This window comes from Euleptes europaea, chromosome 18, assembly GCF_029931775.1.
Source record: "Euleptes europaea isolate rEulEur1 chromosome 18, rEulEur1.hap1, whole genome shotgun sequence".
NCBI lineage: Eukaryota > Metazoa > Chordata > Lepidosauria > Squamata > Sphaerodactylidae > Euleptes > Euleptes europaea.
Window position 1 is genome coordinate 9410221 of NC_079329.1, and position 140529 is coordinate 9550749.

The following is a 140529-nucleotide window of genomic DNA, read 5'->3' on the forward strand; positions in this document are numbered from 1 at the left end:
GTTCTTATGGTTGTAGCAAAATGAGAAATAATGTGGGTAATATCCGGTGAGATTCTAGCTGTGGAGAATTGAGCAGACCTTCACTTGGTTTGGGAGAGGAAACATGAATGTCTTGCAACATTTCTTCCCTTCACAGCAGTTATTTCCTGGTCCCTGCCAATATAATCTCTGTCCCTTCTGTCTTCCTAGTTCTTGCAGAAAAAAAAGGAAATTCTCAGATTTTCAAATACTTGGATCTTGGAAGCAGAAATAAGTAACGAGATACAAACATTCTTACTTTCCATTATTGTGGCTACAGAATTTAAATTATCAGGCACATTTGGCAAATTTGTTTTTGCGACATTTGGGAATTTGTGTGTGTTTTTAAAGTGCCATCAAGTCACTCATGGCGACCCTATGAATGCTCCAAAATGTCCTATCTTTGACAGCCTTGCTCAGATCTTGCAAATTGGGGATTTTTACTACTGGGAAATTGTTTTGGAGGCAGATTCTCCAGTCTGAACTCGCTACAGCCCTGCTGTGAAAACCGTCGCTGTCTCGCTAGAGCTCGTGAATGTTTGTTTCACTCTTACTCACGCTGCATCTTGGGTTCTGTAGTTTTAATTCTAATTTAAATGTTTTTAAAAAGATGCAGGTAAACATGAGGAAGTATATTAAAATATAACAATAAGCACAGGAAATATGAAAGTGCAAACTGGAGCAGTTTAAATCCAACAGAGCAGACCTGTTTTCATCAGTAATCCCTAAGGGCGGTCCAGGAAAAGGATGTGCAAGCGAAAATTCCCTTTTGGGGTTTTACACAGCCCAAGGCCACATCCAGGGGTCCTGGGCTAAAAGCCAGTCCATAAAGCACTAGCAGTCCTCAGTTGCTGACCTGTGGGCCCTTCACTTATTGAAAATTTGGCAAAAGGCTGACACTTTTTCCACCCTCCCCCCAAAAGTTCCTCAATGAACACCAGGGAGAAGATCCATCAGTCCAACTGTGTTTTTATTGTCTCCTTTCAAGGAGATCTGTCTTAAAGTCATGGTGCGGATGTGGGGGGGGGGTTGTCCCCCTCTCCCAGTCAGTGGCAGAGAAAGAGCAAAGGTCAGTGGTTCAGTGGTGGCCACCGTCCTCTTCATAGCCTGTTGGCAGTGGGTTGACGTGAGGATTATGGAAAAGAGTGTGATTTCCATCACCCCACGGGAAGGGCTAAAAAAAGAGAGAGAGTGGTTGACAGACAGATGATCCCCCACATTTCTTTCCACCATTCACCTCACCTTCCAGTCTTTACACCTTCTGCTTTTACACCTTCCAGTCTTTAGGGGAGGGGCTGTGGCTCAGTGGTAGAGCATCTGCTGGGCATGCGGAAGGTCCCAGGTTCAACCCCCCGGCATCTCCAGTTAAAGGGACTAGGCAAGTAGGTGATGTGAAAGACGCTGGAGAGCCATGGAGAGGGGCTTTGGCTCAGCGGCAGAGCATCTGCTTGGCATGAGGAAGGTCACAGGTTCAACCCCCAGCATCTCCACTTAGGCAAGTAGGTGATGTGAAAGACCTCTGTGCCGGAGACCCTGGAGAGCCTCTGCCGGTCTAAGTAGACAATACTGACTTTGATGGACCGAGGGTCTGATTCAGTATAAGGCAGCTTCATGTGAGATCAGGGGAAGTCGCCCCTGTTGCCAGTAACCAGGCCTCACCTCCCAGAGTCTTACCTTTGTTCGGATACGCAGGTGGTGATAGGGGATGAACTCGGGCCGTTCTTGTGGATGGTTCTGCTTTTGCAGCCAGGCGTTCAGCATGCACACGGCCACTCCAGGAAACGCCACCACAAAGGTCAAGATCTTCCAGGTCCGGCCTGTGCCACAGACAAGGAAGGAGGATATTCCAAGACACGCCTCACCCTACAGCTGATGCGGGGTGGCGGGATAGAACTACGCTGCCTGAAGCAAGTGGAAGTGGAAGGCAGAGCAGTGCCCCCTACTGTTACTCTAAGCCTACCACACAGACACCCCTTTTAATTCTTAGGCCATTTTTGCATGGTAATTAGCAGCACGTTCCAGGCTGAATTGCCCCACATATTTTTTTGAATTTTGCACCCTGAACCATCGTTTTGGAAGTGCAGAAAAGAGCAACCAAAATGAACAGGGGACTAGAGCAACTGGTTAAACCGCTTAGGGCTGTTTAGCTTGGAAAGAAGGCGGCTGAGGGGAGACATGATAGAAGTCTATAAAATTATGCATGGTTTGGAGAGAGTGGACAGGGAGAAGCTTTTCTCCCTCTCTCATAATGCCAGAATGTGGGGTCATCTGCTGAAGCTGGCGGGTGAGAGATTCAAAACTGATAAAAGGAAGTCTTTCTTCACACAACGCATAGTTAAATTGTGGAACTCCCTGCCCCAAAATGTGGCGATGGCTGCCAGCTTGGAGGGCTTTAAGAAGGGAGTGGACATGTTCATGGAGGAAAGGGGTATTCATGGCTACTAGTTAAAATGGATACTAGTCATGATGCAGACCTATTATCTCTAGGATCAGAGGAACAGGCCTATTATATTAGGTGCTGTGGAACACAGGCAGGATGGTACTGCTGCAGTCATGGGCTTCCTAGAGGCACCTGGCTGGCCACTGTGTGAACAGACTGCTGGACTTGATGGGCCTTGGTCTGAGCCAGCAGGGCTTTTCTTATGTTCTTAAGTGACTGCGAAGCCAGGCATGCCTGCTTCGCATTACAAAAGAGCCCATTTAAAGCGACCTTTGGTGTTTGCCAGCGAAGAACCCCCTCAAGGAACAATGCAAAACAAAGAGGCGCATTAGCTATGCACATTCTAATGGCTATGCAAACAGGAACAAAGGAGCAGGCAAGTAGGGGGGGGGAGTGGAACTTCTCCTTTTGCGTTGGGATTGTGAAATGGCATTTTGTCGCATTTTGAAAAACCACTTTGAGTGTCAAAATCGACCCTGCAAAAATAGTCTCAGGGAGGCCAGCATCCCCCAACAGACACTCGCCCTATTATGCCTCAATGCACATGTCTTTCAACAGACAAAGGTCATTCTCAAGGTCTCCGTCTGCAACCAGTATTCCAATCCAAAAAGCATTCCAGCTGAAGGGAAAGAAGGGAGGGGTGGAGAAGGCACCTTAGAGAGCTAGAGGGTGGAGGACAGACAGGCCTATGCAGATGTGTCCTCTCCAAGATGCTAAGCAGACATGCATCTCCACAGTGCTCCAGGCAACACTGTACACCTGGGGGCAGGCATTGTGTGAAACCAATGTTTTGGCAGGTGGGGAAAGAGACCAAAGGCTATCCAGGGGCTTTTACCTGGTGTAATTTCTGTGTCTCATTAAAAAAAAATCGAGATTAAAAAATAATTTAAAATAGTGTGTGCTTTGCCCGGAACCTGTAGGATAGGGCAGGTCAAAGGAATCCACAAACGGAACTAAGAACACCCTGCCCCCCTGCCAGCATGGTGTGGTGGTTAAAAGCGGTGGTTTGGAGTGGTGGACTCTCATCTGGAGAACCGGGTTTGATTCCCCCACTCCTCCACATGAGTGGCAGACATTAATCAGGTGAACCGGGTCAGTTTCCCCACTCCTCCACATGAAGCCAGCTGGGTGACCTTGGGCCAGTCACGCTCTCTCAGCCCCACCAACCCCACAGGGTGTCTGTTGTGGGGAGGGGAAGGGAAGGGGATTGTAAGCCGGTTTGACTCTTCCTTAAGTTGGTAGAGAAAGTTGGCACATAAAAACCAAATCTGTCTTCTTCTTTCCCCTCCCCGGTGTCCTGATGGAATTCACTTACTGCTTGACCCATCTCCATGCTGGGAGGATGCTGCTGTTGCTAGACTTCGCCCTTTTGCCGACAGCTGAGCTGCCCTCTTCCAGGGAGTCATCGCTGAAAGCCAGGGATGGCGAGCAACCCCGCCAATCGGAGGGAATCGATTCGGAAAACCTGTTCACCTTCACAGTGGACTGGTTGGTCTCAGTCTCCTCCGGTGTCCAGGCCTTCCTGTGCAGCCCCTCCACCTCTTCCCACCCCCAACGTTGTCCCCTGGACCTGACAGTCATGGCCATCTGACCCAACTTTAGCCAATGAACCTGCGGGATAAACATAACCCAGTGTGGAAGTTCGCCAAGAAGTCCATCCTCGCCCAATGCACGGTGAAGGACCGAGTTTGGCCTGAGGCCCGGGAGCTGTCTATCCACCCCTCCTGTTGGATTCCTGGAAACTATTTATAGACAAACTCCAACGTGCATGGAAAGTCCAGTCTCTGGGGAGTGTCTTGGGGGAATACTCTAGCTGGGTTGGTGGCTGAGGTCCCTTGAGCACGTTACACATGTGAAAGTAAGGCTGAACTGTCACTTCACTGCTGCTTTATTACATATCGAGATGGGGCGTTTGAGAAAGACTAATGGTTTTTGGCACATTCCTCATTCAATCTGGAAACCAACTGCTCCCCCCCGCCCCGCTGGAGGAATCTGCTCACTTCTTAGCCCCGTCCCATGAAAACAAAATGGTTATGGAACAGCTTCAAGTTCTTGCTCAACAACAGGGGAATCACGCCAAGGTGGACCATCCCCAGTTCCCACATAGATTGGAATAATAATTCACCATTGCTTATTTTGGTATATTTTATTAGCTGCCGGGGGAGCAAAGCCTCCCTCTCCAGTTTTATTTGGAATCTCCATTAATTTATTAGAAAGGTAAAAGCTGAATGCAAAAGGTTAACAAAACAACGAAAGCAATCCTAAATATGAGTTCCTACCAGGAAAGTGTTCTTGAAATAGCAACCAACTAGTCTGGATTACATTACATTGCTCCACCTCAATATGGCGTTAATTCCTCTGGACTACATTGGAGAGGTGTTGCAAGTAGGGTTGCCAACTCCAGGTTAGGAAATATCTGGAGATTTTGGGTGCAGAGCCTGAGGAGGGTGGGGTTTGGGGAGGGGAGGGACTTCAATGCCATAGAGTCCAATTGCCAATGCGGCCATTTTCTCTAGGCGAACTGATCTCGATAGGCTGGAGATGAATTGTAATAGCAGATCTCCAGCTAGTACGTGGAGGTTGGCAATCCTAGTTGCAAGGCACCCTCTTTCAGCCACTGAACCTACCACACAATAAGGAAATAATTACACTTCTGGACCACGTTGTCAGGTTGTCAATGCCCAACTCTGTATCTGCCATATCCCCCCCCCAAAAAAATAAAATGTAGACAAGAATATTTGGCAGCTTGTGTCCCACTCCTTAATAGAGAAAGCATTTGTAATTCATCTGTGAAAAACCTTTTAAAAAATGGGTTGAACTAGATGACCCTGGTGGTCCCTTCCAACTCTATGATTCTATGATTCTATGAAATGCCTTGCAACCTCTGGAGCTGTGCACCTTTTCCCTTCTTCTTCATTCAGAGGCTTCTCCCCTTTCTTTCCCCCTGTTTTTTCTCCATATGAGAAGACCTGAGTTCGAAAAGAGCTGAAACAATTCTGCCAAATCACTTCCATGACAAAGTCCTGTGCCCGGATGCAGCCAGTTTTTCCATTCCGTCTTGCCCAGTTCCCCTCCTTTCTGCATCCCCCGTCCCACACGGCTTTTGTAGACACAGCTGCCTTGCGGGGTAGGCAAGCGGGATCCTCCCCATCCTTTTCCACCAGCACCCAAAAAAGTCTCCAAGGACCCAGAAGGGCTGTTAGTAGACATTGCCTTTGTCGGGGGGAGAGGAGTCTGTGCCTTCCTGGCTGGGGGGTGAGGCTCCGTCACCATCCCCAGCATCACTCAACATCTGCTTATACTGACGCTTGAAGAACCCGACCTAGAATGAGAAAAGGGTTAAAGTGAAGGAAAAGACAGGTCCCCATCACATAATAAAGTCTCTAGATGCTAGATTGAAGTCCAGTAGCACCTGAGAGGCCAACAAGATTTTCGGGATATGAACTTTTGAGAGTCAAAGCTCTCTTCATCAGATACCTGGTATCTGAAGAAGGGAGCTTTGACTCTCTAAAGTTCATACCCTGAAAAGATTGTTAAGAACATAAGAAAGGCCCTGCTGGATCAGACCAAGGCCCATCAAGTCCAGCAGTCTGTTCACACAGTGGCCAACCAGGTGCCTCTAGGAAGCCACAAACAAGACGACTGCAGCAGCACCATCATGCCTGTGTTCCACCACACCCAAAATAATAGGCATGCTCCTCTGATACTAAGTTTCTAAGGCGCTACTGGTTTCTAAGGCGCTACTGGACTCGAATCCAGCTCTTCTACTGCAGACCATCATGCCTACCTTCTGCAACTCTTTTAGGACCCGGTTAATTTCCAAGAAGAGTGGTACTGACACTCAAATTGATGGGAAGTCACATATGCCCCATTTTTCTCCCACTGGGGAACCGAAGCAGCTTACAATGTTGTTCTCCCTCCTCCATTTTATCCTTGCAACAATCACCCTGTGAGGTACGGTCAGTTGACAGAGAGTGACTGGCCCCCACCCACCAAGCAACTTTCCACGGCAGTGAAGATTTGAACCCAGGCGTTCCAGACTGCAGAACAACACCAGCTCTCATATCCTGATTGACCCGGAAGCCGTTTGCTCAGAACTCAACGTCTGGCAACTGGTTAGAATCACTCCAGTGGCCAGAAAAACACTCTGGACATGTGCAAAGACACTCTCTCCTCTGCCATTCCACACGTCAACACATTCTAAGCTCCGAGGAGCCCCGGGTGAATCTAAGCCCCTTTCCTCTCCCTTTGCAATCCCTCTCGAGCGCCATCTCACCTTGTAGAGGGCCGCAGTAATGACCGCCAGAAGGACAAGCCCCGCAAAGGTCCCCCCGATGATCGCAGGCAGGTAGTTGTAGACTTCAATGAACTCCAGCACAGTCTGCACCTGGGGGTGATGGGTCCGGAGGGGGCAGTGTTTACACAGACATCCAATAACAATAACCCTCCCCAGTCCAGTTGAACCCCCCCACCTTGCCTGTGGCTGTGAAAAGAAGCCCAGCTCGGAGGCCTCGGCCGTTGCTTGTTAGCAATCCTAAATTGCACCCTCCATTCCAGAAAAAAACAAGGCTCAGGGGTCTTGTTATGGGTGATGCTCCCTTGGGGGCAACTGTCATTACCTGCTGGTTCACAAAGCCCTCCTTCTGGGTGTATTTTTGATTGTCGTAAGAAATTTCTGCAGAGCTCACTAGGATCAATTTCTTCTGTTGGGTCTAGGAGACAGGGCAGGGAGGAAACCCTCCGTGAGACATATCCCCCAACAGGCTCCAAGGAGCAAGGATCAATAAGGAATTGTGGATATACCGTATTTTTCCATGTAGAAGATGATATATTTTTCTTTTCAAGTTTACTTTAAAATTGGGGGTTATCTTATACACGGAATAATACAGGCGGGGAAGAGAGCAAGGCCCAGGGGAAGAGAGCGGGGCCCGTGGGAAGGCTTCCCACGGGCCCCGCTCTCTTCCCTGCCCGTATTTTTCCAAGACGTCCCCATGTATAAGACAACCACTTCCCCCATTATTTTTGGGTTCAAAAAATAGGGGTGGAGGTGTCTTAAAAGGTAAAGGTCCCCTGTGCAAGCACCGGGTCATTCCTGATCCATGGGGCGACGTCACATCCCAATGTTTCCAAGGCAGACTTTGTTTGCGGGGTGGTTTGCCAGTGCCTTCCCCAGTCATCTTCTCTTTACCCCCAGCAAGCTGGGTCCTCATTTTACCGACCTCGGAAGGATGGAAGGCTGAGTCAACCTTGAGCCGGCAACCTGAAATTGACTTCCGTCGGGATCAAACTCAGGTCGTGAGCAGAGCTTTTGACTGCAGTACTGCAGCTTAACACTCTGCCCCACGGGGCTCCTCGGAGGCGTCTTATACATGGAAAAATACAGTGCGTTCTGTTGGCTGAGATCAAGTGCAATAAGGAACTGTGGGTTAAAAGAACACAGTCTTGCTGGGCATTCAGATGCTGCTGACTCTGGGGTGAAGCGTGTTAATTTCCTGCAGGTTAGAGAAGCTTCCTTCTCCCACCCCAACATCCTGCTTTACTGTGATGCTCTGAACCTATGGTTTGCCATATCCGGGATGGGAAATTCCTGGAGATTCTGGAGTCGGAGCCTGGGGGGGGGCAGGGTTTGGGGAAGAGAGAAGATTAGTGGGGTACAGTACCACACAGTCCACCCTCCGAGGCTGCCATTTCCTCCAGGGGAACAGATGTCTGGAGATCAGTTGTAATTCCAGGCGATCTCCAGGCTCCACCTGGAGGTTGGCTACCCTACCTTAACAGCAGCCTCCATACCTGAGTCGCCCACTGGAAACTGACATTGCCCTTGATTGTAAATTCCACCGGATGCCGCATCTTTAGTGACAAAATGTCACACCGGATTGTCTTACAGGCAGCCACTGAGCAGTCCTGGAGATAGGGGGAAGAGGAAGATACCCTGGGGTCAGGCCAAACATATTCATCACTGAGGATGAATGTCCCCAGCTAGGGATGTCTGAATTCCATCTGACTTCTAAATTCCACATCCTCACAATGTGGGCAGTGATTTCACCCGAAGATCAAGTTACCAGTCCTTATGGCTCTGAAGCTAGGCCTAAATGTCTGAGAAATGCCTGGAGAAAGCTCAGAAACCAGGCAGGAGGATGAATAAAGGCAACATTACATGTCACCTGAGCAAATGTATGTTTCCAACCCAAGTACGGAAAGGACATGAATGTGCAAATGAGAACGCATTTGTAGGGAAGAATCAGAGGGAGGGTGCTTATCCTCTTCTGCCTACAAGCCCCCTCCCCAATTTTGCTAAGAAGGTGGGGTGGGTCTACAGGAAAAGCCAGAAGATACCCTCACCAGAAGGGGGCACTTTATCAGTTTCTTCTCAACATCCTTGTCACCCAAAGTTTCTCTTTCCAAAACACACGTGGCAAGCTGAGGCTGTGGAAGAAAAGAATTTCAAGAATTCACTGGTGAGGAGGGCAGGGGGGAGTGTAGGGTTGCCAGCTCCAGGTTGGGAAATACCTGGAGATTTTGGGAGCACAGCCATCGAATCCAATTGCCAAGGAGCCCATTTTCTCCAGGTGAACTGATCTCTATCGGCTGGAGATCAGTTGTAATAGCAGGAGTTCTCCAGCTAGTACCTGGAGGCTGGCAACCCTAGGGGAGTGTCAGCCAGCCATTCAGGGGTCCCAAACCCCCACCCAGACCCACATCGGGCAGAGGAGAGTGGGATCTGGGGGGCTTTTGGCCAGTCGGTCACATTTCCTCATCAAAATGGAAGGAAGGGTACCAGCGTTTCACTGCCGTTATGACAGGATAGCAGAAGACGTACCTTGGAGGGGATGACCTGAGACACGTTCCATGTCTGGATTCCGTTCAGCTTCACAGGGATGTGAAACGTTACTGAGACGGGGATGCTTCGCTTGCGGAGGTTCTTCACCTGAAAGAGAAAGAGGTTCCTGCAAAGCGGAGAGAGGCCAGGAGGCCTCGGATAGGACCCTCACTCCCACCCCATGCTTAGTCGTTAGGAACTCATCCTCTCATGACCCCAAAATAGGGTTGCCAACCTCCAGGTGGTGGCTGGAGATCTCCCGCTATTACAACTGATCTCCAGGCGACAGAGATCAGTTCCCCTGGAGAAAATGGCCGCTTTGGCAATTGGACTCTATGGCATTGACGTCCCAACCCTCTCCAAACGCCACCCTCCTTAGGCTCTACCCCCAAAATCTCCAGGTATTTCCTAACCTGGAGCTGGCAACCCTACACACCCAACAGGCCCTTCACCTCATACTGATGTTCGATGCTCATGCTGGATTCCCCCTGGCCGGCTGTGAAGTTGACATACTTAGTTGACTCTTCAGTGCTGGTCAGAAAGAGAGGACTATAAGTGGGAAAGGGGTGCAGCTCCAATAGGGGCAGAAGAGGGAATTTTCAGAGGTTGTATCTGGGGGGACTGTGAAGGAAAGCCCCCCCCTCCTGCAAGGAGCGCTTTCTCTCCTAAAGTACCCGCAGCCACTTACGCGGTAACAATGATGTAGACGGCATATCTGACGGGCAGCTCTGCCTGATGAACCATGTCTGCGGTGACGTCGCCACCGTTTTCACTAGACAAGTTCGAAAGAACAAATATATTAAATCTCTCTCTCGCTCTCTCTTGCTCTCTCTCGCTCATGCTCTGCAAGCTTTTGAGACCACCAGGATGCTTCTTCAGGCTGGATGTTACAAAATGTTAAAAGATAGAAGGGTAGAAGGCAGAACTGTCAGGCCATGACCTTAAGGCCTGATCTTACAGTCACCCTTTGCGAGAAGCCAACGGGCAGTTAGCATCATTTTGTTGCTGAGGCGCCGCAAAGTTACAGCATTAACCTGCAAGGACCAGCAGCACGTGAATCACCTGTTGGCTTTGGCCGTGATCTGCAGAGTGTCCCCCAGATCCGCATCTAGGGAAACATCGAATGTGGCGACAAAGACGGCCTGAAACACAGAAGCACACGGAGAGCGATGGGGGTGGGTATTGTCACCTACATGACAAAGCTCATATTTCTGCTTCCTTCAACATGTGGACGCATGAAGATACGAAGCCGCTTTGTGCTGAGTCAAACCAGTGGCCCATGTAACCACAGGTGGTCTACTCTGACCATAGGGTTGCTACCCCATCAATGTCACTTTTAAGCTAAAAACTTTCTCCTTGATATGCTAGCTCTCCAGAGGTAGGGCTTTTTAAAATTTAGATAGTGCATCCCATAATACAATCCCTGAGTGCTCTCTGTTGGGGCACTGCCAGGAAAGCTGTATTATCTCCTTTTTCCCCAAACATGTAGATTAGTCCTAAGCTAGCTGCCATCATTCCCTCTTTTAGCAACGATTTACGAAGACATAAAGGCATCCCTACCTCTGCTCCGCTCCAGAAAATCGGGTGGTTGACGTTACAGGTGGCGTTCCGGTCAGCATCTTCTTCTGATGCAGGAGCCGAGTTGCATTTCACGCTCATGACCTTCCTGCTGGGCTGAGAAAGGCAAGACACCAAAGCTCACGACAGCACAGGATGAGACACACATGCCCCCCTCCTGCCTTCCCTGCTCCTCCCCGTTCCAGCATTCCCTCTGCTCCACCTACCTGCAGCAACGTGACCTTGCGGTACGACATCCCTGCTGGGTAGAAGAAGCACAGCGTGGTGCTGTAGGAGTCCTCCCCGTAATTCTGGACAGAAGCTGTCACGTTGAGTTCCGGAGTCAGGCCCACAACCAGGGTTTCCAAACTAAGGACGGGAGAGACAAGGACCTTTTATGCACGGTTGTTTCCCTCGCCGTCACCCCTCCGATGACTCCGAGTCTTTGTTTTGATTATGCATGCCGTTTCCGACTGTCAGAGGTCGCCTCGCTCTCCCCACTCCTTTCCACGCATTTTGCCCACGTTTTCAGGGACCTGTTTTATCACGAATTTGAAATCGCAGGCAAAACACGCGGAAATGCAGGGGGAGAACGAGGCGACCTCTGACAGTGGGTGCGCCTAGAGACAGGCATGTTAAAGATAGAAGAGAGGCCGATCCTAGATTCCATTTTTCTCTGGTTGAAGATGCATGGGGCGACAGAGGGACTCCTGCCATTACTTCTCCACAATAATTTTAAATCCAGGTGGTGGAAGCAGACCAAACAGAGAATTAGAGGCCTCGGCTTTTTCCACCACTCTTGGAACCAAATAGAGATCAAGCAAGGTACACAATTAGACTTTTTTTATATATATATGGAACATCAGAAGGAGCTTACGGATTCTCCAGCTTTTTTGGCTCCTGCCAGAAATAGATATATTCAAACACCAGCAGAATATCATTCTCAGAGCTGAACAAGCAAAGGGGAGCTTTCACACTAGCGAGATGCTCCGCCTTACCTTCAGCGATTTGACAAGACCCCTGACAGTCAGAAACAGCACGCATAATCAAAACAAAGACCCAAAATCGTCAGAGGGGTGACCGCCAGGGAAACAGCCACGCATAAAAGGCCAAGGAGAGGCGGGGAGCTAGTCCGATTAGAGCAGGGGTGGGGAACGTCAGGCCCGGGGGCCGTATAAGGCCAGCGAAATCATTTGGACTGGCCCTTCGTGGGTCCTGGCAGATCTCCAGCTCAGAAGGATCTGGCGATCCACCCCCTCCCGCAGACAGGAATAGCCTCTGGGCTATATGAGTTTGTTTTGCCAAGAAAAGGAACCTCCCCCCCCCCACACTTGAAGAAGAGTTGTTAGCTATGGAGCTTCTAGGACTGCCCAAGAATATAGCAGGCTAATTTTTAAGTTGATAATTTTGTATGGCCCATGAATGATATTATAAGTATCCAAATGGTTCTTGGCGGAAAAATCGGTTCCCCACCCCTGGATTAGATCATTTTGGATGCCTGATGCCCCACCAAGGCAAATGCATCACGCTGTGGTGGGAGAACAGAGACAGAAAGAGACAGAGACCTTTTTTCCTACCCTGAGAAATTAAACGAGGTTTGTAAATGGTCAACACAATGCCCATCGGCGCCACAGTTCTTTTCAAAGGGCAGCTAAAAAAAGAGAGTATGAAGTTTATCCTGGCTGCAGAATACAGCTTTCCTTGGCACAGATTTTTACACCTGCACCAATACTGTCTTGACGCTATGGCAACCTGCATCGCATGCCACATCCATAAAGCCGACCCCTTCACTAGCACCGTTTCTCATGCGTTTGCTGGCTTGTGCATGGAGGCTTGCCGCTTTTCACTCTGCTCGCACCTGGACAAGGGCACCAGCATCTAACAGGACAATCATCCCACTCAGCCACTGAAGCCAAGTGGTTGCCAGCTCTTGGTCTGCAGAGAGGGGACTTAGAGACGCTCTGACCTGTGCCATGTAGACTTGCTGGGATCCTTCCCTCAGGATAGGGCGCAGCCCCTGGGCTTCAGCAATGGGCGTCCCCAGGAGGCTGTAATTGAGCCGTAGGGTGATGGGGGTCAGGGTGTCCTCGATACAGATCTGGGAAAGGGAGAGAACAAGCCCAGAACAGAATGCGGATATGCTCAGGGGCCTCTTCTGTACAAACACAAGTGCTTTCGGTAGCTACACAGAACGGATGACAAAGAAGGCCTATTTTACACATTACTTTGGAACACTGAGGCCGTTTATGCTTGGTAATTAGCAGTGCGTTCCAGGCTGAAGTGCCCAGCATATTCTTTTTTATTTCTTCACGCTGAACCGCCATTCCAGATACCTGCTTCGCATTTCTTAAGAGCCCCTTTAACACGACCTTTTGTATTTGCTCCGCCCCCGCATCGAAGCATTCACTGAAGGAAGCACTCAGAATCCCAGCCCAGCTTGGCTATGCAAACAACTATTGCTAATGGCTATGCAAACAAAGGAACGAACGAGCAGGCGAGTGGCAGAATTGACCCTGCATAAATGGCCTGAGATATACGCAAGTTTGCTGCTGATAAATAAATACTAAAACCCTTTCCATTTTTCCAAGTCCCCCCACCTCCCTGAAAGCACTCCCTCCATATCCCAGGTTAGGGTTGCCAAGTCTGGGTAAGGAAATTCCTGGAGGTTTGGGGAGGGAAGAGCCTGGAAGAGGGCTAGGTTTGGGGAGGGAAGGGACAGAGGGATATAATGCCATACACAGATCACCTTCCAAAGCAGCTGTTTTTTCTTTTCTTTTCACGGAAATTGATCTCTAAAGTCTGGAATTTAGTTGTAATCCCAGGAGATCCCCAGGTCCCACCTGGAGGCTGGCATCCCTAAATGGAGGGGCAGAGGAGGGATGGGAGGTCCCACCTCCTGACCTCTCCATGTTCAACTGAACCTGGACACACAGCCTGTTTTAGCTGAACAGAGGGGAGCTTGGAGCACAGGGCAAGGGGGCACAATCCCACTCCCCCCCGCAACACACACACATTCACCGGATGCGATTTGTCACCTGACTAGGGCTTAATAGAGCTGGAGATACCCAAAGAAGAAGATGAAGAAGAGTTGGTTTTTATATGCCGACTTTCTCTACCACTTAAGGGAGACTCAAACCAGCTTAGAATCACCTTCCCTTCCCCTCCCCACAACAGACACCCTGTGAGGTGGGTGGGGTTGAGAGCTCTAAGTGAGCTGTGTCTAGCCCAAGGTGTGTAGGAGCGGGGAAACAAATCCAGTTCACCAGATTAGCCTCCGCCGCTCATGTGGAGGAGTTGGGGAATCAAACCCGGTTCTCCAGATCAGAGTCCACCGCTCCAAACCACCGCTCTTAACCACTACACCACAGTCTAGTGCCAAACCCGTCCCTCCAACTCTGTTAATATTACAGTGCCAAACTCACAGGCAATTCAATCTGGTGACTCTGGCACTTCCGCCCGAGGCCAGTCTGAAAGCCTGCAGTCAGAACAGGGGATTTAGAGCTGAAGGAGGCACGAATCTTGCTTCTCTCAGAGTCCAGACCCAGGCAGTACCGAAGGTCGCTAAAGATGTTGCCTGGGGAGAAGGGAGAAAAAGGATGGTTATGGCTGGCATGGGAGAACCACTTAAGAAAAAGACCGTAAGGGGGTGCTGGAGGAACTGTTTCTTTCTCAACCCTATTCTCACCCTCAGGAATAGGGTTGACAGCTCCGGGTTGGGAAATACCTGGAGATTGGGGGGGGGGCTGAGGAAGGCGGGGTCTGGAGAGGGGAGGAATTTCAATGCCATAGAGTCCAATTGCAAAGGCAGCTATTTTCTCCAGGTAGGGATGCCAGGTCCCTCTTCACCACCGGCGGGAGGTTTTTGGGGTGGAGCCTGAGGAGGGCAGGGTTTGGGGAGGGGAGGGACTTCAAAGGGACTTAAGACAGTGTTTAAGCACTGTCGGTATAGGTAGCCCTTATTTGCTGCATCCATAGGGTTGCCAACCTCCAGGTACTAGCTGGAGATCTCCTGCTATTGCAACTGATCTCCAGCTGATAGAAATCAGTTCACCTGGAGAAAATGGCCGTTCTGTCAATTGGACTCTATGGCATTGAAGTCCCTCCCCTCCACTGAGGTGATAAGAACTCATAGGAACAGACACCTCCTGCTTAAGTGGACCAAATTGATAGCCTCACCTAGTGCATCCCGAGTAGCCTTGGTGACAGCAAAGCATATTGTGGCTTCAATAGCCACCTGCTGATGATGCTCCTGCTCCAGACACCGGAAAGCTGAGGTGGGGATGAGAGGGGGCTGGAACTCAATGGAGACTCCCACTTGGAGAATGGGGCGGGACCTGCCAGAAAAGAGAGGAAATCCCTTTAAAATTACCTTTAAAATGCAAATTGTTCTTGCCCTCTACACGAGGCCTCCAAAATCACTTTAATAGGAAACCAATTTAAATAAGAAATGATCCAGAAAATTCAGCTCTGTGCCTGAACAGGCAGGCACGCAACTAAACATGAAGACAGACGCTTGCATGCTTTGCATCTTTCTGGCTCCGAAGGAACAGAAGGGAGACGGGGAAATGCCCCCTCACCTCAGCAGCAGCACCTGCCCTTGCCTTCCCACAGCCAGGTCCGTCAGGCCGTCTCCTGTAAGGTCCGTCCCTCCGCTGACAGACTGGCCAAAGTAGAAGAACCCGCCGGAGAATCGCAGCCCTTCGACGCGCTGCACAAAGACCAAGAGAGGCGAAGGAGAGGCAGATGGCTATGTCAGAAAGGAACCACGGCCAACGCGGAAGCTTCCACCAACATAATGACATTAAAAATGAACAAGATGTCCCGTGCCACGGACCGAGTCTCTGAAGGCTGCCATCAACATATTAAAATTAAAAAAGGTAAAGGTCCCCTGTGCAAGCACCAGGTCATTCCTTTTTTTAAAAAAATAATTATTCGGTTTTATGGGTACAGAAAAAAAGAAGGGAAATAGTTGACTTGGGAGGTTACATTGTTGGGTCGGTATGCAGGCTGAGCCCTCTTTAACAAAACCAATCATCTTAACTGTTGTCAAAATTAATAATTGTTGCCTTATTGTGTGTGTGTGTGTGTGTAGAGTGCCTTCAAGTTGCAGCCGACTTATGGCGACCCCTTTTGGGGGTTTTCATGGCAAGAGACTAACAGAGGTGGTTTGCCAGTGCCTTCCTCTGCACAGCAACCCTGGTATTCCTCAGTGGTCTCCCATCCAAATACTAACCAGGGATGACCCTGCTTAGCTTCTGAGATCTGACGAGATCAGGCTAGCCTGGGCCATCCAGGTGAGGGTGTTATACCTTATTACTAGTTACTAATTTCTATCATACTAATGCAAGTGAGTTGATCCTAAAGTTTCCATTAAATATCACGTATATCTTATCTTCTATCTGACTTAATATTCATTTCTCAGACTGGTTAAATCTTACAAGTTGGAAGCATTTCTATCATAAAAAGGTTGCCATCTCTGCTCATGTTTGGCCATCATTTTCTTTCATCATTCCTGACCCATGGTGTGATGTCACATCTGGACGTTTCCTAGGCAGACTTTGTTTACGGGGTGGTTTGCCAGTGCCTCCCCCAGTCATCTTCCCTTTACCCCCAGCAAGCTGGGTACTCATTTTACCGACCTCGGAAGGATGGAAGGCTGAGTCCACCTTGAGCCGGCTACCTGAAACCGACTTCCGTCGGGATCGAACTCAGGTCGTGAGCAGAGCTTTGGACTGCAGTACTGCAGCTTAACACTCTGCGCCACGGGGCTCTGTTCATCAACATATAAGCCTTGGTTTTTCTGTTGCACTCTCTGCCCTTTCTAAATCTAACACAGTCGGAATGGGAAATGATGTATTTAAACAAAAAAGGAAGATATAAATTTAAGCATTTTAACAGACATTCAGGTGACTACAATCTTCCAGAGATTCCACACACACACACACCTTAGAAGAAGAAGAGTTGGTTTTTATAGCCTAATTTTCTCTACCTTTAAGGAGTTTCAAACCGGCTTACAACCACCTTCCCTTCCTCTCCCCACAACAGACACCTTGTGAGGTAGGTGGGGCTGAGAGAGTTCAGAGAGAACTGTGACTAGCCCAAGGTCACCCAGCAGGCTGTATGTGGAGGAGCGGGGAAACAAACCTGGTTCACCAGTTTAGAGTCTGCTGCCCATGTGGAGGAGTGGGCAATCAAACCCGGTTCTCCAGATTAGAGTCCACTGGTCTTAAGCACTACACCACACCGGCAGTTGTCCTCAGGGTCACTAGGAGGATGCACAGTCATCGAAGGCCTTTTGTAGACAGAAGGAGCTACGCTTGCCAACCCCCAGGTGAGGCCTGAAGAGCTCCCAGAATTACAGTTGAACTACAGAGATCAGTTCCCCTGGAGAAAATGGCAGCTTTGGAGGGTGGACTCTACAGCATTTATACCCCGCTGAGGTCCCTCCTTCCTTAAACCCCGCCCTCTCTAGGCTCCACCCCCAAATTTCCAGGAATTTCCCAATCCAGCATTGGCAACCTTAGAGGAGCTCAGCTCACCTGGCAGTACTGGAGGCTAAGAGACGTCCTTTTCCCTTCAAATATGTACAGGGCCCCCACATTCTCGTCCTCCAAGGGGGCCCCAATCGCCACATCTGTCCATCTGTCCCCAGTGAGGTTGCCTGCTTCTGCCATGCTGGCCCCGAAGCGGCCAAAAACGTGTCCTTCCTGTCCTTTCAAAGTTGTGCTACACTGAATACCTTCCACCTGTAGGGCAGAGTCAAAGAGGACAGGTGAATGGGTGGAGTCAAAAGGCAACATTTCCATGCAAGCAATCCCGCACCCACAGCCTCTATATAACACAACTTCCTTCAGAGGATATACCTACCCTGCAACTTTGATGGTTTTCATACCAGCATAACTGTGATGAACCCATGAAGCTGCCCTATACTGAATCAGACCCTTGGTCCATCAAAGGCAGTATTGTCTACTCAGACCGGCAGCGGCTCTCCAGGGTCTCAGGCAGATGTCTTTCGCATCACCTACTTGCCTGGTCCCTTTAACTGGAGATGCCGGGGATTGAACCTGGGACCTTCTGCATGCCAAGCAGATGCTCTACAACTGAGCCTTAGCCCCTCCCCAATGAAACATGGGTTAAAAAACCCAGTTAATAATTCCCCATTCTCTCTCTCTCTCACACACACACACACACACTCACAACTGCCTGCTTCTTCTCGTTTATAGTTAACAACAGGCAAAAATGTTGAATTTGCCAGATCCCATGTTTCAGATTCTAATTTTCTAAAACCTTCCCCGAGCATGTGCAGAGTGCTTTCTTGTCCCTACTGCATAACCACAACCATCTCCCATAAACACAGGGGAGGAGGCAACAGGCCTTCTGAGCCACAGAGGGTAGCCTCAACACCTGTCACTCAAACGACAGGCCTGTCAGTTTATAACAATTCTTTATTCACACACATACAGACACATCTTTTCTCTTACCTTAAAATGACAGACATAAACCCTTCCTCCCGTAACTGCATCATAATACATGGGGGCTCCAACTAGAACCAAATCTGTGTTGGAGTCTCTATCGAGGTCCACCGAACACAGCGTCGCGCCAAAATATGAGCCAACCTGTCGTGTCAGATAAATTCCCCGTTTCAATTCGTTCCTACACATCGCCCCTTATTGCAGAGTTCAGTTAGGGTTGCCAGCCTCCAGGTGGGGTAAAAAGTAACATCGGAACAATATATAATGAAACAGACAAGAAACAAACACAAAACACTACAATGTATAGCAATCTATAGAGTCTCTAAGCACCCATATGAACAAACATTACGGTCCAACCTCACGTGGAGGTAAATAAGACAGAGAAATCCAACAAGACGTGAAGAATACTGGTGGTCAGGTAAGTCTGGATGCTGAACAGAATGATCCAAAGTGGATCAAAAAGGTCCAAAAGAGATCAAAGAAGGCGAAGGTGGTTCTGGATACTAACTAGGAGTCCGTTTCTGCCAAAGGCTTCATCAGTCATTCGATCTCAGAAGAGTCTGTGCATAGTATTCAATTCTTTCATGGGGCATTTAAGCCTCTTGCCATATTAAATTCAAAGCATACGCACTTACGCCACGTTGCCCCTTCCACCCGGCCCGTACCTGTTCTCCTACGGCCTCCGTTGTCTGCTGCCATTCCCCGGTCCGGGTGTTTTTCTCAAAGACAACCACTTTGCCAATGTGGTTAGAACGGGGGGCTCCCAATACAAAGCCACGTCTCCCTTTGATCTGGACAAGCTGAGAGGAATAGCCTAGAGGGGAGGGGAGGACAGCTGGCAGCTATGAACATGTCAAGGGATGACGTGCCTATAGAGCTCTAGGAGGACTGGGGTCTGAACAGAGAGCCCCCAAAACAAATCTAGGTTGCCCCAAGTACTGTAGAGAGGCCATTTTCATGCTTGGTAACCCTTAGTTTCAACTAGCTACCAGCATGTAGCTATAGGGTTGCCAACCTCCAGGTGGTAGTAGCTGGAGATCTCCCGCTATTACGACTGATCTCCAGCCGATGGAGATCAGTTCACCTGGAGAAAATGGCCGCTTTGGCCATTGGACTCTATGGCATTGAAGTCCCTCCCCAAACCCTGCCCTCCTCAGGCTCTGCCTCCAAAATCTCCAGGTATTTTCCAACCCGGATCTGGCAACCCTATGTAGCTAGGAGGTTGTAGCGAATTGTGATGAATATCTGTTGCTCACCTGAAACCAAAATGTAGAATTTCAAGTGGGAGGAGGCGGTGTAGTTTTTTTGTATGGAAAAGCAATAATGGAACTTGGTGGGAGGGGGGACGTTTGGTTTTAATGCTTACCTAGATAAGCATCATTCATATCTGTAGCAGAGCTGGAGGAATTAATGAAATGTGGGTTTCTGTTGATACCCTGATATAGAAACACCCCTCCAGACCAGTCGTAAGCTCCCACGGCTCCTAAGACATAGCCGTCCTACATATAAGATAAAGGCGGTTCAGCAACAAGAAACCAGCAGCAATTGGTGGGGGGAGCTGGGAAAGGGAAGCACTGGAAAAAGGTGGAAAAGAACAGGATGGTGCTGCCACAGTTGTCAAATTCAATACCTTTATTGGCATAAACAAAGTTGTCTTGCTTGTGGGCTTCCTGGAGGCACCTGGTTGGCCATTGCATGAACAGACTGCTGGACTTGATGGGCCTGGGTGTGATCCAGCAGGGCTTTTCTTATGTTCTTAACACAACTGATAACATGGTGCCTAGCACCCGCTACAGTTGCAGTTGAGTATTACAACTAGTAGTTTGTCCCTTCGACTCACAGGGCATCTAAGCCAGCATGCCCTCTAATAGGTATAATCAGTGTTGTGCAAGAGCTATCACTAATTAATATTGAATTCACTATGATGACAATATTCACTGTCTTTTTCTAAAAAAACAAATTTCTGTCCCTCATGGTTCCAGGGAAAACTGGAATGAGCCGTTGCTCATTCTTGCATTCTCTCTTTCTCTCCCCCCCCCCACTCTTCTCTTTCCCTTTTTGGGGGACAAACATGTCAACGCTTGTTCCAAAAAGCCAAAACACAGAACTGGGATCATGAAAAATCCAGCAAATCTATGCATTTACATTTCATTAGCTAAAACTATCCTCATCTTAGGTTCTGAGGAATTTCCTGGGAACAGACTGCATAAAAGAGGAGACTTCTATTATTATTTATTTATTTTATTTACTTCATTTATACCCAACCTTTCGCCCTAATGGGGACCCAAGGTTGTTTACATAATTCTCCTCCATTTTATCCTTACAACAATAACCCTGTGAGGTTAGGCTCAAAGGGCGCTGACTGGCCCAAAGTCACCCAGCAAGCTTTTATGGCAGAGTGGGGATTCAAACCTGAGTTTCCCAGACCCTAGTCCGACACTCTAACTACTACACCATGATGGCTTCTCATGCGCTCTGAGCACTGAAGCAACTCACTGGGGTCAGCAGGGCACTGAATCCTTCCTGGGACATTTCCATGTGGAAAGAACTGCTGCTGTGGGATTGTGTCCCTGCAGGGAGGAGAGAAAACAGGACACACAAGGAAACAGGAAAAACACTCAGGGGAGGCTACAATAAAGGCCCATCCTCAAACTGTTAGTACATCTGGGGGTGTCACCTTGACCTCAGCTTATTTTGGATCTAGTGTAAGCGTTATTTAGACTCTAGCATTATTAGGATGAAGGAGTTGCCTCCTTCCAAATCAGAAGACTGCTCAAATTGGTGGCTCGCATAGGAACACCAGGAAGGGGGGGGGAGAATCTTCCAGCTCAAAGAGTACGTGTGCCTCCGCATATATTTTGGGGAAACAGTGCTAGCAGAAGCATGAGAAACTTAAACACATGAAGCTGCCTTCTACTGAATCAGATCCTTGGTCCATCAAAAGTATTGTCTACTCAGACCGGCAGCGGCTCTCCAGGGTCTCAGGCAGAGGTCTCTCGCATCACCTGCTATCCTAGTCCCTTAAACTGGAGATGCCGGGGATTGAACCTGGGGCCTTCTGCATGCCAAGCAGATGCTCTGCCACTGAGCCACGGCCCCTCCCCATCTTATGGACCCAGCCATACCTTCAATGGCAAAGATTTTATCCTGTAGCTTGTCTTGGATGCCCCTGAGGGCCTCGAAATCGTGTACCGCGAAGACATGCTCAGAGCTTGGACTGGAAGCAATGGTGTCCAGTTCATTCCTGGCCCTTGTCGTTGAGAAAGCGCTGCCCACCTACAAGGGAGGGAAAGATGGAACTGCATCACAGATTATTTTGATAGTCATTCTCTCATGCCAAGGAATCCTGGAAAAATGTGTCTTTGCAAAGTACAATTCCCAAGATTGTTTGGGAGAGGCTATGGAATTCAAATTGCTATGAAAACAATATAACCTGGATAGTCTTGTCAGTTCTCAGAAGCTAAGCAGGGTTGGCTGTGGTTACTGTTGGGATGGGAGACCACCAAGGAAGTCCAGGGTTGTTCCACAGAGGCAGGCAATGAATGGCAAACCACCACTGAACATCTCTTGCCTTGAAAACCCTATGGGATCGCCATAACTTGGCTGCAATTTGACACCACTTTCCACCACCATGGAAATAATAGAAATATATAGTATAGAAGAGCCTGCGCAAATTAGACTTCAATGTGCTTTTAATGCACAGTAAATCCACAAGATATAGGAACCCCGTGGCGCAGAGTGGTAAGCTGCAGTACTGCAGTCCAAGCTCTGCTCACGACCTGAGTTGCATCCTGACAGAAGCTGGTTTCAGGTAGCCAGCTCAAGGTTGACTCAGCCTTCCATCCTTCCGAGGTCGGTAAAATGAGTACCCAGCTTGCTGGGGGTAAAGTGAAGATGACTGAGGAAGGCAATGACAAACCATCCCATAAACATATTCTCCCTAGTAAACATCGGGATGTGACGTCACCCCATGAGTCAGTAATGACCCGGTGCTTGCACAGGGGACTACTTTTAACTTTTTAAAATCCAACATGCAAGAGCCCCTAGACGTCAAGATCCTCCGCTATTTCTATCATCTGGAAAGCCTTGTAATGTTCTCACCCCAATAGCGTAGCGGATGATCCCTGCTCGCTCAGCCTCCGGTATCACATTCCAATACTCCAAGGGATCTGTCCTTTTCTCCCCATCCGTAATCACTATAAGAATCTTGGTGGCGTCGCTCCGGGAGCCTTTTCTTGGGGTGAACAGCTGATTCCTTCAAAAGAAAACATGACACGTAGATTCTGCTGGGTGGATGTCAAGAACCATAGGGAAGGACGAAAGAGGGAAGAAACAGAAAGAGAGAGAGAAAGAGAAGTGGAGAAGAGACAGAGTTAGGGTTGCCAGGTCCCTCTTTGCCACCAGCGGGAGGTTTTTGGGGTGGAGCCTGAGGAGGGCGGGGTTTGGGGAGGGACTTCAGTGCCATAGAGTCCAATTGCCAAAGCGGCCCTTTTCTCCAGGTGAACTGATCTCTATCGGTGGGAGATCAGTTGCAATAGCAGGAGATCTCCTGATAGTACCCAGAGGTTAGAAAATCTGCAACGGAGTCTCCAATACAAAAGTAGCAAAAAATTCTTATTGGTGCTTACACATATGACATCAACCATACAAGAGTGAAAGATACATATAAGAACAATCAAAGTTATATACAGTATGTACAATCTAAGTAAGGTGCAGTCTCAGTGCACCAATTGCCATGTTCTTTCAAGTAAATGTTGTATTTTCTTGAAAAAGTCCAATAGTAGGTACTATCCCAAAAGCATAGTACCTACTATTGGACTTTTTGAAGAAAATACAACATTTACTTGAAAGAACATGGCAATTGGTGCACTGAGACTGCACCTTACTTAGATTGTACATACTGTATATAACTTTGATTGTTCTTATATGTATCTTTCACTCTTATATGTATCTTTCACTCTTGTATTGTTGATGTCATATGTGTAAGCACCAATAAGAATTTTTTGCTACTTTTGTATTGGAGACTACGTTGCAGATTTTCTAACCATTGGTATTGGCACGGAGGTGCCTATTTTGTACAGTACCAGGAGGTTGGCAACCCTAGAGTTCTTCCATGGAGAAATGGCTTTGAGGGACATACACAACTTTGTGGATGGCGGTGGCCGTGTAGGTCCATCCTCCAACCTGCTCGACATCCATCACGCGTTCCGCTGGGTTTTGAGCTCTGAAATCAAAGTGTTCCTCAAAACTGTCCGAAAACTGCATGAGGGCAAACTGAAGAAGGAAAAATAGAGGGTTGGGGGGGGGGTCTGTTGTGAGTTGACCAATGTCAAATTTAAAAGAAGGATCTGAGGGGTAGGGGTAGCATTCACGTGCCCTCCCTCTGAAGTTGGCCTCAAACTGTCTATAATGGGAAACGCTCAAATAGAGAATCCTCGCTGCATGGATCTAGGCAGGGAGGAAAATCATGAATCCAACTTTGCACTGCAGCGCCCTATAGTGGCACAATATGAAAACATTCCGGGTGTGGCTTCCAAAAAATCCACCTGGCCCCTTTCTAGGGGTCCAGGGGAAAGCAGTGACCAGGGAGAAGCAAAGGCCTTTTATGCAGGGACGTTTCCCCCGCGAGCACCCAGCTGACTGCTTCGGGGCTTCCCTTTGATTATGCATGCCTTTTCTGCCCTTCAGAAGTCTCCTCGCTCTCCCTGCGCATTTTGCCAGTGTGGTTTAGTGGTTAAGAGCGGTGGTTTGGAGCTGTGGACTCTGATCTGGAGAACCGGGTTCGATTCCCCACTCCTCCACATGAGCGGCAGAGTCTAATCGGGTGAACTGGATTTGTTTCGCCGCTCCTACACACGAAGCCAGCTGGGTGACCTTGGGCTAGTCACGCTCTCTCCGCCCTGCCCTACCTCACAGGGTGTCTGTTGTGGGGAGGGGAAGGGAAGGTGATTGTCAGCCGGTTTGAGTCTCCCTTAAGTGATAGAGAAAAGTCGGAATATAAAATCCAACTCTTCTTCTTTTCCAGATTCTGGCTAAAACGCCACCTGGAAAATGCGGGCAAAATGCGCGGAAAGAGTGAGGCGACCTCTGAATCAGAGGGAAGCCCCAAAGCTAGTCGGCAGGGTGACTGCGGGGAAACCTCCCTGCATAAAAGGCCAAAGAATGTGTACTAGTATGAATTATGGGGAAAACCAGCAGCTACTAAGAGCCGCAGGTGGATTCAAGGAAGAGCTGCTGCTCCATTCCAGTCCCAGGATACAGATCAGGACAAGGGAAGTGTGCTGCATGGCAACCCTCTAAGCGACCATTACCAGTGTATTCCTGCCAGACAATCTGTTGATGACCTCAGAAACAAACACCTTCATCCTTTCAAAGTCTCTGCGGTTAATGCTGCTCGAGCCGTCGATCAAGAACACGATGTCTGTCGGGTGGAGAGCGCATTCTGGGGGCAGAAGGGGCATATAATCACAGACTCATATTTGCTGCCCTTCTATGACCCTCCTCAGCTTCTCCATGAGCATTCAAAGTGCTGGTGTATACCTTTAAGGCCCTAAATGGCTTGGGGCCAGAGTACCTGAAGGACTTTGACTAGGGACTGATGGTGGGGTTAAAATCTAAATAAATAAATTTCCTCCCATACTATCCAGCTCTGTTGAGATCTGCTCCTCAAGCTCTGCTCTCTGTGCCCTCACCCTTAGAAGAAGAAAAGTTGGCTTTTATATGCTGATTTTCCCAACCTTTTAAGCAGAATCAAACCGCCTTACAATCTCCTTCCCTTCCTCTCCCCACAACAGACACCTTGTGAGGTAGGTGAGGCTGAGAGAGCTCTAAGAGAGCTGTGACTAGCCCAAGGTCACCCAGCTTACTTCACATGGAGGAGTAGGGAAACCAACCCGGTTCACCAGATTAGAGTCCGCCACTCACGTGGAGTGGGGAATCAAACCCGGTTCTCCAGATTAGAGTCCACCGCTCTTAACCACTACACCACGCTGGTGAGGGCATTTTCTGTGCTAGCATGCCAACCAGGTACAAACCATCTTGCCTAAAAATACAAAATAAGAAAGTTTTCCAGAGAAGCAGAGGGCATCCTCCCTGTCCTTAAATTCTTTGGCCAGTTTACAGCTATGGTGTGTAGGAACTGACATATGGGACATTCTGGATTCTACGGCAAATAATGCCATTCGATGTGCACACAATGGACTTGTTTCTGTCAGCCAAGTGCCCATTAAGGGACGAATAATCAGGCTGCAAGGGTAAAGGGAGGAACTGCTCTCTGGAGCCACAATAAAGGAAGCAATGAGCATTTCCGAATGGGTTTTTGGGTCGTTTCTGGCCCTGTACTGCTTTGGTTTATCCCCTGATTTTCACATGAATTTTTGTGCCATTAGTTGTCACTTCAGTTTGTGTGTGTGCGCCCCCCGCTGGGTTTTCTGTCTCTTTAGACACCTCATTTCCTCCAATGTTGTTCTTGAAGCAGATTTTGAGTCAGCGTTTCCCTAGCACATAATGTTTCAATCAGTTTTCTTTGCCCCGCTCACCGTAGGGTGGCCAACCTCCAGGTAGTAGCTGGAGATCTCCTGCTATTACAACTGGTCTCCAGCCGACAGAGATCAGTTCCCCTGGAGGAAATGGCCTTTTTGGCAATTGGACTCTATGGCATTGAAGTCCCTCCCCTCCCCAAACCCCACCCTCTTCAGACTCCACCCCCAAAACCTCCCACCAGTGGCAAAGAGGGACCTGGCAACCCTAACCCACCTCCAGCCCACTTTTTGATTACTGGACTGTAACCATCGTTAAACCCCTCCCTCTTCCCCCAAGACAAGTGATTTCCATTTTTAATGGCCCTAAAATACCAATATAACACTGTAGTGTTGTAATGATAGTTTGAGCAGGTTCTCTGCATTTTTAGCTTGCTTTCTTTTATTTTAAAGTGAGGACTGTTTGTCCCTTTCCAGACTCAGGTTTGGGTCTCACCTGGTAAGGTCTTGGGAAAGTGTTGGAGCTGCTGCAGATTCTGGTCTAGAAGGAAACAATAGCCGTTCATATACATGTTCTTCCCACAGGCCCGGGGCACTGTGGGGCCGCACACCTTCAAAGAGAACAGATAGGAAGGATGAAGGCAACAGGCTTACATTCCCAGATGAAAGCATATTTCTCAGTTGCTCTACTTTACAAGGAGAGTTAAGCACGCTAGATCTGTGGGACAGAATGGTCATGGGAAAAAGAAGAAGATGTAGAAGAAGTAGAAGAAGAAGTTGTAGAAGTGGAAGAAGAGGATGAAGTGGAAGAAGAGGAAGATATAGAAGATGTAGAAGAAGAGGAAGATGTAGGTGATGAAGAAGATGTAGAAGAAGAGGAAGATGTAGGTGATGAAGAAGATGTAGAAGAAGATGAAGATGTAGAAGAAGATGTAGAAGTAGAAAAAGTAGAAGATGAAGAAGTAGAAGAAGAAGATGAAGAAGTAGAAAGAGTAGAAGTAGAAGATGAAGATGTAGAAGATGAAGAAGAAGAACATGAAGAAGAGTTGGTTTTTATTTGCCGACCTTCCCTGCCACTTAAGGGAGAATCAAACCGGATTACAATCACCTTCCTTTCCCCTCCCCACAACAGACACCCTATGAGGTAGGTGGGGCTGAGAGAGCTTGAAGAGAACTGTGACTAGCCCAAGGTTACCCAGCAGGCTTCATGTGTAGGAGTGGGGAATCAAACCCGGTTCTTCAGATTACAGTCCACAGCTCTTAACCACTACACCACACAGTACTGTCAATTCGCAGCTGACTCTTGGCAACTCTGTAAGAGTTTTCAAGGAAAGAGATGTTCAGCGGTGGTTTGACATTGCTTGCCCCTGCTTAGCTACCCTGGACTTCCTTGGTAGTCTCCCATCCAAATAACTAACTGGGGCGGACCCTAGCTTCTGAGACCTGATGAGATCAGGCTAGCCGGGGCCATCCAGGTCAGGGTGTGTGGATAGAATACCTTGGTTCAAAATGGCACTGCAAACGCAAATCCTCCCATGTGCCCGTTCATTGCAAAGGCTTCAGTTCCACACACCAAAAAGCCCATCACCCCGTTTAAAAATCTCCCCCACAATAAACTGGATTTCGAATATAATCTGATCTACATACTAGGACTTGAGTACGTTGAGCAGCCAAGGAGAAGCCAAGAGACATATTGACAGCATCTGCAGGTCCTGAAAGGGGAAAGAAATACACACCAAAGTTACGATTTTAGACTCCCAATTAATTTATTTCAAGTCACCAGCTTTTCCAGACCTTCAGAAAGAGCTCAAAAGCTCTTAGTCATCCTAAACAAAGTTACACCCTTCGAAGCCCATCACCTTCAACGGACTTAGAAAAGCATAAGTCCTATCATCTGCCATATTAGAAGGGAGATTTAAGAAGATCCCCAGGGTGGAGAGACTTTGCCTGTTTAACACAGGGAAGCTGGAAACCATTGAACGTGTATTTTTTAGATGTCCCCTCTACAAGTCAGCCCACTTCAATATTATTGACCCTTTGATTAGGGAAATGGGCTCTGGTGATGAGGGCGAATGGACCAAAAGGTTTTCTGCTGGGAGACAGCTCACCAATAACCACCCAGGTCGCAAAATACTGTGCAGTAGCAATGAAGCTACGTCGCCTTAATGTACATCCTTAATATGTGGGAATGTAAAATTGGGCGATTCCTAATTTTGTTGGCCTTGGTTGTAAACATCTACTCTGTATGGTCAGTTTCTGTTTTATCTGGCATATTAGCCGCAAATAAAATCCATCCATCCATCCATCCATCCATCCATCCATCCATCCATCCATCCATCTATCTATCTATCTATCTATCTATCTATCTATCTATCTATCTATCTATCTATCTATCTATCTATCTATCTATCTATCTATCTATCTATCTACACAGCTCTACTTAGGATTGCACTCCCCTCTTTCCAGGGCCTTAACTGACCGAGCTCCTCTGAGGGGAACACCCAAATGATACGATTCTCAATTTCACTCCTTTCTCATTTCCTCCAAGATGATCCCACTTCTCACAGAACTGAGATGTTCTTTCTCTCAGACCTGCGCATTCTACAAAATTCCCACCCCACAGCTTCTGGGAACCGTGACAAACCAACCCAACTCCCTGAACAAGAAAGAGAATCCAGGAGTCCTGGCTGCCCTGCTCTCCCTTTCAGCAAGGCACAACTATCCAGATGGAACCCATTTTAGCTGGGACTTCAGGCTCACTTACGTCGGATGCTAATCTCTGTGCAGGTGCCTGGGTGGTAGGTGCACCGGTAAAGTTTGCCTGTTTCGTTGGCTTTCCCCATCTGGAATGGAGCCCCCACGAGCAGCCTGGGAAGGGAGAAGAGACGGCAGCATGAGCATTTGAGCAGTGCTGTCAATGTAGATGGGGAAAAGCAAGAGAAAGAGGGAAGCCAGAGCTCCCAACCCACACAAGAAGCAGACAGAAAGGATGCTAAGAGAAGAGATGCACATTAATGCAGTAATGCATGCTTCAACGGCCCGTGAAATGAGGAGAACCACAGGCCCAGGCCAAAGGATTCAGAGGAAATGGGGGGCTGGGTCGGTATTCTGACAGGTAAGTCCACAAGGGCAGGGCTGCCCTGGGAAGGGTTGGATTGAAACACAAGTGACAGGTGGGAGGAATTAACAGCAGGTTCAGGGAAGGACCAACATGGGATGCACATGGAGGAGGAGGAGGAGGAGAAAGGGGAGGAGGAGGAGGAGGGGAGGGGCTGTGGCTCAGTGGTAGAGCATCTGCCTGGCATGCAGAAGGTCCCAGGTTCAATCCCTGACATCTCCAGTCAAAGGGACTAGGCAAGTAGGTAATGCAAAAGACCTCAGCCTGAGACCCTGGAGAGCCGCTGCTGGTCTGAGTAGACAATACTGACTTTGATGGACCAAGTATAAGGCAGCTTCATGTGTTCACGTGAGGAGGAGAAGGAGAATTGGTTTTTTATATGCAGACTTTCTAACCTGCTTACAATCTCCTTCCCTTCCTCTCCCCACAACAGAACACCTTGTGAGGTAGGTGAGGCCAAGAGAGCTGTAAGAGAGCTGTGACTAGCCCAAGGTCACCCAGCTGGCTTCGGGTGTAGGAGTGGGGAAACCAACCCGGCTCACCAGATTAGCGTCCGCCGCTCATGTGGAGGAGTGGGGAATCGAACCCGGTTCTCCAGAGTAGAGTCCACCGCTCCAAACCACCGCTCTCCCTGCACCACGCTGGCTCACCATGCTGGAGCAACCAAAGGCACCCCTTCTGGGTTCCGTTACTACTTTTATGCCTTCATTTCAGCCCCTGCCCCACTCCATCCCCCAGCCAAGCATCAGTTTCCTCTTACGTGTCTCCGATTTGGGCCACGCTCCTCCCAAAGCTCCGGGTGGGCAACTGGAAGGCAGTCGGCAAATCCACGTCCACGCTGAATCCACAGCACGGTGCCAGCACTGCCGGAATTTAAAAGGCTCTCAGTGTGCATCCTCCTGATTCTCACACAAGGACCTCCCCACCCAGCCACCCAATGCCGTATTTATTTAATACTGAACATTTTACCACAACCAATAGTGAAACTATCACCATTTCTGTGTAGGTTTCCGTTTGAACCCAGGCAGAATGGGGGAAGGGCTGCAAAAGAAAAAGGCCTTTCATGCACGGGTAGTTAGCAGCATGATTGTGGCCAGGGGCTTCGTTGGACTCATGCATGAGTTTTCCAACCTTCGGAAGTCACTTCGCTCCCGCCTCACGCTTTCCCTGCAGTTTCAGGATGCTGTTCTAATGTGAGTTTTTTGTCTGCTTCAAGCCCAAATCTCTGCCTTGAAAACCCTATGGGGTCGCCATAATTCAGCTGTGACTTGAGTTCAAAATCACACACACACACACACACACACACACACAAGGTTGACCAGGATGCTATTCAAAAGCCTTTAACTAAACTTTGAGGTCAGACTGACCCTGAGAAGTAGGCCAAAGCTTTGTTTCCAATCTCCAGCAACCCCATACTGCCTATACTTCCCTCCTTTAAGGTCAAATTGCCCTGGGTGTGGTTCATGCCTTTTTCCTTCCACTTTGTCATTTTTATTTTTTGTAAACTGCAGTCTAGGCTTAGACAATGCTGGAGTAATTTTTACTTTCTTTCTTTCTTTCTTTTATTCAGTTAAAAGAAAGCTGGATACCAAGCTTTACAAAGTTATCTTCAGTTCTACAAACAAATCATACAGACGTTATTAAGTTCCATTCATCATCTTAGTCAGAATAACATTCAATTTATCAAACTTATTTACCTTTTTACCATGCAACATACAAGTTAGTTCACTCAGCTGGACACATTCCTTTAGTTTTTCCCAACCACTTTTCTTTATTTGGAGTTATGTTCCTTTTCCCATATCTAGCAAAGACGAACCTTGTACAGTTTATGGCTTTTAAAACAACAGTCCAACCACTTTTCTTTATTTGGAGCTATGTTCCTTTTCCTGTATCTAGCAAAGACTAGAGTGTAGAGTGTAGGGCTTTTAAAACAAACTTCCAAGAGTCTTTGGGAAGAAAGTCTGCATAATTCAACAAAGAAGCATTTAGAGGAGAAAGGTAACTCTTCACCTATCCCTGGGTATGTTTAGCCTGGAGAGGGGAAGACTGAGAAGAGATATGATAACCACCTTCAAGTACTTGAAAAGCTGTCATATAGAGGATGGTGCTGAGTTGTTTTCTGTTGCCCCAGAAGGTCGGACCGGAACCAAGGGGTTGAAATTAAATCAAAAGAGTTTCCATCTAGACATTAGGGAGAATTTTCTAACAGAGCGGTTCCTCAGTGGAACAGGCTTCCTCGGGAGGTGGTGAGCTCTCCTTCCCTGGAGGTTTTTAAGCAGAGGCTAGATGGCCATCTGTCAGCAATGCTGATTCTATGACCTTGGGCAGATCATGCGAGGGAGGGCATCTTGGCCATCTTCTGGGCATGGAGTAGGGGTCACTGGGTGTTTGTGTGTGGGAAGGGAGGTAGCTGTGAATTTCCTGCATTGTGCAGGGGGTTGATGACCCTGGTGGTCCCTTCCAATTCCTCTGATTCCTTGAGAAACAGCTCTATAAATCATTTTCCAATATTCTTCAGCTCTACTACATCTCCACCAAATATGTGTCAACAGCTCCACAAACCCAACAATCACAGTTAATCCTTTGATTAATTTTAGCTCATTTATGAGGGGTCAGATGCCACGGATTAAACATTCTGATGAGATTTACTTAATAATTGAAACCATTTTTCAATGCTGATATCCAGAACTCCAGTTCAGTTACACATTTCAAAGCCCTAGAGCTTTACAAACTATTTTTTCTCCTGATTTCTGTCTAAATCTAACAACAATGATATAACTTAGAAAATATATTTATTTCTCCAGCTATTGCTGGTTGTTTTTTCAAAATCCTATCATTCATTTTCTTATTTCTCCTTCTCTTAACTTTGATTGTAAAAAGAACTTTTAACCTGCAAATACCGGACAAAAGGAATCTGCTTACAATTTAAGGATGTAATTTTCCTTTTCAAATACACTGGAAGTGAAACAGATAAAATTAGATTGTCTTAATTTTGACATGTTTTCTCCCTGGTGTTTTTAGGGCTGGTCTATTCCTTTCCTTTGCCGCCACATCAAAATAAAAGGGTAGATACTGTTTTCTAGGTATCTGGTGACATGCTCAGTACATCCCCTTTAAAAAAAGGGGGAAATCTATTTTACCCAAACACATCAAATTAGAAAAGGACACTTTTATTTTATTTTAAAAAAGGCCAGACAGAAAAAGACTTGAATGAGTATTCCCAGCTCACACCCTGGGCTGTTTCCCTTTCTGCTGTCACTTACCTGTGCCCAGGTAAAGAAGCAGCGGCAGAATGTCCATGCTTGGCAGCATTTAGATGAGGGGAAAGATGCCCGCGCCCCTTAATAGGGAGGAATAGGAAGAGAAGGAAACAAGCAGGTTTGAAAGAGCTGCCCTGAAGAGATTTTATAGCAGCTGCTTATATAGACCAAAGATCTTTCTCTGGCAAAGTCCAGCCCAGAGGGAGGAGACAGAATTAAACAGAGTGACATCTAGAGGGGAAGAATAAGTTACAAAAAAACGTTTAGGTGTAGTCATAGGGCAAAAACGCACGGTCACTTTATCCTCCTTTAATCCCTATTTTAGCCAGGATCGAATGCATATTAGGCGAAACGCATGCATTCGATCCTGGTTGAATCCTGGCTGAAACAGGGATTAAAGGAGGATAAAATGACCCATGAGTTTTCGCCCATAGAATCATAGAGCTGGAAGGGACCACCATGGTCATCAAGTCCAACCCCCTGCACAATGCAGGACATTCACAACTACCTCCCCCCCCCCACACCCCTAGTGACCAGAAGATGCCCAAGATGCCCTCCCTTTTAAAGGCAGATAGGGATCTCCTGCTACCGCCTGGAGGTTTGGAACCCGACACAGTTCAAGGTGAAAAAGTGGATACACTTCTTCTGTTCTGTTTCCTTATCTGTCTACTGAAGTGACAGCTAGCAGAGGGAAGCAAAAGGTTTCTGTCCCCTTTTCAGGCAGGCGCTGGTGAAAGTATAGGTGCGGAGCCCAAAAGAGGTTCAAGAGGCGTGGGAGCAGGAGCTAGGGAAGAACTGCTTGTTTGTAGCAACAAAACGGTGGTGGAAAGCACTGTCAAGTCGCAGCTCGTTTATGGCGACCCTGTAGGGTTTTTATAAGAACATAAGGAAAGCCCTGCTGGATCAGACCCAAGCCTATCAAGTCCAGCAGTCTGTTCACACAGAGGACAACCAAACAAGACGACTGCAGCAGCATTGTCCTGCCTGTGTCCCACAGCACCTAATACAATAGGCCTGCTCCTCTGATACTAGAGAGAATAGATATGCATCATCATGAGTAGTATTCATTTAACTAGTAGCCATGGATAGCCCTACCCTCCATGTACATGTCCACTCCCCTCCTAAAACCTTCCAAGTTGACAGCCATCACCACATCCTGAGGCAGGGAGTTCCACAATTTAACTATGCAAGAGACCAACAGAGGTGGTTTGCCATTGCTTGCTTCTGTGTAGCAACCCTGAACTTACTTGGCAGTCTCTCATCCAAGTAGCTTAGCTTCTGAGATCTCTCATCTCTTCAGTCTCTCGTCTCTGCTTGGCTCCTGAGATCTCACAAGGTTGGATTCGCTTGGGCCAGTCAGGTCAGGGCAGCACCAACGTGCCCCTGAGGAAATACAATTTGCTTACAACAGCAATGCTAAACACACCAAAAGTATTTAGCTATTTGCAGCAGCTGACTGAGCATTCCTTACTGGATAGAAGATCTAAAATTGCATGCAAAAAAATCATCCTGGCATTTCATAAAACAGCCATTAATAATTTCCTTCCTGAATCAGAAGGTTCTGACCTACCCAGCTTTTTTTTAGTTCTCTTGCTTTTCGTTTTACACGTGTGGGTTTGCATTCTGTCTTGTGAGTTTCACAACAGCTATGTGCTTACATTCAGGTTTTCAGAGTCTGATATACGGTGGTTTGGCTTCTTATCTTAAACATTATTGTTATTTCACTGGCTAACATCATTATGTTCTTTCTTAATTCTGGGAGGGAGGAACAGGGAAAGATACTTCCCTCCTAAGATTTTCCCCTTCCCCCATTTTCATGCTTTCCCCCACATTAATCAGCACCCACCCTGTAGGAGAGCCGGCGTGGTGTAGTGGTAAAGAGTGGTGGTTTGGAGCGGTGGAGTCTGATCTGGAGAACCAAGTTTGATTCCCCACTCCTCCACATGAGCGGCGGAGGCTAATCTGGTGAACTGGATTGATTTCCCCACTCCTACACACGAAGCCAGCTGGGTGACCTTGGGCTAGTCACACTCTCTCAGCCCCACCTACCTCACAGGGTGTCTGTTGTGGGGAAGGGAAGGTGATTGTAAGCCGGTTTGCGTCTCCCTTAAGTGGTAGAGAAAGTCGGCAAATAAAAACCAACTCTTCTGCTTCTCCTTTCTTGCAACATTGGTACTTCGTGTCCCTTTGATATATGAGATACGTTGTTGATAGTGGTTCTCTACTCATTTTCCCTGATTGAGCTATCTGTTCCTGTATTATGCCCTGACCTGGATGGCCCAGGCTAGCCTGATCTTGTCAGATCTCAGAAGCTAAGTAGGGTCGGTCCTGGCTAGTAATTGGATGGGAGGCCACCAAGGGATTCCAGGGTCGCTATGCAGAGGAAGGCAATGGCAAACCACCTCTGTTGGTCTCTTGCCTTGAAAACCCTACTGGGCCGCCATAAGTCGGCTGTGACTTGACGGCACTTTACACACACACATTCCTGAATTATGTAAAGTGAAGAGCTCAATTCTGCCAGAAACACAAACCTTCTTAAATTGGCATAACCATCACATCCATCTACGAGAACTAGAAAACGGGCCTGCTTCCACATGGCAATGATTCTCTATGTAGCTCTTGTCACACTGCAAATGCAGAGACATTTGCAGCAGTGGGAGAGCAGCCACGCACAACAGTTCTCCCTGCACTTTCCTTGCCTGTTCCCCCCTCTCATGGCAGACTTTCCCCTCCCCCTGGACCAGCGTTGGGCTCCTTCTTGTTTTTTATAAATAATTGGCAATTGCTAGATTACTACAGTACAACATTACAATGACCTAGTTCCAAAATGTAGTAACTCCTCTGGATCCCCACTTTTCATTTTTTTAAAAGTCTCTAGCCCTTTTCAGTGCATAGATATAAGGGGAAAGGTAACTAAGCAATGCTATGGGCTAGAGACTTCATTTGTTTAATGAAAGCTGGGAGCTAGTAGATCAGTGCAACAGATGGTTAGAAAGTTATTGCATTATAGCTATCTAGCAACTGCTGATTTTTAAAAAGCCCCCCAAAAAGCCCTCTGGTAGGCAAGGGGAAATGGTGGCTGTGGGAGGTGAGGCAAGAATAATGGCAGCAAGGAGGGCAAGGCTTTCACAAATGCATGCTCCGTGTCCAAATGGCATGCTTTACTGGGAGCTTTCCAAAAAGTTTGTATCGAACAAGGTTTGGGAAAGATCACTGCAAAGTGGGGGAAAGCCCAGAAAGCGAATTAGGCAGGGGTCATTGGCTAGATGCTCCCCTCCCCCCAAAAAAAACCCCATGGAGAAAGATCTTCTATGGAAGCAACCTTGGTTGTTTTCAGAAGTGTGCAGGTTAGTCTGAAATTCACAGCTCTGCAAGCCAAATCACATATTTTACAGCATGACTATAGTTAAGTGGTAAACCAACAACCGACAGGGCACGCGATCTGCCTGTGCTCATTTCTTTTTTTAACATTACTAAACTTCCTCCTTCCATCAGCGAGGAGATGGATATCAAGTGTGGTGAAATTACAGAATTAGCCAGTTTATTTATAGGTCCATTTCCAAATCTTTTTTACATGCAGATGTTGCTTCTGCTCCTGCTTAGGACAGACCAAACATGGGACTTCAACAATAAAAGTCCTTCATCGTCATAAACACACTGGCCAGGTTTCCATTTGCAACTGGTAGGTTAAAAACTATTTGGGGATTTGTCTGAAAGAAATGAGGCAAATAAAATTTTTAAATCAGGCTCCTGGGCTAGGCTTGCCAACAGGCCTAGAGAAAAATGTCCCGCTCCTTGAGCAGAAGCTTAATGGGATGATATTTACCTCCATGCCATAAAAAACGTCAACTGCGCATTTTCACACATTAACCTCTATTAAAGGCACAGGACTTTTTTCTCCAGGCCTGTTGGCAATCCTATCCTTTCCTCTTGCTCACAAGGAAACGAGGCTGACAAATCTTTTATAACCCGTCAGCAATTAGTAAGACATAGCTATAGCTATATTATAGCTATGCTATAGCTATAGCTAAAGATCCCCGTGGCACAGAGCTGCAGTACTGCAGTCCAAGCTCTGCTCACTACCTGAGTTCGATCCCAAGGGAAGTCAGTTTCAGGTAGCCGGCTCAAGGTTGACTCAGCTTTCCATCCCTCTGAGGTCGGTAAAACGAGTACCCAGCTTGCTGGGGGTAAAGGGAAGACGACTGGAGAAGGCACTGGCAAACCACCCCGTGAACAAAGTCTGCCTAGGAAACGTCGGGATGTGACGTCACCCCATGGGTCAGGAATGACCCGGTGCTTGCACAGGGGACCTTTACCTTACCTTATAGCTATAGCTACTGGACATAGCTATAGTAGAGGCTTATTTGATATAGTGGACTAGGTTTGGAAACTCTGGGTTGGGAAATTCTTGGCGATTTGGGGCTGGAACCTGGGGAGGGTAGGATTTGGGGAGGAGAGGGAAGTCAACAGGATATAGTCAGTTCACCCTCAAAGCAGCCATTTTCTCCAGGGGAGCTGATTTACGTCACCTGGAGCTCAATTATAATTCTGGGAGAACTCCAGTTCCCACCTCGAGGTTGTCCACCATCTGAAGTAGCCATTTCTAGTCTGGAGGTCAGATGTAATTCCTGTAGGTTGGCAACCCTAAACCATAGACCATGGGTGTCAAACTGATCTGGGCTGGCGGTACACATGGTCTAGCCCACTGGTTCCCAATCGGGGATCCGTGGACCCCCAGGGATCCGCGAGAACTAAATTAAGGTCCGCGAAACAAAGTTATAAACCCATAATAAATTAATATTTTCAATTAAAAGTTCTCTATTATAAAAATATATATATTCAAATGTTATTCTAAGTTTAATGCTTAACTAACAGTTATGATTAAAGTTTATTTTCAAATTCTCGGAATTTTTATTTTGAACCTTAGGGTCCCTGCACCGAACAAAAAAGTCCTAGTGGTCCCTGGTCAAAAAAAGGTTGGGAACCACTGGTCTAGCCTGACCAAGTGACACATTTATGTCATTTCTGGCCCTCACAACAAATGAGTTTGACACCCCTGCCATGGACCATTATGACTGATGGTTTCCCGGGGCAGGTAACCCCCAGGAAGTTTCCAACCACCAAGCTGCTAAATATGCAGCTGCTAAATAACAGCTACATTCAACGTATAACACCCCCAGGGCTTCAAGCCTTCATCGGGGCCTCTGTGGTTATCAGTTCAAGCAGCAGACATGCAAAGACACCACCAGGCCTCTTCGGTCCCAAGACTTTGCCAACGGTCAGCTTGAGATACATGTTGGGTTTCCAACTTCCAGGTAATTAAACACAACCCAAACCTGGGCGGCTATAGTAGAGACTAAAGAAACAAACAGAGCGAGGGCTCAAATGAATATCAAAAAGTGCATACATAAACAACAGAAGTATAATCCCCAAATTTATTACTGGAACTAAGTCCTACGCCTATATATCTATACCTACCTAACTAAACTAATCGCTACTGTGATGCCATCTCCAGCCCGGGAGATTGAGCCCATGCAAGAACGGATCTAATGCTTTTTAGCAAAAGAGATCTTTATTGACTCTATTCGTCCTGGGCATCAGTGCTAGGGTTGCCAACTGCCAGGTAGTAGGAGAAAAAGACACCACTGTACTACTATCAGGAGATTAGGAAATCAGTACAGGGGCGACAAAATTGTACAATAACAATTACTGTTAAGTGCAACCAATGTTTATCCTATGGTATCTAAATACAACTACACATATAAATATACAGTGTTATGTACAAGCATACAAAAATAACAAGCACAACCAAACAAGTCCACATGGATGGTGACACAAACAATAACAAAATTCACAAAAATGCAAGGTCTTTAGCAAGGTGCTGCATTCTTCTATAAGTCCCATGCAGGTAAGTGTGCAATTCTAGCAGAAATACCAATTTTAGAGGAGTAACTTGATGGAGGATACGGCCGTTTCAAATTCTTATGGGTAGAATTCTTCATCAGTCCTTCATATAGATTCCTCTTATATTGCACATCTTAAAGATTAAATTTCAAAATGCTGGATGCATGTTAGTTCCCACGAAGGGTAGTTATCATTAAGGCAGCCTTAATGATACTCCTCTAAAATTGGTATTTCTGCTAGAATTGCACACTTACCTGCATGGGACTTATAGAAGAATGCAGCACCTTGCTAAAGACCTTGCATTTTTGTGAATTTTGTTATTGTTTGTGTCACCATCCATGTGGACTTGTTTGGTTGTGCTTGTTATTTTTGTATGCTTGTACATAACACTGTATATTTATATGTATAGTTGTATTTAGACACCATAGGATAAACATTGGTTGCACTTAACAGTAATTGTTATTGTACAATTTTGTCGCCCCTGTACTGATTTCCTAACTGCCAGGTAGTAGCAGGAGATCTCCTACTAATTCAACTGATCTCCAGCCGATGGAGATCAGAACACCTGGAGAAAATGGCCGCTTCGGCCATTGGGCTCTATGGCATTGAAGTCCCCTCTCAAAACCCCACCCCTCCTCAGGCTCCGCCCCAAAACCTCCCGCCAGTGGGGAAGAGAGACCTGGCAAACCTAGATATATGTAAAGTTGCCAGATCTCCCCCCCTCCTGCCACCAGCGGGATATGGGAGGGTAGAGTTGCCAAATCCAAGTTAGGAAACTCCTGGAGATTTGGGGATGGAGCCTGGGGAGGACAGGGACCTCAGTGGGGTACGATGCCATAGAGTCCACCCTCCAAAGCATCCACTTTGTCCAGGAGAACCTATTTCTGTAGTCTGGAGATGAACTGTAATTCTGCACGATCCCCAGGTCCCGTTGGGAGGTTAGCATCCCTAGACACATGAGCCCACAGTTACGTTTAGGAAGAAGGGCCTGCTTTTAACGGGAAAAAGCCAAATCACCTTCACTAGAGGGATGAGGTTTTGGTTATTCTATTCTTATTTTGTCTTCCCTTCCTCTTTCATGAAAATCGATAAGATATTCATAGGTAAATCGCTCAGAACAAAAGCACCTAAAAATAAATTGACATTTAGCCGAAGGAAACAAAAAACGGCAATTCTTTTTTCTTTCCCTTTATTTGTAAAATGGAGATTGAACAAGATCCCCTGGCAAGACCAATGGTGGAAGGTGTAGTTAGTGGTTAGAGCGTTGGACTAGATTTGGGGAGACCAAGGTTCAAATCTGCACTCTGTCATAAAACTAATTTGGGGACCTCAATCATACAGTCTCAACCTAACCTACCTCACAAGGTTGTTGTAAGGATAAAGTATTGTAAGGCTAAAGTAGAGGAAGGGAGGGTTGCCAACCTCCCGGTAGTAGCTGGAGATCTACTGATATTACAACTGATCTCCAGCCAACAGAGATCAGTTCCCCTGGAGAAAATGGCCGCTTTGGCAATTGGACTCTATGGCCTTGAAGTCCCTCCCCTCCCCAAACCCCGCCCTCCTCAGGCTGCGCCCCAAAAACCTCCCGCCGGTGGCGAAGAGGGACCTGGCAACCCTAGTTGTTCATATAAGGTCTTCTTTCAATTGATCCTGCCGAAGAGGGAACTGGCAACCCTAAGTGAGACTGATCTCTACCCTCCTGAGCTCCTTGGAGAAAAGCAGGATAAAAATGCACCAGATAAATAAGGGATGGAGAAATCATATATGCCGGGTTGAGTTCCTTGAAGAGGAAAGGCATAGCAAAAAAAAATGTAATAGATGCCATCTTCTGTCCCTGGCTCTAGCCAAAAGTTTGTAGGTAGCAGGACTGAAAAGATCATTCTATAGTCACTACCTTTCAGCCTAGCCTACCTCGCTGTGTTGTCGTGAAGATAATGGAGAAACCTGTTTCAGATAAAAAGCATGGAGAAACCTGTTTCACCACCACCCAGAGTGTTTTTGAAGGAAGGGTGGGATAAAGATTAGATGATATGGGGGGCATGGGGGTGGGCGGGTTGGAGTGGGGTTCCCCTCTCATTTCCCCTCTCTCATTTCTTGTGGGGGGGGGGTGCTGTCACATGAAGCTGCCTTCTACTGAATCAGACCCTCGGTCCATCAAAGTCACTATTGTCTACTCAGACCCGCAGTGGCTCTCCAGGGTCTCAGGCAGGGGTCTTTCCCATCACCTCCTTGCCTGGTCCCTTGAACTGGAGATGCCGGGGATTGAACCTGGGACCTTCTGCATGCCAAGCAGATGCTCTGTCACTGAGCCACAGCCCCTCCCCAGGTAAACACATGAAGTTGCCTTCTACTGAATCAGACCCTTGGTCCAGCAAAGTCAGTATTGTCTTCTCAGGCAGAGGTCTTTCCCATCACCTACTTGTATAGACCCTTTAACTGGAGATGCCAGGGATTGAACCTGGGACCTTCTGCATGCCAAGCAGAGGCTCTGCCACTGAGCCACAGCCCCTCCCCAGGTAAACACATGAAGCTGCCTTGTATGGAATCAGACCCTCAGTCCATCAAAGTCAGGATTGTCTACTCAGGCCAGCAGCAGCTCTCCAGGGTCTCAGGCAGGGGTCTTTCCCATCACCTCCTTGCCTGGTCCCTTTAACTGGAGATGTTGGGGACTGAACCTGGGACCTTCTGCATGCCAAGCAGAGGCTCTACCACTGAGCCATGGCCCCTCTTCCTGGCTCTCCAGGGTCTCAGGCTGAGGTCTATTCACATCACCTCCTTGCCTGGTCCCTTAACTGGAGATGCCGGGGATTGAACCTGGGACCTTCTGCATGCCAAGCAGAGGCTCTGCCACTGAGCCACAGCCCCCTCCTTCTCTTCCCAGCCCCGCATTCGGATAGCATGGTGGGGAAATATGAGCTGGAGATATTAACAGCAAAGAGGTGAGAGCCAAAGAGTTAAAACCATAGAGAGAGAGCGAGCGAGCGAGAGAGAGGCTGTGAGCCTGGCCATCGGCCCTGCTTGCTGTTCCTGCAGCTTTAGGTGCCAGCAGGAAAAAAAGGGGGGGGGGGCAGGGGGGTCTCTAATAAACGTTGCACCTTCCTTTCTGTGCCTCCCTTCAAATATTCTTTGCAATCGGCTAGGTGGGCTTTTTTCTTCTTTTTTGCAAAAAGGGGGGCTTTTTTCTTCTTTTTTGCAAAAAGGTGGGCTTTTCCCTTCTTTTTTGCAAAAGCCACCCGGGAGGGGGGGACGGGGGGGGGAGTGAAGCCCTGGACATAATGGTGCCTCGTGTTCGGTAAGTTGCGTGGAGAAAGGGGAAAGTAGGGGCTGGGAGAAGCCGAGATGGGGCTCCGGGGTGGCTGCGGGGCAGGGGGGTCCAATTGCAAGGAGAGGATGTGGGTGCTGCTTGCAGGAATTGCAAACAGGAATTGCAAACAGGACTTCCAGCCATGGGGCAATGTTAGGGTTGCCAACCACCAGGTCCTAGCTGGAAATCTCCTGCTGTTGCAACAGATCTCCAGCCGATAGAGATCGGTTCCCCTGGAGAAAATGGCCGCTTTGGCCATTGGATTCTATGGCATTTAAGTCCCTCCTCTCCCTAAACCCCACCCTCCTTAGGCTCCACCCCAAAAACCTCCCGCCGGTTGCAAAGAGAGACCTGGCAACTCTAGGCAATGTGAGCTGCCGGTGAGGGTAAGGTTTGCCAACCTCCAGGTACTAGCTGGAGATCTCCTGCTATTGCAACTGGTCACCAGCCGATAGAGAGCAGTTCCCCTGGAGAAAATGGCCGCTTTGGCCATTGGACTCTATGGCGTTGAAGTCCTGCCCCTTCCCAAACCCCACCCTCCTCAGGCTCCACCCCCAAAAAACTCCAGCTGGTGGTGAAGAGGGGACTGGCAACCCTAAGTGAGGGAGATTTTTGGGATCAGACTTTGCAACAGTACACATAAGAGCCATGCAGGAATAGATCAGAGGGTCCCTTCTAGGCTAGTCCTGTGTCCGGCCAACCCAGAACTTCCCGTCCTGCTTTGACTCTCGGATAGCCTCTGCTTTCCACGGAGACAGCTTGTGGTGTGCTCATTTCCTCCCCGTGGCGGGTTAAAATAAGCTGCTGCTTTTTTTAGTGTGCTTGAATGTCCAGAGCACTTTGTGTACAAGATCTGAACCACCTTTACAACAACCCTGTGTGGGTCAGTACTCTAACCGGAACTGCAGGGGCTGAGACTGAAAGAGTTAATTTCTAACCCGCTTTCATGGTCTCGCACTCAGAACATCCCTGTAAGTTGCCCGCTTGGCAGGCGGCGAGCTTGAGGCATGCAGTTTGCCCAAAGACTGCCGTGAGCCATGGCAACCTAATTCCAGGTGTCCTGGGAAAAAAATACCAGTTTGTTATCCACTGAGCCATATCGGTTATAACAAGTGAACCTGTATTCCTTGTCCTAGTTGTAAGACATCAGAAGTGTAAATTTTATACCATAAAATGATAAACACAATAAACTCCCTACTTAAATAAAAGACCCACACTTCAAACAAATATGTAAGTTGTATTTTTCAGTTATTTTATTACATCTTGTAATCACAATTATGGCTTGAAGTATACATTAAACCTATTTGATACAGATTACTATTTTTATATGTATTGTGTTCCCTAAGAACTCTATGTATGGAAGCTTTGGTAGAGTTAATCTTTTTTTTTTTGTAAGACTGAAGGGTTTTTCCAAGTAATAAAAACAAATCTATTTATTTTAAATTATTTTACCCTGTCTTTTTCCTCTACACTGCAGGAGTCAGTAATCCTTCTCAATGTGGAACCTTCTGAACTATTTAAATACTCATTTTTAAACATGTGACAACTAATCACAGGCCCAAAAGGAGGATATCCATAAATAGAAATGGGTTTCCAACCATTACTATCACTATATATGACCACTATCACTATATATGATCACTGAAGAAGGCCATACAGGCCGAAACGTGTCTGGTTATTTATTGGTCATTTACGTTGGTTTTTATCATCCATCAACAATGTTGGAGAATTAGTAACTATTTATATATATTATTTTACTTGATTAGCCTGTATATAAGGCCCAGTGTTTTTATTTCTGTGTACGCTGTATAATAAATAATATAATTTTGTTATAACTTTCAGCTCAACTTTTAGGTTCTTTGTTTAGTTTAGGTTGAGGTTTTTTTCTTTTTTTTCCCTTTTCGTTGGTTCCTTAGCATGTTTAGACATCATTAGTTGGGGATGTCTCCTTTTGGTTAAGTTACAACATTTTTTTGTTTATTTCTTTTGCATACCTGGACAGTCTCCCAAGTATCTAGAGACCCCTACCTTGTTTGTGGTTGGTCTTGTTGCATTTATGATTAGCACAGGGGGCAGCCTCTTTCTCTGTGGGATATAGTGATGATACTTGACAATCCTTAAGCCTATCTGTTGTCTCTTCAATCTCCCCCCCCGCCCCGCCCCCAGGATTGCTTAGCCTGACTCCTAAAATGGAGCAAGAGAAAGATTTGGTTATACAAAGTTCTGAGGACATATCCGAGACCCCTGGTGGACCCATCCCAGACGGTACGGAGGACCCTTTGTGGGAGACGGCCCCTTACAAGTGTTCCACCTGCAGGAAGACCTTCGCAAAGACTTCTAACCTTGTCCAGCACGAGAAAATCCACACGGGCGAGAAGCCCTACAAATGCTCCCACTGTGGCAAAAGGTTCACTCGGAGCAACAACCTGGCAGAGCATGAGAGAATCCACACGGGAGAGAAACCTTACAAGTGCCCAGAGTGCGGGAAGACTTTTAACCGCAGCTCGATCCTGCTCAGGCACCGGAGAATCCACACGGGAGAGAAGCCTTACAAATGCCCCAAGTGCGGGAAGAGCTTCGACGAGAGCGCGCGGCTGCGCGTGCACCAGAGAACCCACGTGACGGAGATGGCCTACCTCATCGACAGCAACGGGGAGGCCACCGCCATTGCGACCAGCGGCGTAGCTCACAGCTGCTCTGACTGCGGCAAAACATTTAGCCTATACTCCAATCTCCTGAAACACCAAAGAATCCATACAGGGGAGAACCCTTACAGGTGCGGCCAGTGTGGGATCAACTTCAGTGAGGCTTCTAACCTGCTTCGGCACCAGCGGTATCACGCACGGGACAAACCCTACCAGTGCCCCATGTGCCAGAAAAGATTTGGCCAAAGCTCGCACCTCATTCAGCACCAGAGAATCCATACTGGGGAACGGCCCCACAAGTGTCCCGACTGCGGGAAGAGCTTCATCGAGAACTCTACCCTGAAGAAGCACCAGAGAATCCACACCGGGGAGAAACCCCACCAGTGCCTGGAGTGCGGGAAGAGCTTCAGCCTCAGCTCCCACCTTGTGACACACCAGAGGTGCCACACGGGAGAGCGGCCCTACAAATGCGAGGATTGTGGCAAAGGGTTCACCGACACGTCCTCCCTCATTATCCACCGGCGAAGCCACACGGGGGAGAAGCCCTACAAGTGTGACGTGTGTGGGAAGGGGTTTGTCCTGAGCTCTGTTTACCTCAACCATCACCGGACCCATACTGGGGAGAAACCTTTTGGGTGTCCCGACTGTGGCCGGGCCTTCCGCCAGTGGTCACAGCTGGTCATCCACCGGAGACTCCACACGGGGGAACGCCCTTACAAATGTCCCTACTGCGACAAGGGGTTCTGCGACAGCTCCACCTTGACTAAGCACAAGAGGACTCACACCGGAGAGAAACCCAACACGTGCACAGAGTGCGGGCTCAGCTTTGGCTCTAGAGCACTGCTTTTAGAACACCAGACGCTTCACGCGGAAGAGACAGCATCCTTGGGCATCCTCTAGACTGCAACCAACCAACTCAGTTCTTATCATACACACAGTATTTCATGCATAGGGAAATGATGGGAATGCCACATGGTGGGAATGGGTATAGCACCAGCTGTGCTTTTTAACTTCCAGGCCTATTGAACGCAGCAGTTTGTGACACACATCCCCTTACTAGAAAGTGTGTAGGTTGCTAGACATGCAAATAGGTCTGAGAGGGTTGGGGATTGGAAAAAATAGCTGCTGATATCACACAGGTACTTCTTCCTCTTGAAAAGACCATCATAGTTCCTTCTGTACCATTCCTAGGAGGATATGGGGTGGATCGTCCATTACCCTCCTTTTTAGACAATGCCTCTTCTTTCTATACCAGCAAATCAAGTCAGGTGAAAAGGGGAACAGAAATGTGGGTTGTGAATATATTAAATGCTTTACTGAAGGTCAGCAGAGAGAAACCCTTAAAGAAATCATTGTTTTAAAGGCCCAGGTGAAGGAATCTCTCCTTTTCTGGCTTGGTATAAGATTTTGGATTTAAGAGAATAGTCGTATACCAACTTGAAGGAGTAATAATATCACTGCCTGCTAAATTTCCACATGGTTTTATGATGTATCATTACTCTGTGTTCAGGGGCTATTGCTTTAACACAAACACGAAAGTTTCCCAATTTGTATTTTTTGAAAATGTCGGTTTGGAGTCGGACTTGATTTCCAAAACAGCTTTGCAACCAGCTGCTATGTTTAAAAACAAAGAGCAGATTATTCCAGTCTCAAGCAGTACGCTTTGACTTTCATCCGTCTCCTTTCTCGCCCCTGGTCAACTTCACCTGCCAAGTCTTTTTCTCTGAGGTTTCCTCAAGGCTTGTAAGAGCCAGGGGCTATTTTCAATCTGACCTCCTTGCACGGATGCTGATATTTAAGCCCAGCACAACATCTTGGGTGGCCGTTTAGTGTTCTCCTTGCAGGGCTGGTGTTTTGAGAAGGTGGTTTCAAAGACTGTTCCGGTGTATTTTCAGAGCAGTCCAGGAACGCCTTAGGTGCTGAGAGCCCAAAGGCTGCAGAAAAAGGGGGGGGTTGTTGGGGAAGAAGGACTCTTTACTTCCATCCCTAGCTCAAGGGCCCACAAGAAGAAGAGTTGGTTTTATACCCCGATTTTCTCAAAGCGGCTTACAATTGCCTTCCCCTCCTCTTCCCACAACAGACACCTTGTGAAGTTGGTGGGGCTGAGAGTTCGGAGAGAGCTGTGACTATCCCAAGGTCACCCAGCATGCTGCATGTGGAGGAGTGGGGAAACCAACCCGGTTCACCAGATTAGAGTCCAGCACTCTAGCCACTACACCACACTGGCAAGGAGCCTCACAGCTCATCCATCCAGTCCCTCTGGCTGCAGCTTTTAGGGCGGGAACCACTTGCCAGCCACCATACCTGCCGGGCAATGGACTTCCCCACTTTCCAAACCAGGGAGTCAGAGTGTATCATGGACTTAGTCAATCTGTCAAATCCATTTAACTGATCAGTTATAAAGATCCCCCATTAATCAGGGGGTGTTTTTAATGCTCTCAGTAGAGGCCTTTGGGGAGGGGCCGTGGCTCAGTGATAGAGCATCTGCTTGGCATGCAGAAGGTCCCAGGTTCAAGCCCCCGCATCTCCAGGTAGCTGATGTGAAAGACCCCTGCCTGAGACCCTGGAGAGCCGCTGCCGGTCTGAGTAGACAGTACTGACTTTGACGGACCGAGGGTCTGTTTCAGTAGAAGGCGGCTTCATGTGTGTGTTCTCTCTACACAGCAACATAACACCTTGACAGGTTTTTCTTTTTTTATATGTGAATTTTATTATATAATGTACAGCAGTGAAGGGGTAGAAGGTTAGTATGAAACTCTGGTGGCAGGAGTAAGAGCGGAGTTCTCGGGCTCCGTTGGTACACAGAAACACAAGCACCGTTCCTTTTTTTGGGTTTTGGTTGACAGCGAGCTAAGTCAAAACTGCAGAGTCAGCGGTCTTCCTGCTCCCATTTCCTCTCCCCACCCCCCAAAACCAAACCCAGACGCTGTTTCTGCCGCATGCAATTCCGCACTTGTTCGACCACAGCCTATGAAGGGAAAAGACGCCACATCGTGTTCCTCAGCACTGGCCGGTCATCTGTCCTACACGGGAGAAGCTCCACTCTGAACTGGTCCCTTAGGAGCCCCGACAGAAGAAAGGCTTTGCTCAGGTTCCCTTAACTACTCCGGCAACCCAGGTTCCAAGATGCTTCTATGGAAACCCACCCTAAATCTTGGCAAAAAACGGTAAGGGAAGTGATCTCTTCCCTGCCCCCCCCCCCCCCGAGTCCTTTGCATGCATACTTGCTGTTAAACCATGTTATTGTCAGGGGAGGGGCTGTGGCTCAGAGGCAGAGCATCTGCTCGCATGCAGAAGGTCCCAGGTTCAATCCCCGGCATCTCCACTTAAAAGGGACCAGGCAAATAGGTGATGTGAAAGACCTCTGCCTGAGACCCTGGAGAGCCGCAGCCGGTCTGAGTAGACAATATTGACTTTGGTGGGCCAAGGGTCTGCTTCAGTATAAGGTAGCTTCATGTAAGTGCTTTAAGGCAGCCCTAGAAGGGGGTTTAGCAGCCCCCAAACACAAATTATTGGGGCAGGAGCCATAAGGCAGCCCAGAACACCAGGGAGTGAAGTTTTCTCCAGCCTCAGTTCCACCCTGAACGGCTTTGTGACTTCTGCAGTAGGCGCTGCCAAGGGAGGGTCGCTCAGGTATGCAACGTCCCAGGCTACTGAGCTGAGTTGTGGGAAGGCGTGGCTTCTTTGAGTCCCTGCCTCCTACCTGGATGACATCGCCAGCTGGTCGTGGGGGTGTGGCTTAAGGCACGGCCTCCTGTCCGAAAGGGTGGCTTTGTGGAGGTGTGGCTTAAAGCAGCACGTGATGCAGGAGGGGGGTTTGAGACCAAGGGGGGGGGCTCCTGAGTAAGGTGGGAGGCACGGATCAATCCTGCTTCTCACCTTGCTTGTTTTCGCACGTGGCTCTATCTAGGGGAGTGGCTTTGGCAATGGCGTGGTGGCTCCCGTGGCACGGGGCGGAGCCCGTAAGGCACAGGCCCCTCCCACAAAGGGAAGGGGCGTGGCTTAATCGAAAGGCTGAGGTCCGCGGGCCCTCCCCCCCCTCTTCCCGCGTTGGAAGTGGACGTGGCTTGGGCGTGGCAGGGCGGAGGCGCCCCCTCGTCACCCGAACAGCTTGATGAAGCACGGGTGGCAGTAGGGCTTGTCGTTCTGCTCCTTGAAGGTGCCCTTGTTGAGCTGCTTGAGGCAGAAGGCGCAGACGAAGTGCTCCGGGTGGAACTTGCGGGCCATGGCCGTGATGCAGCGGCCGGTGATGGGCTTCTCGCAGCCCGAGCAGAGCGAGCCGCGCTGTTTGTGGTAGTGGATCTCGCAGAAGGGGCGGCCCCCGTGCTCGAAGAAGCTCCCGTTCACAAAGGGCGTGTAGCATTCCTGGAGCGGGGAGAAGAAGAGGCGCTTGAGCCAGGGTGGTGCAGTGGTCAAGCAGCGGTGGGCTCTGATCTGGAGAACCGGGTTTGATTCCCAGCTCCTCCACGTGAGCGGCGGACCCTAATCTGGTGAACCGGGTTGGTTTCCCCACTCCTACCCATGAAGCCAGCTGGGTGACCTTGGGCTAGTCACAGCTCTCTCAGCCCCACCCACCTCACAGGGTGTCTGTTGTGGGGAGGGGAAGGGACGGTGATTGTAAGCCTGTTTGGTTCTTCCTCAAGCAGTAGAGAAAGTCGGCATATAAAAACCAACTCTTTTTTCTTAAGGAAACAAGAAACAGGCAGGCCTGGCTATGGGGCGATGTGTTCTTTGCACAGCAGCAATATGTCGCATCTGGAAAATCATATCAAGTCGCAAGTGTGTTTCCCACCGCTCTAGTCTTTTCCCCACTCTCCCTCCTAGCTTTTTTGCAACCTATCAGTACAGGAAAAGGGTTCTTAACTTATTAAGGTTTGGAGCGGCTGTTAGTCCCTCAAGTTTCTAGCGCTCACAGACTTAGGGGGGAAATTGGCATCCACATGGGGTTGCCAAAACGTCGCACAACCCCAGCACCCCCAGCACACAAGGACACTCACCCTGCAGACAAAACATTCTGGGTGCCACAAGGCGTTGAGAGCAGAGATGTAGTTCTCCAGGATGGCCTGGCTGCACCCCTGGCAGCGGGTGGAAAACAGCTCGTAGAAGTCTTGGCGGCAGTACTGTTTCCCGTCCTTCTCGTGAAAACCTGCAGGGGGTGACATGGAGACCAGGGGGAGAAGATCAGCTGAGCATGTGGGGCAGTGATCACCGGTGGAGACCTGTCGTGAGGATGAGATGAAGTCGGGCAGTTCTGAGTATTCAGTAGAGGCCTCTCCCCCAAGGGCTCTCAGGAGCAGCAGCACCTGGGAAAGGCAGCCTGCCTGGCACCATTCCCAAATCTCCAGGAATTTCCCAAGCAACCCTATGAACACAACACTGTGTGTGTGTAAAGTGCCGTCAAGTCGCAGCCAACTTATGGGGACCTCTTTTGGGGTTTTCATGGCAAGAGACTAACAGAGGTGGCTTGCCAGTGCCTTCCTCTGCACAGCAACCCTGGTATTCCTTGGTGGTCTCCCACCCAAATACTAACCAGGGCTGACCCTGCTTAGCTTCTGAGATCTGACAAGATCAGGCTAGCCTGGGCCATCCCAGGTCAGGGCGAACACAACATTACACAACTATTATCATAATCTCCCTGGACTGGGGTGGGCATCTGCTATTATCTTTCCTCCCTATCCGCCCTCCCAGGTATTTTGCCCCCTACCACACTCACCTTCTTCCCCAAAGGGCTGCCCACACTTGACGCAGCAGAAGTGTTCGGGGTGCCAGTTCTTATCCAGCGCGGTCACCATTTTCTGAATGGGGCAGACGGGATGGAGGGGGGAAAGACACAGACACGTCCATCAGGAAGGAAGAACTTGCTGACGATGCCTTCCGTCGGAGGTTACAGCAGTGCATTTCCAAGGCCCGCCACACTCAATCCAGCCCGAGCGCACTCCCTGAACAATCTCCCTGAGAGTAGGCCAGTGTACATTATCTATTCATTTGATTCCCCACTCCTCCACATGAGCAGCGGACGCTAATCTGGTGAGCTGGGTTGGTTTCCCCACTCCTACACATGAAGCCGACCGGGCTAGTCACAGCTTGGGCTAGTCACAGCTCTCTTAAAGCTCTCTCAGCCCCACCTACCTCACCAGGTGTCTGCTGTGGGGAGGGGAAGGGAAGGTGATTGTAAGCCAGTTTGATTCTCCCTTAAATGGCAGAGAAAGTCAGCATATAAAAACAAATTCTTCTTCCAGATTAGAGTCCGCCGCTCTTAACCACTACACCATGCTGGTCCCTCACAATATCCAGAAATACCAGTGTTCCTGAGGGCCACTAATCCCTTTCCCCAGGGAAACTTTGGTACACTATCTCTTATAATATGGCAGTGAGGGGTGAGAAATAAATGAGCAGAACCCACTTATTCCATTCACCTCTCACAGAATTTATTACGAATGTTCAACTGCCTCAAAATAAACATTTCCCAAAGCTGTGTGGGGCCCTACAGAGAGGAAGGATAAAAAGGGTGCTGAGGGCCACTCACGTCCAGGATGGGCTCATTGCAGAGGCCGCAGCGTGGAGAGAAGAGTTGGAAGTAGTCTCTCTCGCAGTAAGGGGCGCCGTCCTTTTCGAAGAAGTTGCTGCCCCCCATCTCCTTCTGGCAGTGGGTACAGACAAAATGCTCCGGGTGCCAGGTGCTACCCAGTGCCGTTACCACCTGGGCAAAGAGGAAAGAAGCCAGGGTAGCCAAAGAACGGAAGGATGCATTTAAACCTCAGTTTGTGGAAGAGAAAACAAAAAGGACAGCCGCCTTTCCAAAGTTTCCCTGCTCCTTTCATCTCATAAGAACATAAGAAAGGCCCTGCTGGGTCAGACCAAGGTCTATCAGGTCCAGCAGTCTGTTCGCACAGCGGCCAACCTGGTGCCTCTAGGAAGCCCACAAACAAGACGACTGCAGCAGTATTATCCTGCCTGGGTTCCACAGCACCTAATATTATAGGCCTGCTCCTCTGATCCTGGAGAGAAAAGGTCTGCATCATGACTAGTATCCATTTGGACTAGTAGCCATGACTACTCCTCTCCTCCATGAACATGCCCACTCCCCTCTTAAAGCCTCCCAAGTTGGCAGCCATCGCCACATCCTGGGGCAGGGAGTTCCACAAGTCAACTATCTCCCTTCTCTAGGCTTGAAATCTCCTTCTTGCTTTATCTCAGAGGCTCAGACTGGATTATAATCTACCCCGTGTCATGTTTACCTCATGAGCCAAACCAAACATGGAGATTACAGCTGTCCGTTTTGCCCGTGGCCCCAGAATCGCTAAGGCCGCTCCCTCAACGGGTGGGAGCATCTGGGAGGGTTTTTTTGGCAGTCTGGGCAGGTTCAGCAGCACCCCGGAATGGCCAGCACCTTCTCTGCATGGTTTCCATGGCCATTGGAAACAGCTTGGGAGGATACCGCAGCAGCTGAAAACAGCCGGTGGCGTTCACCGTAACTAGTTCATGGGCCATTCTCACCCGTTCTCCAATCTGGTCTACCTCCGTTTCTATCTTTGCTTATCAGCGTCCCCTCACCTCCCCTGCAGCCACAACTCACCTGTCCAGCGATGGGCTTTTGACACGAAGCGCACAGCCCCTTGGCGGTGGTGGAGATTCCCTGGCGGCTGAGGTCGGACTCCAGCATGACAAGCATGCTATCCAGATTCCCGCTGGGCTGGGCCGGTGACGTCTGTGTGGGCGCAACGGGAGGGGTGGGGCAGACAGATGAGACCATCGGCAGCTGCGCGGAGGACACCCGGGCGGGAGCGGGTGGGGGGGACACTGTGGATGGAGCAGCTGCAGGGATCTAGAACGTAAGGGGCCACAAGTCAAACATGGCAAAGAGTCAAGAATGAAGAAGAAAAAGAGTTGGTTTTTATACCCCACTTATCTCTACCCTTGAACACATGAACACATGAAGCTGCCTTATACTGAATCAGACCCTTGGTCCATCAAAATCAGTATTGTCTACTCAGACCGGCAGCAGCTCTCCAGGGTCTCAGGCAGAGGTCTTTCACATCACCTACTTGCCTGGTCCCTTTAACTGGAGATGCCGGGGATTGAACCTGGGACCTTCTGAATGCTGAGCAGATACTCTACCACTGAGCCACAGCCCCTTAAGGTATCTCAAAGCAGCTTAGAATCCCCTTCCCCTACCCAGAACAGACATCTTGTGATGTAGGTGGGGCTGAGAGAGTTCTGAGAGAACTGTGACTAGCCCAAGGTCACCCAGCAGGTTGCATGTGGAGGAGTGGGGAAACAAACCTGGTTCACCAGATTAGAGTCCACCGCTTATGTGGAGGAGTGGGGAATCAAACCCGCTTCTCCAGATTAGAGTCCGCCACTCTTGACCACTACACCAGGGCTGAAACCACTTCTGAGTTTAACAGCTTGCCTATCCCACTGTCTGCTTCAATGCCTCCATCTGATTCTCTTTTTAGAATGGACCAGCCATCCTTCATCATGACAGCAGCACAGTGAGCAAAGGAAACTGGCACCATTCAGCGGATACTAGATCCCACTGCCACTTTCCAATTTCAGGGTGACTTTCCCAAGACTATACAGCCCAGTTCAAGCAGTGAGCAGTACCCCCAAATCTGTGGAACGGAGAGATCACCTTCCTACTTCTACTAGCAAGTAACAGGGTCAGTCCTTTCGGCACCAGGGAGGAGGGAGTTGGGTACATCTACAACAATACTTCTTAAAGGCAGAACCAAGTCGGAAAACATTTCAACGACATCTTAAAAAGAACTGGGCGAAATTTTAGGAAACTGTCCAGATCAGCTGGGGAAATTCACAGCTGGCTAAGAGGCACGAGGAGTCCTCTGGCAAAGTTTTTCAGGGAGCTTCCTTCTGTACCACTCTCCTTTCAAGCTGCAAATCTTATCTAGGTCTCTCCATCCACGAGACTGGTGGAAAATAAGCAGGGCTGTCCGTGCTTTAAAGAAGGAAATCATTGTTCTGAACTAAGAAAGCCAAATTTTGCGCCAAAAATAAATAAATCAGAATCCCCATGAGCTGAAGCAAAATAAAAACATATTTACACGGGACTCTTTTACGTAATTCCTCTTCCACATTTTTAGTTACGTATATAATCTTTACTCTGCATGTTCTAGGTGTCTGGCTCAGTGAGGGGAAGAATGCAGGGCACTGAATTACCACCCTCAGGGAATCTTAGGTTGTTTATGCATGGGTACTTTCGCTCACGTTCGCCCCCGGTCTGTCTCGGTTGTTCCTAGGAATTATGCATGAGTTTTCCCTCCATTAGAGATGACCTCGCTGCCAGCCCTCACAAATCCCGGGACTTCCCGTCCCTCTGTTAACCCGATTCTTCCCTCTCCCCTGAATTTAGCCCGGTTGAAATCTCCGTGCATAAGGCAAAGTGCGGAACACGCAAGCTTAGTTTCGCTCACAGCCAGTTCAAAGCAGCACGTCTATATGTGGGGATTCAAATATTTCCTGCTTCCTGGGAGCTCTTTCTGAGCAGAAGGAAGGCTTTTAAAAACCGAAGCTTGGATTTCTTCCCCCTCTCCTTTCAGATTGCTCAGTTTTGCGTTTTATGTTCTTAAAATGCATTTTTTAATGGAGCAATTGGGTTTGGGGGGAGGGAACTTTTCTCTCACTACAGCCAATTACGAAGCAGCATTTCAAGGGGTGGGGATTCAAATGCTTCCTGATCCAAGCTTGGAGACTGCCGGTGCATGGACTCCCAACAGGAAAGTGTGAGTCCAGCAAGCAATGAACCTCAGTTTAAACTCCCATGCATAAACAACCTTAGTCTCTCTCACACAAAGACATACAGCTTCTCTAATTCTCCCTGTCTTGCCGCCTTTAAGGACGAGAAACTTGTTTAAAAACTAAACTTTGGAACTGCAGGATGTTGGGTTCTGTACCCAGTTTCTTCTTCTGTAGGCTGCAATTGCCCAAACATACAAGGCCTTCACAACTCCCCCACACACTCTGCCCCAGTGCTACCCAAGCCCCATGCTCACGTTGCTCTGGACCCGGAAATCGGACAGAGAGGCCATCAGCTTGTCCAGCTCCAGGGTCGCTGACGTCGCCGACGGCTTTGCAGGAGCTGCAGACCTGAGAAGAAGATCCCACCGTCAGGGAGGGGAAGGTGTAAGGCCAGGCGGCTCTTGCAGTTCCCGAGGATATTTTATAGGCCCAGCTTCGGCAAGAGGGTTGCTAAAAGATCTAGCCACTGACAGCTCTTAGAAATGCAGGTTCTGTGACAGACACATCATTGGTGTTAAAACAGCTACTTACTCAAATACCGGCCCCCAAAATGTAGCTGCTTCTTGGGCAAGTACTTTTCCGCCATTTATTTATTTAGATTTGTGATCCGCCCTCCTTCCCTGCCTGGCTGGGCTCAGGGCGGATAACAACATTTCAAAACATAAAACCATAAAACTCCAATCTAAAACAGCATCAGTCCCATCAGTCCACATATAAATATAGATGTCTATATAGATGTCATGCTAGGAAAAGTTGAGGGCAGAAAGAAAAGAGGAAGACCCAACAAGAGATGGACTGAGTCAACAAAGGAAGCCACAGCCTGCAATTTGCAAGATCTGAGCCAAGCTGTCAAAGATAGGACATTTTGGAGGACTTTGATTCATAGGGTCGCCATGAGTCGGAAGCGACTTGACGGCACTAAACACACACACACATATAGATGTCTATATAGATGCCCCAAAGCACAGAGTGGTAAGCTGCAGAACTGCAGTCAAAAGCTTTGCTCACAACCTGAGTTCGATCCCAACAGAAGTTGGTTTCAGGTAGCCGGCTCAAAGTTGACTCAGCCTTCCATCCTTCCGAGGTCGGTAAAATGAGTACCCAACTTGCCAGGGGTAAAGTATAGATGACTGGAGAAGGCAATGGGGAAGGCAATGGCAAACCACCCCGTAAAACAAAGTCTGCCTAATAAACGTCGGGATGTGACGTCACCCCATGGGTCAGTAGCAACCCGGTGCTTGCATAGGGGACTACCTTTACCTTTTTTTAATAAAATAAAATACCAGATAAAATACCAAGACGGCTCTCGGTCGAGTAACAGCAGTAGTAATGGTAGCAGCCAATGAAGACTGGTCAGGCAGCAAAACCCCACAAAGATTAACAGAAAGTGGGACGAGGTATGGGGATGCCAGCACCGATGGACATCTTGGGGTTGCCCTCAGTTGTATAGGCCTAATCGCCACTATTATTCCAACGATCATACACTTACCGAGATAAAGAGCCGCCATCTGCAGAATCTTCTGACCTGTCTTTGCCCTTCTCCCCGCTGGGACTTTTGCTGGTTGGAAACTGGGACATTATTTCATCTGTGGGGGAGCAGAAAGGGGGGAAGAGGATAGAATTCATTTTAGCCTCCTGCGGTTTCAGATCCTTGCCAGCAGGGGGAGGCAGAGTGCTGTTCCCGCAACACTGAGTTAAAACATTCATGTCAAAGAAGTAGGAAAAAGTTTTCCCAATTTAGGGCTTCCAGAACCCAACCTGGAGTTTCTGCCTATGCAGCTGCTGTCCTCACCTTCCCACTTCCAGGCAGATTTGAGCCACGCACTCCCTCGGTTTGGAAATTAAGCAGCAAAGGAAAGAAATGGGGGCTGTGACAGGAAGCAGCAAACTCCCATGGGAACGGTTGAAGGTATACAGCAAACAAACCCTGCTACTGCCCTTGTTTGGGGCTCCTAGTTAGAGGGTGCCAATCACGAGATCCAGGGGGGTGCAATGGTTAAAGTGTCAGACTAGGATCTGGGAAACTCCGGTTCGAATCCCCACTCTGCTATGGGAACTTGCTGGGCCAGACACATACTCTCAGCCTCGACCCTGGCAAGTATTTGGATGGGAGATCTCCAAGGAATACTAGGGGCGTGAGACGTTGGAAGAAAACAGCAATCCACCTCTGAAAGTCTCTTTCCTTGAAACCCCACGGGGTCGCCATAAGTCAGCTGGTGACTTGACGGCAAAAAAAAAAAAAATCATGACCTAGAGAGCAATAAGTACCCAAGAGTGTCCCTCTATGCACAGGGCTAGATGGCCACCCACTGGCAACAGTACCATCTTTGCAAGTAAGAGGGAAGCAGCATGCAGAAAGTTATAAGAATGCAGGAAACAACTTGCAGGATCAATCCAAAAGCCCCTCTAGCTGTCTATCTTTATTTCATGCATTTTTGTTATTTATTTGACAGTGGTTAGCCAGATGTTCTTAGGAAACTTCAAAGCTGAGCACAGCAGTGACAGCCACCCTCTGTAGTACACCTTTAGCTGTCTGGTATTCAAAGGTATACTGAACTTGTACATGGAGGCTCTATTCTTTTTCCCCAGCTGCGTAGGCCGATAGTCTTCCCAACAGATCTCTCCTTCCATGGACGAGTCCCATCTTTTCAACAAGCCACCTAACCTAGCAGCCGTCCCCGTGCCTCGCAGCAGTTAAATTCAATAGTTTGGATAGTTTTGGGGCGTGCAAAAAAGAAAATTTTGGGGGAGTGCCCTTGCTGTAAGAGTTGAGCCTCAGCATCTCATCTCTTCCGTCTAGACATTAGGAAGAATTTTCTAACTGTTAGAGCGGTTCCTCAGTGGAACAGGCTTTCTTGGGAGGTGGTAAGTGCTCCTTCCCTGGAGGTTTTTAAGCAGAGACTGGATGGCCATCTGTCAGCAATGCTGATTCTATTACCTTAGGCAGCTCATGAGAGGGGGGGTTATCTTGGCCATCTTCTGGACATGGAGTAGGGGTCACTGGGGGTGTAGGGGGGAGGTAGTTGTGAGTTTCCTGCATTGCGCAGGGGGTTGGACTAGATGACCCTGGTGGTCTCTTCCACCTCTATGATTCTATTATTCCCCTTGAAGGAAATTCGTCCACTCGGCACTGCTCCCCCACCCCCGCCAGCCACCCCCTCGGTACCTGTGATGTTGAACTGGGTTGCGTTCAGTTCCTGCAGGAGCCGATCCAGTTCGCAAAGACCAGCCCCCAGCACGCCGCTGGAGGAGGAGAAGGGCGGCGGGCCTCCTTCCTTGGGCTTGGGCGAGCGAGGCTTGCAGACCGTGCTGAAAATGACAGGCAAAGGAGAGGAGAGGAACGCTTTCAAGACCGGCGGGGCAGCAACCTCGAGCAGAAAGCATTTGGGGCTGGGGGACGCACACAGGCTGACCACTCGTGCCACACCCCGAGGAGAAGGCTGCGGCATCCATCCACTCCAGGGAAGATGGGGAAGGAGCAAGAGGGGGAGGGGGGGTTGTTATTTATAGGATCCCTCAGCTTAATGGAAGCTCTGGAACAGGGCCAGTGAAGCCGGGCACAGCTCCCAGGGAGGCCACCCTTCTTCGTAAGCATCTCTCTTCCCCCTCCGCTTCCATCCCTCCGGTACCTGCACCCCAAATAAGGCCAGGTTACGACGCTTGACTAGAGGCCGCAGCTCTCTATGAGATGCCTGATTCTATTGGACGCGAGGCTTTCCCTGTTTCTCAGTTGTGTGTAAGGAGGGAGAACTTTGGGAGCAGCTGCTTCTCCCATCCAAGAGCAGCACAGGTGAGGGAGAAACCCCACACGGTATAACTGTTCCCTAATGCAAATATGAAAGACCCTAGTTTTTTTTTGTTTGTTTTTTGCTGTCAGGCTGCAGGCGGCTTATGGCAACCCCATAGGGTTTTAAAGGTTTGGCGAATGCTCTTCAGAGATAGTTTGCCATTGTCTGCCTCTGCAGAGCAACCCTGGACTTTCTTGGTGGTCTCCCAACCGAGGAGGAGGAGGAGGAAGAAGAAGAAGAAGAGGAAGAATAAGAAGAATAAGAAGAATTGGTTTTTATATGCTGACTTTCTCTACCACTTAAGGAAGAATCAAACCGGCTTACAATCACCGTCCCCTCCCCACAACAGACACCCTGTGAGGTAGGTGGGGCTGAGAATGTGACTAGCCCAAGGTCACCCAGCTGGCTTCATGCGTAGGAGTGAGGAAACCAACCCAGCTCACCAGATTAGCGTCCACTGCTCATGTGGCGGAGTGGGGAATCAAACCCGGTTCTCCAGACGAGAGTCCACCACTCTAAACCTCCGCTCTTAACCACTACACCACGCTGGCTCTCTCTAACCGGGGCTGACCCTGTTTAGCTTCCAAGATCTGACAAGGTCAGGCTAGCCTGACTCGATGAGGGTGTTGACCCTCATAGAGGCAGGCAAGCTGAGAGCCGCCTTCTTACTGCCGCTGTGTCTGCAATTTTCTCTCACCCACCCTTGTAAGGTCATCGTTCTCTTGCAGCTCGTCTCCGGTGAAAAACCTTGACCTGGGCCTCTGGAGAGCCATTACTGGTCAGAGTAGATAGTACAGAACATGAAAGACCAGGGGTCTGATTTGGTATAAAGTAGCTTCACATTCCAAACTCCAAAGACCCCACAGCTTACCTGTAAAGGTGTTCTTTGTCACTTCCACCCTGCATGGTGGAGGCAGGGATTGGCTCTACAGGCATAGCAGTGGGCCCAGCCTAAGAAGAAGAGAAGGAGGGCATTCTCAGACAGTGGGAAATGTTTGCATCTCACTCTGCTGGCTTGACAAGCTGGCAAGAGTTTCCTAGAACATTATTAGGCTTGCCAGGTCCCTCTTCACCACTGGTGGGAGGTATTTGGGGCAGAGCCTGAGAAGGGCAGGGTTTGGGGAGGGGAGGTGCTTCAGTGCCATCGAGTCCAATGGCCAAAGCGACCATTTTCTCCAGGTGAATCGATCTCTATCAGCTGGAGATCAGTTGTAATAGCGGGAGATCTCCAGCTAGTACCTGGAGGTTAAGGAAAAAAGAACTAGCACAACTCAGTTCAATTTAAAGAATAAACAATTCATTAAGTGCTACAAATGAAACCACCACAAGTGTACAATATATACAAATAGAATACAAGGAACAACTGGACAAAGTCCAAGGTCTAACAGTCTTATCCTATTCCAAAATCTTCTGATCCAAACGAAGGTCAGTAATGTCTATATAGTTGGCACAAGGTCCACATGAGTCCAAGAATGCTTGTTTCAAAAAGGGAAGGAGGAAACGCTATCCCGGATATCTTAGCGCTTTCACCAAAGCATAGCTTCATCAGCCTCTTGGTGTGTTAAAAAAGCATACCAGTTGGGAGGAATATAATCCATACAATTATTTTTCTTTTTAATCATTCAAATGTATTATTTTCTTATAAAATTCTTTTTGCAATTTTTATTGGTTTCTATGCTCCCAAAAAAGGGCTGCTAAACCTTCCGAATCTAAGATTCGGGATAGCGTTTCCTCCTTCCCTTTTTGAAACAAGCTTTCTTGGACTCATGTGGACCTTGTGCCAACTATATAGACATTACTGACCTTCGTTTGGATCAGAAGATTTTGGAATAGGATAAGACTGTTAGACTGTTAGACCCTGGACTTTGTCCAGTTGTTCCTTGTATTCTATTTGTATATATTGTACACTTGTGGTGGTTTCATTTGTAGCACTTAATGAATTGTTTATTCTTTAAATTGAACTGAGTTGTGCTATTCTTTTTTCCTTTACCTGCTGTTACTAGTATTGTGAGTATTTTTTGCAGTACCTGGAGGTTGGCAGCCCGAAACATTATGGACCTATGGCCTCTCCAGCTGACAGAAATCAGTTCACCTGAAAAAATGGCCACTTTGGCAATTGGATTCTACGGCATTGAAGCCCCTCAGGCTCCACCCCAAAAACCTCCCACTGGTGGCGAAGGGGGACCTGGCAACCCCAGGATACATGGAGGGGGGGGATGGTGAGGCCATGAAAAGCAGGAGGCCCAGCCTGTGCCTTCTGGTTGAAAACTCAAAAATACACACGATATGCACAGAGACCGTTCCCTGCAGCTGTGACTGGCGATTACTTAGCCCCGTTAAGCCAATTTAACAGCAGATGAGAAATGCTCCTTCTCTGTTTAATTCAATGAACTCTACCAATTCTGCTTTTTTGTGCTTTCGCTGTTATTTTGCTGAATGACAGTGATTGCGGGGGTCAGCAGCAGTATGCCCCAGGAAAGAAAAATGTTCTCTACTGTTCCTAAAAGGGAAGGGAACCTTTATTCATTCTCAAAACAGCAATTGAGGGGGGTGGGGGCAGAGCTACATAACACAATGCCAACCTCACCAACTTATGCTTCTTCCTAACCGCCCCTTTTACTTCCATTCTCCTGTAGGGAAGCAGATGTCCCATTTACCCACCCACCATGCCCCCCCACACTTAACCTACCCCACAGAGTTCTCCGTAGGGTTGCCAACCTCCAGGTAGTAGCTGGAGATCTCCTGCTATTACAATTGATCTCCAGCCGATAGAGATCAGTTCGCCTGGAGAAAATGGCTACTTTGGCAATTGGACTCTATGGCATTGAAGTCCCTGCCCTCCTCAGACTCCGCCCCAAAAGCCTCCTACCGGTGGCAAAGAGGAACCTGGCAAGCCTAGGTCTCCCCCCACCACTGGAGATTTTTTCAGGTGGAGCCTGAGGAGGGGGGAGTTTGGGGAGGGAAGGGACTTCAATGCCATAGAGTCCAATTGCCAAAGCGGCCCTTTTCTCCAGGGAAACTGATCTCTATTGGCTGGAGATCAGCTGTAATAGCAGGAGATCTCCAGCTAGTACCTGGAGGTTGGCAACCCTACCCCACCACCTGCTGCCGCAACGTGCCTACCTGTGGTTGAGGATTGTAAGGTGGAGGCGGTGGCTTGGGCTCTGAGGTCCCGTCTTGTTTCAGCCCGTTGGGTTGAGCTCCTCCAGAATCCGTGAACAGAACTGGGCGTTTGGAGATATGGGAAGTGGTCGTCTCCAGATCAGCCAGCAGTGCGTCTGGTAGAGAAAGAGACGAGCAGGGTAAACGGGGGTCACAGCACCGGCAGGAGGTTGGTGGGGTGGGCAGGCCCTGAAGGACCAGGAGAGAAAGAGACCAGGGCACAGGGGGGTCCTGAGAACCCAAAGGAGGAGGAGGAGGAGGAGGAGAAGAGGAGGAAGAAGAGGAGGAAGAAGAAGAATTGGTTTTTATATGCCAACTTTCTCAACCTTTTTAAAGAGAATCAAACCAGCTTACAATTTCCTTCCCTCCCTCTCCCCACAACGGACACCGGAGAGAGTTCTGAGAGAACTGTGACTAGCCCAAGGTCACCCAGCAGGCTTCATGTGGAGAAGTGAGGAAACCATCCCGGTTCACCAGATTAGAGTCCGCCGCTCATTGTGGAGGAGTGGGGGATCGAACCCGGTTCTCCAGATGAGAGCCCGCCGCTCTTAACCTCTACACCACAGAACAGGAGGACAGGAGAGAACCATTGCCGGATCATACCAAAGGCCCATCTAGTCCCACATTTCGCTTTCAACAGTGGCCAATGAGAAGCCCATGAAAGGCTTACAAGCAGGGTACAGAGTCCAAGACACTCCCTTGTAGTCGGCCCCCAAACACCGGTTTTCTAAGGTTTCCTGCCTCTAAGCATGGAGCTTCCATTCAGTCATCATTGCTAATAGCCAGGGACGGACCTTACCTCCATGCATATGTCAAATCCCCTTCAAAAAACATTTAAGTTAGTGGCCATCACTACCTAGGGTTGCCAACCTCCAGGTACTAGCTGGAGATCTCCTGCTATTACAACTGGTCTCCAGCCGATAGAGATCAGTTCCCCTGGAGAAAATGGCCACTTTGGCCATTGGACTCTATGGCATTGAAGCCCCTCCCCTCCCCAAACCCCATCCTCCTCAGGCTCCGCCCCAAAAACTCCCTACTACTTAAAGTGATCAGATCAGTGTCCAGCCTAAGATGATCAGAGCCTTGCCTACCTCCTATAAATCCTACCTGGTCTACATGTACCGGGTAGATCTGATTCTTTTAACTGGTGTTGCCAAGGAGTGGACCTAGGACCTTCTGCATCCCAAGCAGATACTGTATCTCTGAGCCATGACACCTCCACTGCTGTTATATTAAGCTGGACTGATGAAAAGCTGCCCGCTTTGCTCACAGCCTCTGAGGAAGCTAGTACACATGAACACATGAAGCTGCCGTCTACTGAATCAGACCCTCGGTCCATCCAAGTCAGTATTGCCTACTCAGACTGGCAGCGGCTCTCCAGGGTCTTAGGCGGGGGTCCTTCGCATCACCTACTTGCCTGGTCCCTTTAACTGGAGATGCCGGGGATCGAACCTGGGACCTTCTGCATGCCAAGCAGATGCTCTACAAACTGAGCCACAGCTCAGTATCTGGCTTTCTGTTCACCATCTTGAGAATACGTTTTCTTTTTTCCCATTTGGAATAAACATGCCTTGCATATGACATATTTTAACGTCGCTTGAGTAACACTACCCAGCTCAGCACAAGCAGGACTGTATTGTGACATGTGTGTAAAGTGCCCAGCTCAGCACAAGCAGGACTGTATTGTGAACATGTGTGTAAAGTGCCGTCAAGTCGCAGCCGACTTATGGCGACCCCTTTTTTGGGGTTTTCATGGCAAGAGACTAACAGAGGTGGTTTGCCAGTGCCTTCCTCTGCACAGCAATTGTGAAATGCCTGAAACAAATTCAGGCACCAGATTCTAGAAGAAATGACCAGTTCCCCGTCTCCAACTTTTTTACCTGTGTGGGTCGATTAAAAACTATGCAGAGGGGTATCATTTTAACGTTTTGCCTCAGGTACCGGTTAATGCCCCATACTGACCCTGCCATTGGCAAGCTGTGAAAGTTACTAGTCCTTATTCTTTTCCCAGAGAACTAAAGATCTTGGCTCCAAACCCTTCCCGTAACAGCTACTACGAAAGATCCACTCACCGTAGCCTTGAAAAGCTTGGATCTTCTTTGCTTCTGAGCAAAGACTAACTTTAGCAGATTATGCTGCATTTATTATTGGTATTCAGGGAAAGGGCCAATAGAGGGTACGTACCAAATGAGACAATACGGGGCCCGAGCGAGAAAGAAGGGGGGTCCGCGCTACCTGTAAAAAGGAGACAGGACAGGACATTGCGTGGGGAGAACAGGGACGAAAGGGCCAGTTCTACTTATTTCTAATCCCTCTCCGCTTCCAATAGAGCCCCGTGGCACAGAGTGGTAAGCTGCAGTCCTGCAGTCCAAGCTCTGCTCACGACCTGAGTTCGATCCCAGCGGGAGTTGGTTTCAGGTAGCCGGCTCAAGGTCGACTCAGCCTTCCATCCTTCCATGGTCGGTAAAATGAGTACCCCAGAAGATGATGGGAAGGCACTGGCAAACCACCCTGTAAACAAGGTCTGCCTAGTAAACATCGGGATGTGACGTCACCCCATGGGTCAGGAATTGCACAGGGGACCTTTACCTTTACCTTTTACTCCACTTCCAAGAACTTAAGGGAACATACATGGCTCTGCCTTCACGCATTTTACCCTCACAACAACCCTGTGAGGATGAGTGACCCACAGCTTCATAGCTGACTACGGATTTGAACCTTGGTCTTCCTAGTTCTGGTCTGGCCAGCGAACCACTCCACCACACTGGCCATTTATGCATGGCTGTTTCCTTGGGGTCACCCCACTGACTAGTTCGGGGCTTTGCCTTTATTATGTTTGCATTTTCTGACTGTCAGAGGTCGCCTTGCTCTCCCCGCGTGTTTTTGTTTTAGCCAGCATCCAGAAAATCCAGGCAAAACGCGCGGAAATGCGAGGGGAAAGCGAGATGACCTCTGATGGTCAGAAAATGCATATATAATCAAGGCAAAACCCCGAAGTACTTGACGGGGTGACCTGCGAGGAAACAGCCATGCATAAATGGCAACCGTCTCTCACTTAACTAGCTGGCCACCCCAGAATGTTACAACTGCACTTGGAAACTATCATAGGGTTGCCAACTCCAGGTTGGGAAATACCTGGAGATTTGGGGGGGGGGAGTCTGAGGTGGGGTTTGGAGAGGGCAGGGACTTCAATGCCATTGAGTCCAGTTGCCAAAGGGGCCATTTTTCTCCAGGGGGACTGGTTTATATCGCCTGGAGATCAGTTGTAATAGCAGAAGAGCTCCAGCCACCACCTGGATGTTGGCAACCCTAATCATAGATCTCTTCCCCCAATCCTCTGCCTGTGTTGAAACTGGCGTACCTTATTCAGAGGTGCTCTGCAAATGCTCAGAGGCTCTCCTGACCCTGGCAGTTCACAACCTTAGCATTCAAAACACATTCCTGGCTCTGGAGTCCTTGGATTCATGTGTCTTGAGTCCACCCCTTTGCAAGTCTTGCTCCGATCTTTGCCAGCAGCAAACTGTCCATCCCTACCTCAGGCAAACTTGTGCTGCTTCCCACACAAACACCCTTTGGTACGACCCCAAGTTCAACAGAGGCCTTTTTTGAATTCCCCAAACTCAACGGTTCATAAACAGCAGATCACACGGACAAACACCCTCCAACATTTCAGAGCTGAAAGCGGGGACGTTCTTTGGATGCACACCCCCAATATCACACCAAGGATCACTGCGAAAGACTCCCTCTCTCTCTTCCACACCCATCTTCGCATCCTGGAGAACGTTCTTCTCCACTGCATGCCCGGCTAAACTTTTGGGCTGCTGTTTTTTTGCCTGCAGCAGCCTGAAGAAAAGGGGTGTTAATAAACTGACCGCAACCACTCCCTTCCTTTAAAGTTCACGGATGCTTAATCTCACAGTACATCTGGTGGGGCTTACTGTAGAAAAACTGCAACACAAACAACATTCCAAAACTTTCCCGTCGTGAAAAGTGTCGAGGGGACAAGCAATGGAAGGGAAGAGAGGGGCATGCGCGCGAAGGAGGCAGCTGAAGAAGGTTCCCAGGCTCCTTGCTTGCAAACGCAACCACAAATGTTGACCTGAAGTTGTCGAACGGGTGAACACATGAAAGCTGCCTTCTACTGAATCAGACCCTTGGTCCATCAAAGTCAGTATTGTCTACTCAGACCGGCAGAGGCTCTCTGGGGTCTCAGGCAGGGGTCTTTCACATCACCTACCTGCCTAGTCCCTTTAACTGGAGATGCCGGGGATTGAACCTGGGACCTCCTGCATGCCAAGCAGAGGCTCTTCCACTGAGTCACAGCCCCTCCCCAATGGACTGGTCTCAGAGATACTTGGTCCATGCTTGTTCTTGCTTCCGTTTTAGAGACACGACTGGGGTTGTCAACTTCTAGGTGGTGCCTGAAGATCTCCCAGCATTACAGCTGATCTCCAGACAACAGAGATCAGTTGTCTTTCACATCACCTATCTGCCTAGTCCCTTTAACTGGAGATGCCGGGGATTGAACCTGGGACCTTCTGCATGCCAAGCAGAGGCTCCACCACTGAGCCACAGCCCCTCCCTGGACAGTGATTGAAACAGCCATGCATAAAAGACCATAGAGAAAGAAGCCGTCACCCACCCAGCTGCACACAACTTGGGTTAACGCCTCCCAAATATCCATGGCAGCCTTTTGCCGTCCCTTCCGTTTGGCTTGTCCAGTCCATCGGGCTTAATGTGTAAGCTCTAAGGCAGGGACTCCGCTGCTCCTTGGTCCGTGTGGTATCCTGGCATACAGCACGGGCACTACAGAAACGTTATTAGCAGTTCAGCTTACGACAGCAAAGCATTTTTGTGTTACAGCGAGACACGGCGAAATCTGAAAAACGGCCTGCGTGATCATCAGCCAGTCTCTTTTTAAAAAACATGCCCACTTTATTGAACTACCAGATTCCCTGTGTTGCAAAATAAAATTCCCATGTGCGGCCCAAATGTGTTCACACACATGTGCACACATATTTTTCTAGTAGGCTTTTATACCACATCTCTCCCCAAGCTCTGGTATGAGAATGCTGCTCTCCAGCATATGAATCTCTTCTCGCTGGCATTCAGAGTATTCTTCGGTTTTTGACCACACAGTTATAATTATAATGGTCCTTCCAAAACTATTCTCTCTCACTGGAGGGACTGCCAACATTTTGAACAAAGCGGCCCTCTAGCGGGCCAAATCAGCTCAGGTCTTCCTTGATCCGGGCTGAAATAAACCTCTTTATAGTAACGCATCTCTGTCCCAACAGAGTTCTGATCTTTCTCCAGATCTTATGTCCGTTCCATGGATAGGGTTGCCAGCTTCCAGGTACTAGCTGGAGGTCTCCTGCTACTACAACTGATCTCCAGCCGAAAGAGATCAGTTCCCCTGGAGAAAATGGCCACTTTGGCAACTGGACTTTATGGCAGTCCCTCCCCTCCCCAAACCCCACCCTCTTCAGGCTCTGCCCCAAAAAACCTCCTGCCGGTAGTGAAGAGGGACCATGGATTCTACCATCACCATCACACCTCCCACCATGAGATCCCAGCTCCACACCGGACAGCCATGTCCATATATATTTGGCATCAGATAAACAGATCTTGCCCCTGACCAACAAATCTTTCAGCAACACCCATTCATCCGTGCGGCTAATCAAGCAGATCTTCCAGCCAGATTCCTTCGAAACCCTTCTGTGGCACTCCCTAGCTAGACAGAAATTTCCCTTTCCTCGCTTTGACACGCAACCCTCCCGCCTCGCTCCTCTGATCCCATTCTTCCACCCTATCGGCAGATTTCCCCAGTAAGGTCGCTCATACAGCTGCCCTATACTTCCTGCTTGTACCATCCTTCCTGGGTCATCCAAGGCCAAAAATCCCAGAGTTTGAAGAGAAGAGGGGTCCAGCGAGCATAATTCAGAAGACAGAGAATATTTTAAGCTGTTATTCCAGCTGCTCGCTGGGAGATGAGAACCGAAGGAATGGGGGGGGGGAATCTAAGAAAAATGAAAGGGATCTTTCTCTCCTACCCCCCTCACCGCCCAACCCTTCTGGGCTGATGTCACAGGGCAGAAATGTATCAAGCTAGAAAGGAAACCACAGAGAGAGGGAGACAGGAATGTAACAGGGAGGATAAGAGGCGTGTTTGGGGAGGGGGGAGACCAGGAGCTGACACCCGGCTAGAAGCATTTCCAGAGACATTTGGCTGTTTATCCCAATTGATGGGGGGGGGGGGCCTGCACAAGACCTCCTCCTCAAACTAAACATTATCGAATTAACCCAGGCCAGGACAGCTCAAAACACTTGCGTGTTTAAGGCAAAAGAAGTCTCAGTAGCATGGCTTGCACACATACAAAGGTCTTCTGGTTCACACGTGCAGGGAGGATAAGGTGGGAACCGGAGTGGCAGAGATCTGAGGGGTTAGAAAGGAAGGCCTCACTTCAGACACCGGATAGAGGATCACAGAGAACATGACTTTGAAAAACTCCCTGCCAGTAGAAAGCCAACAGAGAAAGCAAAGTGAAGAGGGCTAGTTCATAAGAGCATAAGAAAGGCCATGCTGGATCAGACCCAGGCCCATCAAGGCCAGTAGTCTGTTCACACAGTGGCCAACCAGGTGCCTCCAGGAAGCCCTCGACTGCAGCAGCACCATCCTGCCTGTGCTCCAAAGCACCTAATACAATAGGCATGCTCCTCTGATCCTGGAGAGAATGGGTATACATCATGACTAGTATCCATTTTGACTAGTAGCCATGAATACCCCTCTCCTCCATGAACATGTCCACTCCCCTCTTAAAGCCTTCCAAGTTGGCAGCCATCGCCACATCCTGGGGCAGGGAGTTCCACAATTTAACTATGCGTTGTGTGAAGAAATATTTCCTTTTATCAGTTTCGAATCTCTCAACCTCCAGCTTCAGCAGATGGCCCCGCCTTCCAGTATTATGAGAGAGGGAGAAAGAGAGAGAAGAGGGAGAGAGAAGGAGAAGGAGAAAGGGAGATCATCTCTTCCTGCCAGAGTTGCCAGGTCCCCTGGCAGGGGGTGGGGGGTAGGGTTATCAAATCCAGGTTGGGAAACTCCTGGACATTTGGGGATGGAGTCTGGGGAGGACAGGGACCTCAGTGGGGTACAATGCCACAGAGTCCATACTTCAAAACATCCATTTGCTCCAGGGGAACGGATTTTTGTAGTCTGGAGATGAGTTGTAATTCCAGGGGACGCCCGGGTCCCACCTGGAAGCTGGCATCCCTACGTCCTGTTGCGCTAGTTGGTTATGCAGGGAGTTTTCTGTTCAAGCTGGAGTTGACCCCAGCAAGCTGAAGTGCTACAGTCCATGCTAAGCCGTCCAGGTTCTGCCACCTCATTCTCCTGCATGTGGGACCCCCACCTGATTTACACAAGGCAGTCTCCACCAGGCAGGTTCTCCCTTCCGCCAGTCTGATAGGGTTGCCAACCTCCAGGTATTAGCCAGAGATCTCCCACTATTACAACAGATCTCCAGCTGATAGAGATCAGTTCACCTGGAGAAAATGGACACTTAGAAAATTGGACTCTATGGTATTGAAGGCCCTTCCCAAACCCCGCCCTCCTCAGGCTCCGCCCCAAAAACCTCCTGCCGGTGGCGAAGAGGGCCCTGGCAACCCTACCTGACTTCTAGGTCAGAAGGAGGGAGCAATGAGGATTCATAGAATCACAGAGTTGGAAGGGACCACCGGGGTCATCTAGTCCAGCCCCCTGCACAATGCAGGAATTTCACAACTACCTCCCCTCCACACCCCCAGTGACCCCCTACTCCATGCCCAGAAGATGGCCAAGGTGCCCTCCCTCTCATGATCTGCCTAAGATCATAGAATCACCATTGCTGACAGACGGCCATCTAGCCTCTGCTTTAAAACCTCCAGGGAACTCCTGCGTCCTCTCCTGTTTCTCCCTGGCCTGGTAAGGTGACGGGGCATAGAAGCCACTTCCATTCCCAGGAAAGTTCCTGGCGGGCCATTGCCACAGGGCCCACTTGGCTCAGGCCAGGCCAACAATGCCAGGTGCGGGTATCGGCTCACCTGCGGCCCTCTCCTGCACCACTACAGACCAATGACAGGGCAGGAGGAAGCACCAGGTGAGCTGACACCCATCCTTGGCATTGTTGGCCTGCTCTGAGCGCTGGTTTAGAGCACCAGAGAAGCCCCTCAGCCTGCCTCTTCTTGGGCCATATATGTCCCAGTCTGCCCTGGCAGGGGGGCATACACCCCGTGGGCCTGTCCAGCTGAGGCAGCTGCAGGAGGAGAGGGAGGGAGGCTCCCCCAAAGCACCCTTGTTCTCTCTCTGGCGGGACGCCTCCGGCACAGCGATTCCGCAAAGCCACAGGAATACGCTGAGAAATACATTCCTTCTCCGGATGGGAAGGGCTGAGGAAAGTTGCCCTCTTCCCCCACCCTCAGACACCCGCCCTGCCAGCCACAAGGAGAAAGAGGGAGGGAGGGGGAAACACAATGGAAAAAGGGGGAGAGAGAAAAAGCGAGAAGAAGGCAAGTCCATGAGAACGTGTCAAAAGAGAGAGGCGCAAGGTAGACCGTCACCACGGATGGCGGGAGGGAATACAGGCAAGAGCAAGACATAAGTTAATGGGGCCAGTTCACAGATTCCTCCCCCACCCCCTTAAGTCAGCATACACGCGAAAATGTAACGTGTGAACCATAAGCCCCGGTCTCCTTGCAGGGCTCTCCATTCACACCGAAGAGCCAGGACTGAGCTAACCGCCCTGGCTTGGACGCTGCACGTTGCATGGGAAAGGAGGGAGGGAAGGGAGAGAAAACAAGGGGGAAGGAAGTGGGGCTGTCAAAGGGCCCAGGCTGCAGGAGAAGAGGGGCAGGGAGGGGTGCTCAGCGGCAGGCACAAAAAACACACACGAGCCATTATGCATGGGAGGTTTTGCCTTGGATTTGCCACTCTTGAGATCAGGGGTTCTTAACAAGGGGGGGATTTCAGGCTTCCAGGGAGGGAACTGGGACCACTATTCAGCAAAGTGCCTATTATTTGGAATGCACCTTTTGAGATCGACTATTTTGGGAAGGGGGAAAGTATATTCTGAACAATGGGGAAAGGGGGCAACGGAGCAAGAAAAGGTTGCGAACCCCTGCCCTAGAGGCACGTTCCCCCCCATCCAAATTCTCCAAACTCAACAATAAGCCCCCATGCAGAGTTCAGAGAATTCGGACGGGGGAAACGCGCCTCTAGCGCGCAGCAAATCCCAAGCCAACCCCCCCCGTGCATAAGCGGCCGGTTGCGCGGCAGAAGCAACCAACGCTGGATGCAGAAAAAGGAGTTTTTCCAAAGGCCCCGGGAACCGGGCAAACGCGAAGGAAGGAGGGTCGACAAGAGAGGGGGCGACCAGGGAAAGGGGGCAAGCGAGCCAAGGAAGGGCAGCTGCTCCGAGAGGCGCCAAGGAAAGCAGGCAGCGCGAAGGCAGGGAGGTTTCGCCGTGGCTCGGCCGCTCTCTAGATGCACATTTCCAACATCCGAAAGCTCCCAACTCCGCACGGGCGCTGCTGGTGGAGTTGGGAGGCTTTGGCTGGGGGGAAGGCGGCCAACCCAAGGCACAGCCTCCCGTGCGTAAAGGCGCTTTGCGGGAGAAGGAGCGGATCGGACGGGCGGGAACGGGGCAGCGGAGCCCGAAGGCGAAGGGGAGAGGCATGGGGGGAGAGGCATGGGGGTGGGTGGGGTGGGGGGCGCAGCCGGCCAAGGGGCTCCCCTTACCCAGGTCGTCCATCCCGGGACGGCGGGCGGTTCCCCGGGGCCGAACTCGCGGGGCCGGCGGCTGGCGGCTGGGTGGCCCCCGCCCCAGTGACGCGCCTTCCCGGAGCTCGGCGCGCCGCGCCCCCCACCCCCCCCCCCCCACCCCGCTCTGCTGGCGGCGGCTGCTGCCGCTGCTCGGGTGACCATTTATGGCAAAGGGGACTCCGGCCTCGGGCAGGAAGGAAGGCGAGATGGAGATGGGGGGGAGAGAGATGGGGGAGATGGGGGGGAGAGATGGGGGGGGAGAAATGGGGGGAGATGGGGGGAGAAATGGGGGGAGATGGGGGGGAGAAATGGGGGGAGATGGGGGGAGATGGGGAGGGGGAGAGAGGGAGGAGAGAGGGAGAGGGGGGAGAGATCCTCCGCCGCCGCCTGCAGCGCGGGGTGGGGGGCCCCGGGTTGGAATCTGCCCCCCAAGACGCTTTTTCACACGCCCCCCCCAAGCTAATAGCAAAGACGCCGCCGAGAGCAATAAAGAAGCCGCCTGCAAAAATCCCCCCTTCTCTGCCCTTATATACAGAAGGGCAAAGGAGGGGGTGGGGGGAGGGGGCTAAACCCCTGCATTGCCCTCGAGGGAAGTGGGGTTCATTGCGGGCTCATCGAAACATAGGGTTGGAAGGGACCACCAGGGTCATCTAGCTCAACCCCCTGCACAATGCAGGAAATTCACCACTACCTTCCCCCCCCACCCCCCAAGTGACCATGCCCAGAAGATGGCCAAGATGCCCTCCCTCTCATCATCTGCTTAAGGGCATAGAATCAGCCTTGCTGACAGATGGCCATCTAGCCTCTGCTTAAAAACCTCCAGGGAAGGAGAGCTTTCCACCTCCCAAGGAAGCCTGTTCCACTGAGGAACCGCTCTGTCAGAAAATTCTTCCTCGTGTCTAGACGGAAACTCTTTCGATTTAATTTCAACCCCTTGGTTCTGGTCCGACCCTCTGGGGCAATGGAGAACAACTCTAGCGAAAGGAAACAGAGTCGCAGGAGGAAGGGGTTGTGTCAGGGGCCCAGGATGGACAGGCTGAGAGGTGAAGCTCTTGGGTCCTTGAGCTAAGAATCAGGGGGGACTAGTGAGTTTGGGGGGGAGGTGGTGGTGAATTTCCTGCATTGTGCAGGGGCTGGACTAGATGACCCTGGTGGTCCCAACTCTATGATTCTAGGGTGCCCTAGAGGGCACCGAGGGGTCGTGCTAAAGGAGGCCTGGTCTCTTGGAGAGCGTGGCCAAAAACTCCTGGGCTTCCCCAGTGAGGAGGACGCCGGGAGAGGTTTGCACAGAGCCCACTGCAGCAATTCACTTCCCGGCTACGGTTGCCAACCTCCAGGTACTAGCTGGCGATCTCCTGGGATTCCAACTGAGCTCCAGACCATTGAGATCCCTGGAGAAAACGGCTGCTTTGGAAGATGGACTCTATGGCATTATACCCCACTGAAGTCCCTCCCTTCCCCAAACACTGTCCTCCTCAGGCTCCACCCCCAAAATCTCCAGGTGTTTCCCAGCCTGGAGCTGGCAACTCTATTCCCAGCTCAATTCAAGGTGCTGTTAACTGACCGTAAATGTAGGGTTGCCAACCTCCTGCTATTACAACTGATCTCCAGCCACTAGAGATCAGTTCCCCTGGAGAAAATGGCCGCTTTGGCAATTGGACTGTATGGCATTGAAGTCCCTCCCCTTTCCAAACCCTGCCCTCCTCAGGCTCCGCCCCAAAAATCTCCAGGTATTTCCAACCTGGAGCTGGCAACCCTAGGCTAGATGGGTGGTGATCAAAGAAAGGGCCTTCTCCATCACAGCACCAAAACTTTGGAACTCCCTCCCCAGGGAGATTCGTCTGTCTCCCTCTGTCAGTGTCTTTTGCCAGGTGAAGACTTTTTTTTTGTCGGGCATAATGCAGTATGTGAGTAAAGCGCCGTCAAGTCACAGTGGACTTATGGCAACCCAATACGATTTTCTAGGCAAGAGACTAACAGAGGTGGTTTGCCATTGCCTACCTCTGCGCAACAAGTATTCCTTGGTGGTCTCCCATCCAAGTGCTAACCAGGGCCGACCCTGCTTAGCTTCTGAGACCTGATGAGGTCGGGCTAGCCTGGGCCATCCAGGTCAAGGTCGTTTGTTTACATGCTTTTAACTGAATTATTTTATAATTTTAAACTGTATTTTAAATTATTTACAAATGTTTATGCTTGCTGCCTTGTGGACCCCAATTAGGAGGAAAGCGGCATTAAAAATATTTTAAATAAATAAACATGAAGAGGGCGGCCTAGATACTTGATTCTGATCACCCAGGAGGTTTTGCCAGCAGCAGCGGAAGGATTGCCCGACAGGGCCACTAGTTTAATTTCATCCCCAAGGCAGACATTTGGGGGCTGGGAGAAGAGCTTCCCCCCTTCTTTTGCAAACCCTTTTGAGTTCTTGGATTTCGGGTGCCAAACCGGGAAAGAGACGTGCAGCTGCTGCGTCCAGCAGAGGTCACGAGGGCTTGGGCCAGAGATGGGATTTGGCTGAGAAGCAGCTGGGAAGAGCTGTAATCTCCAACCATGTGAGATGATCTGATTCAGAGGATGTTGACAGGAGAGAAGAAACACAGGATATAAAGATGGCGTGAGCCAAGGAAGCTGGAAAAAGAAGGGATGGAGGCCGGAACAGGGAACGGAATACCTTAGCTACGTTCAAATCACAGCAAATATTTGTCTGGCTAAGGGGCAGCATGGCAGGTGGGAGGGAGAGGAGGTCATCTTCCCATTTCTCTCAAGGGGCAGCTTACCTGCCAGCAGATAACTTTGGGAATGGGTAGGAGTTAAATCAAGCCTGAACTGACCCTAGAAGCTAAATTGACTAAACTGAGGCTATGGTACTTTGGTCACATTATGAGAAGAGTCACTGGAAAAGACGATCATGCTAGGAAAAGTGGAGGGCAGCAAGAAAACACACACAAACAGGAGTTAAGACTGTAAGGAAGGAGTGTTCCTACTTGAAACACAAGAAGCCACTTTATACTGACTGGGAAGTTCAGTGTTGTCTACTCTGGCAGAGGCTCTCCAGGCTCTCAGGTAGATGTCTTCCACATCACCACCTACCCGATCCGTTAACTGGAGATGCCGGGGATTGAACCTGGGACCTTCTGCAAGCCAAGATGCTCTGAACGTCACCTTACCCCCGAAACTCTTCAGTGAGTCAGGCAAGCCTTTCTCCGATCCTCCGCTTTCCCACACGTAATGTGATGGTGGAGAGCCACCGTGGTGTAGTGGTTAAGAGCGGTGGTTTGGAGCGGTGGATTCTGATCAGGAGAACCAGGTTTGATTCCCCACTCCTCCACAGGAGCAGCGGAGGCTAATCTGGTGAACTGGATTTGTTTCCCTGCTCCTACACACAAAGCCAGCTGGGTGACCTTGGGCAAGTCACATTCTCTCAGCCCCACCTACCTCACAGGGTGGCTGTTGTTGGGAGGGGAGGGAAAGGTGATTGTCAGTCGGTTTGAGTCTCCCTTAAATGGTAGAGAAAGTCGGCATATAAAAACCAACTCTTCTTCTTCTGCTGTCAAGCTGCAGCCGACATACGGCAACCCCACAGGGTTTTCAAGGCAAGAGACAAATGGAGGTGGTTTGCCATTGCCTGTCTCTGCATTTTAACGCTGGACTACTGTAGTAGCCTCCCATCCAAGTCCCAAGTAGGGCTGACCCCACTTAGCTTCCAAGATCTGGCTTGCCTGGGCCATCCAGGTCAGGGCCTGCCTGTAATACAGGCACAATAATACTCACCTGGCTTACAGGTGAGTTGTAAAGAGAACAGATAAAGCACAGCATGTAGTGGTTAAGAGCGGTGGTTTGGAGCGGTGGACTCTGACCTGGAGAACCGGGCTTGATTCCCCGCTCCTCCACATCAACGGCGGAGGCTAACCTGGTGAACTGGATTTGTTTCCCCACTCCTACACATGAAGCCAGCTGGGTGACATTGGGCTAGTCACACTCTCTCAGCCCCACCTACCTCACAGGGTGTCTGTTGCGGGGAGAAGTGAGGGTGATTGTAAGCCGGTTTGATTCTCCCTCAAGTGGTAGAGAAAGTTGGCATATAAAAACCAACTCTTCTTCTCTCTCACCCGGCACTAGAGGCAGGCCATTGCCACCGCCAGCCTCTCAGGAAGTGGTTCCTCCCTCCCCCTCTCTCGTTCTCCAGACCATCTGGATGCGGTTAGGAGCTGGCGTTTCCTGCTCTCGCAGTGGAAAGGCTGGGAGGGGAGGGTGGTAGGCCGCCTCTCCATTCCATACAGAGATCCTCAGCTGGCATGCCAGGGGCATCCAGTTCCAGATCTCGCCCGCTAAGTGTTTCGCCAGACACGCAAGCCCCAGCCGCGCATTCCCCTTTCGCATTCAGTTTCCCCACCACCCCCTTGCGCAGTTCCCTCCTGCGCAGAGGGCCATGGGCGATCAGACTGGTTGGTTTGCAGTGCACTGCCTCCAAAATTTGTCCCAGCCATTTGCCGCTGTTGTTTTTGGCGACGTCAAAAACCACATTTACCTTTCACCATTGGTTGCGAGAAGCTGTCTGTCTCTTGCTTACCAGTTCATATAAATAAGGCGAGACCACACGGATGTTTAGAGTATCTCTGAACCTATATTTCTCTATGTACACTGAGAGGCAACAGAGTTCTACCTGCACAACTGAGCCATGCCCCCCATCAGCCTCCAAACTCACAAAGTACCCCCCACAGGCTTCTATTCTCATAGGTCCCAGAGGGAGTGAGTCTAAGTGTTGCATTTTGCAGGATCCTCTGCCTGTTTCAGGATCCTTTAGTTACTTATGCCCTTCTAACATCTTCACTGGAAAGACATCCTCTCGCACGGTGGAGGAGGAATTCCCAGAGCCACCTCCTAGGATGGAGATCCCATCTTGGTGCAGCAGCTGTCCGAGTTCCTGGCGTGCAACTGGGAGCCCCTCTCTTGAGATCCCCCTCCCAGAAAGGGGCCCACCACCCACTTTCCACTGCCGCCACACCCGGGACTACCCAGAGACTGCCATGCACTCCTCCTCTGTTACTGGATGGGAACGTCTCTGCAAATAAAGGGGTGGGGGAGAGGATGCTGCGGTAGACCAGGATTTCAAGCCACACTTGCCAGGGGGCTTTCTCCACCCTTCATCTTAAACCTTCCTTCTGCCACCTTTCCAAGCTTCCTACTACCACCCTTCCGAAAGCTCACTTCCACGTTCTTTCCCCCCCCCCCACGCAGTTGCCTCCTCCGCCCTCCACCTCACACACACAACCTACTTCGCCAAGGGGTATTTACTGCTATTTCCGCCCTCCCCGGGGATGCCCATGTTGAACCTCGTGCCACTACGGGACTAGCCACTGATGCAACGGCCCTTCTCTAAGGATCGCCCTGTTTATTCTTAGTGTTCCTGCTGCAACTGCACATGCATGTTCCACTACAACACTGGTGTTCTGGTTGCGTGTGTGAGACCGGAGAGGGAGGAGACAAGAGTCCAAGCCTTCAGCCCAGCTGCCCCTCAGAACCAGACCCCCACGGGGACTCCAGGACCGCCCTTAGCAGCTCCTCAGCCACGCCACTGGGATTTCCAGCCGATCGGAGCAGTTCGGCCAGCACGGCGGCTTGCTGGGTGGGTTCTGCCAACTCCTGGAGCGCATAGGAGGCGCACCGCCGGAGCACACGGGGCCGGTTCTGCCGCTCGGCCAAGCGGTACACCTCTCCTACGGTCCCAGGGTGCAAGAAGTCCCGACACACCGCGTCATCAACCAGAGACTGGAGGTCAGGGAGGAGATACTGTTCCGCGACAGTGAAAATGTCTTCCGCCAAAGCGAGGGAGAAGGGCACACCCAACACCAGGCAAGGCTTGCCCCGGCAGCCGTGAAGGAAGTGCGTAAGGGCCAGGAAAGGCTCCAGCGACAGGCCGTGGAGCGACACGGTGGTGCGGCACGACTCGGCGAACCCTCCACTCAGCATGGCACAGAAGACCTCGGAGGCGTCACTCACCGCCTGACGCGAGGCGGGCACCACGGTGCCGCCGTCAAGCTGGAAGTGCAGGTCAGCCCTGCCTTCGTCCACCAGGTGGCGGTAAGAACAAGGCGGCGGGGAGTCCAGGCGGGGCCGCTTTAAGGCAGGAGAGGAGGCCCCGGCAGTAGGCGGAGCTTGAGAGCCCAGGAGGAGGGAGAGCGAGTCGGAGGCGTAGAAGATGAAATGGGGCTCCGGGCCTCGCACCAGGGCCCCCAGCAGCAGACGCAAGCCAGAGTGGTCCAAGAGAAGCTTCCGGCAAAGGGAATCCTTCCTGCAGCAGAAGCAAGGGGAGAACATCACACCCTTGGCCTTCACGTTGCTTTGACCCTTTCCTTCCCACCCCACATAAATGTTGGTCCAAAAACACGAAAAAGCACACTGCGCTGACCACACAGAAGAAGAGTTGGTTTTTATATGCTGACGTTCTCTGCCACTTAAGGGAGAATCAAACTGGCTTACAATCACCTTCCCTTCCCCTCCCCACAACAAACACCCTGTGAGGTAGGTGGGGCTGAGAGAGCTGTGACTAGCCCAAGGTCACCCAGCTGGCTTCATGTGTAGGAGTGGGGAATCAAACCTGGTTCTCCTGATCAGAGTCCACCGCTCTTAACTACTACACCACGCTGTGAGAGGATCACACCCTTGGCCTTCATGTTGCTTTGACCCTTTCCTTCCCACCCCATAGAAATGTTGGTCAAAAAGCGCGAGGAAGCACATTGTGCTGACCATGCAGACACGTTCTTCCCAACCTGCCCCCCTCAATCAATGCCTTGGATCCTGTCAAAATTTTCTGCCAATGGAATGGAGGATGAATTCCTAGCCTCCCCTTCCCTCTACAGCCCAAAATGCCCCTCCAAATGCTGCTCCTGGGAGACAGGACACCCCCAAAAATAGCATGGGGGAAGTTGAAAGTCTGCAGCAATAAGGGGGGATTGGTGACCTCACATCTGAAGCAATCCTCCACAGGATCCAACTTAATATAACTCTCACATTCCCGGTACTGCTACCATTTTTTCACACACTTCTCCTTGCCTGTCTTTCCAACTCCTCTCTCGACTAGCGGGTCACTCTCAACCCCTCAGTAAATGTCGAGGAAAGGCTGACTGGTAGTTTTGCTTCTTCCCCCAACATCCAATGCAGGGGATGATCAGCTCACCCTTCCCCGGCCCAGCGTACACCTCCCACTTGAGCACGCTGGCCTCCTTGCCCACTGGCTGCCGTCCTGCGAGAGGAAGCAGCTGCTGCCCCAGAGGGCCACAATGGACACAGCTAGGGCTCCCCCTGCTGGTCCCAGGAGGAAGAGACACTGGTTGGACCTACCTGCAGATTAGGGGGAGGGCCAGAGCACAGGCCACCTGGTCCGACTCGGAGCCCGACAGCAGCATGTGGTTGAGGACTCCCACGCCAAAAGGGGACTCTGCTTGTACGCGCAGGTTCATTATTAGCGTCTCACCTGGTAAAGATGGGAAGGTAGAAGAAGTAAGTCAAATGCTGCAGTGGGCAGTCAGAGCCCCCCTCTAGCTCTTCCCAATTCGATGGTTCTCATTATAATTACCAGCCTCCCTAGTCCTTCCCCCCCTTCCCTGCTGCTGAGCACCACCCCTTCTATACTACCTTGGGGGGTGGTTAGATTCATCTGCTGCCTGCAGATTGCTATTTTGGGGGTTTTAGCGCCATTGAAAGGGGCAAACGCAAGTGAAAGTACCCATGCATAAACAACCCTAGTATCCTGGACCAAGAGGCTGAGGGATGAGACACAGAGAAAAAACACACACCTAACTCCTTGAATCTCCTGGCGTCGTGGTATCCCGCCTCGGCATTCCTTGGCCCCTCGTTGTCCTGTTCAGCAGCAGCGGCGTCAGCAGCCTGCTCCGGCGACACGCCCAGCACCAGCCAGGCCCGGATGAGCGAGGCCCCGAAGGAACGGACGAAGGCCTCCAGGCAGGCGGGGTTGCAGGTGAGGCGGTGCAGCAGCCGAAGGCAGCGGGGCGAGGGGGCGGGGCTCCCTGTGAGATAGCGGAGCAGACCGCGCAGCGCGGTCGGCGTCACCAAGCTGCGGCTGGGATCCTCGGCTTGTGAGAACCGCGAGAGCAGCAGCAGGGCAGAGGCTTCTGGGGCGTGTTCTCTGTCACCCCCGTGGGGACAGAAAGAGAGTGGCAGGGCCAAGGAGAGCAACGGGGACGGGGTCTCCCCAACGGGGCGTGATGTCTGAGGAGACGTGGTGTGCTCAGAGGCTACCCGAAACTTGCCGCGCCGCTTCCAGCAGAAGGTGGGTAGCCTGGGTTCCTCAGGAGAACCTGGGAAGTTCTGAAGGGGGAGCTTTCTGGGTGCCGGACATGCCACTTCTCTACTCGGTGACTTGGCAACAAAGCTGGGCAACGGCTGGTTTTGGTCACCCTTGCTCGGAAGCGATATACTTGGGTGCAGGTTCCCGGCCTCTGGCTCATTCTCATCCATCGCTGGTACAATCTGAGCCGACTGTTCTGCTTCTCCAGCTGCGTTTGCTGAGCTTTCCTCCGGCAATGCCATAACTGGACCCTTCTGCTGTTTATTGGCCTCAACTGCTTCGTGCTCCTTGACCCCCGACAAATCCCCGGTCTCCGGCAAAGGCGACCGTGCTGAACGGAGGCTCCCGGTTTCTTCCGAGACAGACAAGGCAGACGCGGGGAGACTCTCTTCCGGACGCGCTCCATCTCCCTCTGCTGGGTTTACCCACGCAGAAGAGCTCGGCTGTTCTCCGAGCACCAAATCCAGCAACGGGGAGTTCAGGAAGTCAGGGGATTCTGCCCTGGACTGAGTTTTGACCCCCAGTGGGGCGTGGCAGGGCCCCAGGGGCTCGTCTTGCAGTTCCTGGTTGGGGCTGATGCATCCTTGGGCATCCAGGTCAGAAAGGGTTGTGTCAGGGGACCACCGTGGGGAAAGGTCGCCGGGACTGTAGCCTTCAGAAAGGAGCCAGGTCCTGTAGTAGATGCAGGGAGAGAAGACAGAGGGAAAGAAAAGCTATTCAGAAGGAATGATAAGTCAGGGAGAGGAACCAAGGCTTGCTCACACTGCCGTCCACTGGTGAGAATGCAGAAGCGCGGCAAGAAAGTCTGTGTGGCGATTCCACACCACATACAAGAAGCCCCTTTTGGCACGCAGCCCGAAAGGCAACACGTGTGGACGCCACAGGCTTCTCCCTGTTGCTGCCTCATGACTGAGTGAGTGTGTCACAAGGCCCACAGGACACAGGGAAAGAATTATACCCTAAACTGCACCTGCCTGCTATGAGTGTGCGTGTGTGCTTCTAGGCTCTTCTCCGACTCTGCCAACAAACCCGAGCAAAGATGGCCCCCCGACTCAAGACAGTGCTTACCTGAGTCTCTGGAAGCTGGAGGACTCTGCTCCGGGCATGGCCTGCTCCCCACGGCGCCCCTCTGTGGGGAAGTCAAAAGAGGCAGCATCTCTCTCGTCTTCCGGTTCCTCGGCCTCTCCTTCAGCCTCCTCTTGCTCCTGGCCGCTCCACTGGCCCTGGGCCGCCAGCCTCCCCACCAGCAAAGGCACCAGCCCCCTGGCCTGCAGGATCTCCAGGGCCTCTTCGTCATACAAGAAAGCTACGAAAGCCACGACCACGCGGGCGTGGAAGGAACCGTGGCCTCGGTCCCGCAACAGGGAGAGCAGCAGCTCCAGCCCCCCAGCCTCACGGATCCGGCTCCTGTTGAGCGCCTCCCGGCAAAGCAGGCAGAGGGCTCGCACCAGAGAATGGAGGGAGGCCCTGGGCGCTCCGGTGCCTCGCCGCCTTTTGATCTCGGCCACCAGCACTTCCACCCCGCCAGCATTGCCCACAGCCGGCCGCAGCACGCCTTGCAGGCAGAGGTTGGCCAGGGCCGCCAGGGCCGATTCCCGCACCGCCTGCTTCTCGTGGCTCGCCAGGGTCACCAGGGGTGCCACCCCGCCCCCCAGGCTCAGCTGCTCGGCGCACTCCCAGCTGCAGCCCTTGGTCAGCTCGAGGAGGGCCCGCACGGCTGCCACAACCAGGGCGGCGTCATCCGGGGAGGAAGTCAGGCGCTCGGCGATGGGCCGCACCGCCCCCTGCTGGGCCAAGGCGAGGCGATGGGCCGGGGTGTCGGCCAGGTACCTCACCGCTCGGATCACGCTCTGCAAACACTCGCTGTCCTGGGAGGTGGTGAGGATCTGGATCAACAGGGGCACAGCTCCTGCAGTGGGGTGGTGGGGAGGGATTTGAAGAGAGGCCAAAGGAAAACAATTAGAACATAAGAAAAGCAGTGCTGGACCAGACCCAGGCCCATCAAGTCCAGCAGTCTGTTCACACAGTGGCCAACCAGGTGCCTCCAGGAAGCCCACAAACAAAATGACTGCAGCAGCATCCTACCTGTGTTCCACGGCACCTCATATAATAGGCATGCTCCTCTGATCCTGGAGAGAATGGGTCTGCATCATGACTAGTATCCATTTTGACTAGTAGCCATGAATAGCCCTCTCCTCCATGAACATGTCCACTCCCCTCTTAAAGCCTTCCAAGTTGGCAGCCATCACCACATCCTGGGGCAGGGAGTTCCACAACTTAACTATGTGTTGTGTGAAGAAATACTTCCTATTATCTGTTTTGAAACCCTACAGCTTCAGCAGATGACCCCGCTTTCTAGTATTATGGGAGAGGGAGAAAAGCTGCTCCCTGACCACTCTCTCCATACCATGCATAATTTTATAGATCTTTCTGAATTCAGGCATTCCAGCAGCGGGGTCTCCTATCCCTCACATTGCAGGTCACCCACAAGTGTCTCAACCAGCCTGCTGCATCTCCCTACATCCTCCTCCCAAAACCAGGCTCTCTTTTGCTGCCACCCCTGGTGCCTCCTGGGATGAGAGCAGTAAAGACAGAGGACGACGCCTCAAAGGTACCACTGTGGGTCTGCCCAGCTAATAATAATCAAGTAACTTTGCTGCCACACGGTCCTCTTGGTTACTAGGGACCACTAAATAGACCACCCTGACATGGATGGCCCAGGCTGGCCCAATTTCATTAGATCTCGGAAGCTAAGCAGGATCAGCCCCGGATGGGAACCCACCAAGGCAGTCCAGGGTTGCTATGAAGAGGCAGGCAATGGCCAACCACCTCTCTATGTCTCTTGCTTTGAAAAACCTACAGGGTCACCATGTTAGCTCCAACTTGATGGCACTTTCTGCCACCACTAAATAAATCACGGCCAACGCAAGCAAAGATGGGAGTCCAAATTATACCCCATCAGAAGTAGAACCCCCTAGGTCTACCTTGTAAATGTCTTAACCAGGACTCCTTCATTATTCCTTACAGGATTATATAGAAGTCCCCAAGTGAACACCAACTGAATGTTATTTGGAATCTGAACTGAGAAGTGGGGAGCAATCAACCTCCCTCCACCAATGATCTCTGGCTGGTTTCAAACAGCAGCCTTCTGCACAGGGTTCGAACTCCCAACTTCTCCAGTTATAGCAGAGAAAATGTCATTTTCTAGCATGATGCGTCCCACCACAATAGTAAGCCCACCACACCCTGGAGCTGCTTAACGTGTCACAAAATTGAGCACACACAAACCCATATGTAAAGCATCGGGGCTGAGAGAGCTCTAAGAGAGCTGTGACTAGCCCAAGGTCACCCAGCTGGCTTCATGCGTAGGAGTGGGGAAACCAACCCAATTCACCAGAATAGCATCCGCCGCTCATGTGGAGTGGGGAATCAAACCCGGTTCTCCAGATTAGAGTCCACCACTCCAAACCACCACCCTTAACCACAACACCACGCTGGCTCTCCAGCGATAATCAGTTATCGAACTAAAAACACCAAATCATTAAAACACGGCAGCATCATTACCCCCACATTGCAGAGACGGGCTGGGAGGCTTCTGTAAGACCGCCGAAGCAATCCACCGCTGGGGCGTCATTCGAACCAAGGATATCTCGGCTCCGACATTTGGCCTCCAAGCTTTGCCAGAAGGCTACCAGTCCCCCAAGGTCTGGCTGGGATGCCATGATACGCAAACCCACCTCAGTCCCATTTGTGGAAAAGAGGAGCGCTTCATTACGGAAGAGGCCGATAATTCCCTCGCAGCGAGGTATTTCGCAGCCCGCATTCCCGGTTCTCCAGGCAACTTCCTTCCCGTCGAACAGAAGGGTGCTGAAGAGGCTGCCCGTTGCTCCTGCCTTCACAGAGCAAGGTCACACCACCGGAGCACTTTGTACAGACAGAGTCAACCCCGAGCCCTCCAACCCCTACCCCAGATGCTTCATTACCCCCCCTCCTGGCCCCGAATGCCGCCCCGCTTTCAACCTGCTTCATGGATGGCCTGGCTGTTCTCAGTGTCTATAGCCAAGTTGCCGAGGGCCCGAGCTGTTCGATTCTGGATGCTTTCCACCGCGAGAGATTTCAGGACGGTCACTGCAAGCACAAAGAATGCGGGGAGGAAGGAGGGGAAGAGATGATCCTGTTATAAAACCACAGGTGGCTGTCTTTTTCTCCCCCACCCCACCAGCTCTAGTCGGGAGCAGCTGCATATGGAAGGCAGCTTTTCCCATTCAGTCCAGCCCATCTTGTACCAACTGTAAACCCGTTGGCCGAGCATCACGGTCTGGTGTTCTGTGCTCTATGGCAGGGGTCCCAAACCTTTTTGAGCCTACAGGCACATCTGGACTTCTGACACGGCACGGTGGGCGCAGCAACGATACGGCTGCTGCAAAATGGCTGCCGCAGGAGGTGGAGCTAGCCACAAAATGATTTCCACAGCTTAACTTCAGTAACACAATGCAGATCCTTGTGCTGTGGTGGCAGCTGCTGCCGAAGCAACATTTTTTAAAAATCTGCACAGCTAATCAGATCTCCAATAGTCAATCAGAAGCCTTGCCGGGGCAAAAGCCCTACCTGTGTGTGTGTGATAAGTGCCGTCAAGTCGCTTCCGACTCATGGCGACCCTATGAATCAAAGTCCTCCAAAATGTCCTATCCTTGACAGCCTTGCTCAGATCTTGCAAATTGAGGGCTGTGGCTTCCTTTGTTGAGTCAGTCCATCTCTTGCTGGGTCTTCCTCTTTTCCTGCTGCCCTCAACTTTTCCTAGCATGACTGTCTTTTCCGGTGACTCTTGTCTTCTCATAATGTGACCAAAATACAATAGCCCTGCCTACCCCCACCCAATTCCTAAAAACACTTGGTGGGCGCCAGAAAAGGTGTCAGCGGGCATCATGGGACTTACAGGCACCACGCTCAAGACCCCCTGCTCTACGAAGTTAGTTTCATGTTGGTAGCCATGTTGGTTTGCAGTAGAACAGTTAGATTCGAGTCCAGTAGCACAGAGATCAAGACTTTAAGAGTAAAAGCTTTCGAGAGTAAAAGCTCCCTTGGTCTCTAATGTGCTACTGGACTCAAATCCAGCAATGCTCTGCAGTATCTGATATCTCCCACATGGCATCGACACCCTTTACTTCACAATTACATAAGAGATTTTGCTACTGCTGGGAAACAGAAGCCGTGGCTCGGCGGCCACGCTTTACATGCAGACGGTACTAGGTTCAATCCCGGGTACGTGCAGTTAAAGGGATCTCAGAGAGCCGACATCAAGAAAAACTTTGCAGCACCGCCCGTTACAAGTGGAAGGGTCTAAAGGCAGCCTCATGCACAGGCCGCGATCTGCCACTCAAAAGCCTCAAGGAGGACCACCATCGTGTCCTTCTGAGAAAATGCCAATCTCCATACAGTCGCTCATGTAATTGCAAGCCTGCCCTGATGACAGCCCCGCAGCCTAGCCTAGAGGAAGGGCCATGAAAAAAGTCAGTCCAAAAAGGAAATACCAAGAAGAGTTGGTTTTTACATGCCAATTTTCTCTACCCCTTAAGGAAGAATCAAACCGGCTTACAATCACATAGAATCATAGAGCTGGAAGGGGTCATACAGGCCATCTAGTACAACCCCCTGCTTAATGCAGGATCAGCCTAGACTAGCATCCCTGCCTAGAGCATCCCTTCCCCTTCACACAACAGACACCCTGTGATGTAGGTGGGGTCAAGAGAGCTGTGACTAGCCCAAGGTCACCCACCCGGCTTCATGTGAAGGAGTGGGGAAACAAATCCAGTTCACCAGATCAGAGTTCACTGCTCCAAACCACCACTCTTAACCACTACAACCACACTGGCACTACACCAAGAGGGGACAGGACTTCCAAAGTATTTTGGATGGTTTTAAAACAGCCACCTAGTTAGCCAAAAAAGGCTGTGGCACACACCCAGGCAGGCAGGCAGAGTACAAGTCCAGACATATTCTCAAGCTGCATCCCATAAAAACGAACGCTGCCGTTTCAAAGCGTTCTCCTCTAAAATGGACACAAGTCCAAGTTGCGTTTCCCAGCATTTCCCAAGCATGCGCTGGGCCGGATTCCAGAACATCCCCGCAAGGCTTTAACCGGGCCTTGTCTGAAAATCCTTGGGACCGTCAGACGATACGCCGCCATGTTTCTGCCACCGTCCGTGAATTCCGCTGGGCAAAGTCTGACATTCCCACCTGGCCAACCCTCGAGGGCTTTTCAGCGCAAGGCGGGCTTAAAGGTTACATCATCTCACCTGAGCGGGCAGAGATGCCTCCCGCCCTAGGCAAAGGCACCCCCCCCAAAAGAAAAAACACCCTGCTTTTCAGGCCGGGAGGAGATTATTCTAGAATTAACCCCCACCCAGTACCAAGAAATCCACCTTGGCCCAAATGACAGGCCAGATTGCAGGCCCACACTTAGCAACCAAAGCAGCTACATCCAGGAGAAAAAGACCGTCCCCAGTCCTGACCCCATAAATTTGAAAGTCACAAGTCTAAACCCCTCAAATTTCAGGGGGTCCCAAAGCCCTGCTCCTCAAATCCCAGGGGGGAGTCTCGAGTCTAGACCCCTCAAATTCCAGGGGGTCTTGAGTCTGGACCCCTCAAATTCCAGGGGGGGTCTCTAGTCTGGACCCTCAAATTCCAGGGGGTCTTGAGTCTGGACCCGTCAAATTCCAGGGGGGGTCTCTAGTCTGGACCCTCAAATTCCAGGGGGAGTCTCTAGTCTGGACCCTCAAATTCCAGTGGGTCTTGAGTCTGGACCCTCAAATTCCAGGGGGTCTCGAATCTGGACCCCTCAAATTCCAGGGGGGGGGGTCTTGAGTCTGGACTCAAATTCCAGGGGGGGTCTCTAGTCTGGATGCCTCAAATTCCAGGGGGGGTCTCTAGTCTGGACGCCTCAAATTTCAGGGGGGTCTCTAGTCTGGACCCCTCAAATTCCAGGGGGGGGTCTTGAGTCTGGACTCAAATTCCAGGGGGGGGGCTTGAGTCTGGACTCCTCGAATTCCAGGGGGGCTCTAGTCTGGACCCTCAAATTCCAGGGGGGGTCTCTAGTCTGGACCCCTCAAATTCCAGGGGGGGGTCTCTAGTCTGGACCCTCAAATTCCAGGGGGGTCTCTAGTCTGGACGCCTCAAATTCCAGGGGGGGGGTCTCTAGTCTGGACCCTCAAATTCCAGGGGGGTCTCTAGTCTGGACCCTCAAATTCCAGGGGGGTCTCTAGTCTGGACCCTCAAATTCCAGGGGGGTCTCTAGTCTGGACGCCTCAAATTCCAGGGGGGGGTCTCTAGTCTGGACCCTCAAATTCCAGGGGGGTCTCTAGTCTGGACCCTCAAATTCCAGGGGGGTCTCTAGTCTGGACCCTCAAATTCCAGGGGGGTCTCTAGTCTGGACCCTCAAATTCCAGGGGTCTCGAATCTGGACCCCTCAAATTCCAAGGGGGGGTCTTGAGTCTGGACTCAAATTCCAGGGGGGGTCTCGAGTCTGGACGCCTCAAATTCCAGGGGGGGTCTTTAGTCTGGACCCCTCAAATTCCAGGGGGGTCTCGAATCTGGACCCCTCAAATTCCAGGGGGGCTTGAGTCTGGACCCCTCAAATTCCAGGGGGGTCTCTAGTCTGGACCCTCAAATTCCAGGGGTCTCGAATCTGGACCCCTCAAATTCCAGGGGGGGGTCTTGAGTCTGGACTCAAATTCCAGGGGGGGTCTCTAGTCTGGATGCCTCAAATTCCAGGGGGGGTCTCTAGTCTGGACGCCTCAAATTTCAGGGGGGTCTCTAGTCTGGACCCCTCAAATTCCAGGGGGGGGGTCTTGAGTCTGGACTCAAATTCCAGGGGGGGCTTGAGTCTGGACTCCTCGAATTCCAGGGGGGCTCTAGTCTGAACCCTCAAATTCCAGGGGGGGGTCTCTAGTCTGGACCCCTCAAATTCCAGGGGGGGGTCTCTAGTCTGGACCCTCAAATTCCAGGGGGGTCTCTAGTCTGGACCCTCAAATTCCAGGGGGGTCTCTAGTCTGGACGCCTCAAATTCCAGGGGGGGGTCTCTAGTCTGGACCCTCAAATTCCAGGGGGGTCTCTAGTCTGGACCCTCAAATTCCAGGGGGGTCTCTAGTCTGGACCCTCAAATTCCAGGGGTCTCGAATCTGGACCCCTCAAATTCCAAGGGGGGGTCTTGACTCTGGACTCAAATTCCAGGGGGGGTCTCGAGTCTGGACGCCTCAAATTCCAGGGGGGGTCTTTAGTCTGGACCCCTCAAATTCCAGGGGGGTCTCGAATCTGGACCCCTCAAATTCCAGGGGGGCTTGAGTCTGGACCCCTCAAATTCCAGGGGGGGTCTCTAGTCTGGACCCCTCAAATTCCAGGGGGATCTCTAGTCTGGACCCTCAAATTCCAGGGGGGTCTCTAGTCTGGACCCTCAAATTCCAGGGGGGTCTCTAGTCTGGACGCCTCAAATTCCAGGGGGGGGGGTCTCTAGTCTGGACCCTCAAATTCCAGGGGGGTCTCTAGTCTGGACCCTCAAATTCCAGGGGGGGTCTCTAGTCTGGACCCCTCAAATTCCAGGGGGGGGGTCTCTAGTCTGGACCCTCAAATTCCAGGGGGGTCTCTAGTCTGGACCCTCAAATTCCAGGGGGGTCTCTAGTCTGGACGCCTCAAATTCCAGGGGGGGGTCTCTAGTCTGGACCCTCAAATTCCAGGGGGGGGGGTCTCTAGTCTGGACCCTCAAATTCCAGGGGGGTCTCTAGTCTGGACCCCTCAAATTCCAGGGGGGGCGTCTCTAGTCTGGACCCTCAAATTCCAGGGGGGTCTCTAGTCTGGACACCTCAAACTCCAGGGGGGGTCTCTAGTCTGGACCCTCAAATTCCAGGGGTCTCGAATCTGGACCCCTCAAATTCCAAGGGGGGGTCTTGAGTCTGGACTCAAATTCCAGGGGGGGTCTCGAGTCTGGACGCCTCAAATTCCAGGGGGGGTCTTTAGTCTGGACTCCTCGAATTCCAGGGGGGTCTCGAATCTGGACCCCTCAAATTCCAAGGGGGGGGTCTTGAGTCTGGACTCAAATTCCAGGGGGGGTCTCGAATCTGGACCCCTCGAATTCCAGGGGGGGTCTCTAGTCTGGACCCTCAAATTCCAGGGGGTCTTGAGTCTGGACCCTCAAATTCCAGGGGGGGTCTCGAATCTGGACCCTCAAATTCCAGGGGGGTCTCGAATCTGGACCCTCAAATTCCAGGGGGGTCTCGAATCTGGACCCTCAAATTCCAGGGAGGGTCTCTAGTCTGGACCCTCAAATTCCAGGGGTCTCGAATCTGGACCCTCAAATTCCAGGGGGGGTCTCTAGTCTGGACCCTCAAATTCCAGGGGGGTCTCGAATCTGGACCCTCAAATTCCAGGGGGGTCTCGAATCTGGACCCTCAAATTCCAGGGGGGGTCTCTAGTCTGGACCCTCAAATTCCAGGGGGGGTCTCGAATCTGGACCCCTCAAATTCCAGGGGGGGGTCTCTAGTCTGGACCCTCAAATTCCAGGGGGGGTCTTGAGTCTGGACCCTCAAATTCCAGGGGGGGTCTCGAATCTGGACCCCTCAAATTCCAGGGGGGGTCTCTAGTCTGGACCCTCAAATTCCAGGGGGTCTTGAGTCTGGACCCTCAAATTCCAGGGGGGGTCTCGAGTCTGGACCCCGCAGAGCCCCCCTCCCCCCTCCCCCCTCCCGGACTCACCGAGGGGCGGGATGCCCCCGAGCTCGCGCACCTGGGCGCGGCTGCCCCCCTCGGTGCAGCAGTTGCCCAGGATGCTGAGGGCCAGGTCGAGGGTGCGTCGCGGGCGGGGGGCGCTGGCCAGGACCCCCAGGAGGGGCCCCAGCCCCCCGCGGCTCCTGAAGCGGCCGATGCCGCCGGCCTCCTTGATGTGCTGGGTGCGCAGGGCCAGGAGGGCCCGGCCCAGGCCCGGCTCCGTCCCCTTGCGCAGCTGGGCCAGGCAGTGGCTGAGGGAGCCGGCGGGGGGCACGACCCCGCCCTTCGGAGCAGGACCCGCCATCTTGGGAGAAGACCCCGGCCCGCGGCGGGGGGAAGGGGGCCGAGGCGTCAAAGCGGCCCGGCCCCCGGGGCACTGTGGGAATTGTAGTTCTCCCCCGGTAGAGAGAGAGACTGAGGAAATGACTACAAGTCCCGTCACGCCGCCAGCGGCAGGGCCGCGGGGAAAGGATGCGCCGGTGCATGACGGGAGTTGTAGTCCCATTGTCGTCGTTTATCTACGGCTGCCCGGAGGGCCCAGGCTAGCCTGATCTCGTCAGATCTCAGAAGCTAAGCAGGGTCAGCCCTGGTTAGTGTTTGGGTGGGAGACCACCAAGGAAGACCAGGGCTGCTGTGCAGAGGGAGGCACTGGCAAACACCTCTGTTAGTCTCTTGCCATGAAAACCCCCAAAAGGGGTCACCCTAAGTCGGCTGTGACTAAAGGAAACAGGATGCCAGATTAGATAGCCCTTTAAAGACGTGTCTTCTTAGGTTCCAGGGTGCCACGTGTCCTCTTTTATCCAAGGCTGCAATCCTACCTACTTACTTCTAAGCCAAACAAACCCTTAGTTAGTGTTTGGGTGGGAGACCACCAAAGAAGACCAGGGTTGCTGTGCAGAGGAAGGCCCTGGCAAACCACCTCTGTTAGTCTCCTGCCGTGAAAACCCCCCCCCCCAAAAAAAAGGGGTCGCCGTAAGTCGGCTGCGACTCGAAGGCACTTTACACACACATAGGACAGGGTGGTTGAAGGCAGCAGGAAAAGAGGAAGGCCCGCCAAAAAAAACACATCAGTGGGTTTTAGATCAAATCAAGCCTGAACTGACCCTAGAAGCTAAAATGACTAAACTGAGCCTGTCGTACTTTGGACATATTATGAGAAGACAAGAGTCACTGGAAAAGACAATCATGCTAGGAAAAGTGGAAGGCAGCAGGAGAAGAGGAAGACCCAACAAGAGATCGATGGACTCTATAACAGAAGCCACGGACCTCAATTTGCAAGATCTGAGCAAGGCTGTTAAGGATAGTACACTTTGGAGGACATTGGTTCATAGGGTCGCCATGAGTCGGAAACGACTTGACGGCACTTAACACACACACACACACACACACAACATGAGATGAATGCATGAACACATGGAGCTGCCTTATACTGAACCAGACCATTGGTCCATCAAAGTCAGTATATTACTCTTTCTACACACTTGACACTGACTGAGAGACACTGTCCTTCAGTGTTACTCCTCTGAAGATGCCTGCCACAGCTGCTGGCGAAACGTCAGGAAAGAAAATACCAAGACCACGGTCACACAGCCCGGATAACCCACAAGAACCAATGAACTCTGACCATGAAAGCCTTCGACAATAAAGTCAGTATTGTCTACTTAGACTGGCAGCTGCTCTCCAGGGTCTCAGGCTGAGATGGATTGACTGTGTAATGGAAACCACGGCCCTCTGACTGCAACACCTGAGCCAGGCTGTTAAAGATAGGACATTTTGGAGGACTTTGGTTCATAGGGTCGCTGTGAGTTGGAAGCAACCTGACAGCTCTGAACACGAACACCCCCCCGCGCACACAAATACACACTACATAGAGAGGAACAGAGACTACAACTCCCAGGAAACCAAGTGGCACTAACAGGCATGAGGGCTCAAGGAGCATAGCACTATGGGAACTGTAGTTTTCACTCCCAAAATATAATTAATGCACAGGGATTAGGATTGTCAACCTCCAGGTACTGGCTGCAAATCTCCCGCTATTACAACTGATCTCCAGTTGATAGAGAAAATGGCCACTTTGGCAATTGGAGTCTATGGCATTGAAGTCCCTCCCCTCCCCAAACCCCGCCCTCCTCAGGCTCCGCCCCCAAAATCTCCAGGTATTTCCAACCCGGAGCTGGCAACCCTACATGCGGGGCACTTATGGGCTGGAAACCTAAAACTATTTACTTAGGGTTGCCAACCTCCAGGTACTAGCTGCAGATCTCCTGCTTTTACAACTGATCTCCAGCCGATAGAGATCAGTTCCCCTGGAGAAAATGGTCGCTTTAGCAATTGGACTATGGCATTGAAGTCCCTCCCCAAACCCCACCCTCCTCAGGCTCCACCCCAAAAATCTCCAGGTATTTCCCAACCTGGAGCTGGCAACCCTAACAGGGATACTGCAACACCCATGAGAGCTTCTCACCAATCAATTAAAGGTTCTGAAAGGGAAAGGCATGATAGGCATACTGTTGTGTTTGTTTTTATAATCATTTTCCTGTTTTCCTTTGAAGGATACCGAAATCAACGAACATCCTTTAATGCAATGTTTGTAAATCACAAACAATGTGTGTTAAATGCCATCAAATCACTCCCAAGTTTCCGCGACCCTATCAATTAAAGACCTCCAAAACGGCCCTATTGCTAACAGCCTTGTTCAGGATTTGCAAACTGACTGCTGTGGCTTCCCTGATCGAATCAAGTATTTCATTGCTTGCCTCGGTTGGTTACATTCCACGTTTCCAGTTGTGTATGTCATTATTATTGTATCACAAATAACCATGTTTTAGTGAACAACATAAGCAAAAGGGGCGCGGAGAAATGTACAAAAAATAAATTCCTCCTTTCACAACTTTATAATTTAATTTATACATTGGTAGTAACAGAGGAGTTTTAAGGATTTTTAGGATTTTGCTTCATTGGCCCACACAAAATCAGCCCCTTATTCTTCCAACAATTCACAGCAAAATATAGGAATGTACTTTCATAAGTATGTTACAAGTTTTATAAGTAATTTCCATAGCATATAGGCCAGGTGCCCCCTTTGGTCCAGGGTTACCAACTCCAAGTGGAGAAATTCATGGAGATTTGGGGGTAGAGCCTGGGGGGGGATAAATCGGGACGGAAATCAATGCAGTCGGGAAAACACTTCTTAATCAAAGGTGGAGGCTTCAGAAGATTAAGCGCATTAATGAATCTACTGAAGCCTGCAGGCCTGGTCACAGTCTGCCATAAGGGGCTGTGGTGTCAGTTAAGGATGCTGGAAATGAAGGGTGACGGGAAATTTAAAATTCACCCACAAGGGCATCACATGAACACATGAAGCTGCCTTCTACTGAATCAGATCCTCGGTCCATCAAAGACAGTATTGTCTACTCAAACCGGCTGCGGCTCTCCAGGGTCTCGGGCGGAGGTCTTTCACATTACCTACTTGCCTGGTCCCTTGAACTGGAGATTCCAGAGATTGAACCTGGGACCTTCTGCATGCCAAGCAGATGCTCTACCATTGCGCCACAGCCCCTCCCTCATCGTCTGCTTGAGGGCAGCTCCTTAGAAGCCGTTGCTTTTTCAGAGACCAACTAGGCTATCTCCTGGAGATATGGTCTCAGCTGGAGGTACAGGCATCACTCATTTACCTTCTCTATGACAGACAGTAAACAGACAGCTGATGACAATATAAACTTTAAAACCTCACTACAACATGTATTAAATTGAGCGCAGATATATTAGGGAAGGGAGTGTGACAAAACTCAAGAATGACGAAACACAAAACATTTTCTAGAAACGTGCCTGTCTGTCAAGTAGGGTTGCCAGCTTGGGGTTGGCAAATAGCTAAAGATTTTGCGGGTGGAGCCTGAGGAGGGTGGGTTTTGGGGAGGGGAAGTATCAGCCAAACATATAATGTGGGACCATCCTGCTTCCCATCCTTTAACTTCTGTGGACTGGTTTGGATAAACTTAGAGGCTGTGGCAGTGAAAGAGCCGGATCCTGCCCCCCAGGTATGCTAGTTCACCACCTGGGCCCACCACTGGATGTAATCTTTGCCTAAGAGCTGTGTCTGCATAGGTCTCATCATGAATATACCCCAAATCCAGGAAATGCCAGTTTGACACAGACCGAGGTGCATTCGATTTCATGTCTCTCCTCTCCCCCACCCATAGGCCCAGGGCAAGGACAACATGATCCTACTTCCTCACCAACACCTCGGGTGTCTCACGGCCAGCTCTGGCATGGACACTGTTTGCACCTCAAGGCCAAAACCAATTCAGAAGGCAGAAAGACGTTATGTCAGCTAGCGGCGGTGGCTGAGTAAGATGTTCTCAGAGGGTGCTTCTAATCTCATCATTCATGCAGATCGGCAGCTACCTGGATTTTGTTTCCTCATCAGATGAAGTTCAGGCCGGGCAAGAGGGAGGGTGACTAAACGGATTTCCACCTCCAAGTTGCCACATACGAAGGCAATACTTTCTGTTGCTTCTCTCTCTCTTTCTGCCTCAGGGCTCTTTGGCTGACTTGCTAAAAAAGAAAACAAAAATCATAACCGGGTTGAGATAACTGGGAAACAACCTTGGTTTCCCTATTCCCTTGCAGGATTTCTTCCTGGATCCTGAATGCCATGAGTGCAGGCTTCCCTTTGCCCACTAGGCAGCACTCCTGTGATAGCAGTTTCCGTAAGATCCTGCTGCTGACACCGTCATTCAGTTACCCCCATGTCTGGGCATTAGAGGGACCTGGCAACCCCACTGCTAACCTCCAGGTAGAACTTGGAGATCTCCCAGAATTACACCTGATCTCCTGACTACAATGATCAGCTTCCCTGGAGAAAATGGCAGCTTTGGAGGGTGGACTCTCTGGCTTTATACCCCACTGAAATCCCTCCCCTAACCCTGCCCTCCTCAGGCTGCCTCTCCAAATCTCCAGGCATTTCCCAACCTGCAGTTTTTAAAAAGAGATGCTGGGGGCTGAACAGGGGATTTTCTGCAAGCGAAGCGGAGGCTCTGCCACAAAGCCACGGCCACTCCCACAGACAAGGGAGCAGGTGATGCGAAAGGCCTCTGCCAGAGACCCTGGAGAGCTGCTGCCGGCCCGAGTAGACAATGCTGACCTTGATGGACTCAGTATACGGCAGCAGCATGTTCATGCGCATGTCTGACCTAGTTTCTCTGCTTCCAAGACTGGAACAATCAGAACGGTTAGATACACTAATGTTATATTTCTTAATCTCGTGGGGTGGGCATGAATGGGCCAACATGAAATACATTAACAAAACAAACTGGTAGGTGCCGTGGCGCAAGACTGCGTGGAAGTCACACCCTGTGACCCAGAAACCTTTCTTCTACTCTGAGATGGACAGTTCAGCAGAGGTTTATTCAACTGTCACTTTCCTGCTGACACCTTCATCTTTAGGGTTGCCACAGCGCCAGGTTGGGAAATACCTGGAGGTTTTTGGGGCAGAGCCTGAGAAGGGCGGGGTTTGGGGAGGGGAGGGACTTCAATGCCATAGAGCCCAATTGCCAAAGTGGCAATTTTCTCCAGGTGAACTGATCTCTATCAGCTGGAGATCAGTTGCAATAGCAGGAGATCTCCAGCTACTGTCTGGAGGTTAGTCAAAATAACTTTATGTGCTACTATGTCTAACCTTATACATCAAAATTCTAAGTCAACTATAAGGTATATACAACACATAAATACAACAGTAAAAAAGACATACAATATACAACCAAGCACCCAAAGGTGATGTATAAGGTTAGACATAGTAGCACATAAAGTTATTTTGGCACTCTAAACTTGGTTTCGCTCCTGTACTGATTTCCTAATCTCCCTGATACAAGTACAGTGGTGTCTATTTCTCCCCCACTGTCTGGAGGTTGGCAACCCTATACTTTACCCACCCTAAGGACTGGAACTCTTTCAAACACGTGCCTCCTCTTTCTAGAGCACTGGTTCCCAACCAGGGGTCCGTGGACCCCAGGGGTCCGCGAGAACTAAATTAAGGTCCGCAAAACAAAGTTATAAACCCATAAAAAATTAATATTTTCAATTAAAAGTTCTATATTATAAATATATATATATATATTCAAATATTATTCTAAGCTTAATGTTTAACTAACAGTTATGATTAAAGTTTATTTTCAAATTCTCAGAATTTTTATTTTGAACCTTGGGGTCCCTGCACTGAACAAAAAAGTCCTAGTGGTCCCTGGTCAAAAAAAGGTTGGGAACCACTGTTCTAGAGAACCCGGGAGTCTGCGTTCATGTCCCATGTCAATTGTTGATGGCCTCACCCAATTGACTCGATGGCCTCACCCAAGTCTGAAAATACTGATTCATCTCCAAAGCTTCCTGGCTTCCCTTTCAGAGCAGTCCCGTCCTGTGCCCATTTGACCCCACCACCTCCCGCCAACCTCCAGCCTCCCTCCCTTGAAAGCTTCCTTCCCCTTTCCAGAGAAGTGGTTAAGAGTGTCAGACTAGCCTCTTGAAGAATCAGGTTTGAATCGCCACTCGTGCCACGGAAGCTCGCTGGCTGACCTTTGGGCCAGTCACACGGTCTCAGCCTAACCTACTTCACAGGGTTGTTGTGAAGATAAAATGGAGGAGAGGAGAATGATGCACGCTTCTTTGGGTCCCCCATTAAATAAACAAACAAATAATATTTCTTTTTACTCAGGCTTTTAACTGAGGGATTTTATCTTTTTTAGCTGTTTTGTGGTCTGCCTCTTTGGAGCTGTGGACTGGGACTCTGATCTGGAGAACTGGGGTTTGATTCCCCACTCCTCCTTATGAGTGGCAGACACTAATCTGGTGAACTGGATTTGTTTCCCTACTCCTCCACATGACGCCTGCTGGGTAGGGCTGCCAACCTCCAGGTAGTAGCTGGAGATCTCCTGCTATTACAACTGATCTCCAGCCACAGAGATCAGTTCCCCTGGAGAAAATGGCCGCTTTGGCAATTGGACTCTATGGCACTGAAGTCCCTCCCCTCTAAACCCCGCCTTCCTCAGGCTTCACCCCCAAAACTTCCCGCCAGTGGCCAAGAGGGACCTGGCAACCCTGCTGCTGGGTGACCTTGGGCTAGTCACAGCCCTCTTAGAGCTCTCTCAGCCCCACCTACCTCACAGGGCAGCTGTTGTGGGGAAGGGATTGTAAGCCGTTACGATTCTCCCTTAAGTGGTAGAGAAAGTCAGCATATAATAACCAACTCTTCTTCTCTAATCTGAGGGGGACTGTTTTATTAATATCATTTTAGGTTGCTCGGTGTTTGTCTTATATTTTTTATGCCCTGGCTTGTTTAGTCCTGGATCCATAACAGACCCTCGCGTATGCAACCTGTTTGCAGATCTCTCGACACTGACAGAAAAGAGAACAAAGGAGTCCAGCGTTCTGCAATCAAAGTTTGTTTGTCCGGTTTAGTTGTTTTATCACCTTCAGCTACTGTATGGAAAACACCTTAGTCGCGGAAGACTGACATCACTGGCTACTGTAACTGGATCTGCACGTTCTCAGAGTTCTTCAGAGCTGGGCAAACTGTGGCATAACAGGTCACAGAGGATGGAATTACTGGAAGGAATCCAACGCTTTTCATTTTAACTGATTTTTTTTTTTTGGAAACTCGAGCATGCAATCCTCCCCATGAAGGCAGCACATCTTCTGACGTTGACACACCAGATCTTGTAAATGCCGTCAGAAACTCTGTGTTGTTTGCCGTCCGTGTTGGTGCATTATGTGAGCTGGAGCCCGACTTCCCTGGCTACCTCACTGTGTTTCGGGGAGTCACGGCTATATGATAGGCTTCAAGTAGGGTTGCCAACCTCCGGGTACTAGCTGGAGATCTCCCGCTATTACAACTGACCTCCAGCCAATAGAGATCCGTTCACCTGGGGGAAATGGCTGCTTTGGCAATTGGACTCTATGGCATTGAAGCCCCTCCCCAAACCCAGCCCTCCTCAGGCTCCGCCCCAAAAACCTCCCGCTGGTGGCAAAGTGGGACCTGGAAGCCCTAGCTTCAAGTGTTTTCCAACAACTTGACATGGAAACATATATTTCAATTTACATATATTTCAATTTTGCGGATAACAGTTTAGGGTTCCCAAACCGTTTGGGGTTTCCAAAGCTTTCTCCAGAAGCATCTTGAATAGAGTTGCTAGCTCTGGGTTGGGAAATACCTGGAGATTTTTGGGGTGGAGCCTGAGAAGAGCAGGGTTCGGCGAGGGGAGGGACTTCAATGCCATAGAGTCCAACTGCCAAAGCAGCCATTTTCTCCAGGGGATCTCTGTCGCCTGGAGCAAAACGACGTTATATTCCTTTACATCGTCTTCTCACCAAGCTTGGACCGGAAGGATGCAGCGTTATTGAGAAGAGCCACATTCTAACCGGTGATGATGTCTGAAGCAAGGTTGGGACCAAACCAGCAGCAAGAAGAGCAGGGCCTCTTCGGTTTCTTGAAGATTTTGGTGAGACTGACAGCCTGTCACAGGAAGAAACAGGTATCTCATCCCAATCCAGAAATGCTGACGTGGACACATTTGATGTTTTATTTCATATATACAAATGGTCAAATCCCTGGATGCGCTCCCACCTGCTTCAAACTCCATCAGAGAATATATTCAATTAGTATTTCTAGTCATCATAGGGTCACTTACACTCCGCTTTCCTAACCACCAGTGCTGAATCCTATGAACAACCTCTGGGAGGAGGTGGACGGGAGTTCGATACCAGCAAAGCGTGTCAGACCTATACCAGAGGAACTACTAACGTCGTGTGGCTGCAAAACTCACGGAGGAACTATTTCGCCTCACACTGCGTTTGTCTTTTCAAATATGGAATGCAATTCAGCATATATGTAATGATGAGGAAGTAAGCTGATTTAATGGCACACTGAAGGAGGTCTGCTGGAATATCTAGATTACCGTATGTGCTTGGCTTATAACCCACTTGAGAAGCGACAACTACGCTCATGTGAAGAATCGATTGGAGCGTGTGAATTTTTGGGAAGCTATCCAGATACGGACTTTTAATTGTAACAGATTGGCTTCAGGAAGAAGTACTTTGTGGGATTTATTTGCTTATTGCAATATTGGATTCTGTTCCAGATATTTGTATTTCTGATGAGATAGAGATAATGAAATGAAATTTATATATAGTAACATTTGTGGGTTCCTATACTGATTTTGTATACAATATCCTTAGGTATAGAGGTGTATTTTTTTGTATTGTGTAAAGCTCACAGATCACATGCAGTTGGGTACAAGAAGGCTGGGCCGCTTCGTTCTCTTTTCTGCAAGTGTCAAAAGAACCGTAAAAATGTTGCGTAGCAAATTACTTTTCGTATTAGGACTGTAACTTTTGTTTAAGAATATGAGTTTAGCCAAAAAGTAAGCATTATAAATATCACACTGACAAAACAAGCGCTCTAATATTTTGTATACTGTCATTTAAGGCAGCAGAATAAAGAATTTTCTGTACTCTTAGGAGTTTAACACCTTAGCGAATCTCCTGCTACATTTTGTCCGAGTATTACTGGAAAAGACCACCAGGCCCCAAACTTCATTTCATGTCTGTGTTCCACAAGTAGGGTTACCAGGTCCCTCTTCACCATCGGTTTTGGGGGTGGAGCCTGTGGAGGGCGGGGTTTGGGGAGGGGAGGGACTTCAATGCCATAGAGTCCAATTGCCAAAGCGGCCGTTTTCTCCAGGTGATCTCTATTGGCTGGAGATCAGTTGTAATAGCAGGAGATCTCCAGCTACAACCTAGAGGTTAGAGATAAAAAATATACCTGTGCTGTAACTAGTAGAAACTAAGGGAATTGGCAGCACCTGGGCTCAAATTCATGTAGTGTTAAAGAACACTATTGAGATATTCACAAAGGTATTTAGTGACTGAGATTTATCAGCATATATGTACATAATTCAATGTGGACTGAGCTGTATCAGCCGTGTGTATATATTTTGTGTTTCATTTTTGATGTGGCAGGAATCACAGCATCATGTTCATTGCCTTTGAATGACTGCTTCTGAATGTTTGTTTAATTAAATATTCTTCTGTTTCTTTATATTTCATACCTTTGTGAATATCTCAATAGTGTTCTTTAACACTACACGAATCTGAGCCCAGGTGCTGCCAATTCCCTTAGTAACAACCTAGAGGCTGGCAACCCTATCCACAAGGGGACAACAGCATGCAGTGTTTGGGTGCCGGGGATGCAATATTCCTCAAATGCCACCCCACCTGAGGGGGAGGGGAGGGCAGATTTTGGGATGCCAGTATTTTATGGCTTCTCCCGCTTTATTTTTTTAATTGATTTTTTTATAATTAAACATAACAAAAAATAAACTAGACAACAACAAAACAATGATAACAATATAAAAAAATAAAAAAATTATAAAAACTAAAATCATAATACAAAAACAACATTAAAATACATTTAATTATTTTAATGCTTCTCCCGCTTTAAAGCGTGTCAGCACTTTGATCTGCTGATCTGAGATAATAATTCTGTGAAACGCGTCACCGGCTGTCCTCTGCAGATCAAAGCCACTGTTCAAAGACACAGAAGAACCGAGGCTTGGTGGGGGTTGTGGGTTTTTGTGGTGTCAGTTGGCAACTCACTGTGGGTTTGGAACCAGGCTCCTCTGGGTTGTTGTTGTTTTTAGGGGTTTGGGGGGGGGCATGAGGGATGAAGTTTTCAAATTTGCCCCATGAGACAAAAGAAGCCGGACGCGGATAAGCCAAAAAGGGAAACTGTTGCCAACTTACCACCCCCACAGGGCTCCTGTGCCTTTAACAGCTGTATTGCAAGCAGAAATTTAGCAGGCAAAACTCCCCCCCCCCAAAAACGCTGCAGAGACATTTTAGGAAAATCTGGATTTCATCTTGCCTTCCAAAAAAAACACAGCAGCCCTTTCAAGAGCTGGGAGAAGAAGCAAAGGTGCTTGGGCCCTCTATAGGGTTGCCAACCTCCAGGTACCAGCTGGAGATCTGCTGATCAGTGACTGTATCAATAAATTATACTTGTGTAGTAGTAGCTGGAGATCTCCCGCTTTTACAACTGATCTCATAGAATCATAGAGTTGGAAGGGACCACCAGGGTCATCTAGTCCAACCCCCTGCACAATGCAGGAAATTCACACTACCTCCCCCACGCACACCCAGTGCCCAGAAGATGGCCAAGATGCCCTCCTTCTCATGAACTGCCTAATCGGCTAATCTCCAGCCGACAGAGATCAGTTCACCTGGACAAAATGGCCACTTTGGTGGTTGGACTCTACGGCCTTGAAGTCCCTCCCCTCCCCAAACCCCGCCCTCCTCAGGCTCCACCCCCAAACCTCCCACTGGTGGCGAAGAGGGATCTGGCAACTCTAGCTCTCTAGGAAAGAGTGGGGTTCCAGTTAAAAACCCCAAAGGCAGCCAACTGAAAGCCCACTCTGACAGAGAAGTGCAGAGGGGTTACAACCTCACGACTCTGAAGCAGTGCAACTTAATGGTTAGAGCATCAGGCCTTAATGGTTAGAGCATCTCAGCAGAAGCTGAGAACATCTGACAGCTGGGAGTGTCTCCGGGGAAACCTAAACGTGATCTTTCCCATGTTCAAAGGCTGAGAGTCATTTCCTAATTGTGAAACCGTTTGCTCACGTCTCTTGTTCATCGACTCCCTGCGAGGACTGGCACCAGCCCCGTGGGTTTTCTCCGAGAGCTGGCCCTTTCTCGTCTTCCTTCCCTCCTCCTTTTCCTTGCCAGCCTCTGTCTTCTTCTCCTTCTCCCCTCCTCCCTTGTAATCTACCTTCTCTTTCTTGGTAATTCCACCCGCCCCAGCAGCTAGACTGGGCGGTGACCTTGGTGCCTATACGTGTATATAAGACGCCAAGATGCTTTGAAGCCCTCATCCTGTGTCACCTTGTCCTGCAGGACAGAGAGAGACACGCACACCTGACAGGTGAGCCACCTTGGGGCCAGGGGAGGAGGGATCAGAGGGACTGGCTGGTTGGCAGGATTGGAGGTGACCCCTTTTGCCTCTAGGGGGCACCCAGGGTGAGAAGAAGGTGGGGGGGGGCTGAAGGGGTGCCCAGAAAGGTCAATTTTGTTCTAGCTGTTCATTTCTCGTCACCCTGCTGGTGTGAAAAGCCCTGCCTCCCAATCCCAGGGGAGTAGGCAGGGTGCAATGTGGATATTTTCAGGGATTTCCAAATGCATTTTGCACGTGCTCAGGGGCACGCTGCTCTTCACTAAGAACATGGCTGGATTAGTTAGAGGATAGCTAGTCCAAGGGTTGGCCAGTGGCTTTTGGGCGCTCCTATACAAGACATGGCCGATTGTCTCCGGTTGTCTGCCCCACCTCATTTGGTGTTCAGAGGTAAGCTGCCTCGGACCATGGAGGTTCTGCAGAGCTATCGCAGCTGACATCCACTGACCGGCTTCTCCTCCACTAATTGGCCTAATCAATTTTTAAAGCCATCTAAACTAGTGGCCATCATTCCATCTAGTGGCATTGAGTTCCATAAGTTAATTATGCATTGCCCATGCGTCATGTGTCCTAGGACGTTAAACAGGGGCTTTAGGGCTGTGTTCTGGCTTCTGTTCAGGTCTCTTTGGATGATTCGTCTTTTCTACATATAAAAAAATTCTGTGTAGGAGGGATGTTGGATATTTCCTCCCACACACACACTTTTGTATGCACCCTATGTGTGTAGATATAGTGGAAGTGAGGGGTACACAATCATGGAATGTGAGGATCTACACACAACTTAAATTTGGATGCCAGCAATCACAAAAAAAATTGGAACAGCCAGATTCGAGTCCAGCAGCACCTTGGAAACCTACAAGACATTTGGGGAATAAGCTTGTGCGAGTCAAAGAACTCCCTTTGTCATAAAAACTGGAGCCTCCAAAACTGCTTTTAACATGCTTAGAACTTTCTCGGCACAGTGTTAATGTTTCCTGCTCTCTCTCTTTCGCGCACACAACCACACATAGAGCCAACTTAATTCTACGAACGGTTGTGTTGGATATATTTTAAATTCTGCTTCTCAGCTGCAAAATTGGCTGCAAAAGCAGCTTATGGGAATCGAAAGGCAGCATGAAGGACAGTTAATCCAAATGTTCCTTGGGGAGGGGGGGTTCTCTGCTGGTTGTTCTCTCCCCCTCCCCATGGCCACATGGAAGGAGGCAGGAGGGAAATCTCATCTAGCTCCAAGCAGGATGGAAGGGCGCCAGAAGAAATTGCCTTCCACTGAGTCAGACCTCTGGTCCGTTGGGTCCCGTATAACTGATTGGTAGCAGCTCTTCGGGGTCTTAGTCTGCCTTCCTTGCCACATCTGGCTTTTAGCAGGAGATGTCATGGATCAAACCCAGGACCTCTGACACTCACAGTCTGTGCCTATCTGCTGAGCTGTAGCCTTTCCCCAAAGGCACAGCCTGCCTGCCTCCAGGCACCAATTTCAGGCAGGAAGGAAAGCGTTACTGGCAGCTGCCCCACAGGTGTAGCGCACCATCCCCCCTTCCCTGACGCTCCCCAAACTTGCCAAGGCCTGAACCACTTCAGCAAGCCTTACAAGACCTGTCTATCCGGGGCGGCTTTTGGCAGTGACGCTTAAGCTTTTAATTAGCTGTGAGGTTTCAGCGTTATGTTTTATTTCATTTTCATGCGAGTGCGTGTTGGCGTTTCATTTTGCACGTATGACACCACAGCGGATTATAACTCACCACGATACAACCCCACCCGTCTTGGTTCAGTGCAGCCAAAATTTTGTATAAACGTTAGATTGGGTTTCCCCCCCACACTTCAAAAACATTTCTAGACCTTATGGTCACTGGAGAAGGGGGGGACATCTCTATCTCTTTAAAATTTTATCTTTATGGACATATAACAAGAGTACCCAGCTTGCTGGGGGTAAAGTGTAGACAACTGGGGAAGGCACTGGCAAACCACCCCGTAAACATAGTCTGCCTTGTAATAATAATAAATAAATTTTATTTGTGGCTAATATGCCGGATAAAACAGGTAAAACAGAAAGTGACCATACAGAGTAGATGTTTACAACAAAGGCCAACAAAATTAGGAATCTGCCTAGTAAACGTCAGGATGTGACGTCACCCCATGGGTCAGGAATGACCCGGTGCTTGCATAGGGGGCTACCTTTACCTTTTAAGTTAGATGTTACAGAAGACTTGAGATGTGGTACATATTTGTACAATATTTGTAACATGTCGGACTATGGCAGAGTTGCAGAAAGGGCACCCTCTCCTCTCCACCTCCACTACACAGGCAATGGTGAAGTCTAGCATACACACCGCTCGTTCAAGATGTGTGTCATTTACCACCTTTTCCTGCTCCTTTCTCCCTGGCAGCACTGCGTACCATGGCTCTTACAAGGGTACAAGGAATCTTCACCTTGGTTCTTCTGCTTCCAGGAGCATGCTACGCCGCTGTGGGAGGTAACGCTACTGTGCGCATGCATACCTGCCCCCTACTCCCACACCTGCCTAGTACAGGGGTCAGCAACCTTTTATAAGAGCAAGCCTACACCTGGATTCAGAGCAAGAGATCACCCAAGAGCTAGTATAAGAAAGCCCGTTTATGCAAAAATATACTTAGAACATAAGAACATAAGAAAGACAATGCTGGATCAGACCAAGGCCCATCAAGTCCAGCAGTCTGTTCCAGGTGCCTCCAGGTGCCTCCAGGTGCCTCCAGGTGCCTCCAGGAAGCCCCCAAACAAGACGACTGCAGCAGCATTATCCTGCCTGTGTTCCACAGTACCTCATATATTTGGCATGCTCCTCTGGTCTTGGAGAGAATAGGTCTGCATCATGACTAGTATCCATTTTTACTAGTAACCATGAATACCCCTCTCCTCCATGAACATGTCTACTTCAAGATTTCGTTGTTGTTTTTTAAACAGCATTATTTGGTTCTGCATTGAGCTGCGTTCAGCTCTAGACCTTTGGTTGCAGATCCCTGACCTACTCCTATTTATCTTGTCCGTTTTTGTGTCACCCACCCTCAAAGAAGCTTAGAGCACTGTCCGTGGTTCTGCTTTCCTCATTTTGTCCTTACAATAACAACCCTGTAAGGCCGGGAAGGCTGAGAGAGTGAGTGATTGGCCCGAGGTCATCCAGCAAGCCTCATGACAAGAGGGGAGGGATCCTAGTTCGATTGCTTTTCTAGGGTTGCCAACTCCGGGTTTGGAAATTCCTGGAGATTTGTTTGTGGAGGGCAGGCTTCAGGGAAGGGAGAGACCTCAGTGGGATATAATGCCATAGTGTTCACCCTCGAAAACAGCCATTTTCTCCAGGGGAACTGATCTGTATCGCCTGGAGATCAGTTGTAATGCCAAGAGATCTCCAGGCCCCACCTGGAAGATGGTAACCCTGAGGCTCTTTCCCTTAAACTCACACCATCTCTGCTTCTGTCCTCTGTAGGCTCCTGGTGCTACGTTGGAGAAATGTGTGGTAAGAAACTGCCGTTCTTCTCTTTAACCCCAGATTCTGAACAAGGCTTATTTTGAGATTCTCTGGCCAGAATTTATGTTCACACTGGAACGTGTGAACGTGTCTCTGAACAGGAGCAGAGAGCATTTCTGTCCCTGCTTAGTAACTGTGCCTACCCACATGTACTAGGTTCTAGTGGGAGGGCAACATACCAGCGGTGTATGACTTTTTGAACGGTTAGACTCTAACCGTTACAGTCACTGGGGTTATCTGTATATTTCCCCCTCCTGCTGCAAATGGCAGCTTCCCAAGGGCCATTTCATTAGGGGCAAAATGAGACGTGAGGAAAGGTTAAGTCCCCCCTTCCCCGGAGTTGCAGCAAAGTTTGCCAACTCCAGGTTGAGAAATTCCATGAGATTTGGGGTAGAGCTTGAGGAAGGCGGGTTTCAGAAGGAGAGGGACCTCAGCGGAGCACAACGCTAAAGAGTCCAGCCTTCAAGGTAGCCATTTTCTCCAGGAGAACTGATCTCCATCATCTGGAGAGCAGTTGTAATTCTGGGAGTTCTTCAGGTCCCACCTGGAGGTTGGCACTGCTAGCTGCAGCCCCAGTCCCTTTTGCAAAGTCTTTCATCCTTTTTTAAAATTATTATTATTAAAGGGAGTTCCCAACTACAGAACTCCCAAAGTTAGTTTGTCCTTCAGAGATTCTCTTTAGAAACTAAACCAGTGCACCAAATCTCATTCCCATGCCTAGGGTTACCAGGTCCCTCTTCACCACCGGCGGGACGTTTTGGGGGCGGGGCCTGAGGAGGGCGTGGTTTGGGGAGGGGAGGGACTTCAATGCCATAGAGTCCAATGGCCAAAGCGGCCATTTCCTCCAGGTGAACTGATCTCTATCGGCTGGAGATCAGTTGGAATAGCAGGAGATCTCCAGCTATTACCTTGAGGTTGGCAACCCTACCCACGCCGACTCCTCCCTTTGTGTTTTTGTTTATTTCCCACCAGGACCGCCAACATGGGTGTCCCTTGGTCATTGTGCCGGTAAAAGACAGTCTCCCATAGACATCGTCACTGCTAATGTCAGCTTCAACTCCACCTTGGGCCCTGTGATCCTTTCTGGCTATGGCGACCACAAAAAGCTACGGGACATGTCGAACACTGGGATAACAGGTGACTAGTTCTTTTTTCTTTTTACAAACCGTTTGGGCCCTAGCCCATAAGGTACCAGGGAAAAAAATTGGAATGCAGGAATTACCTGGAAGGAGGTGATGCTCCAAGCCTTCTGCGTATCTCTCAAGCTCTTTGTATGTCCTCCATTCCTTATTGTTGCATCAAATTTCCTGTTGAAGGGTGTGTTCCTTCCCTTTCCCATGTAGTTTGTAAAAGTGTGTCACATAAAGTGTTTCCCCATCTTCTGAGAACTCAACTGAAATTAGAAACACATTTCACCGAAATTTTACACCTGAAAAGGGTTTTCTTTCAGAATAAGAATTCATGCCCTCTGAGCACACATGTTGTGTTTATGCTGCCTGAGACGCACCTTCTGATTGCAAGGCGGCAACCCTGAGCAGCAACTCATGTAGAGATGCAACAGGCCATTTATGCATAGGTACTTTGCTTCGCGTTCTCTGCTGGACTGCTTTGGAGTTATGCATTATTTTTCCGACCAGAAATCACTTCACTCCCACCTCACGCTTTCCCCAGGGTTTCAGGATACTGTCTTGCCACGAATTTAAAGTCTGCTCCGAGCCCAAATCTCTGCAAATCGAAGCCATTTCTGTGCATAGCTTTAACTTCAGGTTTCTCTCCTCACGCCCATTCTCGCTTGTCGCTCCCTCATCCCACCCCTCCCCTAGAAGCCATTTTGGTGAGTTTCAGCAGCGAGTGTTGTAAGAGCTCAGGGAACGGAGCTGGCTGTTAAATGAAAGAATCTCACTGCGGGGCTGCCGGGTGCTGGTGACGTATCTCAAAAAAATTCACTACAGCCAATTACAAAGCAGCGTTTTCAAGGCGAGGGACTTGGAAGCTCCACATTTTCGCTGGGGATGCATAATTGATCACAAGGTACTCCTGGCCTTTCTTCAGGGCAAAAAGCCCCCATGCATAGAGTTCTGAGAATTCGGATCAGAAAACTACATCTGCAGAGTGGCAAACCCAACGCAAACTTCCCCTGCATAAATGGCCTTTGAGAACAGTTTGTTCCGGTGCCTCTCTCTCACAGGCAATTAAATTGCACTTGATGCAGAGAGAGGGCAGCATTCAGTTAACCCGATCCCGACAGAGCCTAACTGGAAGCAAGCAAGGCCAGAACAGTAAACCATGCAGAGATGTAATGAGCAGCCTCCTCTGAGGGCTGGAAATTTGAGCTCCCAGGAGCCTTTGCTGATTTAATTGATATAGCTCTTGCATTAGTCTCACAATTTCCTTGTGGTCACAGCTTGGGAATTACTAATTTAGCCACTCATTCCTAGCAACTGTTTTGTTATGAGTAAGTCCCCTTGAAGCTAGTGGAACGGGGGCCAAATCAGCCCTGACACAACACAGCCATGATCAGGAATCAGTTCTTGTAGGTTATCCGGGCTGTGTGACCGTGGTCTTGGTATTTTCTTTCCTGACGTTTCACCAGCAGCTGTGGCAGGCATCTTCAGAGGAGTAACACTGAAGGACAGTGTCTCTCAGTGTCAAATGCTTGTGGGTTTTCATAAATGCTTGTGGGTTTTCATAAAATGAAGACACTGCCCCACAGGACTGCTTTGAAGGGGGAAAGGTTGCTGGGTACATATGCACAAGCAAGCATGAGTGTTGTACCTATCCTTTTCCTCAGTTACAACTTTGGGGCCATTTATGCAGGGTCGATTTCGATGCTCACTCAAAGCTCTTTTTAAAAATGTGACCTTCAAAAGGCTTATTCACGGTCCCGACGGAAAAGGAGAAATCCCACCACCACCCCACTCCACTCGCCTGCTCCTTTGTTCCTTCCATTAGCCAACCGCCGTTTGCATAGCTAACACGAGGCTGTCTTTTGCATGGTTCCTTTAGGGGATTCTTCGGTGTGGGGGCAGAGCAAACACAAAAGGTCGCGTTAAAGGGGATCTTAAGAAAAGTGAAGTAGGTATGCACCGGCTTCGCAGTCACTTCCTAAATGACGGTTCAGCATGCAAAACTAAAAAATAACGTGAGGGGCACTTTAGCCTGGAACGCACTGCTAACTACCAAGCATAAATGGCCTGGGACAGAATATTTATTTGCAAAATTTATATCCTGCCTTTCTGCCCTCACAAGGGACACCAAGGCAACTAACAATTCAAAACATACATGATAAAAACCACATTTTAAAACCATTAAAATCATTCCAACACACATCATTAAAACAGATTAAAAACAGAGTTAAAACACGTACAAAGGGGTTAAAACATCAATTAAAACATTGGCCAGGAAGGAAGGTCTCCTCATTCGTAGAAGCGTGTTCAGTTCTTTCTTTCTGCCTGCAGTTGATGTTGATCTGAAAGACGGACTTTTGCTCACCGGGAACGGCCTTCCAGGTACCTATATGGCCAAAACCATCCACCTCCATTGGGGAAATGGACCTGCGAATCCCGGATCCGAGCACTGTATCGATGGCAAACGCTACTCTATGGAGGTGAGGCTACAGTCCCCATCCAGGCCAGCTGGGGAGGCTGGATCCAGAGTTTGAGGAGGCTGCTATGCCTGTTAAGAGTTGCACAGGACGGGCAATTCCATCGCCTTCAACTCCAAGTCGCGGCAATGACAGGACGAACTACAAGTCATGACTGATATCTGAAGTCATCCTAAATTGAGCCAGGAAACAGGAAAAGCAGTGATAAAGAACAGTGTTCCTCTGAGCATGTGTAAAGTGCACTGCTTTTACCACTGAATAACCATAATGTAACCCTTATATAATGTAACCCTTAATGTAGCCAGTATGGTGTAGTGGTTAAGAGCGGTGGTTTGGAGCAGTGGACTCTGATCTGGAGAACCAAGTTTGATTCCCCACTCTTCCACATGAAGAAGAAGAAGAGTTGGTTTTTTATATGCCGACTTTCTCTACCACTTAAGGGAGACTCAAACTGGCTTGCTATCACCTTCCCCTCCCCACAACAGACACCCTGGGAGGTAGATGGAGCTGAGAGAATGTGACTTGCCCAAGGTCACCCAGCTGGCTTCATGTGTGCAGGAGTGGGGAAACAAATCCAGTTCACCAGATTAGCCTCCGCCGCTCATGTGGAGGAGTGGGGAATCAAACCCGGTGCTCCAGATCAGACTCCACCGCTCTTAACCACTACACCACGCTGAGCGGCAGACACTAATCTGGTGAACTGGGTTTGATTCCCCAGTCCTACACATAAAGTCAGCTGGGTGACCTTGGGCTACTCACACTCTCTCAGCCCCACCTACCTCACAGGGTGTCTGTTGTGGGGAGGGGAAGGGAAGGTGATTGTAAGCCAGTTTGATTCTTTCTTCAGTGGTAGAGAAAGTAGGCATATAAAAACCAATTCTTCTTCTTCGTCTTCCTTTTATTATTTTTGATCAGAATGTAGGGTATTCAAGCCAAAAGGTAACAGAGAGGGATATGAGAACAGAATGTCAGTAAGCAGCAGATTTAGTTCATGGCCATCTACATCTATCTGCTGAGAGGTTTGCTGAGGGATCCCAAATTAATCCTGTTTTTCTCCCTTCAGATGCACATCGTGCATACCAGAGACAACATGAGCCTCTCGGATGCCATGCAAGATCCACAAGGACTCGCTGTGCTGGGATTTTTTGTCCAGGTGAGAGGGATGTAATCTGGAGAACCGAGTTTGATTCCCCACTCCTCCACATGAAGCTTGCTGGGTAACCTTGGGCCAGTCACAGTTCTCTCAGAACTCTCTCAGCCGGCCTACCTCACAAGGCGCCTGTTGTGAGGGGGGGGGAAGGCGATTGTAAGCCGCTTTGAAACTCCTTAAAGGTAGAGCAAAGCGGGGTATAAAAACCAACTCTTCTTCTTCTTCTTCTTCTTAAACCAGATTTTAAAATAGCAAATGGAAGAGCTGAAGGAAACAAAAATTATTTACAGATAGGTTTTTCTACACAATACACGTCTTTTCTCAAGAAGCATTTATATTGTGAGGACAACACATTTCCTCCCACATTCCCAACTGCAGCATTCTGTCACTGGGGGGGGGGGGGAGTTAGTTTCAGATGCTTCCTTGAACAACAATTGCCTTTTGGTGCCCAGGAAAGGAGGAGAGAAAAATATATAGTTAATTAAAACTATAAACTAATGTTGGGGTACTAGGGCACCAAGATTCTTTGCTAGGGTTGCCAGGTCCCTCTTCGCCACCGGCGGGAGGTTTTCGGGGCAGAATTTGGGGAGGGGATGGACTTCAATGCCACAGGGGCCAATGGCCAAAGCAGCCACTTTCTCCAGGTGATCTGATCTCTATCGGCTGGAGATCTCGACAGGAGATCTTGGCCAACGCGAAAGCCAGTTACTAACAGCTCGCGTTGGTCGCTGAGAAAGGCTTTCTATAAGCCGAAACAGAAAGGCTACCAGACTTCTGTTTAAATGGAAATATAATCAACCATACCTCTTGAACCTTTTGAACCCACGGGATTCAATACAGTCAAAAGGACTTTGTACCTGCGACTTGATGGACTTTGAACTTACTTTGTCCTTTGCCTAATATATCTTGGTGTGAAAGTGAACCAGATATTAATTGTTGGCATCAGTGTATATGCAATTTCAATAACACTGCTATACTTATATAATTTTTGCAATTGTTGCTGTTGATTTATAATTGCTAACCACTGTACAGCACGCTAACTTTCGTTTGCTAAGTGCCTGGAGATTGGCAACCCTATTCTTTGCCCCCACGTTCTTTCCATGCCTCAGTTTACCCTTTCTCGTGTTTCCTCTCTACCACAGGCTTCTGACAGTGCCAAGGGCAAGACCGCTAAAGCATGGGAATCCTTTTCTAAGAACCTCCAACGAATCGCTAAAAAGGGTGAGTATGTGATGGGGAAAGTCAAGGAAGGACGGATTGTGGTTCTTTCCCCAGCTCTGAGGAAGGCAGCGGAGCTCATAGTAGATAACGCAATAAAGAATACTGTATTTGCTCCACTATGCGTTACCTATTTTAGCCATTTTGAAAGCGGTACCATTGTGTCGTGGCTTCTCCTGATGGATCCTGGGAATTGCCATTTTCACGAAAATGTTGGGATTTCTGTGTAGTGATTATTTTTTAAAATATTTTTATTGAAAATTTAAGCAATTACAAACACATACATACAGTCAAGACCTTCTTCCAGGAAGATCAGTAAATAATTATAAGTGAATCAGTAAATAATCAGAAAACTCTTGTTTAGAGCATAAAGTGGATTTCACTTAATGATGAACTACTCTAAATTACCGTACATATATCATATAAGCATCTTGCTCTTTAACTGTACCAATCTTCTAATTAACCAGATCTCTAAATTCTGAAATTATAGACAGTATCTAGTATTGCTGCACTTGGTTATACTTGGCATCCCTGCTTTGCCTCTACTAAGAATTGTTTCTCTACATTTTACTGCCTACTTTCCCCATTTATTTCTTATTCAATTATCTTCATCTAACCGCTACACACACTATACTTTGAGTACAGATATCTCGGTGTAGTGATGATTGCGAAGGGTGAGCCATGTTAGTCTATGGTAGCAAAATAAAAGGTCCGGCGGCATCTTAAGGACTAACGACATTTATTCCAAGGCCTTTTGTCAGTCAGAGCTCACCTCTTCAGATACATTGAAATAAGCGTTAAATCTTTAAGGTCCCTTGGATTTTATTTTTATTTTCTGTGCGGGTGCCAGAAACCTTTGGAGACCCTTAGGCCTTTTATGCAGGGACGTTTCCTCACTAGGGTTGCCAGGGCCCCTCTCTCCTCCAGCGGGAGGCTTTTGGGGCAGAGCTGAGAGATCGCGCATGCGGTTTACAACCGGAAGGGCAGCATCTCGAGGGGCCTTATACCACTCAAACTGGGAGTAAAAGGCCCCTTGCGATGTGTTTACACCCAGAAGTGCCGCATCACAAGGGGCCCTTTACCGCTCAAACTGGGAGTTTGAGTGGTATAAGGCCCCTCGAGATGCTGCACTTCCGGCTGTAAACCAGAAGTGAAGTGTCTAGGTGCACGTGTACGTTTACCTGCCGACCCTCAGCTGGTTGGCGGGCAGGGGGGTGGATTGGTGGGGGTTTGCCTGCCACCACCGGGCGCCTGGCAACCCTATTCCCTGCAGTCACCCCCACCGGCTGCTTCGGGGTTTCCTTTTGCTTATGCATGCCTTTTCTACCCGTCAGAGGTCGCCTCGCTCCCCCCGCGCATTTTGCCCGTGTTTTCCAGATGATGTTTTAGCTAGAAAGGCATGCTTTATCAAAAGGAAACTCCGAAGCAGTCGGCGGGGGTGACCGCAGGGAAACGTCCCTGCATAAAAGACCTTAGTTGGGAGCCATCGTCATTCAAAACTGTTTGAAGCAGGTTTAAATTTGGAACAGAGAGATCATTTGTTTTCCTCCACCTTCTTGCACTCAGGTTCGGATACGGACCTCCAAGGCGCCGTCTCTCTCCAGGACTTAATGGGTTCCACAAATCTTGCCCGCTATTACCGCTACAGCGGGTCCCTCACCACTCCCAACTGCGACGAGGTGGTAATCTGGTCTGTCTTTGCTGATCCCATTCTGGTGCCAACCAAAGTGGTGAGTGCAGCCGCCTTGGTTGGTGATGGGAGGAGGGATGCCGGAATATAGGGAGGAGGGCTTAGCTGGGTTAACGAAGAAAGCAGTTATATTTTGAGCCGGCCCCCGGCTCTTTAACGGAGCTTTGTTTGTATCAGTTAGCATCTTGTGTAAAATCCGGCTCCACCAGCTGACTTCTGTGTATCAAAACCCTCTTAGGCCATTTATGCATGGGGACTTGGACTCACATTCACCCCGTCGGACTCGTTCCTTGGAGTTCTGCATGAGTTTTCCGTCCATTAGAAATTACCTCGCTGCCAGCCCTCGCAATGTCCGGGTCTTCCCATTCCTCTGTTAACCCGAGTCTTCCCTCTCCCCTGAGCTCAGCCCGGCTGAAATCTTCGTGCAGAAGGCAAAGCAGGGGGAAAAAGAAGCTGGGTTTTTTTCACAGCCAATCACAAAGTAGTGTGTAAAGAGGCGGGGATTCAAATGCTCCCTGCTCCCTGGGAGCTCTTTCTGAGCAAAAGAAAGGCATTTTAAAACCGAGGTGTGGATTTCTCCCCCCCCCCTTTCAGATTGCTCCATTTTTTCTTTTGTTCTTAAAATGCTTTTTTATGCGGCAATTGGGGTTTTTTGGGGGGAGGAATCTTCTCTCACAGTGAGCACTGGAGACTGCTGGTGCAGAGATTCCCAACTGGAAAGTGTGGATCCAGCCAGCAGCAAACCTCAGGTAAAACTCCCATGCATAAATGACCTCAAAGGGGCAGAAGAAGAGCAAGCTTTTTGTTCTGGCCAAGTAGTGCCTCTTGCGGTCACTGGCCAGAGATCAAGGCTGTAAGATGGAGATTTGGCCAGGTGAGCTGAGACGCTGCTGCTAGTAGAGATAGAGCTGGAGAGTCTTTCATAAAGTCTTGAGAAAGAAGAGGTATGTTGGAGGGGTCAGGGCCCTTCCAACTGAATGCTGAAGCGTTCCATTTTGCATTTGGTCCCATTGGCTTGCACACAATTCTTCCTAAAAGGGTGCTCTGATATGCTGTCTGCTGCTACAGGGCAGCCAGTGCGGTCCCAAGCTGTGCCTCCTACTTAAAACCTGCCCTCTTTCTTCTCCCCTCCCCCAAAAAAAACAGGTGGCATTTTTCCCATTCAATATCCGTTCCACGGATTCTTCTGTGGGGCCTCACCTGGAGAACAACTTCCGCCCCACACAGCCGATCCACGATCGAATGGTGGAAGTGTCCTTCTTTGCGAAGCCTCGTTCGGCCGCCCCCCAAGCCTCCCAGACGACGGCACTCATCCTGCTGTTCCTTGGTGTCAGCGCTCTTGGGTTCTTACCTGTATAAAGGTTGTGGGCAGCCAGAACCCCATGGAGGAGAAGTCAGCATGATCTCGCCAGAGGGCAAAACTCAATCACAGCTCTTCCTATTTCCCCCCCAGAAACTCCAAATCTTCCTCCATCTACCTCTCAGCCAGCTCCCCAGTAGCAAAAACCACTGGCAAATGGCACTAAAAGGGCAGGAGGTGTACATTTCAGAGAGGACCAGGAGCACGGAGAAGACAGTAATAGGAGGCAGTGATTCTCAGAGGGAAAGCGGCCCGCTTTGGTCTGCTATAGCTAGAGCTGAGTTTTCTCATTACATTCAAAAACAGACCAATTTCTTAAACACCTGAAATTCAAAAGCGTTTAAAATGCGACTACTTGAGTTCCCCAATCAGTTTTTCAGGATGAGACGCAAAAGACCCGTCACCAAAATGTGAAAGCCGCACAAAAACGAGGACAGTGATTGCAAATATAGATTCGGGTTGGAGATTTACGTTTTTGGACGCAAATTGAATGCAGTGATCCCCCCCCCCCCCCGGTTTCAAAACTTCTGACTCTAGCCGTAGCGGGGAGAGACAAAAACTGACTCTCCGAGCGAGCTCACACATACATGGTCAAATCACGATGACCTGGGCAGCTCATTCAAACAGGCATCCACACCACATCATAAAAACATAAGAAAAGCCCTGCTGGATCAGACCCAGGCCCATCAAGTCCAGCAGTCTGCTCACACAGTGGCCAACCAGGGGCCCACAGGAAGCCCACAAACAAGACGAATGCAGCAGTACCGTCCTGCCTGTGTTCCACAGCACCCAAGATAACAGCACATCGAACCTTTATATCCCTCAAATGTTACCTCAAATGCAATAACTTCACAATGGAGTCTGTTCATACCACCGGTTGCCTTTTTGGCATCAAAGGTTGTGTGGTATGGTTGCCTGCTTGAAACACTCCCTGATTTTTTCCCCATCACGCCACAGGCCATTCTGAGGTATAGTCACCGCCCTTGGGTTCATGCTTTAAAATTTCCCCTCGTAGGAAAAACTGGGGCAAACTGCCCCCTTTCAACTACCTCATCGGGCCTCTTGTGTTTAATCCATTCTCCTTGCTAGAAGACATTCTTTACTAGTAATCCTCTATTACAAAAGAGTGTTCTTGAGTTGACTATAAACCATTCCTTAAAGATGATTTTTTTTTTTAATGTTAAGTGGAAATGTCCAGGGGTTGGAAGGTGTGTAATATAATTTCCCCAGCATGTTTGGGGTATCCTTAATGTGAAAGTGTTTGAAAAACAACTGACTGTTGAATAAGCTGTGATGTACAGGAGACTATGCGTGGCAGTAAATGTTATTTAGTGAATGTGTGTGTGGCCGTGTTCATTTGAGCAGAGGGGCAAATAGCGATAAGTATTTTCTGCAGAAGTTACGTGGGACGACACATCTTACTCTGTATGAATTCAAACACTTTTAATGTATAAGATTACGTCGTTCTACTTTTTTACCATCCAAGGCACATCATACCCAGGAGAGTCATGTAAGTCTATCACAGAATTAACCTCTGTTTTGCTGTCTAGGCAGGAGATAATTCTCCTCTCTGTGGTAAAGAGAAGTAACCTGGGAAGGAAAGAAGATGGCTTTTAGGGCTGCTAACCTCCAGGGAGGCATGGTCATCTCTCATAATTACCACTGGTCTCCAGACTACAGAGATCAGGTCCCCTGGAGAAAATGGCTGCCTTTCTCAATGGCATTATACCCCACTGAAGTTCCTCCCCTCCCCAAACCTGTCCTTCCACAGGTTCCACCCTCCAAATCTGCAGGCATTTGCCAACCTGGAGTTGGCAACCTTACGCACCAATGCAAATTTTCTCAAACTGAAGCAACTTTTGGGCATGTTTGTAGTTTCACCTTACATATGCAGTATGTAGGGTGTTTCACTGCATAAACAAAGGAGCTATCTCTTCCTCTCTTGATGGTGGGACTCAGGAATTGCTCCGCTTTGTAGGCTGCTTCCCAAAAATGCCTCTTTGTTCTGGGTTCAAATCTTGCAAAGCACCGCCATATGGTTTGTTCTTAGGCTGAAAAGCCATGAGTTTGTTATCTAATGAATGTGATTATCGGCTGAATAAATATTACTGCATAAACTCTTCCAAGGCGAAATGGTAGTGCTTTAATTGGTAGATACTGAACCATACCAGTTATTCCAGCGCGTAGTCATGTTGGCCAGCAGTAGAAGAGCTAAATTCCAGTCTGGTGGCACTTTAGAGCTAGATTCAAGTCCGGCGGCACTTTAGAGATTTTCAAGGTACAAGCTTTCGAGAGTCAAAGCTCCCTTCGTCGGACATGAGTCTTTTTATCCGAGTCAGAAGTTGCAACTGGAGGAATGTTGTAAAGGATGCAAAGGTGCAAGGCATATTGTAATCAGCTTGGGGAAAATGCTGGGGGCAGAAAATCATCATCTGTAGTGAGGCAAGAATCCTATGTCCCTTTTCGGGGGAGGGGGGATTGTTCTGAACGTGTGAACGAGCTCAAGTTCAGCAATCCCACGTTGTTCGCACCCAGAAAGAAGAAAGGACACTCTGTTGACTAGAGCAGTGTGTGGAAAGTACTGATATTGGAACAGGGACAGATGGAGGGAATTTAGGCCATAGGTTGACAGAAGGAACCTGTTAGTGTTTACTGCCCACAATGCAACCCTGCTAGCCAAAACGTCCAGTTGACACTGTTCAGACAGAGGTCTGATCACGAGGGTATTTCGATTCCTTGAAGTAAAAGACTTTTCGGTTTTTGAGCGGCTGCACCGGACGGAAATTTTTCTGCATCTTCCTGCCTTCCTTTCTGGTGGTAAAATAGAGTGACTGAGTAAACCATTTCACCTAGAAACAAGGAAGAAGCCAGGGATGGGAGAGACCGTTAGGAGAGGAAAAGCAGTGGCAGACAGCAACCCAGAGAGCCCGTGTAAACCAAGGGACCGTTTTCTAATCTCTAAAGTAAAGCTGTAATAACCAGGACTCCAGAATTACCTTCAACCTTCTCAGCAGGTAAATCCCAGTGGAAAAGTTCTTCTGATCACTAGGAGCAGCTCTAGCTTTAAGGAGGGACATTGGCCTAGCAGGGCTCTCACATGACCAAAGGACCCCCAAAAATATTATCTGTGTGGGGCACAGGATATATAGAATATCCCAAAGTCCCAGGCTTCTCCTCTCCAGGAATTCTGGAAAACACACTTTATGGGATAACAGGGGTGGGCCAGGGCCTAGGCCAGGGGTCCCAACATGCAACACCTTTTCTGCTACCAAGTGTTTTTAGAAAGTGGGCAGGCCCAGGTGGGGCACTTCCCCAGAAGTGCTTCTGACTGGCCACTGAAGATCCAATTGGCTGGGCAGATTAGAAGAACGTTGCATCAGTGGCAGATGCCACCACAGGGTTGGTTTTATTCTCTTTCACTCCTCTTTCCCAGTACGTTAAAAAAAATCCCTCTTCTCCCCTGCACTTAGGCTTCCTCTGTGCATGTGCCTATGCTTCCTGCGGTGGCGATTTTACGGGCCGTTCTCCCTGTATCAGAATTCCAAAGGTGCTTGCAAGCTCAAAAAGGTTGGGGACCTTGGACCACCTAGACCAGGGGTGTCAAACATAGGGCCTGCGGGCCGGATCCGGCCCCTTGAGAGTTCTGATACGGCCCGCGAGCCAACTGAGGCAGCCACCCCCTCCAATCTGGGCTGGCGAGGCATAGCCAGGCCTGACCGAATGACATTTATGTCACATTCGGCCCTCGTAACAAATGTGGTATCCGGCCCCCGACAGCAATAGGGCACAGATTATAAGCTCCAGCTCCTTGTACAATTGCAAGATACTCCGGGGTATGATCTGACTTAGCACTAGAGGGAACAAAACTGGGATCAGAGTGAAAGGTTTCTGGTTTTCAATAGTTTCACAGAATAGCCGTGTTAGTCTGCGGTAGAACAGCTAGATTCGAGTCCAGTAGCACCTTAGAGACCAACAAGATTTACAGGATGTAAGCTTTTGAGAGTTAATGCTCCCTTCGTCAAATACCTGATGAAGACAGCATTGCTTCATGAAAGCTTATACTCTGAAAATCTTGTTGGTCTCTAAGGCCTTTTATGCTTGGCTGTTTCCCTCGCGGTCACCCCTACAACAACTTCAGGTCTTCGTTGTGATTATGCATGCCTTTTCCGACTGTCAGAGGTCGCCTCGCTCTCCCCCTTCATTTCCTCGGGTTTTCAAATTCAAGATAAAACAGGTCCCTGAAAACATGGGCAAAACTCAGGGAAAGGAAGGGGGAGAACGAGGCGATGGTCGGAAATGGCATGCATAATCACAACGAAGACCCGAAGTCATCAGAGGGATGACAGTGAGGAAAATAGCCATGCATGAAAGAACTAAGATGCTACTGGACTCGAATCTAGCTGGTTTTCAGTAGCCTCTATAATCCATGGGTGAAAATGCATGGTCACTTTATCCTCCTTTAATCCCTGTTTTAGCCAGGATCGAACGCACATTAGGCGAAACGCATGCGTTCGATCCTGGCTGAATCCTAGCTGAAACAGGGATTAAAGGAGGATAAAGCGACCATGTGTTTTCGCCCCATGTCTCCATAATCCACACTTTGCTTCCAAAAGAACTCGGGCGCTTCCACTCCCTGTTCTGACACACGTGGTCCCATCTTCCTTTCAAAGGCCTCTGCCCCAGGCCGCCGCATCTATTTGATCAATGATAATCACTCACCACTTTAGGGGTCACCTCAATGGGGTCAGGGAAGACGGTCCAGATCACTGACTCGCTGCAGGGGGGAGTGGTGAGGGAGCCGTGGTAGCGGTAATAGTTGCTTACATCGACTGTTTTCAGTAACCCTCCCAATGAGAAATCTCCACGCAGAGGGAGAGAATTCCCTGGAGAAAGGGAACAGGGGTACAGAAAATGGTTAAAAGACTTGGTGGGAATCTGCCTCGCTTTCCAGAGCATTCAAGGGGCTAGGGGGGCTCACCCTTTTCTGGGATTGATTCCAGGAAGCCAGACAGAGTCTTCCATGCATTCATTTTGGGAGCATAATTGTCTTTCTGTGGGGAAGCAAATGGAGAGAGCGTTAGTGATGTCCGAGAACCACCTCTCAAGATGTCCTCCTCCACCCCCTTTTAGAATAGAAGCCAAATTGCCCACCATGGCATTTGACAACCACCCAGCTTTCCCAGCTGATCATAGAATCATAGAACCATAGAGTTGGAAGGGACCACCAGGGCCATCTAGTCCAACCCCCTGCACAATGCAGGACATTCACAACTACCTCCCCGCTCCACACCCCTAGTGACCAGAAGATGGCCAAGATGCCCTCCCTCTCATCATCTGCCTAAGGTCACAGAATCAGCATTGCTGACAGATGGCCATCTAACCTCTTCTTAAAAACCTCCAGGGAAGGAGAGCTTACCACCTCCCGAGGAAGCCTGTTCCACTGAGGGACCGCTCTAACTGTTAGAAAATTCTTCCTAATGTCTAGACGGAAACTCTTTTGATTTAATTTTAACCCGTTGGTTCTGGTCCAACCTTCTTGAGCAACAGAAAACAACTCGGCACCCTCCTCTATATGACAGCCCTTCAAGTACTTGAACATGGTTATCATATCCCCTCTCAGTCTTCTCCTCTTCAGGCTAAACATACCCAGCTCCTTCAACCTTTCCTTGTAGGACTTGGTCTCCAGACTCCTCACCATCTTTGTTGCCCTCCTCTGGACATGTTCCAGCTTGTCTGCATCCTTTTTAAATTGTGGTGCCCAAAACTGAACACAGTACTCTAGTTGAGGTCTAACCAGAGAAGAGTAAAGCGATACCACTGATCACACTGGCTTTGTCACCGCTCCACTTCCCACCTTTAAGAAGAATGCCAAGACAGCAAATCCTTCAGGGTCTTTTCTTGCTTCTTCAGCACTCATGTTGTTTTTGGTGTGAACGATGTGTAGCTGGCGCAAGATGGAGAGAAAGAAAAATGAGAGGGAAACCGGATTTCTATGTTATGAGAGTGTAAGACAACAGGAAGGTTCGAGCTTCTTGCGGGAGGTCCAGGCCTCTTTGTGGGTAGATCTCCTGCTACTACCTGGAGGTTAGTATTCAAAAAACGGGCTACAAGTACAAAGTAGGAAAACGAGGAATCAAAATTATGCACTTGTAAGAAGCTCAATAAAGCACATCTGAGGTAATATGCAAACAATTGTATTCAGAGGAAAAGCCTCACTTCAAGAATATCCAAAAGATATAATACAGAGCAAGGATAAGTTCATACAACAAGAATACAAAAAGGTGGGTATATACAAGAATGAATCACCTGAGCTTCTTACAAGTGCATAATTTTGATTCCTCACTACCTGGAGGTTGGCAACCCTAGTACAGACAGAACCAAAATTCAAGACATTATGGGTCCAGGGAGGGTTGGGAAATTCTTGGAGAACTGTAGTGGTGGAACCTAGGGAGGGCAGGGTTTGGGGAGGAGAGAGGGCTCAGCAGGGATGTGATGCCACAGAGTTCACCCTCCAAGGCAGCCATTAGGGGAAGTGATCTCTGTCATCCAGAGGTCAGTTGTAATTCTTGGAGATCTCCAGGCCCCACCTGGAGGTGGCAACCCTAGGCCCAGGGCCGCAGGGTGGGGGGTAGGCCTGGGTTGCTCAGCAATTTAATACCGCTGTACTGACATCCCAACACCACTTCCCAAATCTTAGTGTTCCCCTTTCACCCCCTTCTTTGCTTCTGCCTATTGTTGACACAACTCACCTCAATGTCATAGCGTTTGCTGTTGACCGCATGCTCTGATCCCGGGGAGTTGTTTTTGTCCCAGTGGAAGTGGAACGACTTCAGGTAATACGTTGCTGGAAGCCCCCTTCCAAAGATGGCGGCTCCACTCCTCATTTCAATTTCAGCTGCAATGAAACCAAGATGTGAAAAGAGAGCTGGGAATGTTTTACTAAAGCTTTGATTAAAAGGGGAGAACCTGGGGTTGCCAGGTCCCTCGTCACCACTGGTGGGAGGTTTCTGCAGCGGAGACTGAGGAGGGCGGGGTCTGGGGAGGGGTGAGACTTCAATGCCATAGAGTCCAATAGCCAAAGCGGCCATTTTCTCCAGGTGAACTGATCTCTATCGGCTGGAGATCAGTTGTAATGCTGGGAGATCTTCAGGCCCCACCTAGAAGTTGGCAACACTAGTCATGCCTCCAAAACGGAAGCAAGAACAAGCACAGACCGAGTATCTCTGAGACCGGTCCATTGGGGAGGGGCCGTGGCTCAGTGTCAGAGCATCTGCTTGGCATGCAGAAGGTCCCAGGTTCAATCCCCGGCATCTCCAGTTAAAGGGGGACCAGGCAAGTAGGTGATGTGAAAGACCTCCGCCTGAGACCCTGGGGAGCCGCAGCCGGCCTTAGACAATGCTGACTTTGATGGACCAAGGGTCTGATAAGGCAGCTTCATGCATTCATGTATTTTTTAGGGACAAGATGTGCAGCCAAAATGGCACACTGAAGTCCCAGAAACATCTCTGGAAACATCTGATTCCCTACAATGGGGAAATGCAGGGCCCACCAACACTTCTCCTGGCACCCAGCGAGTGTTTTTAGGAAGTGGGTGGGGCCAGGTAGGGCCTTTGCCAAACGAGGCTTCTAATTGGCCATTGGAGATTTGATTGGCTGTGCAAAAAATTTTAAAACCTGACTTTGGCAGCAGCTGCCACAAAAGCACAAGGATCTTCACTGCGTGACTGAAGGAAAGCTGTGGCAGCCGTTTTATTTTGTGGCTGGCTCCGCCTCCTGTGGCAGCCATTTTTTGGCTGGGCCTCCCACACTGTGTAACAATTCCAAAGGTGCCCACAAGCTCAAAAATAGGGTTGCCATCCTCTAGGTAATTAGCACAAAGTACAAAATTACAAAATTATTATTAGTGATTAGGACAAATTACAGCAAGTGTTATACAACAACCACAAATGCTATCCTACTATGATACATATATACAAAATTCTCTCAATGTCAACCACACAGGTGTACACATATTCTCGATGCTATAAATGCAAATATGCAATTTTTCTTTATGGTGAGGTTGAAAAGTCCAATTCAAGTAGGATATCCAATGAATGGTATAATCCAAAAAGAATGAGCTGGGGGACAAGCTCACCATAAAGAAAAATTTCATATTTGCATTTATAGCATCGAGAATATGTGTACAACTGTGTGGTTGACATTGAGAGAATTTTGTATATATGTATCATGGTAGGATAGCATTTGTGGTTGTTGTATAACACTTGTTGTAATTTGTCCTAATCACTAATAATAATTTTGTAATTTTGTACTTTGACTGTGCTGATTTCCAAACCTACTAGGTACAGGCATGGTGATGCTCTTATTTGTTTAACCTCTAGGTAATAGCTGGAGATCTCCTGCTATTACAATTACAACCTTCGGGTTGGGGAGAGCGGGGTAGAAATGTAATAAAATAAATAAAAATTGCTCTCCAGACGATAAAGATCAGATCACCTGGAAAAAATGGCTGCTTTGGCAATTGGACTCTATGGCATTGAAGTCCCTCCTCTCCTCAAACCCAGCCATCCTCAGGCTCCGTCCCAAAAACCTCCCGCCTATGGCAAAGAGAGACCTGGCAACCCTACTCAAAAAGGTTGGGGACTCTTGCCCGACAATATCTAAAAAGAGGCTCAGAAAGATGAGATGGGAAGGGGAGAAACAAGGAACCGGGAAAGACTGCTTAACACTCCCCCTTCTTCTCCCCAGCTTCTCTTTTCCCTCTTCTATGTGCTTAGCCAGGATTCTCTGACGCATGTTTGCTTTACTGAGAGAACCCGTCCCGAGAAAGGCCTATCCTTGCCTACAGGTGTATGGTAAGAGGTATAAATTAAAGCACTTATGTTCAAGAAGCCACACAGAGACCTTTAATAATCCCAGAGCTTATTTTTAAGCCTCCTGAATTTGTTAACAGTGAATGTGCAACAGGTTTATTATCTGTAGCACCGAGGTTTCGTTGAAGTATGGCTTTATCTGCATTTTAGATCACACGTGCAATTAATTTGACCGCCCAGATAGTTTGTTATGAGACAGAGGGATACAAAATGAGAGAGACACAGATCTGTGAACATAATTGACAGCTCACACATGAAACTGCCTTAAAAGGAATCCATCAAAGTCAGTACTGCTGTCTACTCAGATTGGCAATGGCTCTGTAGGGTCTCAGGTAGAGACGCTACTACCTGTCCCCTTTTACCTGGAGATTGAACCTGGATGATTCTGCAAGCCATGAAGATGCTCTACCAGAGAGCCACGGCCCCTCTCCTATATCACCTCACTCAGTGTCATATAATCATGGTGCAAACATGACTAAGAAATGAAATCCAGCAGGGGTACTATGCAGATAAAAGAGAGCCAGGTTGCAGAGATATAGGACCTAACTTGGTCATCAGAGGAATGTATATATTTGATGAAACTGTCAGCAAAGGAAAAGGAGCACTACTGGGGGAGGAAACTTACTCCCTCCCCACCGTCAGAAACGAGGGTCGTCAAAAGCAGATTTAGGCCTCCTGTGTAGGGTTGCCAGGTGGGTGGTTTTGGCAATTGCCCGCCAATCTACTGGGCTGCTCTTGAGTGGGAATCGCGCGTGCGATTACATTACTTCCAGGTTTACCCCCGGAAGCGCTGTGGCAATGTGGTGCTTCTGGGGGTAAACCTGGAACTAATGTAATTGCGTTGCGCGCAGCCGCACGCATGTGCGATCGTCCTAGCCCTGCTCCCAAAAACCTCCCGCCAATGGAGGGGTGGGAACATGGCAACCCTACTCCAGTGGGTCCCTGAGCACAAATCTTTACTTCCTCTGTTTATTGAGCTGGACCCCTAAGGCTGAGCAATGCAGTCCTGTTCAGACGTTATAGCCAACTTTTTTAGACCTGTGGGCATCTTTGGGATTCTCACACGGAGTGATGGGCGCAGCCACAAAATGGCTGCCACAGCTAACATTCAGTCACCCAGTGAAGATCCTTGTGCTGTGGTGGCAGCTGATGCCAAAGTAAAGTTTTTTAAAAAATCTGCACCGCCAATTAAACCTCCAGTGGCCAATCAGAAGCCTTGCTGGGCAAAAGTCCTACCTGGCCCTGCCTGCTTTCCAAAAACATTTGGCAGATGCCCTGCCTCCCAAAGGCACCATGTTGGGGACTCCTGTTATAGTGAAGGTCACAATACATCTTGCACATGCATATGTGCGCAAATCTGTTTGCAACAAACGGCCAACACAAATTTGCTTTACAATTGAAACCAGGGACCAGTACCTGGGGTTTAAAATCACATATTCTGCTCTACCTGTATTGAACGTAAGACAAGAAAGGCTCAAAATATGTATAGAGAAAAATCAAGCATACACTGTACAGAAAAGGCCTGTTTAGGTAACTTTTCTGCATGCTGACTCACTGGATGGGGAAGGAGAGAAGACCAGGGTTGCCAGGTCCCTCTTTGCCACGAGTGGGAGGTTTTTGGGGTAGAGCTTGGGGAGGGCAGGGTTTGAGGAGAGGACGGACTTCAATGCCATAGAGTCCAATGGCCAAAGCGGCCATTTCCTCCAGGTGATCTGATCTCTATCGGCTAGAGTTCAGTTGTAATAGCAGGAGATCTCCAGCTATTACCTGGAGGTTTGGTAACCAAACTACAAAACTAGTGCCCCAAAACAGAGTATGTCAAACCAAAGCAAACAGCACTTCTGGCCTTAAAGACAAAAACTGTCGTGCTATAGACTATATGCAAAAGAGAATAAATATATTGTGAAAAGATATATACAACACTCTAGCAGTTGCTAGTCAAGTCAACAAAAGTACAGGATTACAATAAATCCAGACCCAAATAGAAATTGCAATGCAATAATAGTGTCAACAATCATAGTTCACAAACATCCATAGATGCCAAATTCCCGATGGGTTTCCGGTAAAAGTCCCATTTCGCTTGAGCTTCATCTATCGTGGCTATCCTAAGACGATGAATCTCACGGAACGTATGTTCCAGACTTAAGGTGTGTGCCTTCCAGTTTCAAAAGGATATCTGGATGTGTCGTCTCCAGGTATTACCTGGAGGTTGGCAACCCCAGAGCAGGCATGAGCAGCTGGCTTCACCCTCCACCTCTGGATATGCACCAAGTCATCTGCACAGTGTGGACATGTGACAGAAGTTCCCGCATGATATTCCTTCCCAGTGATAAGCCACATTCAGTAGGAAGCATTGCTGATCACGGGGAGGGGTGTGTGCACGCATGGGCGCCTCCTTTGTGCGTTTGTATCAGGCAGACAATTCAACAATCGCATGGAGGTCAGGGGGAGAGCCAGTACACTCATGCCCACTCTCCTGACCCATGTGGTGGCATACAGATGGGTCATCAGCACAGGGCTAGACTGTTCAAACGTTCACTGTCACTTCTGAACAGGGCTAGTGTCTCTGTGCTAGAAGACTCCATCTTTACAATAGGCACACTCCTTTTTAGCACCTCGTCTCACCATGACAAATACGTTCCTAACACATAACAGCATCTCTGGGCTGTAGTCATAACGGTCATATGATTTCTGCGCTCAAAATACAACTTGCGCCTTGCTCTGCCCACACAGCTGCCATCTATCTGAGTGATGTGAGCTGAGTTATTTACATGGTATGTGTGCCATCATAAGACCCAGTTCTCTGTATTATATGTGATTGCTCTAGTGTCAAGGCAGGCCTTGCGGGGGGGCCACATGATAACCTGGAGGACTGCAGGAATATATATACCAACCAGGCAAAGTAGATGAGCCATCAAACAAGAGGGCTGTCAAGAGAGCAATCAAGCTAGCTGCCTGGTAGGTAAACAGGTAGTCCAAGCTAGCTGTCAGGTAGGTAGACAGGCAATCCAAGCAAGCTGTCAGGTAGGTAGACAGGCAGTCTAAGAGCAACTCTATCTGAACTCGAGCTATGACTAAGAACCCAGACTAAACTCAGAAGTCTGATAAGATGAGGTGGTATCCAGCGAGTCCCTTGTGCCACATGACCCTTGTTAACCTGGCAGTAACAATGCCACTCTCTGGCCATCTGCAGAGGTGGTGCTGAAATGCTGCAGAGAGCGGAAAGCAGCTCCCTCTTCTGGCAAGTGACCACTGTGGTGCGGTCAATAAGGGAACTGGATTTCGCTGCCCAAGTCCCAATACTGAGACCACCAGGGTCCTACACTTCATTACCTTGCAGCCGCTCATAATTCTTTCTTACCATAGTGCCCCGTGTTGACCAGAGCTTGCGGACGCATACGGTCTTCGTATCCAATGAAATCAATAGGTCCCAAATGGGTACCAGGCATGGCCTTCTTGGTTTCAATGTTGATGGGAGATTGTTTGGCACCATTGCACTGACCGAGGGAAGACCACGTATTGGGCCCTAGGAAAGCAGACAAGGGGGTTAGAGCTAATGAAAGAGAGGCAACCAAAGCATTAAAGGGGAGGATCCAAAAGCAAGCTTGACAGCTGTCCTCATTTGATTCTGCTTTGGAAGGCAAGTGAATCAGAGCAGAAGTGGCAGCTATCTGTCTCCTGAGTCATGTGGTGCCACATATACAAAATAATGCTTAAAAATGCTCTAAATTAATTAATTGGATGTAATTACCATCCCAATGACTCTATATACCCATCACCACCAGCTATCACAATCCCTGCTTCATCTGAGTCAGACTCAGACCCAGGTTCGAATCCCCAGTCTGCCATGGAAGCTTGCTAGGTGACCTTGAGTTAGTCGCACAGGTCTTTAATGCATGGGAACTTTAACTCACGTTCGCCCCCGGACTTGCAAACTGAGGGCCTTGGCTTCCTTGACTGAGTCAATCCATCTCATGTTGGGTCTTCCTTTTTTCCTACTGCCTTCAACTTTCCCTAGTATTCCTGTCTTTTTCTGTAATCCTTGCCATGCTGTTCAAATTCCTTTTTCTTACACAAGCCAATGTCTGATCATTTGAACTTGAAATATTTGTTTTAAAAAAGGACATTCCACCGTTCTACTGTAAAAAGTCTCCAAGGCAGCTTACAACTCCATTAACGAGTTTAAAGTAATGCTGAAAACCCCTTTTAAAACTACATACATACATACATACATACATACATACATACATACGGGTTGCCAACCTCCAGGTACTAGCTGGAGATCTCCTGCTATTATGACTGATCTGCAGCTGATAGAGATCAGTTCACCTGGAGAAAATGGCTGCTTTGGCAATTGGATCCTATGACATTGAAGTCCCTCCCCTCCCCAAACCCTGCTCTCCTCAGGCTCCGCCCCAAAAACCTCCCGCCAGTGGTGAACAGGGACCTGGCAACCCTAACACATACATACATACATATGTACGTATGTAGGTACATACATACATACAATTCAAAGCTCTTTTCAGCCCCACTATCCTTGAACACATGTGAAAAACCAAAAAAAGCAGTTCTAAAATTTACATTTCAGGTTTCTGAATCAATTATTAGCCATGACGGATCTCAACCTTTGGGAACCTGACAACGGACATGTGACCTCAGACACAGATAAACCCAGTGTGTGCAACCACCAATAAAAAGTGATTGATGAGAGAGGCTGCTAAGAGCCCGGGCAAACAGGTTGGCCCAGCATCTTAAAGACAGTAATGACACCAGGTTGTAAGAAAACGAGGGCACCTCGCTAGGGGAGGAATTCCACAGCAGGAGTAAGAGATTCGAAGCAGCAGTTCAAGGGTTAGTGTCCCACATCAGCTTTGTACATCCGTTTGGGTTGGCGGGCCAGCTAAGTTGAAAGTGTCTCTGGGCCTCCAGACCCCAACCAACCACCCTCTTCTAGCAAGATCAGAGATGCTTGGGGAATGAGTCATCCACGTTCTCCCCTAGGAGTCCACCTAGAGGAGCCCAACTGCCCCTTCTGTGCCCCAATGGTCTAATACTGCCTACGCTTCCTGTGTTGGTTGGTTCCCTTCAGGCTGTGCGCAAAACTGTGAGAATAAAGCCTTTCACTTACCACAGCTGGGTTTGTCATAGCACCACTCTGGAAAGGAGGAAAAGAGAAGAGACAGAGATGGTTATATAAGTAGGGCTGCCAACCTCCAGGTACTAGCTGGAGATCTCCTGCTTTTACAACTGACCTCCAGCCGACAGAGAACAGTTTACCTGGAGAAAATGGCCGCTTTGGCAATTGGACTCTATGGCATTGAAGTCCCTCCCCAAACCTCGCCCTCCTCAGGCTCTGCCCCAAAAAAACCCTGCCAGTGGCGAAGAGTTACCTGGCAACCCTATATATGAGACTTCAAAAATGTAGCGGGCTCCAGATCTGCCATAACCCCATTGCTAGTCCCAGCAAATCCTGCTTAACCCACTATTCTGATTTCTGTTGTGACCAGCTTGGCTCCCTTTCTTTGTTCTCTCCGGAATCTGACAAATTTCACATCTCTCGAACTCACATTCTTGTGGGGAAATATGGCTGTTATTAATTTTATTTTTATTTAAAACATTTTATGCTGCCTTTCCACCCAAATAAGGTCCCCAAGGCAGCGAACATGAGATCATGAAAATGTTTAAATCTTAAAATATTTAAATTTCTAGATCTCCTTCATGAGAGTTTTAAAAAATAATAACAACACCTTTCGGTTTTTCTTTGGATTCATGCAATATGACAGCTCATTCATTTATTACATGGCTTTTGCTTTGGACTGATATGACTACCTTCAGCCTCCGTCTAAAAATTCACTAAGAAATGACCTCACACTTTCTCCCAGGAAGAGTTCTGGGGATTATGGCCCCATAGCACCAGGCAATCAATGTACAGGAACAAGCCCTCTGGCTCTCGGAACAAGCCAACAGCCAACTTCCCTGTATCCTGGTCGGCAGCCTTGGGAAACTATTTTGATTCTTACCTTCACAATTAACATAGGAGCCTCCCAAGAGAAGTAGCAGCAGTATGTGGGTTGCTGGTTTCCAAGGGGGACTTACGTTCTCCATAGTGACCTGCATAGAAGGGGCTTATTATTGGATGGCTGAAGACCTTGTCTAGAAGGAGGAGGAGGAGGAGGAGGAGAAGGAGGAGAAGATCCGCTCTCCCAAAGCAATGTGTAACAATGAAAACGCGTCCTGATGATGCCGTAGAAGATACTAACGGTCCGCCTTGAGTCTCGGCGAGAAAGGGAGACTATAAATAAGTATCTTGACCACCCAGCCCACGTTCTAGGCTCTTCCCTCTCAGGGGAGACGGCATGAAGATTTACATGAGGGCTCGGAGCCTGGCTGGTAGTAAAGCACCAATCCACAGACACAGCCCGTCCTCTGATCTACAATCAGATAGCAACCTTGGAAGACTTCTACTCCAAAACTCCCCGAGGGTAGCATTGTAACATTTCCAACATTTTAAAATAACAGACACAGATCAGGCTATAATTAATTCCAGAGATACTCCAGCAAGGTATTTGCAAAGCCAAAAAAATGGAGATTCTTTGTTATTAGGCAGAGAACAGAAAACATGTCGAGAACCTCCACGCTCCTGGGCAAATGCTCCCCGCTTCTTACCTGCTAACAAGAGTCACCCCAGATTGTTTCCTTAGCTTCTTCAAGTGGCCTCTTTCCAAGAGCTTATTATATCTCCCATGGGCCACCTCCCCAGGGAGGAGGGCAGCATTAGGTGAGAAAGGCAAACCATTCAGAGGTGGCGATTGGACACACCTCATAGCAAAAGAAACCTGGACCTGACAAACAGGCACCGGCTGAGAATTGCCAAAGCTTGGTGACGAAGAGGTTGACAATGTACTTGTTGTGTTGACTTTGCATATGAGAAGGAAATCATTTGGCCAGCCAAACGATTAAACGAGATTACTATATCTATCATATAGGTTTTAAGCCAAGAACAGATGTGCGCTCTCTCTCATTGCTACAACGGTATTGCGATTTACGATGGTCTTTTCATCAGTTTGGGACTCTGGGATATAGAACATTCCATAGCAAGATTCTCTGTCAGGGGCTCCCTCTCCCATAATACTGGAACCAGGGGCCATCCACTGAAGCTGAATGGTGGAAGATTCAAGACAGACCCAAGGAAGTACTTCTTCACACAGTGCATCGTTAAGCTGTGGAATTCACTGCCACAGGATGTGGTGATGGCTGCCAATCTGGAAGGCCTTAACAGAGGAGTGGACAGATTCATGGAGGATGGAGCCATCAGTGGCTACTAGTCATGATGGATTTCAACTCCTTCCAGTACCGGAGGCAGTATGCCTCTTTGTATCAGTTGCTGGCCCTGACCTGGATGGCTCAGGCTAGCCTGATCTTGTCAGACCTCGGAAGCTAAGAAGGGTTGGCCCTGGTTAGCATCTGGATGGGAGACCACCAAGGAAGTCCAGGATCGCGAAGCAGAAGAAGAGGAGAGTTGGTTTTTATATTCCAACTTTCTCTACCACTTAAGGGAGACTCAAACCAGCTTACAATCACCTTCCCGTCCTCTCCCCACGACAGACACCCTGTGAGGTAGGTGGGGCTGAGAGAGCTCTACGAGAGCTGTGACTAGCCCAAGGTCACCCAGCTGGCTTCGTGTGTAGGAGCGGGGAAACCATTCCAGTTCACCAGATTAGCCTCTGCCGCTCATGTGGAGGAGCAGGGAATCAAACCCGGTTCTCCAGATCCACCGCTCCAAACCACCACACTTAACCACTACACCACACAGGCAGGCAATGGCAAACCACCTCTGAATGTGTCTTGCCTTGAAAACTCCATGAGGCGTTGTCATAAATCAGCTGTGACTCAACGGCACTTTGCACCACCACCACCAGTTGCTGGAGAGCACAGGGCGGGAGGATGCTGTTGCAGTCTTCAAGCTTGTGGTGGGTCAAGCTTGTTGTGAACAGAATGCTGGGACTTGACGGGCCTTTGGTCTGATCCAGCATGGCTCTCCTTACGTTCTTATGTGCTAGCGGGATGTCGCGGTATTACTGGCCAATTGGAGGTATTGCATGAAGTGAGGTCCGGCCTTACCATGCAGCATTGTGAAGCTATAGCTTTGGGCATCAGATTCCTGAGAAGGCTTCATCTTCCTATCTTCAATCTCCAATTCCGGAAGCAAGAAGTTTTGTTTCAACTGTTTGCTCAGGTATTTGATGTTTTGAGATACGTGAATTGGCCGTTTGTTCTGTTAAAAAAATACAGATTAGGCGAGATATACTCAAAATACTCATGAATCTACCTTATACTGAATCAGACCTTCAGTCCATTGAGATCAGTATTGCCTACTCAGACTGGCAGTGGTTCTCCAGGGTCTCAGGCAGAGGTCTTTTACATCACCTACTGCCTGTTCCTTTTAAACTGGAGATGCCAGGAATTGAACCAGGGACCTTCTGTATGCAAGGCAGAGGCTCTTCTACTGAGCCCATATCCTTTAAGCCCACCCCCTTTAAGCCCTTTTAAAATGCCACTGCTTTCAGCTGGAGACAGTTAAGCAAGCAAAGGGGTGGCCCTACTGCGAAGTGGCCCATCTCAAGAGCCGGACTGGGTCGCTCCTAAGGACAGCACTGTGGGAGGTAGGCAAGGCTGACTCATGGGGTGCAACCCATGGGGACCATCCCCTTTGCTAGCCCCATTAACATGAGCAATGGGGCTTGCGCACGAGAATTCTTGCCCAGGTTAATTACAGAGAAAGTGGATGCTGTTGGAATTTTTCATCTCAGGCACCAGAAACATTTTAGGACTTTTCTGAGTACTTGCTGAATTTCACTTGAAATTCCTGGGTCTTAAATATGCTAGACTCTGCCTGTCTCTTGTCCCAAAACTCTCATACCTCGGTCCTTTCCTTCCTCATGCCATCCTACAATCAGCTGGGATTCTGAGGCTGTCCCCTTCCCTGAAATCTCGTACCTGGAAGATCCCCCAAATTACTTGCTAATCTCCGTTCATCGTCTGAGCCTGGCCAGTGATGTTTTGAAGGAGAAGCTGAAACCCGGCGTTTGTCCTCGAGTGCAAACCGCCCACGAAAACCACCCACACATTTGAGTGTGATGTTTCCACAGGAAGAGCTGGTTTTTGCTTCACACTCAGTGGAATTGGAGGTGTCCCTCAAAACGTAGCTGAGGCTGAGATATGTGCCCTGCCTAGCTAACGAAAGTTTCATCTTAAACCTGGGATCAGAAGGGATTAGACAACTACTTTCAGTGATGGGACCTAGAATATAATTCACCCATCAACCGATGGACATATCAGGGGTGCCAATACATTAGGGGGGGGGGCTGTCAGCTTGATGAGGCCCCAAGGCAGTTTCCCCCCTTTGTCTCCCCTCCCTGCATTCCAGAAAGTGACTAACAGCAACTGCACCCTTTGTGGCTAGTGTGAAAAGACATATTAAAACCCACCTATAACATAATAATAAAGACAGTGGCTTTGAGTATGCACAAAGTATCTTTCTCTTACCATGGAAGAAATAGAGCATCCTGGCATGAAGAAGTATTTCCAGGTTACAGGCAAGAGTTCCACACAGCCCCCATTACTTCTCACTGTCTAATTAAATCCACATAACTACCTATATGGGTGCATATATGTGGTGTTCATCCTTTTCTCCAGCTGGTCTACATGCCTTTAACAGTTGTCCCTGGCAGGCAGAAATTTAATAGGCATAGCTTTCCACACCATTGAAATCCAGTAATGGGGGAAATGTCCCTTGTTTTCTACCAGTCTTGCAGCTGAGTAAGACACAGAAGCCATGCCAGGACATTTTTTAAAAAATCCTTGCAAGTCACCGTGGATGCCAAATATAATGTACATTAGAATGGTAAGGCTGTGTTCTGACCATCATCCATTTCAAGTGTTTCTTCCAGCTGTGAGATATAAAACATGCATTTTACATGAGGGTTTAAAACATAAAATACAAAACAGCCCGGAGAAACAATTTTCCTCAGGAATACTGGAGCGAATCAGACAGGATCCTGAGGTTGGAGGAGGGCTTCCCATTTTGCTGAGCAGATTGGTCAGACACAACCGCAGTTTGGATTCTGAACTAAGGTTAATGCAAATGGTAGTTTGTCGTGATGCTTGGCACCGAGTCTCTTGGTAGACGGAAGAACACCCACAGTATTCCCTCTCCTTTGTTTCAATTACACTGACCAAATTATATAGAGCAGTACATGAAATGGGGTGGAATGCCATCTCACTTCTTTTCGGGCAGACCTCAACCCCTAGGAGGTTTTGGGAGATCAGGGCATAGGGAAGAGGAGTGTTGCTGATGTGGAAACATCGCTTCTGGATGACTGTTCAGAAGTGAAGTCACTGCACTAGGAATTCCCCCAATCTCTGTGGTAAAGATGCTGCAACATTAATTCCAGCGTGGCTCCAGATTGACATCATTGTGTTGGCATAATGCTCTAGGATTGCTAGAGCATTGCCAATGGTAAAGACCATAGTGATGGGGGAAGATCCTAGGAGAATCTGCAATGCATCTGACTGTTACAAGGGTATTCAATGCATGGCTGTTTCACTCACTGTCACCTCTCCGTAGAGTTGGGGTCTTTGTTTGGATTATGCATGCCGTTTCCGACCTTCAGAGGTCACTTCGCTCTCCCCCTGCATTTCCCTGCGTTTTCAAATTCGAGATAAAAACAGGTCCCTCAAAATGTGGGCAAATTGTGGGGAAACGCAGGGGGAGAGCGAAGCAACCTCTGACGGTCGGAAACGGCATGCATAATCCCAGCAAAGACCCGAAGATGTTGGAGGGGTGACGGCGAATGAAACAGCCATGTATAAAAGACCAAAGGGTGGGGACCCAAGATCAGATCTGTATACTCCATAATGTTTGAAATGGCCAAGCTCTGGGCAGGCCTATATGGGAGTAGCCTGGGTCATTTCATCCAGACTTGCCCAGACATAGCTATTTGTTAGGGTTACCAACCTCCAGGTAGCAGCTGGAGATCTCCTGCTATTACAACTTATCTCCAGCTGATAGTGATCCGTTCGCCTGGAGAAAAATGGCCGCTTTGGCAATTGGACTCTATGGCATTGAAGTCCATTCCATCCCCAACCCCCACCCTCCTCAGGCTCCGCCCCCAAAACCTCCCACCGGTGGTGAAGCGGGGGCTGGCAACCCTACTATTTATGGAGTTGGGCTTGGGAGAGACAGGCCCTGAAGAGGCAGGCGCTTGGAGAGGCAGGTTCTTCTTCTTCCAGAGGCCCCCAAAGCTGTCTCTCCAAGTGTCCAGCTTGGCTGTGCTAGCCTACCTCTTCCAGCTCCACAAACAGTTCTGATAGGGTTGCCAGGTCCCTCCCTCTTCACCACCGGCGGGAGGTTTTTAGGGTGGAGCCTGAGGAGGGCAGGGTTTGGGGAGGGGAGGAGCTTCAATGCCATAGAGTCCAATTACCAAAGCCACCATTTTCTCCAGGTGAACTGATCTCTATCGGCTGGAGATCAGTTGTAATAGCAGGAAATCTCCAGCTAGTACCTGGAGGTTGGCAACCCTAAGCTCTGACCAAGGCTAGAAGACTGAAATAGGCTCTGCTGCATCCTCAACCACTTAGAGGACTTATTAATACTTTGATTATATCAGCGGCCGAATGCAAGTGAGCGTTTAGTGCTACGAACGTTAGATGCTCGAAACTACTACAACGCGTACTCAGTCTGATGGGCTGGCCCTCTGCCACACGTTTAGAAACCAGAAGGTTATGGAAAACAATGGTTGGGAAAGGAACCGACTACACTTCTTGCCCTGACCTTTCAGTAAGGAAGTACACACAGTTACACAACCCAAAGGCCTGGATGTGTTTCTGAAGGTGTGCCAGAACCAATATTAGGCCACTATTTGGTCATGGGTTTGACTTCATTTGTAATAACTCTGTTCTACAAAATGATGATCGATCATTGACTGTACTGATTTTGAAATGGAAATGACTTAATTCATGCACCAGACCTAGGGTTGCCAACCTCCAGGTTCTAACTGGAGATCTCCTGCTCTTACAACTGATCTCCAGCCGATAGAGATCAGTTCCCCGGGAGAAGATAGCTGCTTTGACCATTGGACTCTATGGCATTGGCATCCCTCCCCTCCCCAAACCCCGCCCTCCTCAGGCTCCGTTCAAAAACCTCCCGCCGGTGGCGAAGAGGGACCTAGCAACCCTAACCAAACCCGTCCCCTCTTACTTTTTGTCTTCCCACCAAGCACTGGTGAAGAGTAGGATAGCATCTCCATAGCTTGAGGAAGCTAAGAGCATTTCTCAAGCAGATCAGTTAGGCTATGCTTGAACTTAAACATAGCGTAACCAGAGATGGAGCCTGGTATTGGCTCAGAGAGCTCAATGGAAATTGTACATAATGTATTTTTCTTTCAGTTTTTTCAAATTTTAACAGCCACAGAAATAAATCCTACATCCAAAAACATATTAGGTACTGTTAAAGCTAGGGTTGTCAGGTCCCTCATCGCCACCAGCAGGAGGTTTTTGGGGCGGAGCCTGAGGAGGGCGGGGTTTGGGGAGGGGAGACACTTCAATGCCATAGAGTCCAATTGCCAAAGCGGCCATTTTTCTCCAGGGGAAGTGATCTCTATTGGCTGGAGATCAGTTGTAATAGCAGGAGATCTCCAGCTAGTACCTGGAGGATGGCAACCCTAGTTAAAACACTCACTCTCCCCCGCCTTTCCCTGCATTTTCAAATTAAAGATAAACCAGGTCTCTGAAAACGCGGGCAAATGCAGGGGGAAAGCGAGGCGACCTCTGACGGTCGGAAACGGCAAGCATAATCAACACAAAGAACCGAAGTCTTTGGAGGGATGGCAGTGAGTAAAACAGCCATGCATAAAAGACCCCAGTTGCTCGCACGCCAACTCAACAAAAAACCTTGGCTTAAAAAACTTACTCATTTTTGCGGCAGAAATCCTAGGGTTGCCAATTCCAGGTGTGGAAATTCCTGGAGATTTGGGGGTGGAGCTTGGGGTTGACAGGGACCTCAGTTGGGCACAATGGCATACTGGCCACCCTCCAAAGCATCCATTTTCTCCACGGCAACTGACCTCTGTAGTCTGGAGATAAGTGGCAATTCCAGGGAATCCCCAGTTCCCACCTGGATGCTGGCATCCCTACCCCATGAGGAGGCAGGGTTGCCAACCTCCAGGCAGTAGCTGGAGATCTCCTGCTATTACAACTTATCTCCAGCTGATAGAGATCAGTTCACCTGGAGAAAATGGCCACTTTGGCAATTGGACTCTATGGCATTGAAGTCCCTCCCCTCCCCAAACCCTGCCTTCCTCAGGCTCCACCCCAAAAACCACCCACTGATGGCAAAGAGGAACCTGGCAACCCTACTGGTTGGCCACTGCATGAGACAGGATGCTGGACTAGATGGGACCACTGGTCTGATCCAGCAGGGCTGTTCTTATGTTCTTATGAACCTAGTTAAACTGACATTCTTGGTGGACCCTCATACCAACTGGGCATGTTCATAGAAAAAGACTAAGGGAAAGCCTGTGGATATGCAAACAATGTTCTCAGAATTTGTACGCTCATTATTGTTTGCACTGCAGGACTGAATTAATCATGAAGCTACCAGAGAAGGGCTCCATGATGCATTTGCTTCTCAGAACGGTTCTTCTACAAGTGTGGGCTGATATTGATGGGTGTAGAATGCCCTGACAGCCCCAGGCTAGCCTGGTCTCCTCAGAACTCAGAAGCTAAGCAGAGTCGGCCCTGGTCAGGGAGACCGCCAAGAAATACCAGGGTCATGACGCGGAGCCAGGCAATGGCAAACCATCTCCAAACTTCTCTTGCCCTGAAAAACATATGGGGTCGCCATAAGTCAGCTGGGACTTGACAGCAAAAAGAAAAGAAAGGATGGCGATGGAAGTGCAGCCTTTATACCACCACTTCAAGCATATGTGGGGATCTCATGGGAGAAGAATCTGACTTTGCTCCCTGCTTTTCATAACCTTCCTTCTTGCAGTTCCTGCCATCTCCAGGGCTTCTCATGATCCTGGATCTCAGAAGCGTAAGCCTTCATGGATTGCAATCACACTGACTAACACATCAGGATTCCTGAATCTTTCCCTCAGGGAGGGAGTGCTGGGAAACAGGCAGCTCTACACCCCAGGCCTGCCTGGCACTGCCAGAGGGCACGGTTACTCTGCTCTAGGCTTCCACAGGTTTTATATCAGAAAGCAACCCACATTCTCAACCCGAATGGTATAGCAAGGAGAGTGATGGCCATCAACCTACCTGTGCACCTTGCCTGCGAAGTCAGGGGGGGGGGAAACTGGTTAAAAAATTACCCATCTAAAAACCAGGCAGCCAATTCTCTGATCCACTTCCTTCACATATTTGCCTACACAAATCCACCACAGATAAAACCGAGGCAAAAGATAAGGTGACAACGCCTAAAAGAACTGCAAACAATTCGGAATACGTTGAGAAAGAACGATCTCTACCTCGATGCTGCTTTTTATTCCCATTTTTAGAATCAGAGAGTTGGAAGGGACCACCAGGGCCATCTAGTCCAGCCCCCTGAACAAAGAAGGAAATTCCAATTTACCTCCACCTTTTTCTGAGTGCTGTAGTTGTATATGAAACTTATATTTATGGAGGACCCCCCGCAGCATCTGTCTCACCAGCAACATGCCCACCAGTTAAGTACCTTCATGCAACACAAAACCAGAGATGCACAGAACCCATTTTAAAATAGATCTGCCAATCAACTGTTTTTCCCCAAAGTACCTTTTACTTAGGCCCTTTTAGGTCACCGTAGGCACCCCTTGTCCTTTCTCTGCCTTCTTCTACCTCTGCCTTCTGCTTCTCATTCCGTCTTTCACAGAATCAATGGGACTCACTCGTCCAGAGAATCAACTGAAAAAAGAGGGAGGATCTATTGGATCTGGTTTTCTCAGCCCTTTACTTCCTTGACATGACAATTCTGGCCTTAACACAAATTTCCTCTTCTTCACAATCGTCAATAATGCAGGAACTTTCAACTTTTTTCAGACTTTCAACTGACCGGAAATATTTTCTACAGCCATTTGTCTACTACTAGGGTTACTGACCTTTTGGGGGAGGGGGGCTACATTTCTCCTGTAATTACAACTGACCTCCAGGCTATAGACATCATTTCCCCTGGAGGAAATGGCAGTTCCAGAGAGTGGACTCTATGGCCTCGTGTCCTCTGCTGAGCTCCCTCGCCTTCCCAGGCTCCACCCCCAAATCTTCAGGAATTTCCCAACCCAGAGTTGACAACGGTTCCCCTTACAGACTGCTAGGGTTGCCAACATCTGGGTACTAGCTGGAGATCTCCCGCTATTAGAACTGATCTCCAGCCGATAGAGATCCGTTCACCTGGAGAAAACGGCCACTTTGGCAATTGGACTCTATAGTATTGAAGTTCCTCCCCTTCCCAAACCCCGCCCTCCTCAAGGTCCGCCCCAAAAATCTCCAGGTATTTCCCACCCCGGAGCTGGCAACCCTACAGATTGCAAAGTATTTGTAGGGTTGCCAACTCTGGGTTGGGAAATTCCTGGTGACCTGGGAGAGGGTGGGGTTCGGGGAGGGACCTCAGCAGGGTATGCCATAGAGTCCACCATCCATGTCTGGTGGTTTCTGTTGACTGGAGCTGATTTGTTGTCTGGAGATCAGTTGTAATTCCTGGAGAACTGAGGCTGGCTGCCCTGATTCTGGGGTATGTGACCTGAGGCACTGAGTAGGCCTGTTGGACCCCTCCCTGTTGCTTCACATCGGGCAAAGTGTGCCTTACAACACACCTAACCCTCCCCCGTGGTGAACCTTGTGCAGGGTGAAAGTCTGGGGAGTGGCTGGGAAGCCACCTTTCAAGGAAGCGTGTCCACCAAAGAATCTCATGAATTGGTTTTTGTAGGTTATCCGGGCTGTGTGACTGTGGTCTTGGTATTTTCTCCCCTGACGTTTCGCCAGCAGCTGTGGCAGGCATCTTCAGAGGAGTAACACTGAAGGACAGTGTCCGAGACACTGTCCTTCAGTGTTACTCCTCTGAAGATGCCTGCCACAGCTGCTGGTGAAACTTCAGGAGAGAAAATACCAAGACCACGGTCACACAGCCTGGATAACCTACAAAATCCAATGAACTCTGACCGTGAAAGCCTTCGACAATATTTTAATCTCATGAATTGTATTTGATGGGGATGCATCTCTCAGGGTTCCCTCGGCACCTTCCTCTCCACACCTCAGGTTCTGAGGTTCTTCTCTCTCTCTTCATTCATTGTGTTCCTTTACTGTACAGACGCGTTGGCACAAACCTGTTCGAGAAGCAACATGCAAATGGAAGCCAAAGGCCTCGATGTCCCAGCCTGGGTTTGGCCTTCGGCAAAACCACCTGAACGACATTACCAGGAAACTGTTTGGCTTCAGCGCTTCACTTTTCATACAAGAAGAACTGGTCCTCAAGCTCTGCCTGGCTAGGTTCCTCAAAGGACCACTGCGTGTGAATTTTGTACAGGACAAGCCATTCTGGGCAGAAAAAGAACAGCTGCACACGTTTTGGGTTTGTATGAAGCTGCAGCTAGAGTTTCTCAGCGAGCAAAACGTCTTTGCTGCTTTTTCATACCCAAAACTAATGTGGGATATCTGTAACTGCTTAAAAATAAGATAATACCTGTTTAAAGTATATGAGGTAGCCTCTGTAGATTTTCTCTACTGAAAGCCCATACATTAATATACTTCCTTCCTAATTTTTCTCTCAGAATTTGTAGAATACTGTCTACTTTCCCAAAGGTTAAACACATTAATTTATTTAAGCATACAGCATTCATAGAATCATTTCTGGAAATTAATCCAACCTGGAAATACTCGATATCGACATTGCTGTTGGGATTCATTTACTCACTAGGCCAAAATAAACAGTTTGATAGGGCACCTATACACATTTCTGATTAATAATTCTGAGGAAACATTAAGTGCCTTTCCTCCTGCAATGTTAATTCTTAGGGCAGCCATTGTTTGCTAGTTAAACATGCTCTTATTTGCTGGGTAAACCAGGATAAAAGGTGCCAGAACGGTTAATCGTTTATAGAACTGCAGAGGAGACAGGGAGAAAGCTACATGCCATCCTTCAGGGAACCTGAAGCCAGCATCTAACTTAGGAAACCCACATGTCAGAATGTGTCACAAGCGGGGAAAATGAAAAGTTGAGTCCTGGAACGTCCGGTTGTCTCAAACCAACAAAACCAGATTCTGTAGCAAGTAATAAAACAAACAACCTGATCTTCATTGGGTCATTTGAGATTTTGAAATGGTTCACACAAGGACACCTGAGGGGATGGGGAGAGTTGTGATCCTCAGACAGACCTTGCCTTGGTGACAGTTCTGGCCAATATTCACACTAGGTAGGTAATCAGGGCTCTGACCTGGATGGCCCAGGCTAGCCTGATCTTGTCAGATCTCAGAAGCTAAGCAGGGTCAGCCCTGGTTAGTGTTTGGATGGGAGACCACCAAGGAAGACCAGGGTTGCTGTGCAGAGGAAGGCACTGGCAAACCGCCTCTGTTAGTCTCTTGCCATGAAAACCCCAAAAACGGGTCGCCATAAGTCGGCTGCGACTTGACGGCACTTTACACACCCAGGTAATCAGGACTCTGGAGTGGCGGATCCTCAGATACATGAGCTCATGGGCTCCTTCTCTCTTTTCCTCCTCCCTTCACATGGGGCTGAAGAGACACTGTCCTTCAGTGTTACTCCTCTGAAGATGCCGGCCACAGCTGCTGGCGAAACGTCAGGAGAGAAAATACCAAGACCACGGTCACACAGCCCGGATAACCTACAAAATCCAATGAACTCTGACCGTGAAAGCCTTCTGCAATATTTTAATCTCATGAATTGTATTTGATGGGGATGATGAGAGATTTCTCTCCTGACGTTTCGCCAGCAGCTGCCTTCATGACCAACCATAATTTGTTACTTTATCCAAATCAAACACTATAGTCAGTTCCAAGATGGGTAAAACCTCATGGAAATCCTGGTTGGAAGGAAAGACAACAAGCCATAGTTTGTGAGGCAAACAAAAAAGGACAAACTGTGGTTTTTCATAAAAGTGGAAATCTGTAATTTCTGGGTTGTCTATCTGTGCCTGAAGAGAGGGGGGAAACACATGTACTCATGGATTCCCAGGCTTGTTCCTGTAACAACATACCAGGACAACAGTCACACGGAGGAATAAGTCACACATTACTACGTACGCATGACTGACATGTGGCCATCACAGGGGTTCTGGGTCAGACATATTCCTGGAGCTCCATGCTGGGGATTCAATTCCTGGGTCACAGGGGCCCAATTCAGATCGGGGCTGTGGCATGTGGAGAGGATAAAGCAGAGGCCGAGAGAACCACGTATGCCATCCTGCGCTCAGCAGAAAGATAAAATAAAAATGTGACGGATTAATAGATCAATTTCTAACGAATTAAAGGACCTCAGAGGCACCAGAGAAAAAGCCCTAGTGGCGACCTCT

The 140529-nt window shown here is 49.3% G+C and overlaps 7 protein-coding genes across 9 annotated transcripts; 2 read left to right on the forward strand and 5 right to left on the reverse strand.

Moving 5' to 3' along the window:
* Nucleotides 1-1075: 1075 nt before the first annotated feature.
* On the reverse strand, nt 1076-3864 carry LOC130490999 (cytochrome c oxidase subunit 6A2, mitochondrial). The gene is made up of 3 exons (XM_056864823.1): nt 3774-3864; nt 1693-1835; nt 1076-1192 (listed from the first exon to the last, which is right to left on the reverse strand). Exons 1-3 carry the CDS (start codon nt 3862-3864, stop codon nt 1097-1099), a joined length of 330 nt encoding a protein of 109 aa, XP_056720801.1. The 3' UTR covers nt 1076-1096.
* Nucleotides 3865-5657: 1793 nt separating this feature from the next.
* On the reverse strand, nt 5658-32203 carry LOC130490393 (integrin alpha-D-like). The gene is made up of 30 exons (XM_056864219.1): nt 32167-32203; nt 29664-29766; nt 28550-28653; nt 27433-27497; nt 26282-26396; nt 24619-24749; nt 23448-23581; nt 22409-22562; nt 21433-21583; nt 20804-20877; nt 19674-19806; nt 18973-19121; nt 18317-18451; nt 17375-17581; nt 15413-15543; nt 15012-15169; nt 14258-14409; nt 12802-12933; nt 12413-12486; nt 11063-11204; nt 10839-10952; nt 10341-10420; nt 9967-10050; nt 9731-9809; nt 9279-9386; nt 8801-8884; nt 8249-8362; nt 7078-7170; nt 6735-6845; nt 5658-5780 (listed from the first exon to the last, which is right to left on the reverse strand). The coding sequence occupies exons 1-30, from the start codon at nt 32201-32203 to the stop codon at nt 5658-5660; spliced, it is 3471 nt and encodes a 1156-aa protein (XP_056720197.1).
* An 11357-nt stretch (nt 32204-43560) lies between these two features.
* LOC130490394 (zinc finger protein 271-like) lies at nt 43561-44916 on the forward strand. The gene has a single exon (XM_056864221.1). The coding sequence runs from the start codon at nt 43561-43563 to the stop codon at nt 44914-44916; it is 1356 nt and encodes a 451-aa protein (XP_056720199.1).
* Nucleotides 44917-48065: 3149 nt separating this feature from the next.
* Nucleotides 48066-70513, reverse strand: TGFB1I1 (transforming growth factor beta 1 induced transcript 1). 3 transcript variants are annotated; one of them, XM_056863299.1, is made up of 12 exons: nt 65365-65411; nt 62907-62957; nt 60684-60838; nt 58432-58511; nt 56939-57081; nt 55262-55358; nt 54027-54120; nt 51593-51841; nt 50543-50716; nt 49730-49811; nt 49014-49162; nt 48066-48381 (listed from the first exon to the last, which is right to left on the reverse strand). In XM_056863299.1, the coding sequence occupies exons 4-12, from the start codon at nt 58494-58496 to the stop codon at nt 48115-48117; spliced, it is 1320 nt and encodes a 439-aa protein (XP_056719277.1). In that variant the 5' UTR covers nt 58497-58511; nt 60684-60838; nt 62907-62957; nt 65365-65411; the 3' UTR covers nt 48066-48114. The 3 variants fall into 3 exon arrangements, with proteins under 3 accessions (XP_056719277.1, XP_056719275.1, XP_056719274.1); XM_056863297.1 differs by lacking the exons at nt 62907-62957; nt 65365-65411 and adding an exon at nt 70495-70513; XM_056863296.1 differs by lacking the exon at nt 62907-62957 and having other exon boundaries at nt 65365-65463.
* Nucleotides 70514-76014: 5501 nt separating this feature from the next.
* Nucleotides 76015-88883, reverse strand: ARMC5 (armadillo repeat containing 5). The gene is made up of 6 exons (XM_056863490.1): nt 88568-88883; nt 82844-82951; nt 79892-80732; nt 78312-79495; nt 77857-77989; nt 76015-76807 (listed from the first exon to the last, which is right to left on the reverse strand). The coding sequence occupies exons 1-6, from the start codon at nt 88881-88883 to the stop codon at nt 76015-76017; spliced, it is 3375 nt and encodes a 1124-aa protein (XP_056719468.1).
* Nucleotides 88884-102969: 14086 nt separating this feature from the next.
* On the forward strand, nt 102970-113095 carry LOC130489319 (carbonic anhydrase 4-like). The gene is made up of 8 exons (XM_056863016.1): nt 102970-103045; nt 104033-104062; nt 105047-105211; nt 107533-107681; nt 108742-108831; nt 109971-110049; nt 111613-111776; nt 112883-113095. The coding sequence occupies exons 1-8, from the start codon at nt 102970-102972 to the stop codon at nt 113093-113095; spliced, it is 966 nt and encodes a 321-aa protein (XP_056718994.1).
* A 2700-nt stretch (nt 113096-115795) lies between these two features.
* On the reverse strand, nt 115796-128071 carry LOC130490395 (carbonic anhydrase 4-like). The gene is made up of 8 exons (XM_056864222.1): nt 127987-128071; nt 127095-127121; nt 125328-125492; nt 119846-119991; nt 118951-119040; nt 118075-118147; nt 117816-117979; nt 115796-115945 (listed from the first exon to the last, which is right to left on the reverse strand). The coding sequence occupies exons 1-8, from the start codon at nt 128069-128071 to the stop codon at nt 115796-115798; spliced, it is 900 nt and encodes a 299-aa protein (XP_056720200.1).
* Between the last annotated feature and the right edge of the window lie 12458 nt (nt 128072-140529).

Coding starts and splice junctions, on each gene's coding strand:
- LOC130490999 (XM_056864823.1), bottom strand. CDS start 3,864: ATGACTCCCTGGAAGAGGGCAGCTCAGCTGTCGGCAAAAGGGCGAAGT. Junction 1,836..3,773: donor GCATGGAGATGGGTCAAGCA/GTAAGTGAATTC, acceptor TCTGTGGCACAG/GCCGGACCTGGAAGATCTTG. Junction 1,193..1,692: donor ACCTGCGTATCCGAACAAAG/GTAAGACTCTGG, acceptor CTCTTTTTTTAG/CCCTTCCCGTGGGGTGATGG.
- LOC130490393 (XM_056864219.1), bottom strand. CDS start 32,203: ATGGACATTCTGCCGCTGCTTCTTTACCTGGGCACAG. Junction 22,563..23,447: donor ACCGCCATCCACAAAGTTGT/GTATGTCCCTCA, acceptor TTTCTTTTGAAG/GAATCAGCTGTTCACCCCAA. Junction 7,171..8,248: donor GTTTCCAGTGGGCGACTCAG/GTATGGAGGCTG, acceptor CCTGTCTCCTAG/ACCCAACAGAAGAAATTGAT.
- LOC130490394 (XM_056864221.1), top strand. CDS start 43,561: ATGGAGCAAGAGAAAGATTTGGTTATACAAAGTTCTGAGGACATATCC.
- TGFB1I1 (XM_056863296.1), bottom strand. CDS start 65,449: ATGGACTGGACAAGCCAAACGGAAGGGACGGCAAAAGGCTGCCATGGA. Junction 58,512..60,683: donor CTTACAATCCTCAACCACAG/GTAGGCACGTTG, acceptor TCTTCTTCTTAG/GCTGGGCCCACTGCTATGCC. Junction 50,717..51,592: donor AAAAGCCCATCGCTGGACAG/GTGAGTTGTGGC, acceptor CTCTTTGCCCAG/GTGGTAACGGCACTGGGTAG.
- ARMC5 (XM_056863490.1), bottom strand. CDS start 88,883: ATGGCGGGTCCTGCTCCGAAGGGCGGGGTCGTGCCCCCCGCCGGCTCC. Junction 82,952..88,567: donor CGGGGGCATCCCGCCCCTCG/GTGAGTCCGGGA, acceptor TTGTGCTTGCAG/TGACCGTCCTGAAATCTCTC. Junction 76,808..77,856: donor GCCCTCCCCCTAATCTGCAG/GTAGGTCCAACC, acceptor CTTCTGCTGCAG/GAAGGATTCCCTTTGCCGGA.
- LOC130489319 (XM_056863016.1), top strand. CDS start 102,970: ATGGCTCTTACAAGGGTACAAGGAATCTTCACCTTGGTTCTTCTGCTT. Junction 103,046..104,032: donor ATGCTACGCCGCTGTGGGAG/GTAACGCTACTG, acceptor TGTCCTCTGTAG/GCTCCTGGTGCTACGTTGGA. Junction 110,050..111,612: donor CCAACGAATCGCTAAAAAGG/GTGAGTATGTGA, acceptor TCTTGCACTCAG/GTTCGGATACGGACCTCCAA.
- LOC130490395 (XM_056864222.1), bottom strand. CDS start 128,071: ATGGAGAACGTAAGTCCCCCTTGGAAACCAGCAACCCACATACTGCTG. Junction 125,493..127,094: donor CTATGACAAACCCAGCTGTG/GTAAGTGAAAGG, acceptor CTGCTTTCCTAG/GGCCCAATACGTGGTCTTCC. Junction 115,946..117,815: donor TTGAGGTGACCCCTAAAGTG/GTGAGTGATTAT, acceptor CCTTGTTTCTAG/GTGAAATGGTTTACTCAGTC.